Source organism: Schistocerca serialis, chromosome 2 (genome assembly GCF_023864345.2).
Source record: "Schistocerca serialis cubense isolate TAMUIC-IGC-003099 chromosome 2, iqSchSeri2.2, whole genome shotgun sequence".
Taxonomy (NCBI): Eukaryota; Metazoa; Arthropoda; class Insecta; order Orthoptera; family Acrididae; genus Schistocerca; species Schistocerca serialis.
This window is the reverse complement of record NC_064639.1, coordinates 562,698,872-562,843,050: the sequence shown is the minus strand read 5'-3', so window position 1 is coordinate 562,843,050 and position 144,179 is coordinate 562,698,872. Positions and strand designations below refer to the sequence as shown.

The 144,179-nt window shown below is 39.1% G+C and overlaps 1 protein-coding gene across 1 annotated transcript; it reads right to left on the bottom strand.

Moving 5' to 3' along the window:
• Positions 1-31,959: 31,959 nt before the first annotated feature.
• Positions 31,960-104,021, bottom strand: LOC126456212 (esterase FE4-like). The gene is made up of 10 exons (XM_050091966.1): positions 103,920-104,021; positions 94,221-94,355; positions 84,475-84,625; positions 76,780-76,965; positions 58,779-58,978; positions 51,800-51,965; positions 48,637-48,818; positions 41,903-42,035; positions 41,654-41,774; positions 31,960-32,345 (listed from the first exon to the last, which is right to left on the bottom strand). Exons 1-10 carry the CDS (start codon positions 104,019-104,021, stop codon positions 32,189-32,191), a joined length of 1,533 nt encoding a protein of 510 aa, XP_049947923.1. The 3' UTR covers positions 31,960-32,188.
• Between the last annotated feature and the right edge of the window lie 40,158 nt (positions 104,022-144,179).

Here is a 144,179-nt window from a genome sequence, read left to right as displayed (position 1 = left end):
ATTTGAGGAAAAATTTTTGTCCAAATATTCACAGCCAAACGAAGAGTGGGAAATGGACAAGCAGCAGGGAGTTAATAAAAGACTTAATTAGGGATTCAAGAGAAAACTGAAATATCTCACAAACAGCTGCAGTTAGCCAAGTAAATGAAGTTTCAAAAAGTTCGCATTTTCAAGGCCTGGTTCTCTGTGTAAAAAATTGGATTAAACTATATACTCATAATAATAAAAGATTACTGATACATGTTTAACAGATTTCTTGCTTTCTGAACAAAGATTGAAAATAAAAGATAAGGAAATAAGTAAAATAAAGAAAAGACAAATGTTTTGTGAAATGAATAGTAAGAAATAAAATAGATTAGAGGAAAATTTGATTCACCTTCGAATTGTGTTCAAAATCACTTACAGCAAAATGAGGTGGCAATTGAGAATTTAAAAGTCAAATTTCTCACTTAAAATTTTAAGGAGTACTAGCGTATATTTTCAAGCTGCATTAAAAAATGTGTCAATGTTCCTCTAATCTATTTTATTTCTTAGTTTTAAACAAATCATTTCAGAAACATTTGGCCTTAAAGTGCATATTTCAATTATAATATCTATCTGTATCCGTCTGCCTCCATAGCTGATGGTCAGCACAGATGGCTGTCAGCTGTCATGCAGAGGATCTGGATGCAATTTCCAGGACTACCAAGGATTTTTCCTTCATGAGAAGATTGGTATGGGATCCACTCAGGCTCGTGATGCCAACTGAGTGGCTACTTCACTGAGTAGTAGCAGCTCCATGGTCTGGAAAGTCTGCAAAAGAGCAGGGAGAGCAGTGTGTTTCCCACATACCCCTCCATGCCGCATCCATATGATGCACACCATTATTTTTATGTATGATATTGATAAACAGTGTTGGACAATGGATTGCTTTTACCACAGGTGTTCTGTTTCCTTCTTTTACTTCAGACATGTTTCACAACTGTGTTCGTCTGTGCAAATACTGTCACAGCATCATCAAGCCCTGTGACAAGACATGTTGGCACATGCTCATACAACAGGTTAGACTGCCACCACACACCACAGCTTCCATCGGTAGCTATCCTGTGAACATTTCACCTCAGGAACAAGTGCTGTTTAAACACAAACGTAGTGTATTTTTAGCTGTATTTGTACATTCTTCCCCACCTTTGGGTATCCTGTCACAACTGCCAAGAGATGTGTTTCATACAGGAACCACATTTCCGTATTTTGTTTCAAGAATGGTTACAACTGATGGATTCAAGCTGATTCTCAATAGTTATGGCAGTTCCAGCTAGGCAACGCATGTCTTCAACCGCATCAGCCACACTGTGTTACCTGTGCAGCCATCTCCTAGCCCACATCTTCAACAAGGTCTCAGGTGATGCTTCACTGAGGACACGATCACAGTACTGTGTTAGGCTGCCAGTCTGCCCCCACCCCAGTCTACACTTGTTTCCCCATCATGAGTGTAACAAGGTCATGTTGGGCATTTCGCAAAGCAATCTCAGTTGCTTGAAGACAATATGAAAATATGTTTGGCATTGGTTGACAATATCCTGGATGTATGTAGCATCCTCAATGATGACACCATATTCATATGTCTAATAGGCCACCTACAAGAACATACTGATTTGATGAGTGAATTGATTTTGATCTCTCCAAAATATGCTAAGGTGCATGTGATTATCTTCAAATATTTGTATCATTCCCCTGAGAACACTTCATGGCCTATCATCTATGATGGGCAACAAGGAGACAAACCCTCTTCACAGCTCTGGCAGAGGTAACATGCCCTTGTGGACCCGGAGGTGATGTCTGATGTTACTCTATGGATATTATGGTTGGTCAAACTGCCTCATGAACTCAACTTGCAGCTACTACCATATTCCACAGAGCTGTCTGACACTTGATTCCAGCTTGTTGAGTGTATTTATCACATCATATCCCACTGTCAACTGCTGCCTGCAATGAGTCGCTCTCTGACAGACAAGGTTAGTAGCAGAGTTCAAGCACTGTCCCCCTTCGTGCTTGTATGGCAGAGGTCATGTGAGATCTCGTGCAGTCCTTGACAGCATCATGCTGCCCCTTGGGGGCCAGTCTTTGGCACTACAAACTCCTGCTTCTCCCTCTACTCCAGCCAGCAACACACTTTCTTTCACTGCCAGTCACAAGAATGGACCTACAGATGGTGTGGGAATCACTTCCCCTACCCTGCAAACCATCTACCCGCTATTCTGGTTTCACATGACATTTGGCAATGCTGCAAGAAACTGTCAACTCCCCTGCACACAGCAACCAAACTTGTCATGCTGACTGGTTTAGAGGTCTCGTCTTGTGCTGCTGCAACAGGGTGTAATCTCAGTCATCATTCTTGGTGTGTCCTTCCAACGGTAGACTTCATGTGCTTGATCAAGCAAATAATACACACTTCCTCATCGACAAGGGCACAGATTTGAGTATCACACCTCTATTCATTGCTCCTTTGTAGCTTCTCCTGCTGTCAAAGGTTCTTTTAGTGGTTAACAGTTTTGGCATCACTGTCATTGTTCCTTTGGAGCTTCTCCTGCTATCAAAGGTTCTTTTAGTGGTTAACAGTTTTGGCATCACTGTCTATAATGTCACTGAACTTCAGCTTATGCCAGACCTTCAATTCTCTTGGACCTTCCATGATCTGATGCAGAGGGTCCTGTCCTTAGGGTCAATTTTCTTAGGCAAACTGCTAAAACATAACACTCCTGTGTTCCCATCACCTTTCACTGTACGCTGGCAATGAGAACTATTTGGCTTTGATTGATACCAACAGCTGCCTTGTGGTCCTTATACACCTTATCTCACACTCCCTCTTAACAGTGCATGACCAAATTATTGCACTCCCCCATGCGGGCCTTCACCTACATCCACTGTGCTGGCTACAGGACTACATCATCTCGGCCTTCAGCATTGAATCACTGCTTCACTCCATGATAAATGATCCAGTCACGTCTCTCCACTGGGGCCATCCAAGACATGATTGGCCGTGTAGCCATTCAGAACACTGAACATTTGTCACCTCTCTCTGCTATCCACTGCACAAATGCTTGTCGTCCTTCCCCATACTCTGCACTGCCAGAGGCATGGTGAGTATGAGGGGGTGGTGGAAGAGGGGGAGGGAGGGCGGGTGACTGCTGATAGTTCCACCACCATTAGTCTCAAGAGCTTTAGCCAAACTCTTTGACTGGACACTAGTCAACTCCATATTGTTCTTGTGTACTGTTTTTTATCTCCCCTGCAATAGTGTATCATGTAATAAAACCTCAATCTTACAATCAAGTGGTGAATCAGTCTGTTCTCCAGTGGGTATATGATTTGATTTCCCACAAAATTATAAGACTGAACTTCAACAAAAGTAAAACAAGGGTAATGGAATATAGTCAAATTAAATCAGATGATACCAAAGGAATCAGATCATTAAATGAGACAATAAGAGTAGTAGATAAGTTGAGCCACTTCAGCAGTAAAAGAACTGATGATGGCTGAAGTAAGGAAGATATAAAATGCAGACCAGAAATGACAAGGAAAGTATTTCTGGGACATAGGAATTTGCCAACATCTAACAACAATTTAAGTGTCAGGTACAATTTTCTGAAAGTATTTGTCTGAAGGGTAGCTTTGTACAGAAGTGGAACATGGATAAAAAGCAATTCAGACAAGAAGATAACAGAACCTTTTGAAATGTGGTGCTACAGAAAAATGCTGAAGATCAGATGGGTAGACTGCATAACAGATGGGGAGGTAATGAATCAAATTAGGGAAAAAAGTAATTTATGGTGCTAGTAGACTAAAAGAAGGGCTTGATTGATAGGAATCATTCTGAGGCATCAATAAGTTATCAGTTTAGTAATGGAAAGAAGTTTCAGGGATAAAAATTGTAGGCATATACCAAGGTTTTCATACAGTAAGTAGGTTCAAAGGGATTTAGGTTGTGGCAGGTATGCAGAGATGAAGAAGCTTACATGGAGAACTGCATCAAACCAGTCTTCAGATTGAAGAGCACAAAAACAGCAACTTATATTTGACATCATCCATCTTTCAGTAGCTGGAAAGAGCAGCATTGTTTACATAAGTGGAACAATGTACCAAGTGGAAAGACAGTCCCTTTGGTATCATACTTTCTCAGCTACTTGTAATCTATAAACCGGCAACTCTTTTGTTGTAAAACATTTTCATCTAAGTACCTGTTGTGCATGGGTCAACAAACCCACTATGGAATTTGCGAGTCCAAAAGTCCTCAGCCAGCCTTTGATTCACTCATATATTTTGGGGTGTTACATAAAACTGATATGTCTCAGGTACAAGTTAATTATCTCTAGTTGAATTGCTTGTGAAATTGCAACTGTCTCGAAAGTTGGCTACACTGCATTTTATTGGAAAGTCAAGTGCAGCTGTGTCTTCATGTATCACTTGTTGTGAGAAATTCATATTGTTGAGTTGTTACAGAAATGGGGCAGTTTACATTATAATAGTGAATTGATATTTGACATAAAACAGACTCCATAAAGGAATGTAAAGCAATGTTTCAAGTGAAGTATCCTGGTATGAAACTCCCCAAAATCAGCACTATTCAAGATCTGTGCAACAAATGGAGGGCTGTAGGATATATTCAGAATGTGCAGAGAAATAGGCAACCAACAGTGAGGACCCCTGAAACTACAGACAGAATTCACATGGATATTACCAGAAGTCCTCACAAGATGATAAGGAGGTTATCACAGCAGGTTGGTGTATCTTGAACATCATGTCATTGTGTATGGAATTGGAAGCCTGTCATGCAAGTGTGACACAGAAAAAAAAAGAGTTCAGTGTTGTAACACACTGTTAACATCAACTACTGACTGTTACTTGGACCTCTTTCTTTATTTCATGTCAGATGATACCTGGTTTCATTTGTCAGGTTATGTAAATTCCAAGAACCACAGATACTGGTCACAGGACAAACCACATATTTTGCATAAAGAATCTCACCCCTCAGGGAAGACGGGTACGTGGTGTGTGTTGTCTGGCATGCATATTATTGTCCCCACATTTTCCAATTACACCTTAGACAGTGCCAGATATCTATAGATCTTTGACTCTTTCTATGCACAGTTCACAGAAGCAGAGAAGCTGTATGTAGTATTTTGGCAAGATGGAGCAACTGCTCACCCATCCAATCAAAGTATGGGCTACATAAACAATGTGTACTCTGAAGACAGGCTTGTCGGTAGATACCTCTGGTTCCCAAGTCCCCGGAGTTAATATCATGTGATTTTCATTTATGGGGCACAATAAAAAGCAAAGTGTATGCTGACGATCCTTTCACAATAGATGATCTTAAACAGATTATTACTACAGAAATCACCCACATCATGCCTGCAGAATTACAGCATTTTGCTGCTAATGTCATCACATGAAATCAGTGATGCTCAGATGACCATGGTCACCACTTATAAAGAGGTATCTACATGTTTTGTAATGTTACTATTATCTATTCTCTTTTAGTTGGTTCATTGTTACTTGAAATTTGGGCAGGAGGTATACTGGTTTTATGTGGGACACTGTGTATGATTCAGTACTACAGTATCTTCCCCCAAGGTCTAACATACCATCCCTAATGCTTCCTGTAACCCCCCCCCCCCCCCCCCACTATGTATCCATACACTATCACCCACTCTGGCCCAGACTGCTATTCACCTCAGTGGGGCCACAGTGCCTGGAGATGACACTAGCATTCTCTCTCTATCTCTCTCTCTCTCTCTCTCTCTCTCTCTCTCTGTGTGTGTGTGTGTGTGTGTGTGTGTGTGTGTGTGTGTAGCTGCACCCCATTACATAACCTGTGGCTAAACAGTATTTTATTAAAAACTGTTAATGCTGAAATACACTACCCACACGTACGTGCCATCAAAAAAATTATTTCTTGGAAGTCATGCATCATGAGCAAGTTTTGACCCTGAAAACCATGCAACACTGAGAAATAGACCCACCAAATTTTAAAATGATGAGGAAAACTGACAGAACTAATGTCAGTTGAAACTCACTCATTTACTTCATGGCAAACATTTTTACTTGATCAAGTAGAAAATTACAAACTATGCCAGAAAAGGAAGTAAATAATTTCATGATTGTTTGTGACATGTTTAGCCTGAGAAAGATTATAATTGTCTCAGTGTGTACGGAGAGCCAGAAATCTACTGTAATACACCTCCATAAACAACATTCTGAGATTTGCTGTCATCAGTGTAGTTCCAGAGATAGCTAAGTACCTGTCATTTCCCAGATATGTATTTATTCCAATTTCTATTACTCCATTTACTCCTTCCCCTCTCTCTACCCACTATGTTCTGTCCTCCCTCTCTGGCCACCTTCTCCAGCTCTCTGTCAATCTCCTCCTCTTTCCTATCTATGTCCCTGTCTTCCTCTTGCCTCTTGCTGCCCATCTCCTCCTGTTACAGTTCTCTGTTGATTTCCTGCCCTCCATCTTTCTGTCCATCTCTTCCTCCCCCCTCTCTTGGACCATTTCCTCCTCCCCTCTATCTGTGTCCCCTAGGTATGACATAAACTGGTCACCAAACGTTTCCTGAATATAGTGAAAAACTGAAATATATTTTGTATAATATGATTGGTTTTTCTCACTTCCATACATGAAGTTACCAATAAACACCTGTGTGGTGGTATTCAAGATTAATGTAGCTGTTTCAGGTAATGGTGACGGAAGAATTTTCACCACAAATTTCTAGCGAGCAAGGGGAGGAGAGATGGCAGTCTATAGTTATTGATCATCAGACTTTTTACTGATGATATGGATTTAATTCTAGACCTTTCTCCACTGTCTCACGAAATGAGGAAGTTCCAATACTGTTCAGTGTGATTCATTCATCACATGCAGACATCAAACCCAGCAGCACAAATGGAGCTATTCCAATAGAGTAGGCTATACAACTTGTTAATAAATTCAGCTTATTTCATTCAGTAAGATGCTTTTGCTCCTTTCACAATCTCTATCACTTCTTCTACTCTGTCCAAGTTAGATCAATCTTGATATCCATTATATCCCCTACTTCTCATTTCGTGTTTCCATTGGTTCTGTTGGGATTCAATAACTCTTCAGAATATGCCTTCAACATCTAGATGATTTCCTGTACATTCCCAGCTTCCTTTCCTTTTTTATTGACCATACCAACATTCTCCAACATGCCTCTCTTCTTAATCTTAACAATCCTGTTAGAGGCCTTTCATATTCCTCTCACTGTATCTTCCATCATTTTTGTACACTCTTTCATCCATTTCCTCTCCTCTTCTGCTACTACTCTCATAGCCACCTTTTTTCTCATTGTAGTGAGTGTGGAGATGGTGAAATCAACTGGCACTGTTGGAGTGCACTGGCTTTATTGAGTCATGAGAACAGAATGGAAAAGAAGGACACCTGATGACTGGAAAAATGGAATCATCATGCCAATTTTTGGAAAGGGTCACAGGAATCTATTCCAAATTGGTAGGAGAGTTACTACAATATGTCACGCTGCCAAGGTGTTTGAAAAGATTCTGGAATAGGGAGTACAGATGATAGTAGGAGGATGACTGAAGGGTGAGCAATATAGGTTTAGACCAGGAAGTCTGACAGTGGATCTAATACTCTGTGTAAGGCAGCTCCAGGAGGGACATTGTGAATATGGTAAGGATTTAGTAGTGGTGTTCCTGGATGCTGAAAAGATATATGACAGTGTGAAAAGAAGCAAGACCAAGGTAACACTTTAGAAAAGGGGAACTGGAAGGCCAATTGTGAGCAAAATAACCAAAATGTATCAATGATGAAAGAATTTTGTAGAAACAGGGAAGAATAGTCTGAAGCAAAGGAGAACATTATCCCCTCAGTTCTTTTTATCACTGTTATGGTTGAGATAATAACAGAAGTAACAGTGTGATTAGGAGATGAAAATACGAAATAGTGTTTGCAGAAGATTAAATGGTGTGAGGAAATGGAAAAGGAGAGGTACAAGAAAGGCTACATATATGTGAGAAAGTGGTGGGGCATTGTGGATTGAAATTTAACGCAAAGAAGTGTGATAGGTTGGTGACAATGAGTAATAAAAGAAGAATAGCAAAGGATATAAGTATTAAGAGTGCAAGTACCAAAGAAAGCAGAAAGATTCAAGTATCTAGGGCACAACACAGAAACAGTGGGAGGAATGAAAGAATGATAAGGAAATTAGTGAAAGAGGCAGGTAAGCACTTAGGTCTTGTAGAGTGTAAGAAGCCTGGAGCAAGGATGCATCACCAAAAATCAAACTAATGTTATACCAATCTCCTTATGCTGCAATACTCATGCAGGTATCAGAAATGTTGGTAATGAAGAATAGGCTGGTGAGCATCATACAGGCTTGTGAAACAAAATTTCAAGGAAGCAGAATAGGACTTACTAGAATGGACAGAGTAAGAAATGAAACAGTAAGAGAAATAATGAAAGAGAAGCCCATGCAACATAGAATAGAAAAGACAAGATTAAGATGGTATGAGCATGTTAACAGAATGAGAAGTGGAAGAATATTGAAACATGTTCATAAAATGATAATATGAGGCAAAAGACCTAGAGGAAGACAAGATGGATCATTAGGGTGAAGGAATGTGTGATAAGGAAAAGAGAAGACTGGGTCACAGTGGAGAGTGTAATGTGGTAGGAGGACACAAAATATGGGAAAAGCTTATGTTCTACCCAGACCCAGCCATGGCCTGGACACTGTAGATGATGACGATGAACAAATTCAACTGGGAGGAGCATGTTGCAGAACTACTAAAACATTAAAGAAATCTTAATTTGCAATGCATATGTTGATAGGCACAAGTGACATAAAAATATATCAGCTATATAACTTCTCTTACTTTCATTCCATAATGTCATATGGAATCATTTTTTGTGGTAACTCAACAAGCCAAGCTACAGTTTTCTGAAACCAAAAATGTGTACTCCAGTATGAATTATTAGTTTGTAAACGCAACAAATTCCTGCAGAGACCTGCTCAAAGAACTAAGGATACTAACTGTTGCTTCCCAATATATTTAATCCTTAATGGAATTTGTCATAAACAACATACCTCTTTTTCAAACAGACAGCCCTATTGAGGGAATCAGTACAACAATTAACAGGTATAATATTCACAGAAATTTTAAAGCACTTACTTTGATCCAGAAAGGTTTCCATTAATCAGGAATACACACCTTCAATAACTTTCCAGCAACCTTAAAAAAATACTAATGAAGTTCAGTTTAAGATGAGCCTAAAGTATTTATTGCTGGCCAATGCCTAATCTACTGATGAATTTCTTAGTAAAACTGATTGAGGTGTATATATTACAAATAATATCAAATAATGTAGAGTATTATGCAAAATCTGATTTCTGCACATCTTTAGTTGGTTTGTTACAAGGGGCAGTCAAAAGAAAATGAGACAGATGGAAAAAAGAAAGTACACCATTTATGATTTCAAAAGTAATCACCATAACTGTTAATTCATTTATCGCACTATGAGACAAGATGGTCAATGCCATCATGGAAAGTGTTTGCAGTGGCCTATGGAACTATGATCATACCCAGGCATACACCTCTTCGTCTGAAGCAAATCAATGGCTAAGACTGTTGTAATGTTACAAGCAGGTGGTCTGACTGCTGCAGGACAGTGTGAATCTGACAGGTCTTCAGTGGGTCAGTGTGAATGTTTGTTGGGGCAGCCAGCTGAGTGGAAGTAAAGGTGGCTAGCAAGCCATGAGGCCCAGTGCTCATTGGGGTTTTTCCAGGCGGGAAGAGTGGTGTGTTCTGGTAACATGGTCGCTGGACAAGCTAATATGGAGGGACCTGTGATTTGAAATGTCGGCACTAGTATGATTTTAATGAAATACACTAACACTTATTACAAGCATGGTAGAGAAAAAGTAAATGAAATTTTTTGAACCAGGGCAGTGGGACAAGCTCACTGAACACAAATCCATGCCTGAAGCTTTGACAGTTAAAAAGTAATTGAAATTATTATCATTACTGTTTATAGTAAATTGTAACAACTGAATCCATCATGGAAGTTACACTCGTGATACACCAGATGAAAAAGGATAATGCCTGTGTTATAATGAACAGATCAGTTTCCTAATTAAACAAGTATAAAAAATGTTGTACTACATTTTCATTCTGCTGTTATTTCGAGATTGGCTGTCCAAGCATTCAAGCTGTAGTAGTGAGCAGCTAGCATGTGGACTCACAAGTTTTGGTATAGTGCAGCAGTGGTAAAAGCAGCATCAACAGTAGCGCACTTAGTGCAGACAATAAGTGTAATAGTACATGTTAGTAACATCAGCGGCAGACGATGGCTACATGGTACATTGTCGGTATGGCAGTCCACATGGGCAAAGTCACCGAGCAGCAGAAGTTGCATCTACATGGTGTCACACATGGGTGACATCGCATCAGCACAAAGCAGCAGAGATGGCATCACATTGGCACCAAGCTGCAGAGGTGGTGCCTTCATATGGCGTCATATGTGAGCAACATTGCATTGGTCCCAAGTATCAGAGGTGGTAGTTTCACAGAGAGTCATACAAGGCAAATGGCAGTCCACATTGCAGGCAATGTTGCATCAGCATTGGACAAAATGCGGAGCAGCAGAGGCTACATACGGTGATGGAGAAATGCAAGTTAAGTACAATTGACAGCTGCATTGTAAATTTTTCCCATACCCAGTGATGGTCGATGAAATTAATAATTTGCAAAGTGATTGTGGGTCAGAAGGTGCAGGGAGTGATATTAGTAGTGATAGCATGTTAGGGAGAAGGAAAGAAACAGGCTGGGTGACAGGAAGCAATCTGAATGTGTTTTTCAAAATAGTTGAAATGGAAGGTAATGAGGAAAATACAGTGGGTTTAGCTTCAATGAACACTACAGAGAATTTTGAAACAGGGGCAGTCACTCTGTCAGAAGTATAAACAGGCACTGATGTGGAAACGAGCGGCAGAGCAAATAATAATGAAATTATTTGTAATCAGGTTATGTATGTGGGAATGGAGATGAGTAATGAGGTAAGTTCTTCAGATATTAATGTATGTGTGCCTGCTCAAAGTGAAGCATGTGCTGTTTGTGAGAATACCAGTGAGTATACATTGTGAAAGGTGATGATGTATATGAAAATGCTGTGACTATGCCAGTGGGTGCACCTGATAATGTTGCATTTGGTAATGGTGACATTTTGAGTGGAGTTGAGGTTGACTGCAGTAATGAAAATGTTGTTGAGTTTTGTCCTGAGCAAGAAGTTCAGACACATGTTTTTATGGAAGATAATCAGATGGTTCTGAATAAGATTATTAGTAGTGACTGGTTAAAATTTAAAGGGGAAAGGAAAATTGAAGAATTAAGGGGTGTACAGTATATAAGGGAAGTGGTTCAGGATTTGTTTAAGGAAGATGCAGATAATAATGAAATTATTTGTAATCAGGTTATGTATGTGGAAATGGAGATAAGGCTTTCACATGAGCCTGAGGAAGCAGTTGATTTTAAATATAATTTAAAGGTAATGCTCCTTGAAGTAATTAGGGTTAAACCTTTCACTATTGCTGTGGTGAACAAGGAAGCAATAAGGGTCAGAATAATGAAAATGCGAGACTGCATAACAGTGTTTATATAATGGACAGAGAGAGCAGGGAAGGCATTGAAGCAGATATGTTGGAAAGGACTGAATTAAAGACAGTAATATTGAAAAAGTTCACCCAATTATTAATGCCAAAGTGGGAAATGTAGAAACTATTGCATTATTGGATTCTGGGTCTCCGTGTGCCACCTGTATCTGAATCATTCTGACAACAGATAAGAAGCAGAGATTTGCTGGAGTTGACTGTGACTGGAGTTAAAATAAAGACTGCAACTGGGGGATATAACAAGACAGTAAAGGTGGAGATTTAATTCTTGAGATGGTTTGTTTAAGACAAATCAACTGTTTGATTTTTCTTTATTTTTTTCTACAGGTTTAACTGCTTCTTATTCCTAACAATTATTTACTATACATACTTCTTAGAGTTAAATATAGATTGCTTTGTGGTGCCTGACCTTGCTATGAACATTATTCTCAGGATTAATTTTCTTAGTAAGTATGGTAGCAGTATTATTGTAACAGACAGAGTTCCAGAATTTAATGATGGAGGTAGCAGAAAAAGAGTTAAATTTAGAAACAAATTGACAGGAGGTATAGAGGTGGCTCACATGGGAAGGAATAATGAGTTTAGTGGAGAGGCATGTTCTCTAGAGCAAATAAATGACAAAATAAGGAGATCAGACATTTGTCGAAGGATCAAAGCTCATGGCTCAATGAGCTATTGAATAAATATAAAGATGTGCTTCCAGATAGGTCTGCAGAAGTAGTTGATTTTAAATATCATTTAAAGGTAATGCTCCTTGATGTAATTAGGGTTAAACCTTTCCCTATTGCTGTGGCAAACAAGGAAGCAATAAGGGCCAGAATAATGAAAATGATAGACTGGAAGGTTATTGAGTTGGGCAGGAATGAGTATAGTAACCCAATTGTTGTAATCAAAAAGCAAGATGGTTCCGCGAGGATTGTGTTAGATGTGAGGAGACTGAACAAGATAAGTGTAAAAGAGAATAATCAACCAAAAAACATGAATGAACTTTTACAAAAAAATTAACAAACGACTGATCTCTTTATTTTGTCATTTATTCACTCTAGAGAACACGTGTCCCCACTATACTCATTATTTCTTTCTATGTGAGCCACCACTTTACCTCCTGTCAATTCATTTCGAAACTTAAACCTTTTCTGCTACCTCCATCATTAAATTCCGGAACTCTGTCTGTTACGATAATACTGCTACCATACTTACCAAGAAAATTCATCCTGAGAATAATGTTCATAGCAAGACCAGGCACCACAAAGCAATCTATATTGAACTCTAAGAAGTATGTAAAGGAAATAATTGTCTGGTGTAGATTTAACTTCACATTGAGAGGAACAAGTGGCAATGTTTTTAACTGTATTCATAAAGATCTACAAATACAGTCATATACCCCACCCAAGTAGTGTGCTGTTTGCTGCAGTAGGTCCTGCACAATCTACCCAGTTCCTGTAGCTGCCTCTCAGCAGGATTGCTTTCCAGCTGGTACATTCACACAGTGTTGAACTGCAGATGAGATTCTAACATACTATGCACACTTTCACTCATTTCTATCCTATGGCATAATCTTCTGTGTAGTTGTAGCTAATTGAAGAAAGTATTTATTCCATGGAAGCTTTGCAATAAGAATATCATGTAAAGTTGATAATATAAAATCTTTCAGAAGCCTCTTCAGAGGAAATCTATACTTACATGCCAAATCTACACTTACATGCCAGTACATATACTCCCTAATGGTATTTGTGGTTAATAACAAGAGCAAGTAGTATATGTGGTTAATAATAAGAGTGAATACAAAATAAAGTCAGCAATTCAAAACTGCAATACTGGCAACAGAAATAATTTACATCCCTCTTTAAGGTTCAGAATGGAGTTTCACATTGTGAGGAAAAAATCTATAAGAGGTTGCCAGTGGATATCAGGCAGTAATTTGAAAGTTACCGAATATTTAAACATAAAGTAAAAGAATACCTCACTAGCCACTCCTTCTACAATATATCTGGATACTTGGACTCAGGAATATAAATTTTGTGTGTAATTATAACATTTGTATCAGATATATCCTAATTTTGACAGTAAATAGTAAATAGACAGCTAATAGTGGCCTGCGTAAAGTTAAAATGTGTTGTTTGAAGTATTAGATAAAAATAGCAGCTGGGTAGTGTAAGAGGAGGAGCAGTGTAACAAACATATATAAAGTTGTGGCGACAGTCGACTGCCAGTAACTTCACCGGCAAAGCGCTGAGTAAAAGGTCTCTGGGGACTCGAGCTTCTTTGGCGGTCCTGCCTGCGTCTTGATGAGTGATACACGTGTCATGAAATTGTGCATTGTTTTTCTTGTGTTCCTGTAAATATACGAACCGTAAATAAAGTGCCTTATCGTAATAAGTTAGAATTTTTGGTGCGTGGACCGTCACTATAGCCATAAAAACCCACATTGGTGACCCCGAGTCGTGAAAATACGTTGCAGTCACTCGCTGTGTATCACCGGTTTCGCACCAATAGACAATGTCGCAGCCTCCAGTTTTTATGGCAGTGCATGACGCCGTGACTGCAGAATGGACATTCGACTGTGAAGCGCAACGCTTCACCCCGTGTGCCACTAATACACCGGGAATGTTCATATCTCCCGCGTTTGCCTCGACTGGCCAGACGCCTCTAACCTCTGCCGGCATACCACACCGGGCGCTGTACACATCGTTGCAGACACCTTCTACGGCATTCTACGCTCAACAGAATGCCCCTACAGCACAGGACCCCGGAAACTCCGAGTTTCTACCGCACAGCATGGACCACGCGGCTGGCCAGTTTCTGGGTCCACATGCACGGCTGCCGTTTAACGTGCCCCCCTTCGCGCCGGTCGAAGGGACACTCGTGCCAACCATGCCGGACCATTTACACGCCTACCCATCCTGCCGCCCCGCGCACACCTCGGGCAATGCACCTGCCGTGGTTCCGCCCCGTCACTCGGCGCTCAATCACGATCTCGCGCCTCTGCTCGAGATTCCAGCTGCACCGGCAGTTGACCCGCCCGTGCCTGCCGCGCCGTGCTTGTCGTGTGGCCACACAGATTCCGTGCCTACATGGACTGGATACCACGTCTCGCCTACACAGCTAACGGACGTTCAACGCAACACATTGCCTGCCACTGAGGCATATTTCGCACCAGTGAACACCGTGCAGAATCCCCGTGCATTTTGTGCCCCCCCTGCAGCCCCGCAAACACTGGCCCCCGGCCGTTTTCCGAAGCTGCCGCCGTTACAACCGGACAACCCAGTGACGTGGTTTACCTTGGTGGACAACATGTTGGACATACACGGTATTGCGGACGACAGCACCCGTTTCGTGTGTTTAGTGAACCACCTGCTCGACCACCCTGACTTCATCAGTGACTTATTGCTGAACCCTCCTAAGAGCAACAAATATGCCTCTGCTCGCGCATTACTTATCGAACGCCTATCTCATCCGCCGACCGATACTATGCACAACATAATTTACGACGAGACTTTAGGCGACAGAACACCCTCACAGCTGTGGCGACGCTTGCGTGCACAGGTCGGTACTGAGACCCTGCTGAACTTAGCGCTCTGGGCATTGTGGTTGGTGAAGCTGCCACAAGAACTACAGTTACATTTGCTTCCACATACCGCAGCGTCACTCGAGGATAAACTATGGCTGGCGGATCAGGCATACGCCATTATTCGACACAGCACAGTGTCTCACACCGCCGAGGTTGGTAACCCTGTGTGTATAGTTCCACCGTCAGACGGTAGAGGCCGGGTGCGTGCGTATCGCAGGCAGCACACGGAACAGCAGCCACCTAGCGGCCAAGACCGGGAACCGCCAGCGGGTCGGCAACAGCCGCTCCCCACCCCAACCGGGCTAGCGCCTGCCCGCCCCACCTTCCCCCTGCCTGACGCTTTGGCTGGCGGGACGAGTATAGCCGATTCACACATATGCTGGTTTCACACCACTTTCAGGGACGCCGCTCGCAACTGCCATCCGCCCTGCGCATTCCCAAACGCCGCACGTGGGCCGCAGTAGGCGCCAAAGCCCGCGGATACAGTCAGGGGTGCCCACAGACATTGCATTTTGTCAGATCCCCCACCCCACAAGGACGTCTGTACGCTTTGGATGTAGGTTCGCGCCGGTATTTTCTCGTCGATACTGGAGCAAACGTTAGTGTCATACCTCCCACATTTTCTGTAAAGGACACGACATCAACCAAACTGTCCCTTCAAGCAGCAAATAAGTCCACACTTCGTGTCAAGGGTTTCGCCAAGTTACCTATTGAACTCATACCTGGTAAACAGTTCACTTGGTTCTTCTACATGGCTGATGTCGAAGATCCAGTATTAGGCACTGACTTCCTTTTCCACTTCGGACTGTCTCCAGATCTTCAGTCAGCCGCATTATTGCACCACGCCTCGTCCACGCACATTGCATGTTCAGTCACCTCTTCGGCCCCCCCTCCCCCTTGGCTGCCCGACGACCTGGGCACAGCTCCCATCAAGTGCTCTTCATCGGCAGACAGCCTCACGATTTCCACCGCCCATCTCCAGCCTGAACGCCCTGCAGTCGACGATCTCCGTCCTCACAACGTCGAACGGAACCATGCCAGATCATCGGCTACGCAAGCCCTCACCGAGGCACGAGCCTCATACAACGCCTGCCAACGCCGCCACCACCTGACACCGGAGATGCACCTCGCGGAACTTTGTCGACACCGAAGCAGACTGCTTCCCTGGCACATCAGGTTAGTGACTCTCATGTGCTACCGATCCCCGTTCACGATGGGCCCCAAATGAGTTCGCCAGCCAAGCTGAACGCTATTACAAATGGCACGACACACAAAATTGTCACGACAGATGGGCCTCCAGTGCACCATAAAGCGCACGGACTGCCACCACATAAACTACGCCTTGATAAAGCCACAGTGGAGGAACTTCTAAGGACAGGCATTGTTCGCCCATCGGACAGTAACTGGTCCTCCCCCATACATTTAGTACCCAAAAAGGACGGCACTGTGCATCTTCAGTGTCTTGGACTGCCGCAAGGCATATTTACAGATACCAATGGAACAGAGTGACATCCCAAAGACAGCAGTAATCACACGTTTTGGCCTGTACGAATTTTGTTACATGCCTTGTGGTCTCAAAAACATGGCCCAAACTTGGCAGCGTTTTATAGACTCACTTCTTTTTAACTGCACATATTGCTACGCATACCTCGAGATGAAGAAAAGAAAACTGGCGTTCTACGGATCGGAGCGTGGAATGTCAGATCCCTTAATCGGGCAGGTAGGTTAGAAAATTTAAAAAGGGAAATGGATAGGTTGAAGTTAGATATAGTGGGAATTAGTGAAGTTCGGTGGCAGGAGGAACAAGACTTCTGGTCAGGTGACTACAGGGTTATAAACACAAAATCAAATAGGGGTAATGCAGGAGTAGGTTTAATAATGAATAGGAAAATAGGAATGCGGGTAAGCTACTACAAACAGCATAGTGAACGCATTATTGTGGCCAAGATAGATACGAAGCCCACACCTACTACAGTAGTACAAGTTTATATGCCAACTAGCTCTGCAGATGACGAAGAAATTGAAGAAATGTATGATGAAATAAAAGAAATTATTCAGATTGTGAAGGGAGACGAAAATTTAATAGTCATGGGTGACTGGAATTCGAGTGTAGGAAAAGGGAGAGAAGGAAATGTAGTAGGTGAATATGGATTGGGGGACAGAAATGAAAGAGTAAGCCGCCTGGTAGAATTTTGCACAGAGCACAACATAATCATAACTAACACTTGGTTTAAGAATCATGAAAGAAGGTTGTATACATGGAAGAACCCTGGAGATACTAAAAGGTATCAGATAGATTATATAATGGTAAGACAGAGATTTAGGAACCAGGTTTTAAATTGTAAGACATTTCCAGGGGCAGATGTGGACTCTGACCACAATCTATTGGTTATGACCTGTAGATTAAAACTGAAGAAACTGCAAAAAGGTGGGAATTTAAGGAGATGGGACCTGGATAAACTAAAAGAACCAGAGGTTGTACAGAGATTCAGGGAGAGCATAAGGGAGCAATTGACAGGAATGGGGGAAATAAATACAGTAGAAGAAGAATGGGTAGCTTTGAGGGATGAAGTAGTGAAGGCAGCAGAGGATCAAGTAGGTAAAAAGACGAGGGCTAGTAGAAATCCTTGGGTAACAGAAGAAATATTGAATTTAATTGATGAAAGGAGAAAATATAAAAATGCAGTAAGTGAAACAGGCAAAAAGGAATACAAACGTCTCAAAAACGAGATCGACAGGAAGTGCAAAATGGCTAAGCAGGGATGGCTAGAGGACAAATGTAAGGATGTAGAGGCCTATCTCACTAGGGGTAAGATAGATACCGCCTACAAGAAAATTAAAGAGACCTTTGGAGATAAGAGAACGACTTGTATGAATATCAAGAGCTCAGATGGAAACCCAGTTCTAAGCAAAGAAGGGAAAGCAGAAAGGTGGAAGGAGTATATAGAGGGTCTATACAAGGGCAATGTACTTGAGGACAATATTATGGAAATGGAAGAGGATGTAGATGAAGATGAAATGGGAGATACGATACTGCGTGAAGAGTTTGACAGAGCACTGAAAGACCCGAGTCGAAACAAGGCCCCCGGAGTAGACAATTTTCCATTGGAGCTACTGACGGCCGTGGGAGAGCCAGTCCTGACAAAACTCTACCATCTGGTGAGCAAGATGTATGAAACAGGCGAAATACCCTCAGACTTCAAGAAGAATATAATAATTCCAATCCCAAAGAAAGCAGGTGTTGACAGATGTGAAAATTACCGAACTATCAGTTTAATAAGTCACAGCTGCAAAATACTAACACGAATTCTTTACAGACGAATGGAAAAACTAGTAGAAGCCAACCTCGGGGAAGATCAGTTTGGATTCCGTAGAAACACTGGAACACGTGAGGCAATACTGACCTTACGACTTATCTTAGAAGAAAGATTAAGGAAAGGCAAACCTACGTTTCTAGCATTTGTAGACTTAGAGAAAGCTTTTGACAATGTTGACTGGAATACTCTCTTTCAAATTCTAAAGGTGGCAGGGGTAAAATACAGGGAGCGAAAGGCTATTTACAATTTGTACAGAAACCAGATGGCAGTTATAAGAGTCGAGGGAGATGAAAGGGAAGCATTGGTTGGGAAGGGAGTAAGACAGGGTTGTAGCCTCTCCCCGATGTTGTTCAATCTGTATATTGAGCAAGCAGTAAAGGAAACAAAAGAAAAATTTGGAGTAGGTATTAAAATTCATGGAGAAGAAATAAAAACTTTGAGGTTCGCTGATGACATTGTAATTCTGTCAGAGACAGCAAAGGACTTGGAAGAGCAGTTGAATGGAATGGACAGTGTCTTGAAAGGAGGATATAAGATGAACATCAACAAAAGCAAAACAAGGATAATGGAATGTAGTCTAATTAAGTCGGGTGATGCTGAGGGAATTAGATTAGGAAATGAGACACTTAAAGTAGTAAAGGAGTTTTGCTATTTGGGGAGCAAAATAACTGATGATGGTCGAAGTAGAGAGGATATAAAATGTAGACTGGCAATGGCAAGGAAATCGTTTCTGAAGAAGAGAAATTTGTTAACATCGAGTATAGATTTAAGTGTCAGGAAGTCATTTCTGAAAGTATTTGTATGGAGTGTAGCCATGTATGGAAGTGAAACATGGACGATAAATAGTTTGGACAAGAAGAGAATAGAAGCTTTCGAAATGTGGTGCTACAGAAGAATGCTGAAGATAAGGTGGGTAGGTCACGTAACTAATGAGGAGGTACTGAATAGGATTGGGGAGAAGAGAAGTTTGTGGCACAACTTGACTAGAAGAAGGTATCGGTTGGTAGGACATGTCCTGAGGCATCAAGGGATCACAAATTTAGCATTGGAGGGCAGCGTGGAGGGTAAAAATCGTAGGGGGAGACCAAGAGATGAATACACTAAGCAGATTCAGAAGGATGTAGGTTGCAGTAGGTACTGGGAGATGAAAAAGCTTGCACAGGATAGAGTAGCATGGAGAGCTGCATCAAACCAGTCTCAGGACTGAAGACCACAACAACAACAACCTCGATGACATACTAATTTTCTCCCCCTCTGACAGGGAACATGAACTCCACCTGGCCACGATACAGGACTTATTGACATGTAACGGAGTCGAGATCAATAATGACAAGTCACAACTCCGCTGCACCGCTGTCACTTTTCTGGGGTACACAGTCTCATCGGATGGTATATGCCCCCTGCAGGAGCAGGTTGACAGCATTCGTGAGCTACCCCTCCCAGTGTTGTTTTGCGAACTACTCTGGTTTTTAGGAACTGTCAATTTCTACCATTGTAACCTGCCAATGGCGGCAGCAATTCAAACCCCTTTGACTGATGCATTGGCCGGAAAACAAACCTCAGGCAGTCGCCGAGTACCGTGGTCTGACAGCATGGTGAGAGCTTTTGAAGACCTTAAATCAGCGTTAGCACATGGTGTCACTCTCGCCCACCCTTTTGCCAGATGCCTGCATCTCGATTACAGCAGATGCAAATGATTTTGCAATCGGTGCAGTCGTACAACAGCATGTCAATGACACGACTCAACCACTCCGTTTTTTTTCCAAAAAATTATCTACAGCTCAACGTAAATGGTCAGCATTCGACAGAGAATTGCTTGCAGTTTATGAAGCTGTAAAATATTTCTGCACAGACATTGGAGGAAGGAATATAACAATCTTCACGGACCACCGCCCCCTCGCAGAGGCTATCCGTAACCCCGCTACTGACCTTCCCCCGTGTAGGTTCCGGCAAATGGACTTAATTTGCCAATACACAACAGACATCCGTTACATTCGAGGGTCAGAAAATATGGTGGCTGACTACCTATCATGTATCACTGCAATTTCATCCCCCATTAATTTCGATGAATTGGCCCACTTACAGGACAGTGACACCGAATTGCACAACCTCCAACAGGACCCAGATACTTCCCTTCAGATCATTTCGTGCAACCTACCGGGCTCGGCCAAGCCACTGAGGTGTGATACATCCATGGGCACCGCTTGGCCTATTGTTCCCCCTGCGCTGCGTCGCCAAGTGTTCAGTACTTTACATAACCTGGCACATCCTGGTGCTAAGGCTACTACGCGCCTGGTTACAGAATGCTTTGTGTGGCCAGGTGTGAAGAGGGATTGTCGTACTTGGGCTCGTGCTTGTTTACAGTGCCAGCGCAGCAAAGTTGGCAGGCACACACAACCCAGTCTAGGTAAATTCGACATCCCGAAAGGCCGCTTCCGTCATGTACATGTGGATCTCGTAGGACCATTACCCGTGTTGGATAGTTTCAGGTATATCCTGTCCAGCATTGATAGCGTTACACGTTGGGTGGAGGCAATCCCCCTGCAGGACATCACAGCAGATTCCGTAGCACGTGCATTTGTATCCTCCTGGATAGCTCGATTTGGCTGTCCTACATCCATCACCACCGACCAGGGAAGACAGTTTGAATCCATGCTGTTTAACAAACTCTGCATCCTCTGTGGGGTGGATAGATTCCGCACTATGGCTTACCACCCCCAGAGCAATGGACTGGTCGAGCGATGGCACAGAACGCTGAAAGCGGCACTCATGTGCCACGGTGGTGAGTGGTGCGATGCCCTTCCCTGGGTTATGCTAGGAATATGCACAGCTTACAAGACAGACCTCCAGGCTTCACTTGTAGAGCTCCTGTATGGCAAGACCCTAGTCCTCCCCACAGAGTTCGTCAACGACGAAGCAATCGCTGACCTGTTCGACCTCCCCATGCTAGTTGAACGGGTCTGGACATACATAGCCGCGATCCGCACGCCTCCTCCACGGCCACGTACCCGCCCTCACATGTTCAGGCATGTGGCACTGGACTCTTGTGAGTTTGTTATGTTACGGGATGACACGGTCAAACCGGCATTACAACCACCCTACTCTGGCCCACATCGAGTAGTGTCTCACAGGGACAATACTATGGACATTCTCGTCAGTGGTCGCCGGCAGACAGTTTCCCTCCAACGCGTGAAACCAGCCTGGACGATCGAAGAATCTGTAACACACCCCCCCCGAGTCAAGTGTTCTTCTATCAGATGGTGATGACCCCGATCCCACACAGACCACCCACCCTCCTGCGTCCCACCATGACCGTATGTGCACCGAGCCTACATCCGAGGGCAACTCAGCGGTTGCGTACGATGATATGCTACCTTCATTCCAAACAGGCACTGCGTGTGACAATCCACAATCTCAGGCTCAACCTCATGTTGCGTGTGACATTACACCGTCCCAAGTGTTGGTACCCAATACCTCCACAGAGTGTTCCAATGTTTCTCCTGAACTACGTTACTTTTCGCCCCCACCCCCCCTAGTGCACCCTACATCCACTGTCGATGAAATTTGCATCGCAATCAACGCCTCTGAGTGCCAACGCGATGAGCTTTCCTTGCAGCTCCACGAGGGATCCATCTTCGTCCTCCGCATAGGGGACACTTCACGTGGGTCCACACCCACGTCACACATCACCATCCTGCGCACAGTCCCTATCCCAAATGGGGTGGATACGGCTGCCATAACTGCAACGTTCAGCACCGACGGGATGCTCAAGATTCGCATCCCCCTCTCCGCCGGTACTGCAACAACATCTCCTGTGCCCGTCCAGTTCACGCGCGCAGGTCGACCAGTCCACCCCCCTCACTGGATGGTGGACTATACGAGCGCTAGTCCACCCTGTACAGACAGTATGGACACTTAGCACACGCTGCTATCAACCAGCGAGCATCCCACAAATTCCACTACACAGGAAGACACCCACGTCCGTCCCCCAGTGCTCCGCACTCCTAGGGGGGGGGGGGGGGGGGGGGGCTCCTGCAACCAACATTTATTTTGCAGCTCTTGACATATACACAAAGGCATCAGGTCCATTTCTGTGTACTTCTTTCCTGTGACATTGCTTATGGCTAAAAAACATGTTTCAAATTAATGCAGTAAAGGCATTTACATACTTCCTTCACTGGCCAGCATTTTACCCATTTTGGTCGTAAGGAGTAGAATTTTATGAGACCATTTTTTAAATTTAGGTTCTCCTTTTTCATTAGGAGACATACTTTTCTTATTGATCTTGTCAGATATCTTTTTACCATTTCAACTTTTTCACCATTTTCACTAAAAGAGATAACATTACCCTGGTTAGGACTTTGGCTGCTGCAATCTTTGTCATCCCTTAGGTAATATTCCAGAGAAACAGAAAATGTATCATCTTGCAACGGATGTCCACAGTAAGAATATGGGCATGCACAAATACTTTTCGCATTCTTTATTTTACAAGTTTTTGAAACCAAATAATGTGAGGAAATGGGTATGTATTTCTGTGTCTGCTGCTTAGAGTAGCTACCTGGTATCAGCGTCAGTAACTGGACCGTCTCAGTATAGATGACTTCTGAGATGGCAGTATTTAGGTTTCGAAACCACACATCACATTCCGTGCATATATCACTATCTTCTGGTTCTGGACCAATTGCATCTGCATTTATACACTTCACAAAGTTTTCAAGACGTTGCTTGTGTAAAACTTTATCAGTTTCTTCCACTTTCTTTTTACAAACTGTTTTCTTCTTGTGCTTCTCACCTTTCCTGGGCGTAAAGAGGGATATAGTAGGGGTTACAGCAGAAATGCTAACATTCAATGCACCAACAACTTCGCATCCAGGAATATAAATATCTGCACTGTCTTCTTCAGTTTCACATACAGATGATGGCGATTGTTCAGATGGGTTGTCACTAAATTTCTTCTTATAGTGAGGATAGCAATTCCTGCACAATGGATTTTTCACTTTTCCTAAACACCTCTTTCTCGTGTCTTTTTTCATAGTCCACACACCTCACTTTTTCACTACTGTATTTCCTCACTGACATTGTATCTAAGAAGAAGTTAAAACCAAACACAATACTCAATGCATAATGGCTTATGTGCAAGTCCTCACTTGTTTGTTATCAATAGAAGAGCACTGGAAACAGTGTTCCCAACATGCATATTTTAGACTAGGAATTTAATGATGCAAAATACGCAGAATGTTGAAAAATTTTTAACACTTGACACAGAAAAATATTTTTCACTGTGTTTGTACTGACTAATAACATATTAACCAAACAATATTTTGTGCAATCTCCAAAAGTTTTTGGATGTGGGTTTTCGAGTAAATAATTCGTAAAAACTCGTAAAAATGTATTTTTTAACATTTTCAGTAATAAACATTTAGAAAATACAGATAGATACAGAGGAGATACTGTTTATAATTACAGCAGTAGTGTCTGGTAATATGACAGAAAAGTAGCGTTTTGTAACTTTCCAATTAGAAAAAAAGTTAAGTGGAAAATTAGCTTGAATTTCGTATTTTTGTCTTAAATTTGTAAGTTAAATGAAGCCCATAAGTGTGTGGCTGTCAACTAAATTTCAACAAACTAAGAGGGAGCTCTAAAACAAATCATCTGCCAGGCCTCTGACACTTTCAGTTTATTAGCTATATTTCTTTTTGTGCTCTAATGTTTTAAGAGTTAGTATTTACAAAATACGTTTTTCAAAGTGCTGTAACATTTATAAAAATAAAGATAAAACGATAATACTTCATTTCGTAACACTCACAATATAGAGGTCTAATACATATTTTTTCCAGAGAAATTCATGACCATGACTTGACATGAACTGTATGATTTGAGATGGAATCATCGAATTGCAGTCTCAGTAGATTTAGATTTTCAGAATCCGTGTTGTGTATTTGATAACAGATATTTTTTTCAATTCTTTTGGGAAAACCAGATATTAGTGAAAGAGGCCTGTAGCTTTGTACTTCTGTTTTTATCCCTTTCTTGAACAGGGGTTTTACTTTTGCTATCTTCATTTTTTCTGGGAACACCCCTTCTGATAGAGAACAATTACCGTTGTTGAAAGTTGTCTGGCTATCAGGGAGCACATTTCTTCAAGATGCAGTCAGGGATATTGTCATGCTAACAGAGAATTGGGGCTTCAGTTCTTTGATTATAGCAAGTATTTCTTTTTCATTAGAGGGGTATAGAAAAATATATTTATTATTTCTAGTACATCTGGACTGATTTCTGGAAGTACACTGTAAATTTTTATTTATATTATGTTCTGCTATCTGCGTAAAATAGGAATTAAATGTCCTTGCAGTTTTTGTAGGTTCAGTTATCACAGTTGACTTCTCCATTAGGCATTTAATATTATGGAAATCTGTCTGTTCTACTGCAGTTTGCTTCCTTACAATATTCCACATGGGTTTCATCTTGTTGGTGGAATTTGTTACGTATGTCATTTGCCATTATTTTTGCTTGTTTGACAGCAATTTTGAAGTCTTTTGATAGGTTTTATAATAAGTATCAAATTCTGGTGATGTGAATTGTTTGGACAATCTGTGTAGTAATCTTTTTTTGTTTGAGGATATCAGAATCCCAGAAGTGATCAATTTATATATTTTTTTCCTTGTGTATATTCAAGCACAATTCAAAACAGTAGGAAAAATTGTTAATAAGATTATTAAATTCTCCATCTGTATGTTTGCAGTTAAAAATCTTTTTCCAGTTTTCTTTGCTCAAGTAATGGAGAAAGTGATTTATATTTTCATTACTGTAGTTTCTACTGGTGGTTGGTAGGCAGTGTTTAAATTTTAGCTCAGTTTGGATACTCAGATACAGTTTTTGAGTTGTGTGATCCCTAAAGCCTATGTTTAGTGTTTCTGTTTTACAGTCATTTCTACATTTACAAATATCTGATCAATGGTGGTAGATGAAATCTTTGCATATGAGTTGTTGTTTCTATGGTAGCTTCCATGTTAAATGTTTGCAAAAGATTCAGTAATTCATTCCTTTCCTTGGTGTCCTGGAAAAATCAATATTAAAATCATCATGTAGAATAACTCTTCTGTTTCTTTGTGTTACTCTGTTAACTGAATATTCCAAACTTATTAGGAAAGTATTTGTGGAAGCAGCTGGAACTTTGTATAAGCAAGTAATGACTAGTTTAGTGTCCACTATTTCATCTTCTGATAGCTCTACATCTTTTTCCTTCATTATTTCAAGAGGATATTTTATAAGTATTAAGTTTATATTATTTCTTATGAATATGCAACTACCATGTTTAAGAATTTTTCTACAGAATAACCACCTACCATAAAGTTGGGTAGAGACACAGTATGTTACTTGTCTTCATCAAGCCAATGTTCTGTGAGACACAATAATAATGTAGCTTTCACTTTGTTTTCTAAGAGTTTTTGACCAATAGATTGTTTCTACCAATCACCAAATCCAGTAGCTGCTATCTCTCTTTTTAAAATTTCCCACAATCCACCTCCTGGGTGTGCTAGCACATTCAGTGCAATTCTCCTGGAAGCCAAATGTAAACCAGAACAAAGTGTCTTGCACCACACAAAGAATGTGTCCAGACTTTTTGTCAAATTCTGCAGAGTGGTGTCCCATTACCAAGTCCTCATGCCAGAGCCTCAACTGCCATCCTCAGCCCTACCACTAATAGCTCTCCTCACTTTCTAACCAACAAGCCCAAGCTACCCTCCTTGTTTAACGTCTCAATCCCAGCACATCTCCCACTAAAACCCAACCATGAACCTTGACAAACCCTAACACCTAACAACCCAGGCTCACAATCCATCCTTAACTTCTGATCCAGGTCCCTCTCTGATCCTGGTACGTCAATTATTTCCAAAAACCTAATATTCAGCCCCATACTCAAATTTAACCAGACTGCCTTAGTGAAAATATCCTGTTATTCATTTGTAAACTCAAATGTAAATATCACTGTTTCCCAACACATAACAAGCACAGTGAACATTTAACCCTGTAAAGAACAGCTCCAAACTGTATCAAAGTGGGATCCTCTTTCTCAAAGCTATCTTTTCCTGGCATTCTAAGGATTCCTCAATTCTTGCATTATCTCTCACCAAAGTTCCAACTCTCCTGTGACCTGAAGGCGTCCCTTTCTGTGATCATTCTCCCTGTGGACAGGGGTCAGCTATTGTGTACTTCACTGTAAGGAGAGGCAGAGGGCCACCACAAGCTCTTGGATGCCTCAACCTACAAAATTGTCCCTAATGACAACATTCATTCTATCTAGACTGAGCTGTAGAAATTTCTGAAAACTCTAGGCCCCTCATAAAGGCTCCCAATTGATGCCATAGAACTTCTAAATCTCCCTGACCCATACACCATCAGTGTCTACCAACTCCACAAAATACAAAAGTACCAATGTCCTGGTTGTACCATAATAGCTGGCTTTAAATCCATCACCAAATGCATTTCAGCTTGGGTTTAAAAACACCTCCAGCCCATCATGCAGAACCTTCCATCCTACATTAAAGACACTAACCACTTTCTGAGATGTTTCAACTCCATTCTCACCTCTCTCCTGTCTGGAAGGCTTGTTCTAATTGATGCATCCTCACCTTATATGAATATCTTACATACAGCCACGCTCCTCACCCTGGGATACTACCTCTCTCAATGCCCATCTAAAATCTTCCTAAAATCTCATTTATTATTACACTAGCCTGTTTCATCCTTCCTCCTAACAGCTTCACTTTTAAAGGTCAGAACTACAAACAAACCAAATGGACTGCTATGGGAACCTTGATTGTCCCATCATATGCCAACCATTTCATGGGCCATGTGGAAGAGACACCCCCTAAGACCCAGAAGTTTTTTGCTCAAGTCAGGTACTGATTTATCAATGACATCGGAACTCATGATGAAGAAGAATTCCACTTCTTCCTGCAACAGATTTACACACTATAATTCTATCCCTTACTTTCATTTCCATACATAACGAAGTATCCAAATGTTCATTCTTATGTTGTATGAATTATCTCACATTTTACACAATGTTTATATTGTACTGGGTGACCATGCCAAATATCTCACGAAATAAGCGTCAAACGAAAAAACTATAAAGAACAAAACTTGTCTAGCTTGAAGGGGGAAACCAGATGCCGCTATGGTTGGCCCACTAGATGGCGCTGCCATAGGCCAAATGAATATCAACTGTGTTTTTTAAAAATGGGAACCCCCATTTTTTATTACATATTCGTGTAGTACGTAAAGAAATATGAATGTTTTAGTTGGATCGCTTCTTTCACTTTGTGACAGATAGCACTGTAATAGCCACAAACATATGGCTGACAATTTTAGATAAACAGCTGGTAACAGGTAGGTTTTTTAAATTAAAATACAGAATGTAAGTACGTTTGAACATTTTATTTAGGTTGTTCCAATGTAACTTTGTGAGCTTATCATTTCTGAGAATGCATGTTGTTACAGTGTGATTACCTGTAAATACCACATTAATGCAATAAATGCTCAAAATGATGTCTGTCAACCTGAATGCATTTGACAATATGTGTAACGACATTCCTCTCAACAGCGAGAAGTTCACCTTACGTAATGTTCGCACATGCATTGACAATGCGCTGACGCATGTTGTCAGGCATTGTCAGTAGATCACGATAGCAAACATCCTTCAACTTTCCCCACAGAAAGAAATCCGGGGATGTCAGATCCGGTGAACATGTGGGCCATGGTGTGGTGCTTTGGCAACCAATCCATCTGTCATGAAATATGCTACTCAATAACACTTCAACCGCATGTGAGCTATGTGCCAGACATCCATCATGTTGGAAGTACATCGCCATTCTGTCATGCAGTGAAACACCTTGTAGTAACATCAGTAGAACATTATGTAGGAATACATTGCACCATTTAGATTGCCGTTGATAAAATTGGGTCCAAAATGCCGCACCATACATTAACCCACAAAGGTCGCTGATGTTCCACTTGTTGCAGCCATCATGGATTTTCTGTTGCCCAATAGTGTCGTCCAGGATATGGAGCAGCATTCATAGCACACACCCATTGGGCATTTTAATCACAACAGCGATGCACCAACACGATATTGACCTTTTCCGCAATTGGTACACGGTCCATTTTAACATGGGTAATGTATATGAAGCAAATACCGTCCGCACTGGAGGAATGTTACTTGATACCAAATGCTTATACGTTTGTGACTATTACAGCGCCGTCTATCACAAAGCTAAAAAAGTGGTCCAACTAAAACATTCATATTTCTTTATGTACTACACGAATATGTAATTAAAAAAATGTAGTTAATATCCGTTTGACCTATGGCAGCGCCATCTAGCGGGCCAACCATAGCGCCATCTTGTTTCTCCCTTCAAGCTAGATGAGTTTCGTTCTTTGTAGTTTTTTTGTTTGATGCTTATTTCGTGAGATATTTGGCCCAGTCACTATCAATGGACCACCTTGTATATAAGAGAAAGCGCATTATATTTCAGACAAATAGTGGGTCTACTTCCCTTCTAAAGTTAGTCTCAGCATCAGAGTGCTTCCTTCCTTCTTATATAACCTACCGAAAAATGTTTGTCCAGGGTTCATTTAAATGAAAAGTCATTGTAACATTATGTTGCTGTTAACTAGTTTTTTTATTTTCTTTGCATGTTCTTCTAACACATGTTAGAACCAAATACTTAACGTTTCTCCAAAAGTACACTGTGCAACTTCCTTACACCATGTTTTTGTTGTTTCTGTTGTTGTGGTCTTCAGTCCAAGGACTGGTCTGATGCAGCTCTCCATGCTACTCTATCCTGTACAAGCCTCATCATCTCTGAGTAACTACTGAATCTGCTTACTGTATTCATCTCTTGGTCTCCCTCTATGATTTTTAACCCCCACAATTCCCTCTGGTACTAAATTGGTGAGCCTTTGATGCCTCAGAATATGTCCTACCAAATAATCCCTTATTTTAGTCAGGTTGTACCAGAAATTTCTCTTCTCCACAGTTCTATTCAGTACCTCCTCTCTAGTTACAAGATCTACCCATCTAACCTTCAGCATTCATCTGTAGCACCACATTTCACTAGCTTTTATTCTATTCCTGTCCAAACTGTTTATCATCCATATTTCTCTTCCATACATGACTACGTTCCATACAAATACTTTCAAGAAACTCTACATGACTCTTAAATCCATACCCGATGTTAACAAACTTCTTATCTTCAGAAACGTTTTTTTGCCATTGTCTTTGTACATTTTATATCCTCCCTACTGTGACCATAATCAGATATTCTGCTTCCCAAATGCAAAATTCATTTACTACTTTAAGGGTCCCATTTCCCAATCTAATTCCCTCAGCATTACCTGACTTAATTTGACTACATTCCATTGTCCTCATGTTGCTTTTGTTGATGTTCATCTTACAGCCTTCTTTCAAGTTACTGTATGCTCTGTTGAATTGCTCTTCCAAGTCCTTTGCTGACTGTGACAGAATTGCAATGACTTGCCAAATCTCAAAGTTTTTATTTCTTCTCCCTGGGCTTTAATTCCTACTCCAAATTTTTCTTTTGTTTCCTTTACTTCTTATAGGGGACAAGCTGAGCCCACATATCGCTCTTGAAGTACTCTGGTTGTGTAAAGAGTACAATATAAAAATTGTAGCATTGCCCCCAAATGCAACACACCTTCTGCAGCCCACTGAATTGCCAAATAGTGCTGAAAAGGCTTCCATCATTCAACATGGCTCGGGAAACAAGACTCACTTCAGTCATCAATGATACCTTTCCAGATCACTGTTTGCAGAAGAGAAATGAAGCAACTGAGAAGGATCAAACAGTGAGGTGTAGAAGGCTTTCCTGCAGGAAAGAGCATTTCTCCAGAAGATATTCTTGCTGCCAGTCTGAACAGGCAATCCACTTAGGAGAAAGAACTAAAACTGCACAGAGTGCTCCTCACCTGACAAAGACAACAATAAACAAAGAGGATACAGACAGTGACACTGATGAGACCTTGTCTTTTGTACTTTATGCAGAATCAAATGACCGTGTAACCATGGATGTTCTGGATGAGGAAGATCAATCTGAAGACACAGATTGTGCGAAGGGACGTAAGTAATTGTTACATATGAAAGTAAACTGTATCCAGGATGAGTCACAAAAAGGGCAATGACAGGTTACATGTTGTCTGCCATGGAAAAATGTGGAAATAAGTGGAAGTGGCCCAAGAAAAAGATGTTCTAGAATATGATGCAGAAGACTTTATCCAAATCATCAGCCCACCAGAACAAGTTGGTCCTCCAGGTATTTTTTATGTAAAGAAATTAGGACTGTATGAAATGCATTGAATTTTATTAGATGCCTTTTTCATTTGCAGTTTTTTTCATGATTTTGTGTCTTTAGTATCTGTTCACAGTTGCTCAAACTCATTGATGTGTTCAATCTACTATCTTTATAAAATTTTTATGTTACTAATTACTTTTATGTCATTGTAATGGAGCCAATACTGGTTCAAATAAAGAGCAGAATAGTTATTTTTATTTACTGATTTTAGCCTTAACAATGACTTGTCCCAGTGTAACCCCCAACTCATGGGGTAAAATTGGGACAAAATCAGGGGGGCTCACTTGAAAAGGAATGAGTACAGAACAAAATGCCTTTCATGTTCAAAAAGATGAAGGTTAAATATGTCAAACTAACCTACATTTAGTCATTTTGCACAAAATCTTTTCAGAAAACGAGGAAAATACTAAAATCCATCGCAAAGTAGCCCAATTTATAATATTTTACTTTACTACATGCTTTACCACATATGTGTTGAAATGAATATTTCTCAATGATTTAAATTTTGTTTTGAATTAGGCACTGAAATCTTACATACTACTAATAATTACAATATGTGATGGCAACAACATGGTGAGTACAGGATGGGCAAAGGTAGTAAATAACAAGCTTCTGTGAGGGCATACCATCAAACACATTGGAGAACTTCTTGAACAGTATGTAAATACCAAAAAATGATGTAAATTTAGGCTTATGTATCAAGATTTTATCTCTCTTTACAGACACTGACAAACAGTACAAGTAAAGGAAAATGTATAAGTCAACAGAATGGCTCTTAATTTGTGGCATATTTTTGAATTTCCAACTGATACAATTCCAAGATATTTAAATAATTGCTTCTGACATTTCCAAAAATTCTTTTGTATTCTGTAATCAGTTTTTGTATATTGTTTTATCCACAGTTTTTATAAATTTTGTGAAAGGGTGCATTAATGTTAATCTGAGGTATTAGAAGAAATTAGGAACTTGTTTACCAGACAGTAATATTTCCATATGAACATTCAGCAGTGTTGAATTTATTTTCTAAACATTGGAACTTAAATTAGCTACCTACAAGACACACAATATATAGAAATTAAATAGATTCATAGTTTTATGATATTGCAAGGAGTATTTCGTGTGGATGATTCTCTTCCATCTTTTTGAGGTATATTCATTAACAGTTTTTGTGATATGATTTTTCAATGCAAATTAAGGTATACAGGTTGCTTATCAGATTTTGTAACATCACTAACTAACTTATGGCATCACACTGTGCCAGAAATCCATCCGTTCCTTGTTGAGCCCTGTACCTGCTTCAAGAGTGGAGCCTATTCCTAGATAATTTGTGCTGTCTGCCTCATATTGTTTCCAGTCTTCTGTAAGTAATTCATCAGTGTCATATGGAATTGGATCACTGAAAGGAGAAAGTTCAGAATTACAGTCAAACTCTGTGATACTTTATTACTGTTGTTTATAATAGGAAGTAAGCTTAAGACTTTATGTATCTTCCCCAATTTTATAATACACTCCTGGAAATGGAAAAAAGAACACATTGACACCGGTGTGTCAGAACCACCAGACTTGCTCCGGACACTGCGAGAGGGCTGTACAAGCAATGATCACACGCACGGCACAGCGGACACACCAGGAACCGCGGTGTTGGCCGTCGAATGGCGCTAGCTGCGCAGCATTTGTGCACCGCCGCCGTCAGTGTCAGCCAGTTTGCCGTGGCATACAGAGCTCCATCGCAGTCTTTAACACTGGTAGCATGCCGCGACAGCGTGGACATGAACCGTATGTGCAGTTGACGGACTTTGAGCGAGGGCGTATAGTGGGCATGCGGGAGGCCGGGTGGACGTACCGCCGAATTGCTCAACACGTGGGGCGTGAGGTCTCCACTGTACATCGATGTTGTCGCCAGTGGTCGGTGGAAGGTGCACGTGCCCGTCGACCTGGGACCGGACCGCAGCGACGCACGGATGCACGCCAAGAGCGTAGGATCCTACGCAGTGCCGTAGGGGACCGCACCGCCACTTCCCAGCAAATTAGGGACACTGTTGCTCCTGGGGTATCGGCGAGGACCATTCGCAACCGTCTCCATGAAGCTGGGCTACGGTCCCGCACACCGTTAGGCCGTCTTCCGCTCACGCCCCAACATCGTGCAGCCCGCCTCCAGTGGTGTCGCGACAGGCGTGAATGGAGGGACGAATGGAGACGTGTCGTCTTCAGTGATGAGAGTCGCTTCTGCCTTGGTGCCAATGGTGGTCATATGCGTGTTTGGCGCCGTGCAGGTGAGCGCCACAATCAGGACTGCATACAACCGAGGCACACAGGGCCAACACCCGGCATTATGGTGTGGGGAGCGATCTCCTACACTGGCCGTACACCACTGGTGATCGTCGAGGGGACACTGAATAGTGCACGGTACATCCAAACCGTCATCGAACCCATCGTTCTACCATTCCTAGACCGGCAAGGGAACTTGCTGTTCCAACAGGACAATGCACGTCCGCATGTATCCCGTGCCACCCAACGTGCTCTAGAAGGTGTAAGTCAACTACCCTGGCCAGCAAGATCTCCGGATCTGTCCCCCATTGAGCATGTTTGGGACTGGATGAAGCGTCGTCTCACGCGGTCTGCACGTCCAGCACGAACGCTGGTCCAACTGAGGCGCCAGGTGGAAATGGCATGGGAAGCCGTTCCACAGGACTACATCCAGCATCTCTATGATCGTCTCCATGGGAGAATAGCAGCCTGCATTGCTGCGAAAGGTGGATATACACTGTGCTAGTGCCGACATTGTGCATGCTCTGTTGCCTGTGTCTATGTGCCTGTGGTTCTGTCAGTGTGATCATGTGATGTATCTGACCCCAGGAATGTGTCAATAAAGTTTCCCCTTCCTGGGACAATGAATTCACGGTGTTCTTATTTCAATTTCCAGGAGTGTAGTTTGTAAAAATTTGTGCAGAAAGCTCCCTTTGTAACACTGACAATACTGAATCAATATTAGATTCTCAGTCCCTGTAAATATTATGTAAATACTTTTATAATTTAGATTTTACTATATTTGCAATTTGAAATCTGCAACATTGTGAAATAGCGAAGTGTCTTTTAAGAGCCAATGTCATGTAAAAGCTAAGTAGAATTGTATATTAGAACAGCAATTCTAAATTTGTACTAGTTTGGTTACTGATGGTTACAAATTCAGCGTAATCTGTTGAACTGTTTTTCCTTGCCTATAATGTGAATATAAATGAATCAATGAAAACAACAGTTGCAAATCACTGAAATGTCAAGTTACAGTGGGTAGTTACAATTTACTAAATTCTTGACATAAAGCAAAAATTGTCGAATCTGAAAAATATTAAAGTGTAGTCCTGAAATACATTACTTCCCTTGTGATTGTTGGGATACATACTTTTTGAACTGTTTATTTATTAATTTGTACATGACATGTTGTGGGTACATAGACTGTACAGTAAGATGTCAGTCAGTATTTGACAGAGTGCTATTTCAATCATTATAAAACATCATTAATTATTTAGAGCTACAATTCAGATTATTGGTACATTGTTATTAGAACTGGACCAATGGTTATAATGCTACTATACTTTCAGTTCATAATAATGGTACATTATTATTTATATTTGTACAGAATATTATTGTTTATCAAAGAATAGTTTCAGACTTGTAAGCAATAGTTAATTAGATAGGCCATCAGTGCAGCTTTGAATCCTGTAATACTCTTTACAGAATGTGTGTTACTCAGTAATTTGTATGTATGTGTGTGTGTGTGTGTGTGTGTGTGAGAGAGAGAGAGAGAGAGAGAGAGAGAGAGAGAGAGAGAGAGTGTTGCAGAACTCCATTTTGGAAGAGCTTAATTTTTGTTCAGTACATATGGAGACCCATTTTTTGCCTCCTATTGTGGACATGTACAACTTTGTTTCTGAGGAAGATTGCAGGATTTTCAGACACATACTGCTTTACGAATACTATGGTTTTATGTATGTGCAAGTATGGAAGTTGAAGGATTTGCAGTTTTTTGGAGAAAGGCTTGTAATATTTTCCTTGTGTGGTCCATTTTATGATTCTTATGAGTCTTTTTTTTTGCATTGTGTTTAGCTTAATGCTGTTTGGAGAAGCTCACAATAAAATAACTCCTTATGTCAGAAGTGACTGAACATTTGCATAGCACGCACTTTTTAGACAGTCTTTGCTGCAGCAGTTATCAAGCATCCTCGCCACAGAATGTGAAGTGCTCAATTTCTTTTTGTGAGGTTGTCAGTATGAGTTTCCAACCTGCAGAACCCAAAAAACTTTGTTAGGTCAACTCTTTTTACAGCTTTGTTAGACAACTGGATATTTACAGTTCATGGAACCTTTTCGTTGACATTATATAAGTTGAGTGCTACAGTTTTTCCTATATTTATGATTAGCTTATTGCATGTGAAACATTCTTCTATGCTATTCATTGGCTTTGTTGTATTTTCTTGTAATAATTTTGTGCACTGATGAGAAAGCTTGTGTCATCAGCAGACCGATAAGCATTTTGACAATAAATGTTTGTTTGTAGGTCATTTGTACAGGAGGAACAGTGCTGGTCCCAGTACTGATCCTTGAGGAACACCATGTTCACCTCTTGGTAACATGAGAAAGTGGGTGATTTTGTTGTATTCATTGTGTTGTATTTCCACTGTTTCTTTATGTCTACAAAGCCATGACCTGACCCTTCACAGCGGTGCTTCTGATGCCCTGTTAATTCAATTCCTGTAGTAGCTTCTCATGATCTATAATACTGAATGTCTTCAACAAGTCAGGGCATAAACCAGTAACATATTTGACACTGTCCAGTTTCTGGTAAATTCCACTCAGGAATTCATAGATATCAGGGTCAGTTGGGCAGTTTTTTTCAAATCTACACTGTGCTGTGGACATAATCTGCTCTTTTTGCATAAAGCCTGTAGACTTTTGTGCAAGAAATTATCTAAAATTTTTGAAAAGTCAAACAATAAGGCAATTGGTCTGTTATTGCCAACTACTTCTACATTTCCTTTTTTTGTATATCAGTTTCAATTTAGCAGTTTTTAGACAGGACAAGAGTGTTGCTGATGCCAGTGAACTATTTTTGCATAATTATACCAGTGATTTTACAAGAACTCACTACACATTTTTTTCTTATTTTTTCAGGTATGCCAGCTACTACTGAAACCTGTTTCATTTTTAAGGTTTTTATGATGTTCAAACTTTCTTCTTCTTTCATTGGGTGCAGATACAGTGAGATAGCAGAGCTGCTCATCCTAAATGATGATCCTCTTGCACTTTGATTGCTTGGGGTAATCATAATGATTACCTGTCCACTTATATCTGAAAAATAGCTGTTGATGATATTTTGACTTTCCTTGGGTCTGTTATTTTCTTTTCATCTTGTCATAACTTGATGTTGGTAGTGATATTCAGAAATCTGTGGATGTGTTGTACATTTACAGATAAACAAATGATTATAATTTCAGAAAAATTGATGATTTATTCAAGAGAAAGCACTTCCTAAACTGAGAAAGTTAAAATGTGTTGGTCCACCTTTGGCCTTATGCAAACTTGGCATTGATTGACAGAGTTATTAGGTGTCCTTCTTAGGGATATCATAACAAATTCCATCCAGTTGATGTATTAGATCATCAAAATATTGAGATAGTAGCAGGACGCTGCCCATAATGCTCCAGACTCTCTAATTGGAGACAGGTCTGGTGACCTTGCTGCCCAGTAAGGGTTTGGCAAGCATGAAGACGAGCAGTAGAAGATCTCACTGTGTGCAGGTGGACATTATCTTGCTGATGTGTAAGCCCAAAATGACTTTCCATGAAGAGCAACAAAATGGGGCATAGTATACTGTTGATGTATGGCTGTAAAGATGACAACCGAATGGGCCCTGCTATGAAAATAAATGGCGCTCCGGACCATCACTCTTCATTTTCACACTGTATGGTGGGCAACAGTCAAACTGGCACATCTCCAGACACGTTTTCAGCCTGGAATCTCAATGATTGTAATAAAATAGTCTTCAGTGATGAATTTCACTTCAAACTGAGCCCCAATGACCAGAAAAGACATGTCTGGAAATGGCCCATACAGTAGTGGGATGCCACCCTGACTGTTGCCGACCATACGGCACAACAACCATGAAGGACGGTGTGGGGTGACCTTTTTTTTCATAGGAGAACCCCTTTTTTGTCATCTGTGGCACCCATACAGCACAACAGGATGTTGACAATACTCTGCACCCAGTTTTGCTTCCCTTCATGGCAAGCTATCCTGGGCTTACATTTCCGCAGATTGAGACCCACCTGAATATTGTTAGGGTTTCTACTGCTTCTCGTTATGCTTGCCAAACTCTAACTTGGCCAGAAATTTCACTGGATCTCTCTTCGAGTGAGAATATTTGGTGCATTATGGACAGGGCCCTCCAACCAGCCGTGGATTTTTACTATCTAATGTACCAATTGCACAGAAGTTGGCACAATATGCATCAGGAGGACATTCAACAACTTGATTGATCAGTGCCAAGTCAAGTAACTGCTTGTTTGAGGGTTAGAGGTAGACCAATTCATTATTGATCTGCTTAATTTGTAAAATCCTTTCCAATAAATCACCTAATTTTCCTGAAATTATAATAATTGGTTTTGCTGTACATGTACATCACATCTTGTGATTTCCATCCTATTTGGATAATTCCTTTGTGGTTTATCCTTTTTTTTGTCTTGGAATGTATTTGTTTTCTTAACAGTTTTTTAAAGTATTGTCTTGGATTTTCTGCAGTAGGCAAGAAATTCATCACACACCCACTGTATCTTTAAAATATCATATACTTTTATTGTTTTTTGCTTGAGATCTTAATTCCGGCTGTTATCCAAAACTTGTTTTTGTTATTAGATCTCAATGTGTGTTTCTTAATTGGGAACACATGTTCAAGTAGTTAGTAAATATTTACACAAATCTGTTGTACTTTTCACATGTGCTGCAATTATAATATACTTCATTCCATGTTTCCTTAGCTAACAGTTGTCTGAGGATACTTATAGTTTTTTCACGTAGGATTCATTCTTCTTTAACTAATTGTGTTTGCATTGTGGTTTTGGGTTTAGTATGGAAAGCAATATACTCCCTGTTAATGTCACTAAATCTCATATTTATGGATTCAGCTCAATAGTGGTATACATGGTTTTAGTAATTCTAGTGGGAATGTTTATATTGGTCTATAAATTACAGATTGAAATTATGGTCATGAGATTTTTGCTTTTCATTTGAGTTTTGCTGGAAATTTATGTTAAAATGACCACATACTGTTAAATCTTTTTTTATTAGCTTTAAATTTACTGAGCGCACTGTCTAGTTTCGTAAGAGTGTATGTAAGACCCCATCTGGACTTCTGTAGAGGCTAATTATAACTATTTTTTCAAAGCAGTTTCTATAGCTGAAATTTCAAAGTCTTTCTCCTTTCATTATTATTGTTACACATTTCTGAAAAAGATGTAGCTACAACTACAGGCTAATTGAATTGTATATGTGAAATGCTTTGAGCTACATTTTGTAACATTATTGTTAGGAACTGGACAACAGATGGAAAAGTATGGAGTTTCTGTTTAATGTTGCACTGACACTGAGGCTATTGGAAGTTGCGAATGACACTATTACAATCAAATGTACTAAGTAAGGCATCAGAACTAACACATTACATTAATTCAACAATATGGAAAAGATAGGTTGGTACTAATCACGTGAGAAAGGGACAAAATGAGAATATTTGGAGCATTATGGGCATGACTCTCCAACCAGCTCAGGATTTTGACTGTCTAATTGCTTCTTTTAGTTACTTCCATGCACTGTTGTTGTATGGCATAGTTTCCTGGGATAATCAGCCACTTTCCAAAAAAAATATTCATTACCCAAAAGAGAATTATTAGGGTAATGAGTGGAATCCTGCCTAGACATTCTTGTAGAAACCTTATTAGGAAATTGACAACTACGTGCCAATATATCTACTCTCTGTTATGTTTCATTGGAAAAAGTGAGCAACTACACAAAACCAATGATTCATACCATACTCACAATGTCAAAAGGAAGATGGACCTCCATTATGAATTAAAACACCTTAGTATTGTACAAAACGGAGTCCATTACATGAGCTGCAAGGTGTTCAATACTCTCCCACCATCACTGAAATCACTTTCCCACAAGCTTCCCAAATGTAAATAACAGCTTAAACACTATCTAATAGACAGTTCCATGTATTGGGTTGAAGCATATATAAATCGTATTCACTCCAATTGATTTTTTTCTTTTAATTAAATTTGATGTAGACTTAAGCATTATGATAGTTAGAATCATTGTTAACATTACTAGGTCTTTTGTGTAGCTATTAGCATCTACCTTTATTTTCACTTTTTTAAGTGTAGTTTTGTCCTTATATATTAATGTGTATTTTGTCTTATATCTCCTCTTTCGAGAGGGTTTTTTATGTGTTCCTTTTGTATAATTTCTAATAATCTGACATGTCCTACATCCATGCAAATCTCTTGCTGTATTGGACTGATGGGATCTAAATTAATAAATAAATAAAATTGAATGGAATTTGTCACAATACCTATAATGAGGGCGTTCAACAACTTGACCAATCAATGCAAAGCCAAATAACTGCTTGCATAAGGCCAGACGGGTTAAGTCACAGACAGGCACAATGAAAAAGACTTCTAAAATATTAAGCTTTCAGATGAAGTCCTTCTTCCAAAACAGGTAACTCTGTGTGAATCCTTAATATTTCAGCAGTCTTCTACACTGTGCTTTTCTGCAATTCAATGCCTCCTCTCCTCCTCTATGTGGCAAGTAGCAATTAATCCTTCCCATATTGCTGTTATTCCATCCAAGACTTTCCATTATTTGACATTATGTAAGTTCATCAGCATTGGTGTATTGTCTTCAAGAATTTCAGTATCTTTGAAGCAATGGGCAAGAAGACATATTCTTTATAGTGTAACTGTAGGCAATTGAAGGTATAGATTAAGAAGAATAAGAGAACACCATAAATTAGAATGTTAATGATTAGAGAAGAAATTAGGCCAGTTTTTAGATGGTTGGTACTCCTAATTGGAGGGAAAGAAATTAAAAATACTGTTCAGTTCCTTAGACAGTGAATACTACAAATAGGCACTTGATAAAACATGCAATCAGACTACACAGATCAGTCTAAGAAAATATACTGCTGTCTTGTTATTTCTGTAACACTGTACAAAGAAAGTGGAAATTATCAAATTGAAAAAAGAATTAGGCAAGATGATTACATTTTGCAAGAGTATTTATTGTAATTTTAAAGAACTTTTTTGAAATATTTAACTGGGATGACAGAGCAATTCATCTTACATGATCTTAACTCATAGAAACTGAATTTCTTGTTGACATTGGTTTGAAACTTTCTGGCAGATTAAAACTGTGTGCTGGACCGAGACTTGAACTCGGGACCTTTGCCTTTCACGGGCAAGTGCTCTACCAACTGAGCTACCCAAGCACGGCTCATGCCCTGTCCTCACAGCTTTACTTCTGCCAGTATCTCGTCTCCTACCTTCCAAACTTTACAGATGCTCTCCTGCGAACCTTGCAGAACTAGCACTCCTGAAAGAAAGGAGTGAAAATCTCGTTCTGGAAACATCCCCCAGGCTGTGGCTAAGCCATGTCTCCACAATATCATTTCTTTCAGGAGTGCTAGTTCTGCAAGGTTCGCAGGAGAGCATCTGTAAAGTTTGGAAGGTAGGAGACGAGATACTGGCAGAAGTAAAGCTGTGAGGACAGGGCATGAGCCGTGCTTGGGTAGCTCAGTTGGTAGAGCACTTGCCCGCGAAAGGCAAAGGTCCTGAGTTTGAGTCTCGGTTCGGCACACAGCTTTAATCTGCCAGAAAGTTTCATATCAGAGAACACTCCACTGCAGAGTGAAAATCTCATTATGGTGACATTGGTTTGTTTGCTTCAGCTACAGAAGAAATTCAACAAGGAACCAAAGAATTGGTTAGAACTAGTATGGTAACAGATTCATATTTGTTTTGTCATGTTGCGAGTCCTTCTAAAGATACTCAGCTTCTTCATCAGTTTAAAGTATCAAATTTCATTACTTCCAATGAATAGCACCTATTTATTTATTTATTTTTTTGCTGGTGTGTTATTTGATATGAAATTATTTTAAGATCTGCAATCTGAGGTAAAATTTTCTTATTAACAATAAAACCTCCTTCTGAATATCTTCTTTGTTCTTTACTAAAAGATTCAGTGCTGAGCACAGGTCTTTATGGTCGTACCAATGACTTTCTAATGACACCACAAAGTGAGGTGATCCAGAGGTTAAGGCACTATAATCACATTTAGTAGGAAAGGTTTTCAAAGCCATCCAATTTCAGATTCAATATGCAAGAAGTGCTAACTTATTATAAGGCCTAACAAAGATCTGCCAGATCTTCAGAGCAATGTGACATATGTTAAATCTTGACAGAAAAGAGTCACACAAATTTCTGACCATATATTGACCAGTTCACTACAAACATATACCGAGAATAATATACATAAGTAATTTATGTTATTTTCTTTTCTGTACCAGTACTAGTACAGATGTATTCATTGCCATTTTAAACATTCTAATAGAAAGTATGTGGAAAAACAGTGAATGAATGAAATGAATTACTTTACCTATATTTCACAAAATTTGTCCACAGTTGTAACAACTGCATTGCGATTCTGTATCCAGCAGAATCTGTTTCTAGTGATGTATAGTAACTCATGTATCTTCTGTCATCACCATGGGAAGCACCTGTGCAACACACACCATATTTTAAGTTGTAGCTTTATGGAAGAAGCATTCTCAAGTGAAATACTTAAAATTGAAAGAGAAAAATCAGAGGGTGTAACTGACACTTTGAAGCATGTAAAATTGTTTACCTGGGAAATCAGGATATGCATTGAGAGGTCCACTGAAGGAAAACTGATAATAGTAAACAGGTTCTGAAGAATCCCTACTCATGTTTCGTACAGTGGTGTCTACTGCTTCCACAATCATAAGATCTGATATCATCTGCAAACAAATGAGATTTTCCCATATTATCCATACTTTACAATATGAAAAACAGTGAATATGATAAAACAGTACTGGATATAGTAAAACTTCTGACCATAATTAAATACAGAAGCAAATTACATGTTATTTATATTTGTCACTATTTTAATAATATTAAGAAAAGGATAGTTGCTACTCACCATACAGCAGAGATACTGAGTTGTGATAGGCACAACAAAAAGATTGTCACAAAATGAGCTGTCAGCTAACAAGGCAACAAGGCCTTTGTCAAAAAAGACAACAGACACAGACACACACACACACACACACACACACACACACACACACACACACACACACAAACTCTACTCACAAACACATGACCACAGTCTCTGGCAGCTGAAGCCAGACAACGAGCAGCAGTGCATGATGGGAGAGGCAAATGTATGGTGGCAAGGAGGAGGCTGGGGTGGGTGGGAATGGGGAGGGATAGCAGGACATGGGTGGGGGATGTGAAATGCTGTTAGTGGGAGCATGCAGGGACAAGGTGGGGAGAGGGTAGTGCATCTAGGTGCTGTCAGGTGGGGGAGAGAGGGGATAGCGGAAATAGAGAGAAGTAAAAAGACTGGGTGCACTGTTGGAATAGAGGGCTGCGTAGTGTGTCAGTGGGAACAGGGAAGGGGTTAGATGGGTAAGGACAATGACTAATGAAGTTTGAGGCCAGGAGGATTACCAGATCATATGATATATTGCAGGAAGAGATACCACATGTATAGTTCAGGAAATCTGGTGTTGGTGGGAAGGATCCAGATGGCATAGGCTGTGAATCAGTCATCGAAATGAATTATGTCATGTTGGGCTGCATCATCAGCAACAAGATGGTCCAGTTGTTTCTTGGTCACAGTTAGTCAGTAGCCATTCATGCAGACAGACAGACAGCTTGTTGGTTGTCATGCCAACGTAGCATGCAGCACAGTATTTGCAGCTTATCTTGTACACTCCTGGAAATTGAAATAAGAACACCGTGAATTCATTGTCCCAGGAAGGGGAAACTTTATTGACACATTCCTGGGGTCATATACATCACATGATCACACTGACAGAACCACAGACACATAGACACAGGCAACAGAGCATGCACAATGTCGGCACTAGTCCAGTGTATATCCACCTTTCGCAGCAATGCAGGCTGATATTCTCCCATGGAGACGATCGTAGAGATGCTGGATGTAGTCCTGTGGAACGGCTTGCCATGCCATTTCCACCTGGCGCCTCAGTTGGACCAGCGTTCGTGCTGGATGTGCAGACCGCGTGAGACGACGCTTCATCCAGTCCCAAACATGCTCAATGGGGGACAGATCCAGAGATCTTGCTGGCCAGGGTAGTTGACTTACACCTTCTAGAGCATGTTGGGTGGCACAGGATACATGTGGATGTGCATTGTCCTGTTGGAACAGCAAGTTCCCTTGCCGGTCTAGGAATGGTAGAACGATGGGTTCGATGACGGTTTGGATGTACCGTGCACTATTCAGTGTCCCCTCGACGATCACCAGTGGTGTACGGCCAGTGTAGGAGATCGCTCCCCACACCATGATGCCGGGTGTTGGCCCTGTGTGCCTCGGTCGTATGCAGTCCTGATTGTGGCGCTCACCTGCACGGCGCCAAACACGCATACGACCATCATTGGCACCAAGGCAGAAGCGACTCTCATCGCTGAAGACAACACGTCTCCATTCGTCCCTCCATTCACGCCTGTCGCGACACCACTGGAGGCGGGCTGCACGATGTTGGGGCGTGAGCGGAAGACGGCCTAACGGTGTGCGGGACCGTAGCCCAGCTTCATGGAGACGGTTGCGAATGGTCCTCGCCAATACCCCAGGAGCAACAGTGTCCCTAATTTGCTGGGAAGTGGCGGCGCAGTCCCCTACGGCACTGCGTAGGATCCTACGCTCTTGGCGTGCATCCGTGCGTCGCTGCGGTCCGGTCCCAGGTCGATGGGCACGTGCACCTTCCGCCGACCACTGGCGACAACATCGATGTACTGTGGAGACCTCACGCCCTACGTGTTGAGCAATTCGGCGGTACGTCCACCCGGCCTCCCGCATGCCCACTATATGCCCTCGCTCAAAGTCTGTCAACTGCACATACGGTTCACATCCACGCTGTCGCGGCATGCTACCAGTGTTAAAGACTGCGGTGGAGCTCCGTATGCCACGGCAAACTGGCTGACACTGACGGCGGCGGTGCACAAATGCTGCGCAGCTAGCGCCATTCGACGGCCAACACCGCGGTTCCTGGTGTGTCCGCTGTGCCGTGCGTGTGATCATTGCTTGTACAGCCCTCTCGCAGTGTCCGGAGCAAGTATGGTGGGTCTGACACACTGGTGTCAATGTGTTCTTTTTTCCATTTCCAGGAGTGTAGATCACACGGTTGCTTTCAGAGGTAATCCTGCCTTTGATGGGATATGTGATGTCTATGACTGGTCTGGAGTAGGTGGTGTAGGAGAATGCATGGGACAAGTCTTGCATCTAGGTCTATTACAGGGATATGAGCCATGAGGCAAGGGGATGGGAGCAGGGGTTGTGTAGGGATGGATGAGGATATTTTGTAGGTTTGGTGGGTGGTGGAATACCACTGTGGGAGGAGTGATAAGGATAGTGACTTCATGTTGATTTACAGGGTGCAAAAGTAAATGTACCATATGCTATATAGGACGATAAGCATTCAACAGAAATGAGAAGAACATTGGTTGTACCTTGAGGAAATGTAGTAAGACCGTTAGTGTTCTCAACAATCATAAACAGTTATCAGATAGAGACAGCAGAACAATCAGAGTGTTTGCTGATGATGCTGTTGTCTACAGAAAAGTATCATTCCTGGATGCTTTCAAGGAACAATGTAGACAATACTTCATTTTGGTGTAATGAATAGATGCTCTATTTAAATATGGATAAATGTAAGGTAATGCCCATAGAGAAGGAAAAGAAACCGAAGGTGTTCAGTTACAACATTAGTGATGAATTTCTGGATTCTCTCAGTGTTTAAATATGTTGATCTCATTTCATATCATTTTGTAGTAATATTGGGATGTATGATATGAAATGAGATCAACATATAAAATCAGATGCAGGGAGGGAGTCAGAAGGCTTTGAGTTTTTAAGATAATTCTGGGACTGTGTGATGCACCTTTAAAGAAAATGCTCATTTAACATAAGTCCAACCAGTCCTAGATAACACTCAAGTTTTTGGGGTCCTTGGAGTCCTGATCTGTGTAACCAATAAGAAATTAGAGCACAGATGCTCAGACAACTTAAATGGGAATCTAGGGAAGGAAGATGATGATGGTCCTGTAAAACATTTTAGGTAAATTTAGAGAACTTGTATTAGGTGAAACTGTATATCTTATGGCATCATGTTCTGGGGTAACTAGTGATTGAGAGAGAATGTGTCTGTTGCATGGAAGCACATAACAAGGATAACATTGGGTGTCCACTACATAACCCTTCGAACATACAAGGCGTGATTCAGAAGTTTCAAGACTGATTAATTTCTGAGTAGGGGAGCATGCAAAGATTGGTTCCGTTGCATGGGGGAAGTAGTGGGGGGTCTCACAGAATGAACTGAAGCTGTGGCAGTTGCCTCTGGAATCCTGGAGGCTGCATATCACTTGCAGCATGAGTGCATGTCATTGATCTTGGTTGAAAAGTGGGAGAGGTGGAAATGAAGCAGCCATTGGAACAGTGTTATGCAATTAAGTTTCACATGTGACTGAACAAAACTGCCATGGACACTCTTGGTATGATTCGAAAGGCCTTTAAGGAAGAAGCCATGTCCCATGCAATGGTTTTCATGTGGCACAAACATTTCAAAGATGGCCACGGGAATGTTGAAGACGATGACTGCTCTTGGAGGCCATCATCAAGCTGAACAGATTAAAATGTGAAGAGAGTGTGGGAACTTTTAAACAATGGCTGTTGTCAGAATGTCAGTGCTCCGACACTTGAGGGATTGAGTTCACCACGTCCACCCAGTGATCAAGGGCGATTGGATACTCCTCCACGACAACGCGCCCGCTCACCTGCCTAATAAATTTCTAGTTCTGAGATAAGTCTTGAAACTTTTGAATCACACCCTGTATATTTTTGAACAGTTTGACATGTAATCATCAGCATTACAGACATATTGACTCTTTAATTATGTATACACTGAGGTGACAAAAGTAATGGGATGTTGATACACAAATATACAGCTGGCAGTAGTATTGTGTATGCAAGGTATAAAAGGGCGGTGTATTAGCAGAGCTGTTGCTTGCACTCAGGTGATTCATATTAAAAAGTTGATGGAAATGGAAATGTCAAGTGAAGGGGTAGAAGGTCAAAAGCTCAAAGGAAAGCATCATAAGTGAAAAAAAAGAATGCACAGTGATAGGTGGTAGTGATTAGTCCTTTTGAATCACATGTAGTGCAGTTTTGTTGTCATGAGTATTATCAAGCTAGAACTAAAGAAAATATAAGCAGCAATCAAAAAGTTTCCATATGAAGGATTTGCTGCATAGTAAATGCATTGTAATGCATCTATGATGTGTGCATATAGGCACTAATTTATAGGCAAGAGATTAGTGTGGCTTTGTGTCTGTCTGATGTGTGTCTAGTAAATTCAGAAACGTGAGCTATGGTGACATTATTACTAAATGTGTCCAAACAGGACCAACATGCTGTTATTACTTTCCTTGCCTCCAAAGGACAAACAATGGAGAGTGGAAAATGTGTACAAAGCAACATGCTTGTCAGAAACCACCATTATGGAAAGATGTGCGAAATTTTGTGCTGGTTGTGCTTCGACACAAGGTGGCCATCACTGATGTTGTAACACAGAAGTTGTGCAGACTGAAGTGGAACATGCTTGAACACTGACGCTATAGTCCTGATTTCTCCCAATGTGATTATCATGCCTTTGGTCATTTAAAAGATGCCTTGAAAGGTTGCTGTCAGACCAGAATATGCAGGAGGCAGTTATGGACTTCTTCACACAGCAGGACATGGTGTTTTATGAAATGGATACATGAATTTTCTTATGAACAATACTTTTTTAATTGACTTCTCACTCTGGAACAGTAAAATTCTTACTGATATGTTATTGGGGCTGCTTATACTTAGTATATGTTCTCTCATTCTGCAATGAATCGATACTTGGTTGAAGCTGAAATGATCATATGCAGCCCATCTCATTCTGCACTTAATGGCTCAAGTCATACATAGAAATGCTTCATTAATGACTAGCAAAGAGGAAGCTAATATAAAAATGAAAATAATCAATTATTGATATTATAATGTAAATGGGTAGATAAAAATATCCACTCACCAAGTGGTGGCAGGGGAATATACACACAAAAGGATTTAACTTTTACAAGCTTTCAGAAACATACTCAGGAAGGGGAACACACACACAAAAGATTTGACTCCAAAAGCTTGTAAAAGTAAAATCCTTTTTTTGCATACGCTCCCCTGCTGCCACTTGGTGAGTGGGTTTTTTATCTATCCTAAGAGAAAGCTAAGACAGAGGAGAAAAGGAACTGCATCTGAAGAACATTCATTAATCATAACAGTCTTAATTTCTTGCAAAATATGAATTAGTACATTTATGAACTTTAACTGTTCTCAAGAGCCAACATACTTGCTGCAGTGGTAACACAGGAATCCCATCAGATCACTTAAGTTAAGTGCTCTTAGGCTTGGCTAGCACTTGAATGGAAGACTATCTGACTCTGCCAAGCACTGCCGGCAAAGGGTGGTGCACTGATCCCTTATGATGCCAATTGAGGAGCTACTTCACTGAGAAGTAGCAGCGCTGGTCACAAAAACTGACAATGACTGTGAGGGTGTGGTGCTGATCACAAGCCTCTCCATATCTGCATCATGTGATGCCTATCAGTTGAGGATGACACGGTGGACAGTTGACACCCTTGGCCTTTCAAGGCCTGTTTGGATGAGGAAAGAGAGAGAGAAAGAGGAAGAGGAAGGGAGACAGAGAGAAAGAAAGAGAGGGAGAGAGAGAGAGAGAGAGAGAGAGAGAGAGAGAGAGAGAGAGAGAGAGAGAGAGAGAGAGAGAACTGTTCATGATATTAGTCATCATATGAATGCTACATTATTTTAATGTGTTACAGCTAAGTGTCTTCCATATCGCTTACACCTATGCTCTTGTCTGGATGATATACCTACTCTCTTTTGAAGCAGAAGTTCTATGAAATGTCTCTGCCAGAGTTTCAGTAACTGTTGCTTTGATGGGCACTTTTTAACTTCATCCTCCATCATCACTGCATCATATACAAGAATTTGTTTCTCACGACCATAGCACGCTCATTTACTCTAGAATCCTTGTTATTTATACCGCCTTCTTGCAGCATATGATGATACTGACTGGCCAGTTTGACAAAACTTTTTCAGATACTTTAATTGTTAAAAATCAAGTAATTTTCTTTTGGTTTAAAATATTAATTTCTGTAAAATTATAATCCATTGAATAATTTGTGGATATCCTATTAACTGATTATTTCTTTCTGAATCATAATGAAAATTACTTTAAAAATAAAAAAAAAATAATATTAAGGATTTAAACTTACAGTTGCTGTTGTGTCATTTAATTCTAGTGTTATCTCACTGTCTCCATAGTAAAACTGTCGAATCTGTGCTGATACATTCAATTGCTCTTCTCTGGTTGGAAATCGAAGCTCATGAGCAACATAGCCATCAAAGTTATCATTCAAATTCTGTATACCTTCTTCTGTTCCAAACATCTCATTTTCTGTTAATCAAAAGTAACATTATTTGTATAAATAAAAGAAAATTCAGTGTTCACTGGAATATACATGCAATTTCAGCTTATCTTTTACTTTACTGGCTAATGTAGTACTGAAGAGCAATGAAGTAGGTTAAAGTCTTGATGCGTTTGAAAGTGTTACTTCACCAGGAAGTTTCAATACAATTTATAGTCTGCTAAATGCTTCATTGAGAAACCTGCATTTAATTTACAGTTAAGCTGTTCTCCACCATACCATTTTTCCTGTAATGTTAGCCTAACAGTGTGTGCTAGATACCTTCTATTGTGTTTAAAAGTGTAGGCAAATGTACCAGTAGGTAGGAGCTTTGAGTCTGATTATTAGGTACAGTTTGATCATGCAATTGCAACAGCTATTTTTGTGAAAGGCAAAGGCCTGAGTTGAGTTCCAGTCTAGCATGTTATCAAGCAATGTAATAAAACGTATATCAGCAACTTTTTGGATGGTTTTCAAGTTTTATAACAGTAATGTAGGTAATCATTTTTTTAACTATAGTTTATGACAGACTGATATTAGTTTGTCTGGAGGTTCCTAAATAATCTGACATAAATAGAGAAATACCTGCATGTATTTAAAGTTTTGGATTGGTTCTGGGAAGGGTAAGTCAGTTTGAAAAGTCTCTCCATCAACTGAGTTGTGGGTGAGGTAATGGAATGGAGAGAAGGAGATACTAAGGTTGAATACACATTTACAAAAATTTGGATCAGCATTTATAATTTGCTATTGGTAGAAAGAAGATTTTGAAGGCTGTATTTTACAAAGAAAAAATTTCAAATGTTGGATGAAGATGCTATTCATAATCAAGAACATCAGCATCAAAAAATGAAACTTCATGGCAGATTAAAACTATGTGGCAAACTGGGATTGAAATCAGGGACCATTGCCTTTTGTGGGCAAGTGTTGTACTGACTGAGCTATCCAAGTCTGATTCACAATCCACCTTCACAACTTCACTTCCACTGTTACCTCATCTCATGCCTTCCAAACTTCTCAGGTTTGAGTCCTCATCCAGCAAACAGTTTTAAACTAACAGTTTTCAATTGGTGCACACTCCACTGTAAAGTGAAACTTTAATCTGGGGATTAACATCAAAACTAGCCACATGAATGTCTACTGAAAGTCACATAGACTGTACACACTACACAGAATAAAGTATCACATACAGATCAGTGGCCAACTGCTACTGTACATAGAAAACGTGTGTGTCAGTGAGGCCTTGAATGATGCTCCATTATTTGGCATCTGTACACCTTGTTTCTTGGTATAGCTGATTCTCAAAAATGAAGAGATTCTTGTCAAGGTTAAAGATAAAGTGGAACTGGATCACAATTTCACTGATTCATGACTGACAGCAGAAGAAAATATCCACTAGTAGACAGGTCATGTGTATATGTATGTTTATAAGGAGATGTTGAAGATGAAATGAAACAGATATGGATTTCAGGTAGTTCAGGATGTCATTAGTATCTCTAAGACACAAATGATGCTTATGGACAAAAGATTGCATTGTTATGATTCTTAATCTCCTCTCTGCGTGATTCATGATGAAATAGTTCAGTAGTGAATGGTTGGATATCTGGCTATTCACCTGTGAACTACTTTGACTGCATTGTTGATGTTCTAAATTTGCAGTTTTACTGTAGGATTTACATACAGTATTTTAATTTTGCTTTCATACCTTCAAATGTAGCTCAGCCTAAAGAAGAATTTTATCAAACCACAATCATCAAATTGAAATTATTCTCCTGTTGCTGTACTATTTCTCAATCCATTTCCCTGCAGTACTTTTGACCTCTTCTATTGCAAAATGTGTCTGTTCCTATCTCTACTATGCACTATCTCAGCTTCATGATGGGAAAGATTTGCTGTCCACTTGTCCAGTTCTGCTCCAGTAATTTTCAGTATATTGGTTTTCTTTTTGGAAAAACTGTTTATTTCTGTTCCTATTATGCTTGTTTTTCAGTCTAACCATTGAGTATTTTGAACTTCCCTATCATTTTTTCTGAACTTCCAAATTCACAGGTTTCCAAACCTGCTCTGTTTTATTTCATTCCTATAAACTGCAAAAGTAACCTTGTCAAAGTTTGAAAGACACAAAATCTATGCAATAGCAAAGAATAAAAGTTTTAGTTGCATTAATAGTAAAATAATTGCTGTATGTAGATTATTTAACCCCCTAACTGTGCTCAATGAACTCAGTTCGAGCTGCCTGGTGGTGCTGTGCAGCATACTCAATGAATGGTGCTCAGGCCTAGTGTTGGCAACATTCAGGAGTCTGTACAAAGTGTATTTAGAGTTTTACATCAGCTGATACTTCCATATTAATTTTAAACACTAGGTTGTTAACAACAATAATTGAAGTTATGAACAAATATACTGAACATTTTATGAGTTCACATTTGGGTACACTGAAACAAATTCTTGAAACATATATTGTCCAAAAATGTTTGTGTGTACATTCGCTCATCCAGTAAAAACTTCTATGAGACTGTCAAAGCAGATCAACTGTAATTGCTTATTTTCATAGTATACATTCCTACTGCCAAAAGCTTTGAATTGTTAACTTATAAGCACAGCTTGATTTGAGAAAATTGCACCAAAATGTGGCAGATTATGCCACACTGCAAGAAAGTGCTGTGAGGCACAGGAGTAACTAGTCAGGTGAGAACAGATAAAGGCACAAGCAACAGCCTGGTCAAGGGATTAATAAGCTAACTACTGAAAAAAAAATGTTCTTTAGTGAGAATATACAGATTTCTGTTTCACAGCAATGTGAATATGCAGAAATTTTCCATTATTAATTGTTAAATTTAATATTACCCTTAAGTTTTCTTTGAGTGCAGAACAGTAGAAATTGTTTGATTTCATTAACTTTTCATTTTATCCAAAAGAAATGTCAACTGTGTTACTGAATGTCATTTTAAATGTTTATATTTTGTTTTCATACCTTGTGTCCTTATCAGCAATTCATAGTCTGTGACTCCCGTTAGGTAAGGAACATGAGTGTAGCGGTTTTCTGACATTATGACCCATGGCTCTTCTGTCAAGAAGGCATCTTCATGCTCTGGTTCCACGTGTGGTGCCCATACACAGATAAGAGTATTTAATCTATCCTGAAATGCATATTTCTTTTCTGAATGATATTTACAGAATTTTAATGTTGTTCTACATTTCTGATCTTGAGTTCTTTTTATCAACTTTCATATATTCTTTTATAGAGTACAATAAATAATAAAACAGTAGAACAATGTATAATTTTTTATGTAGTTTATAAATTTATTTGACAAAGAACTGAAGTGATTGTTGGACATACATAAAATGTATGCCACATATCACTGATTGCTATCTTAATAAACAAAGTATTACACTAATTGACTTACATTACTATCAAAAGAAGAGGCATTTTGAGATACTACTACATACTCTAATGAAAACTCCAACACATAAAGTTTGAAAGAAATTTGATTTGGTTTAAAGTTATTTTGAAAATTTTTGTTTTATTAGTGATATTTTAGGCATACTGGTTAGACATTGCCAAGTTATCTTGTAGCATACACCTTCAATGGCCACCATATTGCACCAATGAATTAATGCTGATAAGCAACACATTTTAAGAATGCTTTCCAATTGATCTCTTTTACTACTAATTCTATAGTGTTCCCCACCTGTGGCTGAACAGATTGCATTAAGTTTGCAGTAACATTACCACAAAAATGAATACAATATTACAGTTTAAACAATGACACTAAAAGGGAACCTGCAAAACAATTAAGAACTAGATCATAATATACTTTACAATTGTTATACAATTATAAGACTAATATAATTTAGTTAAATAACAGAGTTGTTGATGTTGTCATGGCACTGAGTTGTGCTCAGATGGACACTTTTCTATTACTAGATTTTCAATACTGTACGAAAGATAGTCTTCCAATCTAAACAAAATTTTAGTTAAAATTGCTCCACTGGTAATGACTGAATATTGCTAGGTAGTGTATTAAATAGATTTAGGGCTTCCATAGGGAAGCTGATTTGTGTCTTCATTAATCAACATCTTGGCCAGTCTATGTTGTCTTCATTGTGAGCAGTGTGTTAATAACTTATCTTTGTGTGAATGAGGTAGCTGAAAGTATATTGGCTGAAAACACTTAGAACTAACTTGAAAAAAAAATTGTTTACAATGGTGAGCTTTTTGCTTGAGATTACGATCCTCACTGCTTTCTTTTGAGATAAAAGCACATTCTTGCAAGCTGCAGAAAGACCCCACAGAAACAGCCTGTGTCTGATGTAGCTGTGGAATACTCCATACTCCATAGTACACTGTTAGCAGGTGCTTTTCTTATATTGTAGTTTTTAGTTACCTCAAGTGGTATAGGACTAATAAAAGTTTGGCACACATATATTTCGTGTGTGGTTGTCGCGTTAACTTCGTATCAATGAAAAATTCCAGAAGTATAATGATTGCAGTATCATTCAGAGCTCCACTACCACTACTACTGTATATCTTCCTCTGCTTTTTGTCTTCATTAATTTTCATATTGTTCTAGATAAAACAGGGATTCTTCTCAATGTACAGGACTTCTACTTGCTGAACAGCCTATAACATAGCAAGCTGGACCCTCCCCACCTGCTGTTATAACACTCCTACCAGTAATTAAATTTCTTTTTCTTTCTTGATTATCATGTAAATGTGACTATTCAAATAATGTATATATAATGCTTACCCAAGCCTGTTCACATATCATTCACATTCTATTTCCTGCTTATTAATTATTCATCTGATGATGTTCATTCCACTGATTGCAGTAGTATATTTATTTTTACTGGAAACTTTATTAATTAAAAGTAATCAAACACTGGGCATTAATAATGTTGTGTATGAGTAAATATGGCGGAGATGATGGATAGTTTTGGAAATATAGACACTACTTATTAGAAAGACTGGTATCAAGAGTTTACAGTAATGTTTTTGAATTTTCTGAACCTCATTAACTTACTAGATAATTAATATGAAACCTTACACACCAAAATTTCTATGGCAAATTAAGTCATTGAGCTTTTTAGATTCCAGCTTCCATCACTATACTTTTGTTGGCCTAATTTTCCTGGAAAGGTTCGCAACTTTTACTAATTAATTAAACAATTAATTAAATTTGTATAAATTAATGCAAATGATTGTAAGTCTAAATATTGCTGCCATACCCATAAAGAGGTAATTCACAGAGTAGACACACAAAATACATGTGTAACTTTTGGTGCATTATTAGTGCAGTACATACATTTTAAATCAATTTATTGCTGTAGGATACAGTTCACCTAAATTAGCAAAATTTAACCTAGCATTTTTTCAAACTATTGTTTGTAGTAGTTTTTTAAATACTAAAATATTCATACAAAAGTCTTTATAAGTCAAAATCCAGTCCAAAATCGTCAGTCTGGCCCTGGAAATCTTAGAGGCACCATCTGTGCAACAGTTTGGGAACTTGTGGCAATGAGTATTATGTGAAAGTCCCATGCAATCTGGCATACAAGCAAGAGCTATGTGATAAGTCTGCCATCAGCATTCATTCGTGTGACATCTATGTGATGAAGAAGGAGTAATTTCATGTGCCATATATCTGTGAACCTCTTTCATCAGCTGTCTAATACTGGGAGGCTAATGTCTGTTTATATTTTGGTGTTAATTGCTCTGTGACAACTATATCCTGGGTGGTTATAATTGAACTGATGATGTTCTGAGTGCTGCAGTGCACACTGTATACGTTGCAGGTATGATCATTAATTGGTGTGCTTGCAGAATATGCTGAGAAAATAGCAGTTTCACTTTCTGGCACTAAGTGAAAGTATGGTACAGTCAGAATGTGGCGCAGGTGCAGGAAAATTGGTGGAATAATCAAACACATGACAAAGGTGTTAGAGTCACATTTATTAGAATATGGTCACAAATTACAGCATGTACTCAATATGGTCTCACAACTCAGCAATGTGCTGCATCCATAACACAGCATGGTCAACAGTTACATGCAGCATATCCAGTATAATCAGAGTGCTGTGTCATTGTATGCTATCCTTTAGATCAGAAAGAGTCTGCATACATCCCTGACTGACTCAGTCTTTTAGATAACCAGAAGTCACACAGAATTAGGTTGTGGGATTTGCAAGGCCACACAGCTTGAAATTACCTAGAGATGCTGCAGTCATTACCAAAGGTTTTTGAAGCAAATTTTTCATTTTGTAAGTGATATGTAGTGTCACCCCATATTGCATGAAAACGGCTGTGTGGATACAGTCACATTCTTGCAAAGCTGGAATCACGTGTTGCACAAAGGGGTCCTTATAATTTTCAGATGTCACTTCAAGAAAAATAGACTGAGAATGAAGGAACTTGTGAAACCACTTTACACAGTCATATAATCTGATTGCAGTGGATGTTACTACACAACATGCAATGGAGGAAAACCCCATATGTGACACTTCTTTGGATTAACAGTAGTGTGCAGAGTAAAACGTGCCTTGTCCATCTAAAGAAATTCTCCAGCCACATGTCACCTACGTTCATCCATGCCAAAAAGTGAAGGGTAAAGTCACAGCATTGTAGTCTACCTTGGTGGTTATTTGATGCACATTCTGAATGTTATAGGAATACAAGGGTAAAATGCACCACAATATCTTTTGAACTATTGACCTGGATAGAGACAGTTCCCGTGACACAGCTGAAGGACTGGGTGCAGAATTTGTCCTGCTACAGAAATGTCAAGTGTTTCTTCAAATTTCTTGATTATATTCTTTGGTCCATTTATCGACTTTTGGCTTCTTCATAGCTGGTTCTTTCGATGATATTCCAAAGCAGTGCCGCTATTGCTGCCATCCTGATAAAACAGCATTACCATCAGTGCATGGTCTTCTTTCTCAATAGCTATTGCATATTGCATGGAAAACATCACCCTTCTTAATCCTTTTCACCAACAGTCATATTTCAATAGAAATTAAAGCAAGTTTCCAGATAACAAATGATATACTGACTTCAAAACAGGAAAAGTGTCATATTCTGACTGCTTCAAGCAGCAAATTTTTACCTTGTGGCAGAAAGTGGAACTATTACTTTTTCAGCATACTTTGTGAGTGAAGTGATTAATGAACATACCTATGACGTTTCAGCATCCTGCAGTGTATATTGCCCATGCTACAGCACTCAGAATGCCATCAGTTTAATTATAACCATTGATACACCTCTGTGCATTATTTTGAATCATTGTTGAACACACTGTGAAATATTTCCCATAAAGTCAATTTAAATGTAATGTGACCAAATTCTTTGATGAGACACCTAAACCAGAAAAGAATTTGCAGGTAGGTAACCTTTCCAGCCTGAACCACATTCTCCCCTTTCAAGAACAAAGTTGTATCATCAATGAAGTGCGAGTAAGCCTGTTAGAGCCTATGTCATTAACAAAAATTTAGAACAATGGAGGTCCCAGTTTGGATCCCTAAGGCACACCATATTGTAACTTCTTTTCACCTGAGTCTGCTCTTTGCACTTAAACTATCCATTCAGGTAGGATTCAGAGCCTGTAGAACAAATCTCCCAATACCACATGATTTTAGCTCGCTGAAGAGGTTCTTATGTGGAATACAATCAGATGCCTTACTGTGGCCACAAAGTACCATTGCTATAAACTTGTTGTCTTCAAAGCCCTGACTTATATTTGTGACTAGGTCAAGTACACTGCTGCCATTTACCTGCTCTTCTGAAATACATGCTGTGTATCATAAGAGTTGATCTCTTATGGACTACATCACCTTGGGTAACACTGATAGTATTGATACGATACTGTAGCTTGACACTTCATGTGGATTTTGTAAATTGGCACTGTGTGTGTTACTTTTAGGAAGCCTGGAAACTCACCAGCTGGAGACATTTATTTTTACTGTCAGTGGTTGAGCAATTTATATGTTGTTGTTCATTAGTTTATCTTTCAATTTGAAATCAGCTCCTATTCTGTAGCTATTATTTAATCCCATTGTATCAATTTTTTCAACTGTAAAACAGTTGTGACTTATGAAAGAGATTTGTAAGAAGTTAGCTGAAGTTCCAGCATTGGTGTTACCTTTTAGTGTGGTAATGTGAAACCAGACTCTTTTTTCACCTTACAGCATTCCTTTTTCCTTGCCAGTACCTGTTATGAATTTACTTCTGTTTTTACTACTGATGTTTACAAACGTTTGGATAGTAGGTTTCAGAGTGTATTATTAACCAACTTTTCAATTTGTAGCACAATCTTGTACAACAGTTTATTTCCTTTTGCTGTTTCTGCATTGGTTTTGGTCAGTTCTTTTTTTTATTTTTCTACAGTCATATTTCTTCAATCTTCCCACTTGTTCTTCACTTCCTGCCAGTCTGTATTTATGTCTTCTGGAGAGTTTTCATTCATATGTCTTCTGGAGAGTTTTCATTCATTTGTTTGTTCTCATCTGTATTTTGTCTGTTTTCAGTCATGGATTTTGTTTCATTGGTGCACTCATTGTTTACACTTGAACTGGATGCCACTTCAGCAATGTTTAAATCTTCATCAATGTTATTTCTCATTGTAAAATTACCACTTGAAGATTTCATAGGCTTTTTACTATTTATGATAAGTGATTGTGGAAGGCACTTCTCTTATGCACTCCAGTATTCCATTTGGATTTTGAGTCTGGTTTGCGATTTTTACATGTTCAGTTCTTCTGTGTTATGCATGTCACTCTATTTTCAACCACCTCTACACATTGTCTTTCCAAGTTCCTCAAAGACTGAGCTGCTTCTTCACTTTGTGATAAAAACAGTTCTCACCTATAGTATGTAGCAATCACAGTATCTAGTTTTTCTTGTATTTGTTTGTGATCATTGGTAAGTTTTCTCACCATTTTAAAAAGCAGCAAATTTTATGCTGCAGACATCCAAAGCTTCAGAGTTGTGCGTTGATGAAAATGGATGCTTCACAGATATGAAATTATCCTATGCAGTTTTACAGTAATGTCTGCAGGGAAGTTCTCTTTGTAGATTTGGTTCACATTGACTTCCATGGTACATTGAATCCCATCATGTTACTCATTCTTCTATTCAGTACTTTAAAAAAGTGTAAAGAAGACAGATGGCTCATACTGAATTATATGTTGTATCAAATGGACATTATAGTTTGCAAAAACCCTCTGCAAGTAAGCCTATTCTATTGGTTCCTGCAAATTAGTACAATAAAATTGTGAGTTTTTTATAATTAAGAATACTGTTTGCATTTTCATGAAAATGGTATTATTTTACTTGAAGGTTGTTTGAAATGTATCTCCCAGTTGAATTTCTTGCAAATATTTGCTCCAAAATTAATTAATGTAATCACTGGAACTAGCACAACATAAATACTGCTCTAACTACAAAGAAAGCTAGTAGTTATTAACACTACAACAAATATTATGAAATCTCAAAAAAATACCAGTTTTCATTCTTTTGTCACATGCATACATGAGCAGTACAGTCCCACCAGCTACTCCTCAAGCTCTAATTTGCACATTTAACAGAGTAATATTGGAATTTGTTGTCATTTGCAAAAAAGTTAAAAAATATCTACATTAAAAAAGGAAAATTTCCATTATGATTTTGTTGACATGTAGAGCAACTGCGGATGCAGGTCCTTAATTTGTATTAAAATTTTCCCCAGGTAGTTTAAGTACACACACACACACACACACACACACACACACACACACACACACACACACACACACACACACACACACACACACCACAGTACAAAAATGAATGTATAAATGTTTTAAATTAATTACGTATCCATTTTTAACATGAAAACTATATTTTTGGAAGCCCAAGAAGGTTAGATAGCTCAATTGTGTTTGCAAAAGCTCTGGGACTGAGAAAAATGTAAAATAATTACCTCTTGATTTAGTGCGGGGTATCTTGCTTCCACCAGGGCTGTTGCATCAACTGTCATCAGAAATTCCATCAGATCAGAAGAGTTCTGTGCATCATGTCCCAAGTATGATGTGTAACGATAGGTCCTATCTGTAGCATTTTTAGAAAATGACCATGGGCAAAGTGCTGATCCACTTTGTGCTATGGCACGTTTGAAAAGACCTGTGAACAGGGAAAAGTACTCATGCACATCATCAGATGCCAATTTTAATTTTTAGTAGTTCTTCATGTTCTGTACCAACACTGTGAAAAATATGCATTCTCTGTCTTTGTTTGTTTCACAGTTTCCTCACAACAAGGGGTTATTGGAATAATGAAAAGGTACAGCATATGATTAACATTTGGTGAATTACAGAGAGAAGAAAATTTTTAGGCTGCTGTGATAAACAACTTTTAACAAGAATAGTGCCAATACTGGTACTTATGAAGAGAATTTTGGCGCTGAGTTTAAGTATACCATTGATAAAAATGAAACAAAAAATTAAACTTTGAAATAAAAGGAAAGTGAATTTCAAAAGATGCTGAAAAAAGTGAATACTGATGGCAACAACTTTATAGAAGCAATTAAACATGCTGCATTTCAAATAAAACCATGGAAAACACAAGGAAAGCACATATGGCAGAACAGTAAAAGTGAAGAAGTACTTAGACAATGCTTAGAATGACTAGTACAGTGGGAAAACAAGCAATAACTGAAAAATATATCAGTCTGAGAAGAAGCTTACTGACTAAATTATTAGGCACAAAAGATAAGTTTCGAAAAGGAAAAACTTAAAATTACAGAAAAACACTTTTAAAAATGTAATACAATGGACTATTACAAAAGATTTGAGAAATACATGTATGATTAAATTCTACAATCACTATGCTTCAAGAAAGCAAATAGAAAACTTGTATTTAACAATCAAGAAAATTGAAAGCTAGTGGCATATTTTGAAAGGCTATGTGAAAACTGATATGATAAAAAGTTACATTAAACTATTAAATCACAACAAACCCCAGCTGAAGATGACCTCACAGCAAAAATTTTAAAAAGCAATAGAGATCTAGGTGTCACTATTATGAAAGAAAAACTAGATCAGGCATGGAACACTTAAACAATTCCTGGAAATGGGAAGGCTATTGTAATTCACTCACTTCATAAAAAGGGGAGAAAACAGAATCAGTAATTAAGAGGAATTTCATTACTACCCTTGGAATACAAAATCTTATCAAAAGCTATTATGGATGTATTAAACCCACAGTTAGACGAACAAACTGGTAAGTATAAGGCTGGATTTAGGAGTAGCAGATACTACCCATAGCAAATTCTAAAGATTAAATGAATAATTATATATCTGAAAATATCAGGTAAAAGGTATGATTTTAAAAGGGCATATGATTCAATAGACAGAGACTTCCTTCTCAAAATCTTGAAGTAATTTGCTTTATGTAAAAAAACTTTGAAAATATTTAAACAAGCTCTTACAGACACAATATAAAAGTTAAATGTTTTTAACAACTTTTTATTCCTTCTAAATTATATCAGGGGCCAGACAAGGAAGTAGTTTGTCACCACTGCTGAAAACATGTTTCTGGAACATGTTTCAAGAAAATGAAAAGCCAATAAGTACACAAGGCCAGGTAGACTGAAAGAAGTAGTAATTTGTTTGGTCTTTGTAAATGGACTTATAATAATTGATGGAACCTCAGAGCATGCAAAGTAAAGACTACAAGTTCTGAAGGTATATGGCTATAATTGGAAAAGACAGAATGTATGACCAATGAAAGTAACCCTCTAAGAATAAAAAAAGAAAAAGAGAAGTACTGCATCACAACATCAAAACACAGAAAATATAAACATTAAAAGTGAAAAAGAAGTAATTTAAAACCGAAGTGAAAAAACTGAAAAGGGCATATGTGAAAGTGACAAGTCTGTACAATAAAACATGTTCTTACAAAGATCTTAAATTAAGGCATTATATCATGATTGTGAGACAAGAAGCCATCTGTTGGCCAGAAACATTACTTTTCTCTGGATGCAAAATGGATTTGTAAGATTTGCAAAAGATAAAAAGAATACTATTGCCAAACAATATTATGTCCAATTGAGAATAAAGATGGCAACTGGGTTTTGAAGCCAAATAAGGAGATATATTCATTTTGTCCTAAGATAGCAGATAAGACCAAGAAAAGACATGTTGTGCTCTAAGGACAACTAGAGAGAATGAAGGATGATGGACAAGAAATGACGATACACACATTCTCCCAAAATAGGTAAACAGACAGAAAAACTGGATAATCAGGCATGACAAAAAATTACTTAGAAGAAAAGCAAATTGAGCAGATGACTTACTCAACAGAGTCAAATTCAGACTAGAAGTCAAGAAATTCAAAGATTTTTAGGAAGGTAAAACAAAAAGAAAACAGCTGGAATGAAATTGTCAGATGAGGGAAAATGAGGTCATTCTGAGAAAATGAAAGTGATCTGGAGAAGGATGAAGCAAAAGAGAAATAAATAGTTATCTTGATGTGGTTCTTACTTGGCCTGAAACAAGATATGGAAAATGAAAAAAGGGAAACTCTCTCTCTCTCTCTCTCTCTCTCTCTCTCTCTCTCTCTCTCTCTCTCTCTCTCTCTGTGTCTGTATGTAAGAAAAAGAGAGAGAGCATTTGAAGGTGCTACATTAGAAGAAACCTTCTCATCCAGTATGGAAAGTCTCCCCTCAAGTGGGTTGTGGTTGACTTTTCGGAACGCTAACCCTTTTTCTAAATCTCTCCATTCCTTTTCCTTCACGCCTCATCCTTCCCCTTCAGCTGTCCCACCAGAAGAAGGAGCCTCTGGCTCCAATAGCTTGCATATGTGAAACCTTTTTTTATGTGTGTGTTCTCCTTCCATCATTTGGGGAGTAGATATTTTTATCTATCCAATTACATCATATTGTCAAAAATCAAATATTTTCATTGTTCTGTAGGTGTTGCTTCTAATCATCACTCTGGATGAAAACGGATTGTTTAAAGATGAATGGATAAAAAATAAAGTATATTTTTACCTACATTTACACTCCGCAAGCCACCCAACGGTGTGTGGCGGAGGGCACTCTACGTATTGAACATCAAATGAAAATCTTAAGTATTTCATTCTTATGTAGGTGATTTGAACATGTCTGTGTTATTCTGAGCTGTAAGTTTTTACACCCTATCTTTGGGTTTGCTCTTTAAATCCCATTTTCCTATCTTCCATAATATAATGTCTAATTTGGTGGAAAAAGAATGTGTCAAGTTTTGTAAGTATACATTTATTGTCCTTGACAATATTTAAAAGTTATGGATATGGTATTATTCATTTGAAACAGTCTCAGTTAATGGAGATCTATAACACTTGTTGGAATAAATTGGTTCTAAATCAGCCTGTTATCTTTCTGGAAAGGGTGAGTGATGTGGAAGATTAATTTAAGAAAGTAAAATTGTGTTCCTGATGGTATAAGGAAGCTCTTATGTATATTTAGAAACTATATTGTTTTATATGTAGGTGTTCTTACATTGACCATGAGATTCTCAGTTTTTTAGTTAGTAAATAAGTTTTATGTTCCATAGACCATTTGTATGGGTAATCATAAGGACTTGGAATGAGTCATTAAAATAATTACACATTCATATTGAAATACTTTTACATGCTGCTAATTTACAAGTATTTTAATAATATTTATTTTTAATTGTTTATCTTATTTTGAATACAGATATAAGTTAATAATTCCCTACCATCACCTTTTAAATATTACAGTAATAGAAATTCCTCTAAAGAATAGATGAAGTTACCAAATATTCAGTTTGGCTTCAAATTTATCTTTCCTGTCTGTCATACATTTTATGCCATTGAGTAAGTAATCAGAAGTTTTGCTGTCAATGTTGTACAACACTTTTTTTGCTAAAGACAACCTTAATGTGAAGTACTGAATGTCGGTTTTATTCTGGTATTTTAATTATCTACCTCATTGTTTTGTTTTGAACTTAAGTGGATTATTTATTACAAGCTTCTTGTCGAAATATATTTATGGTGAAGCAGTAATCAAAGTTCCTACCTCCTTAAACACACGTCTGGAAGGTGATCATGGCTGAATACCACATATTGTTGTTACTGTATGGTCTTGAGGAATAAAAACTTTTCTTTCTTAAATGTGCTAGTTGGTGATCTCTGTAGATAAATTCTTAAACATAGTGGCAGTTGTACATTCATAAGAAATAATATAAACTTCATAAATATAAAAATTCCTGTTGAAATAATGAAGGAAAAAGATGTAGACCTAGCAGGAGCTGAAATAGTGGACACTAAACTTGTTATTATTTATTTATACAGAGCTCCAACTGGTGACATAAACACTTTCAAAAAAGTTTGGAATATTCACTTAACAGACTAACACAAAGAAACAGAAGAGTTATTCTATGTGGTGATTTTAATATTGATTTTTCCAAGGACACTAAAGAAAACAATGAATTACTGAATCTCTTGCAAACTTTTAACATGAAATCTACCATAATAACAGCAAATTATATCACAAAGACTTCATCTACCACAGTAGTGTTTTGAGAATTTCTGCATAAATTCTAGAACTACTCAGCCTTCTACTGTCTCTAACAGCACCAACAAGTACTTGTCAATCATGCTAAGGAAGTTGTAATGTAAGAACATGGCAGTCCAAAGGAACTTCTGTGTTATAACTTTGACTATTGTACTGATTAAAAAAACAGTCGAGTTGAAAAAAGATTTTTAGTAACTTTTAACACAGATGTGCTAGAGGCAAGACTTGTTCATGATTTCCATGGTTGTTGAATCAACTATGTGGTAAATGTATCTTAATTTGTGTCTAATGTGAGACAACATGGGTGACTTACAAGAAGTCTAATGTTTATGTGAGAAATGATAATTTTGTTCTTTATGGAAGTTGAAATACACCAAATGTGAACTAAAAGTGTTCTTTTAGTACCTACCTATTTCATGAGTAGAGAGAGAGAGAGTGAGTCATATATATTACTTTAATTAGCATCATTCTTCAGAGAAGAAGTCTTTGGAGACTTACATGGCCAGCTATCCAGAGAATAAGATCAACTGTGTATACTAAGTAAGTCTACAGGAGTAAAAGAGGTGAGAAGGTTGCAATCCAATTTAACACATTCTTGTCATCAAAAACATTAGACCACCATTGATAAGATATTTGTAAATGTAGAAATGAACTACAAAATAGAAACACTAAACAAGGGATTTGGGTATCACAAAGCTGAAAAACTCTCTCTGAGTGTGAAAAGTGAGCTGCAATTGCAACAGTGCCTAACAGCCACTGGTAGAAACCACAGTGATGAAAATATACATCACTTTCTCCAGTACCTGAGCAAAGATCACTGGAAAGAGAAATATAACTGCAAACACACTTTCTCCATTACATGAGCAAAGAACACTGGAAAGAGATTTACAACTGCAAACACACAACTGGAAAATTTAATAACTTTATTAGGAATTTTTCCTAGTATTTTGAATTGTGCTTACCTCCAAAACAGAGCAAAACGTACACAAGGGAAACAAAAAATAAAGGGATCACTTCTGGGATTCTGGTATCCCCAAAGAAAAAAATATTACTACACAGATTGTCTAAACAATTCATGTCGCCAGGATTTGAGACTTATTTCAAAACCTATAAAAAGATCTTCAAAAATGTCAAACAAGGAAAAATAGAGGCAAATGATACTATATAACAAATTTCACCAATAAGATGAAACCCATATGGAATACTGTAAGGAAGCAAACTGCTGCAGAGCAGACGGATTTCCATTATATTAACTGTCTAATGAAGAAGTGAGCTGTGCTAACTGACCCTACAAAAATTGCAAATAAACTGAGAAACTTCACATCCTTGCACACAGCAAATAGCATTTCTCAGTCATATTTATATCCTCTCCAAAACATTTGATGTCATCAGTCACAACATCTTGCTGAAGAAACTTGAATCTATGGTTATTAGGGGCTCAGCTTATGAATGGATAATATTATATCCCCAAAATTGAGAGCAGTTAGTTGAGCTTGCAATCCAAGAACAGAACAAGGTAAAGTACTGTTGCTCAGAAAAGTAGAGAATTAAGTACAGTGCACCAAGAGGCTCCATTCTAGAACCAATTACATTTTTACTCTTTGCAAATGACTTGGTATCAACCAGTCCAGACCATAATTACATAAAATTTGCAGATGCCACAAATGTGATAACAAAATGAAGGACCAGAGAAGAATTACTGCATGAGATTAAAAGTGTGCCACCCACATTACAGACTGGTTTTATGGAAACAATTTAGTAATAAAAACAGAAAAAAGCAGTTACAATGTACTTACACAAAGGGCAAAATATATGTCCACTAACACCAGTCATCAGCTTGTTTACCAGAACCCTTGAAAATGTAAGCTCTAAAAAATTTCTTGAAATATGGATCCAAGAAGATCTAAAATGGGTCCAACATACAAAATATATTACAAATCAATTGAACACCATTTGTTATTCCATCAAAATTCTTTATGGTTGCACATCAAAAGAGACACTAAAAATGTACACTTTGGCCAGGCAGAATCCTTACTGCAATATGGGATAATCTTTTGGGGAAAGGTATCTGTTAGTAACAGTTGTTTAATATGCCAAAGAGTCATAGAAAATGCTGCCTCTAGAAACTAATGCAAGCCCCTATTTTAAGAAACTTCACATCCTTGCACTACCATGTCTAAATACACACATCAAAATAAAGTTTTGCATCACCCCACTTCCCAGAACTCCTGAAGATAGATGTTGACTGTGGATATTGTATCACAGACACATCCAATTTGGCTGTTCACAGATGTCACCAAAGCTACCCAAAAGTTTAAACAATGATGCATGAGCAGCACCTATTAGACGGAGGGGGTCCGGCAGCCAATCAATTCCAGTCAGTCCATCAGGAAGGAGATACACGGCTCCTGTTGTCTGTAGTTCAACCATGCCTAAATGGTCAATACTGTAGTTCAATCATGTTTACATTGTTACTTTGTGTCAGGAAGGGCTCTCAACAAAGGATGTGTCTAGGCGTCTTGAAGTGAACCACAGCGATGTTGTTCGGACATGGAGGAGATACAGAAAGACAGGAACTATCGTTGACATGCCCTCCATGCCTTCTCTCAGGCCACCCAAGGGCTACTACTGCAGTGGATGACCACTACCTAAGAATTATGTCTCAGAAGAACCTTGACAGCAATGCCACCATATTGAAAAATGCTTTTCATGGAGCCACAGGATGTTGTGTTATGACTCAAACTGTGCGCAACAGGATGTGTGATGCACAACTTCACTGCTGACGTCCATGGTGAGGTCCATCTTTGCAACAATGACACCATGCAGCGTGGTACAGATGAGCCCAACAACAAGCTGAATAGACTGCTCAGCACTGGCATCATGTTCTCTTCACCTGTGAGTGTCGCATATGCCTTCAACCAGACAATCATCGGAGATGTGTTTGGAGGCAACCCAGTCAGGCTGAACACCTTAGACACACTGTGGCATTATGTGAGGCCAGCATATTGACTGGTAGTCATGGAAGGTGCCATCACAGCTGTACAATTAAGAGTAGTTTTTGTAGTATCCAACTGCCACAGAACCTCTAGTTGTTTTTGCCAATGTAATGTACTTTATGATTGGCTTATGTGGAACTTTTCAACTAATAATATGAATCTACCATCGAAAAGGTTAAATTTTATGTCAGCATTTGGTTGTTTAGAAATTTCAACCTAGATCATCTCTTGCAAGATATTCTTAAAAACAATTGTCCTGGAGTCATTAATTATTATAGATGATTCAATGGGGAGTATATGTACTGTAAGGTTCTATCCTTTTTGTTCTAATGAATTCCGCATCACAGTCAAAGAGAGCATTTGTTACTGGTTATACACTTATTTTCTTGTTTTAATTTTTATCAAAGAAAACATAGTCAATTAGAACTTACTGCCTTTACGTGCATGTATTGTAAATGTAGTTACTAAGATCAAACTGTAAGTTCCAGATAATGTCTCCAGATAATTTTTGTTATTCCTTAGAAAATCTACATTGAAGTAACCACAGTCTATTAATTGCTTCCTTCTGTCTAACAGACATCTATATGCATCAGAAACAGTTCATAGTTTCCCAGTTACAATTTAAAAAGTTCTTCAGTATTAACTCACAAGCATACACTTCTATCAGTTGATCACTATAAAATCTACTTATTTCAGTGTTTTTAAGACATCCTTTTCCTATATCAATTTTACATCAGTAAGGTGCTAGAGTGTAATCTTTTACATTTAAATTCTATAGCCCTGTTGTTATGTGCAGCTCATATAGGCACAGGATGTCTCTTTCTACAGATGTCTCTAAATTTTCCAAACAGACAAGAAGCTCCTCTGCCTTATTACTCAGACTTACAATGTACTTACAAAATAAGCTAACCTTACTTCTCTGCACATTCTGAAGCATTTTGTGGGGCTCTTCTGCTGTTTTAATTTATCTCACAACAAGGTGCCTGAATCCTGATTCTAACGTAAAAGAAGATACCCCTTTGGCACCAGTAACTACAGGAATCTTGCAGTATGTGATGCAGTTTCTGCAAGAAGCTCAAGTAACCTACTTTCCCTTTTAATTCAGATGTAGGGCATGTCTAGTGTATCCACATCTCACAACTGTAGCAACAAATGTCAAGCTCAGATGAGATTTTGTTTCATTAAGCACTGGGCTGCTCATATCCATGTTTACGTGGTACACAGTGGTATTAATGTACGGCTTGTCATGGTGTGAAAACACTAGTTACTTTCTGATGATCAAACCAGCTATGAATTCACTGAGGTCATGTCAATGGGAACCTGTAGTGACTGGACAAGCACACAAAATATAATAATTACGGCTCAACTTTGTCTAAGGGATGGCTGTGTACTGCTGCATTTTGATCAAAATTATTTAGCATTGATGTGTCTTAGCTTAGTAGTCACTAACATTTTATAGAATTAAGCATATGTTTCCCAAAATTTAAACAAGAATTATTTACAAATGACTGAAGTATAGTATCCCAAAGGAAAATGAGGTAGCCTAATGTGTTGGTTTAAATTCAACTTGTAAATCTACTTGCAAGCAAAGATACATGGAAAACATGTGCAAAAAAATGGCCAAACGTTTCTATGTGGACTTGAAGCAGATACTTGTATATATCAATTTATAGAGTGGAGCAAAGTGTGCAGAGCATCAGACAAAACGTTCTGAACACTAACAAATCTTCCAGTTTGTAGTGCATGTAACACAATTTCTAAAACTCATTGATGATTAAATTAATTGAAACACTAATGTCAGTCCTACTCTTCACTTGTTTAATTCTTAAATATCCCTATGTGGTAAACCATAATTGCACCAAGTTCATACTACAACCATCCTGAACCATATTACCACAAGCAGCTTGTTGATCATGCAGTCTTATTTGCAAAGACCATAGTTCTTCCAGCAACAAGAATCATAAGACCATCTTCACTTCACAAATAACAGTGAAAAAACCCACAAGGCTCCTCTGCTTGCAAACTCCAGTGCTTGGACAAATGACCAAATACTGCAGTCAAGGCTGTTACTTTCCCTGCCACATCTTATCAAAAATATTGTTCATGCTGTATTGTATACATTATGTAAATTCAATAAACATATTCTTAAATGTACAAATATTTACAACTTATCCCCTAACTAAATATCTATGCTTTAACCTTTTTATTTATTATTTTACTTTTGTTCAGAAAGGAAATCTCAGAACCTAGACAAATATAAGTCTGTATTCTATTTCTCATTGCACCACTATAAGACTGAAAGTGCATTTCTTAATTTTTTAGGAACATAATAAATAATTTTTACAACCCTGTGGTCATTAATCCCTGTATCCATTTTGATACTTGTCATCAACTCAGGATTATTTGCTGCTAAGAGGTCAGGTGTGTTTTCACAACAGTTTACTATTTGTGTGGGCTCATGAACTAACTGCTTGAGCTAATTTTCAGAGAATGCATTTAGCAGATTTTCTGACGATGTTTTATGTGTACCTCCAGATTTAAACATGTATGTTAAAGTCACCACCAACTATAATTCTATGAGTTGGGTAGATGTTTGATATTATACTCAAGTTTTCTTTGAACCTTTCAGCAATTGCATCATCTGAATTGGGAGGTCAGTAAAAGGATCCAATTATTATCTTACTCCAGTTACCAAGAATGACCTCTGCCCATAGTAACTCAAAGGAACTATCTACCTCAATTTTGCAACTAGATAAACTATTTGTAACAGAAACAAACATGCCACTGCCAACTGTTTTTAGCCTATCCTTTCGAAACACTATTGATTTCAGCTGAACTTATCTCCAGTTTTAGCCAGTTTTCAGAGAAACCACCCAGTCCACACCACACAGCCCCTGCTACCCATATAGCCAAGTCCTGCATATAGTGGACTCCTGACCTATTCAGCAGAACCTGAAACCCAACTACCCTGTGGTGCAAGTCGAGAATTCTGTAGCATACATGGTTGCACAATTGTCTGAGGCTCTGATTCAGGTCCCTTCCACTTGGCTCTGTATCAGAGGTCCACAAAGATTCCTCTTGACTATGCTGCAAATTGTGAGCTCTGCTTTCATCTTGCAAGCTAGACTGACAGCCTTTACCACTGCTGTTAGCTGCTTGAAACCAGAAAGAATCTCTTCCAATCCAAAGTGACACACATCATTGGTACTGTTGTGAGCCACCACCTGCAGTTGTCTGCAACCTGTGCTCTTCATGTCATTCAGAAGGACCTGTTCCACGTCTGGAATGACTCTACCCAGTATGCACCCAGAGTGCACACTGGCTTTCTTCCTCTCCTTGGCAGCCATGTCCCTAAGGGGCCTCATAATGTGTCTAACATTGGAGCTCCCAACTACCAGTAATCACACCTTCTGTGATTGTCCTGGTCTCGCAGGCTGAGAGGTTCCCTCTGAAACAGGACAGCGACTGCATCTGGCTGAGTCACAATGTCAGTCACAGACAGCACCTGGAATCTGTATGTCAGTCTGCCTGGGGAGGCCTTACGTACAGCCCCTGGGAAGTCTTTTACCACCTACCATGCCCAGAGGTGACATCCCCTCAATTACAGGTGAGGGGTCAACCTCAGCATGAGCAGTAACTGGGCTGGCCACCAGTGAGGACCAATTGGAGGACTCGGACGTGCTGGATGTCTGTTGGATCCCCACAGCAGGCCTACAACAGTAATGCCCATCCATTGAAGCTTCAGGCTTTGTAACTGAAGCCATCGCAGTTTGGGCCTGAGAGCAGAGTGTCACCAACTCACCTTACATCCGCATACAACAGTCATCGTCTCTGTCCGTACTAAAGACCATAGAAAACTACACTACTAAGACAAATGAACTATGGACACATGCTGCAGAACTCTACTGTAGCCCTGACAAAAATGCAAGAACTGTGCCTAATAAATTAGGTTAATATGCAGAAATTCAAAAACGAAACTACCAAAGCAGTCAGGTGAGACCAAATAATTTTTCCCTGATTAGTAACTTGTAATATGTCACAAAATCAGTTTACTTTCCATCGCAAATGAAAACTCAGGAACTGTGTCTGTTAAACATTAAATTAATGTACAGAAACTCGAGAAACTAAACTATCAAAGCACACAGATGAAATTATACAATTCGCTCCTAGTTAGGAAATTGTAAAAGTCACAAAATCGGTTACTTTCCTGTTGCCTCTTCTGTTTTGGCTGGCTGCTGGTGCCTGACTGGCTACATAATGCCAAGCAATCACTAGCTTTCAAACCAAGTGAAGAAACAACTATTGACTCACACATGGAACTCTACATTAGAGTCCTCAGTCACTTTGCTCAAGCTGTGACACTGTCCAAATTTCCAGTTTCACCTAGGTCATTCAAACACAAAAACAAACTGGCTCTTCACTGCTCACTTCTGTACACCACTCAACAGATTGGCCAATCTGTTTGTTTTGTCAGGGTGGTGCTGCTCACTTCTGTACAGAGCTCAACAGTTTTGCCAAGTTTCCCACGTTGAGTGCTGTAGGACTGCAACAAAACTTACATATGTGTAAAGTTGCTAGCTCTATTCCTTCCACATCACCCCTAATGCTGTAATTTTTATCATTAAACAGGCTTTCCCCTGCTCCTCCTTCTCAAGATGGCGGCGCATATGGATGTAGTGGCAAATCGCTCCATTAGTGAATTGTATGCTATGTGCAAAAAAAGTGATAAAAGGTGTTAAAATATGTGTAGTGGCACATAAATGGTATCATTCTTGTTGTTTCATGGAAACAAATCTCGGTCAACATAGGCCTACATGTGACTGTGGAACTGAGTGCAACGGTCTTGAAACTGCATTTGAAATGTGCAACGCTGGACTCGAAATAAGTGTGAGGGAAGAACTGCAAAGTGACTTAGGTAAAGCTAGACAATATGCAGAAATGCTGAAAAGTTTGATCGACTATATGGACCTTCCCACAGATACGCAAACAAGCAAATGGGAGTGTGTATATACTAGGCCTAAGAAAATCTCTCAACCTGTCTTAAATACCAATGTTTTTCGTGTTCCACTAATGAATAAATACGATGTTCTAATTGCAGACAGCTCAGAATCACGGACAAAAAATCTCTGTGTAACAGGTAACTGCTCAGAAAGATCTGTTGAACAAAAAAGAGCCAGCAGAAACACGTTACCATCAAATACTATTAAACGAAAAAATCGTGTGAGAACAGCTTGTAATAAAACTGAATACAAGACAAAAAACGAAACAGAGAAGAAGAAGGAAGAAATATACATATTATCGACGAGTCATGGCAAAGGACTGGCTACAATCATGTCTGATATGCCGTCCGAATATAAAGTGACTGGAATTTCGAAACTTGGTGCTCCTCTACGAGAAGTGCTGAAAAACTGTGAAAGTTCCGTGAAAAGCGACGTCAACTGTGTCATAATCGGAGGGGGAAACGATGTCTATAAAAATGAAAGCAGCCTTGCTGTAAGAACACTGAAAGAATCACTAGGAAAAATTTCACAGGCGAAGGTATTTGTTGTAAACATTCCCTACAGACACGACTTAACGGAAGACTCGTGTGTAAACAGAGAAATCTTCACGACAAATCGGAAATTCAGGAAGATTTGTAGCGGTTTTGTGCACACAACTTTCATTGAAGCAACGAGTTCAGTAAGAGAGCATTTTACTAGACATGGACTGCACAGAAACAACCTAGGCAAGAAAGTGCTGGCCAAAGAAATTCTCCAGGTGATAAAGACAGCCTATGTAAAAATAGCACTACCTGCAACAGGTTTTCTGCCAATGACAACAGAAAAGAAAAGTGCACCAACAGCATATGAGGAAGAAACGTCTGCAGATAACCCTACGTTGAAAAAATTACAACTGTGCGAACATGTAAAGCGTCACAGTCACCAGTGGCATTATCAGTAGCAGCAGTGGAAAAGGAAGTAACAGTAGCAGCAACAGCAGAAGTTTCACCAGCAACAGTAACTATAGTGCCTCTAAAAGTAGAAATGAGAATTGCAGCAGGAGAAGCAGCATCAAGTGTTACGGGTAGATGGAAAACAGCACCTCCTGTCCGTCTAAATGATTTTTTAGTGGAAGGCAGCAAGATGAAGAAGCCCACGAGATAAGTAGCGTAACAAATTTCATAACATCTCACCAAAACGTTCAATCTAAAATAAACAACAATTATGATCTTAAAATTTGCTATCTGAATGTTCAAGGACTAATAAATAAAGAATTTATTGTAAACAGTTTTGGACTAGATAACAAATTTGATACTTTCTGTCTGAGTGAACATTGGGTTACTGAGGGTGTACTTCCAGTTGTCAAACTTGATAACTATAATGTAGCAAATAGTTACTGTAGAAAACTGCATATAAGAGGTGGTGTGGCATTATATATTAATCAGTCATTCAGCTGCTCCATTGTTAAGTTGGACCTAGATTATTTATGTGAGGAACAGAACTTTGAAGCCACTGGTATAGTTATGGACAGTCTTAAGTTAGTAATAGTATCCCTTTACAGGTCACCTAAGGGTACCATCAATGTATTTCTAGAAAAATTCGACATGCTGTTAGATGTACTAAGAGGGACCAGATGGTTGCATTATGACATAGTAATTGGTGGAGATCTGAATGCAGATTTTGATATAACAACACATAAACGTACTGTGACTGAGTTGAAAAACCTTCTAAGACAGTGCAATTTGCACTCAATCAATAACAGGCCCACAAGAGATAAAGCATGTCTTGACAATATTTTTGTCAACTTTAAAACTACAGAAGAATCATGTGCTGTTACAGCGTTTCCATTTTCAGATCATGGCTCTGTATCTTTAAACTATACAAGTAGGTTCTGTATTGATAATAGTAATATTCCTAAGCCTGTCCCAAAAGTTATAATCACCAGACCTGTCACAGATGACAAAATTGTTCAGCTCTGTAAGTCCCTTGCTGAGAGAGACTGGTTCAACCAATGTCATGGTGACACAAGTTATAGTCTTACTGCTGATTTGTCAGGGAAACTATTATTTGAGAGATTTTTTAAAACATTTCTGACACAATTTAATGACACCATCCACATAAAGAAATGCAAATTAACTGAAAAGGCTTTACAAACAGGGCTACAAACAGACAAAATTCATGGTTCACTAAACAATTATCAAATATGAAAAACCAAGTTATGGTGTTGCACAATATATGTAGCAATCAGAAAACAGAACATGCCAGATTAGCCTATATAAAATGCAGGAATGAGTATAAAAAAGCCATCGTGGAAGCCAAAAAAGCACATAATTTCAATACCATTGATAATTCCACAAATAAGTGCAAAGCTGCATGGAAATTAATAAATGGTGTTGCTAAAGATGTAAGAAGCAAAAAAATTAATATAAGTCCCCAAAAATTCAATGATTTCTTTATTAAATCTGTTGAAAATGTAGGAAATACTATAATCAAGCCTGGTATCAGTTCATCAGAGTTACTTTCTAAAAATGTTTGCAGAACACCAACAGACACAGGTATGTTTATGTTCTCCGAGGTCTCACCTAGTCATGTCCTAAGCATTGTAAAACGGATGAAATCTTCAGACAGTGTAGATATATATGACATATCCTGTAATTTACTAACGAAAGTAATAGACTATATTGTGTACCCCTTAACATTCTGTATAAATAAATGCGTATCTGAAGGATATTTTCCCGAAGAACTCAAAGTGGCTGGGGTAATTCCAATATATAAAAAGGGAGATATGGACTCACCTTCCAGTTACAGACCAATCTCCATAGTCCCAGCTTTTTCTAAAATACTGGAATGTGTAATTTATCAACAGCTATCTGTCTATTTTGAAAAATTAGGAATAATTAGTGAATCTCAGTATGGTTTTAGGAAAAAGTTGTCTACTGTGGATGCTATAGACTTTGTAGTCAAATACTTACATCAAGTGTTTGAGGATAAGAGCTATGCTCAACTCACATTTTGTGATCCAAGCAAAGCTTTTGACTGTGTAAAGCATACGCCACTCCGAGAAAAACTGGAATTCTATGGCATTAGACATAACAGCCTTCAATTAATAAAATCATATCTTCAGAATTATAAACAAGTTGTTTGTGTAGGGAGAGAAATGTCGAGTATAGAACAAGTCAAGGTAGGTGTTCCGCAGGGATCCGTGCTGGGCCCCTTTTTGTTCCTGATAATGATAAATGATCTGCCGTCATTTATCAAGTCCACCACTGTGTTGTATGCAGATGATACAACATTTCTTCATGCTAGTGAGGATTTCAGTAGCTTTAAAACTTGTGCAGCAAAGACAATTGACCAAGCATCTTATTGGTTCAAGGCAAATGGATTCCTGCTGAATGAAAACAAAACACAGCAGATGGTCTGTAGTCTTAGAGACTAGCTTCTGTCAGATGATCCAAGTTATGTCAAATTTTTGGGGGCATACATTGATGATAAATTATCTTGGGGTCAACATGTACAATATATTAGTGGTAAATTGTCAAGAGTTATTTACCTATTAAGGCGACTTATGGATTGTGTTCCTGAAAAATATGTTAGAACATCCTATTTTTCATTCTTTCAAAGTATAATAGCATATGGAATTATTTTGTGGGGGAACTCTATCTGTGTACATGACATATTAATACTGAAAAAAAAGCTATTAGGATAATTACTGGTTCTGCATATAAGGCACACCGTAAACCATTGTTCTGTGAACAGAAAATCATAACTGTTATAAACTTGTACATATACTATGTTCTAATTTATACGAAGAAGAAATTACCAGAAACAAACACCAGAGAAAATGTACATAGCCACAATACAAGAAGGAATAGGTGCCTCTATATTCCTTACCACAGATTGTCAAAGTCACTCAACAGCTACGAAATCATGGGGTACAAATTATTTAATAATCTTCCTCAATCTGTTCAAGAATTACCTGAACAATTATTCAAACAAACAATTCATGACTGGCTAGTCCTCCAACCATTCTATGACATAAGAGAATTTATCAACTGTAATATAATGCTATAATGTTAACAACAAACCTGTTGTTTCTTTCAAACTACTAATTGTATTTTAGTATGTATATGACGTTGTCTATTGCTGTAATGGCCGAATGACAATAAAATTATTATTATTATTATTATTATGAACACCTGGACCTTCTGTCAAAATCTTTGCACAGCTTCCCAATGTTGTCGGCCACCTGGTTAAGTCTGGCACTTTGCTTCCCAATACTTGTGGGCTGGTACTCTGTTCCTAATTTGTCCTATACCATCTGCCTACACCCCTACCATTGCTGTTATCTGGTGGCAAGATTTTTTTCTACACCTAGTTTCTTTGTTAGATGTATGCTGCACCCTGTTGCAACATGCCGCTGGATGAGACTCTTCCCCTCCCACTTCAGGCAAAGGATCATTCTTATTAGAAACTGTAAGTTCAAATATAGTTGAAGAAACTGAAGAGCTATTCCCCAGTTGCTCACTGTTTTTACCTTTACCCAATTCCTATCTAGTTCAAATTTCATTCAATCTATTTCAACTTGAATGCCACAAATCTTTGCTCCCCATTCAGTGTTACTTTTTTCTTTTCCTTTTTTTTCTTCTTTTTCTTTTTGCATATCTTTCCACAGGAGAGTCTCATTGAGTTCTCAATTCAGTTGCCCATTACACTCATCACCACAATAGAACTCCAACCCCCAACCTTCTTATACCACTCCCTGTGTGACTACCCTACAGTGACATCCAAACTTGTCGTATGTTGCAACACAGATTAAATACTTAAAAATATAACTACATCATTTAAGACTCCTTAGTTTACTTGAATTTTCATTATTTATGAGCTGCAAAATTTAGGCCTAGTGGTTAGTGCTTCAGGTTTATGATGTAGAATACAAAGTTATGTACTCATGTCTCCACTTAAAACAAAAACTCAGTACTCAGTTAACTGCATTATGTGTTAGCTAACTTACTCACAATAAAATGTAACTTTGAATCACTATTTACCATGAGTATTACATGATATTAAACAGCATTTACTACTGGAAAAATATGGAATACTACACATAATCTAACAAATTGTTAGTTTAGTTCTCAGAATTATGTATTTAAAATAAGAATCATCACTGATACTTCAAGAAGTTTGCAAGTTTAGAAGAGAGAAAGTAAAATGAAAATCGAGTTATTTTTAATATCAAAATGGAAATAAATTTCAGACCAGATTCCAAAAAGTAACAAATATTGTGTCCAAATTTATTATATTCTATGTAAATATTGCATTTGTTTATATTTAGGCCTAAAATTGAAATATTTTCAAGTATTCATAGTGAATCCATGATTTTATCAATCTGGTGTTATTATTCATAATTTGTATCCTAGAGCTACAACATACCTTTTGACTTGGGTGACATCATGTGGTATTGAACTGCAGCTCCTCCTGAACTTTGGCCCTCAATGGTAACTTCATCTGGATTACCACCAAATGCAAGAATGTTTTGTTTTACCCACTGCAGTGCAAGGACTTGATCTTTCATTCCAAGATTTCCAGGCAGTAAAGAATCACCTGTACTCATGAATCCTGCAGACAAAAAAAGCACTTTCAACTAGAAGACAAATTTGAAGGCTTCAATTTTTAATGTTTGACACATTTATTTTATAAGGTATTACAAATTCTAGCAAAAAGCTACCCTTATCAGCCACATGAAGATAGACATCATGTGACAAATTATTTGAACTGTCTGAATGAATTATTTCTATTTTGAAATTCAGATAAGTTTTCCTAAAAAAAAAAACGCTAGGCTAGAGGAACAGTGGATTAATTGCAGCTCTGTGTTAAGGAAATTAATAATGTCCTGTAAGGAAACATGCTATAATTACCTAAATTGTTCATAATGGTAGTAGCTACTAAAAGACTGATTCATAAAAGTATAGTAGCTAGATAATTTATGGAGGAACATTTCTTCTCAAAAACTGGTTTATTTTGAAGCATAATCACTTATAATTTCAATAATTAATTATTGGTAACAGTCAAGATGTGTGACATTATTACAGCTGAGGTGAGGACTGCTGGAGATGTGTTTTGGTACTAATGTGCTATTATGGAATGCAGATATTTGAATTACTGATGGAAGAAGTATGTTCTCTCCATGCATAGCCCTCTGAGCTCCTTTACTGGCTTCTGCAGTATGTATTTTATTCTGTAATCTGTAGACAATGGGATAGGATCAACTGTGTGCAAGATACTACACAGAATTGTAGCAAACACTGATCCTGTATTACATTTGTGTGCATTCTCAAAACAATAGTGTGCGGCACATTTATAAAGTACAAGCAGGCACTGTAGTTGTCACTCTATACTTTGTATTTGCAAGCACAGAGTAATTACACTGAAGACCCAAAAAAAATGATATTGGTATGCACATTTAAATACAGATTTGTAAACAGGCAGAATACAGTGCTGCAGCCAGCAGTGCCTGTATTAGACAACAAGTGTCTGTCACAGTTGCTGGGTCAGTTACTGCTGCTACAATGGCAGGTTATCAAGATTTAAGTGAGTTTGCATGTGGTGTTATAGTCAGCACCTCTGAGGTAGCAAAGAAGTGGGGATTTTCCCATATGACCATTCCATGAGTATACCATGAATATCAGGAACCCACTAAAGCATCAAATCTCCATCATCACTGTGACTGGAAAAAGATCCTGCTAAAATGGGACCAACAAAGACTGAGGAGAATCATAAAATGTGACAAAAGTGCAACCCTTTGGCAAATTGCTGCATATTTAAGTGCTGTGCAATCAACAAGTGCCAGTGTGCAAACCATTCAATGAAACATCATTGATATGGGCTTTCAGAGCTGAAGAACCACTTGTGTACCATTGATGACTGCATAACACAAAGCTTTACACTTTGCTATGGTCCATCAACACTGACATTGGGCTGTTGATGACTGGAAACATGTTGCCTTGTTGGATGAGTAAGTGGATGGACGTGTACAGGTATGGAGACAACCTCATGAATCCATGGAACCTGCATGTCTGCAGGGTACTGTTCAAGCTGGTGGAGGCTCTGCATTGGGTTGGGTTGTTTGGGGGAAGAGACCAAACAGCGAGGTCATCGGTCTCATTGGATTAGGGAAGGATGGGGAAGGAAGTCGGCCGTGTCCTTTCAAAGGAACCATCCTGGCATTTGCTTATAGCGATTTAGGGAAATCATGGAAAACCTAAATCAGGATGGCCAGACGCGGGATTGAACCGTCGTCCTCCTGAATGCGAGTCCAGTGTGCTGGGCTCTGTATTGGTGTGGGGTGTGTGCAGTTGGAGTGATATGAGACCCCTGATATGTCTTGATATGACCCTGACAGTGAAACATATGTAAGCATCCTGTCTGATCACCTGCATTCATTTATGTCCATTGTGCATTCTGATAGACTTGTTCAATTCCAGCAGGACAATGTGACATGACACACTTGCTACAGAGTGGCTCTGGGAACACTCTTCTGACCTTAAGCACTTTGACTGGCCACCAGACTCCTCAGACATGAACATTACTCAGCATATCTTGCAGTGTGCTGTTCGGAAAAGATCTCCACCCCATTGTACTCTTACGGATTTATGGACAGCCCTGTAGGATTCATGGTGTCAGTTCTCTCTAGCACTACTTCAGACATTATCTGAGTCTATGCCACATCATGTTATGTCACTTCTGTGTGTTCGTGGGGGCCCTACACAATATTAAATAGGTGTACGACTTTATTTGGCTCTTCATTATGAAGTCCATGAAACATTTCAAAAAGCTGGTACACATCAATGACCAAGAACAATGTAATAAATAATACCATAGGAGAAAGACTAATTCTCAAAGTTTTTATAATGTTTGTAAATGTTCTGTGTCCACCCTTCATCACATGGACACTTCTAACCAGGCCTAGTATATGAGGAATGAAGATAAGAATAGCTGCTGTTATGTGGTATTGTTGATCTTGGAGGTTCAGTGGTAGAAGTGGGACATAAACACTATTCTTGATGTTATCCCACAAGAAAAAATTGCAAAGTGTCAAGTCTGTGACTAGTGGACACACAAACAGCACAAAATGAACAGCCACAACATGACATATCCAGTGACATGGTGGCATCTCATACAGGTAATCTCATACACAACTGTGGAAATGTGGAGGAATATCACTTTGTTGAGAGATGAAATTACTGCTATCAGTTTCAAGTTGTGGCATGAGTCACAATTGGAGAACGTCAAAATAGGTGACGTCATAGAAATTTCTCTCACTGAGGAAGAAGGGTTCAGAGACAATCTTGTTGGACAAAGCACAGAACACATCAACATTTTTGGAATCATGGGTATGTTTGAAGTTGAATGTGGATTCTCTTTCCCCCATATGCATGTATTGTGTTGGTGGCCTTTTCTAAAAGATAAAAACTGGCTTTGTTACTCGAGATAATTTGCTTGTGAAGTTTACACTTTCAAGATAGTTCTTCACATCAGTGCACAACTACAGACAGAACAATTCATTGTGCATGGCATATGGTTTGGAGAAACTGCATTTTGTATGGCTTCACTCTTAATTGCTCATGAAGAATTTTCCACACTGTTGACTGAGTTATGTTGATTTCTGCATGAGCTCAGTAGGTAGACTCTATGAGATTTTGCAGCATATGTTTCTCATATGGTCTGCTGTCTGCTTGGACATGCCTGGTCAGCTCAAAAGCTTTGGATCACATGAAGAACCATCCTCCTCAAATTTATTGTACCACTTTACTATGTTGTTGTACACTAGTGGTGTCTTGTGATACTTGCCATGGGAAACTCTTTCCCCAGTCACTACCAATTACAAATGGACAAATAGAAGCACGCAAAATGCTTTCTCTGCCAGGATAGCTATAATTTTCAACAACTTTGTTCCATGGTGCCACTGTTGTCAGTTTCCCAAAAGAACTTTCTGGCACCTCATCCAAAAAAGCACTTTGTTATTTGTCTCTCACATACTGCATTATTTGTTTTATGTTTACCATTTAAGTTCAAAGAATGGAAACTCATTTCTTATTGTTGTGAAATAGAAGAGATAGAGTCATGGATATTACGCACAATTTGAGGTGGAAATCATTAAAACAAAAATGTTTTTCTTTGTGGGTGAGATCTTTTCATGAAATTTCAACCACCAACTATCTCCTCTGAATGTGAAAATATTTTTTTGACACCCACCTATGTATAGTGAAATGATAAATGTAGTGAAGTTAGAGAAATCCGAGCTTTAAGATTTAAGTGCTTGTTTTTCCTGTGTGCTGTTAAAGAGCAGAATGGTAGAGAAATTATCTGAAGATGGTTTGATGAACCCTTTGCTAAGCACTTAGTACTGGTATCAAGTGTGAATCATAGAGTAGTCATGTAAATGTAGATGTAATAATTTTTTTAATGTTTCGTGCACTTTATAGTTACTCTGTATAGTTTGAAGACAGAATCTTTGCTTGTGTAACAGTTATTGATTATTTGATATGTACTGACACTTGACAAAGACAACTGTGTAATAAGACATAATGAGTAATCCTCATTCTTCTCTGAAAGGCCATATTCTATTCAGTTTCAGTTCACATAAGGCAGGAGAAAAATACATATACACTACTTTGTACTTGGCATTAGCAAAAATATCTGATCTGAGGGTGCCAAGTAATTTATGGAGAGGGGCCTCCCATGGAACTTAAATGTTCTTCCATGTGGGATATGGACTGATTAAGAATTTAAAAGAGCATGTTTAATTGTCCCATAGGAATGTTTGCAAAGGAAAATGAAAGGACAATACATAACTGGATTGAATTTATCTTGGCAGGGAGGTTGCAGCATATTATCTTTGATAAAGTGCCATGGAAGAAGTGAAAATAACTTCAGGTATGACCCAAATAAGTATATTTGGTCCTTTACCATACTAGAAGACAGTGTTAATACCAATCTCAGACATTTTTCAGATTGTACAGTAATCAATGATGAAGTAACATAAAAGAAACACTATTAAAATATTGAGGCAGATATATGATAAAACATCAAAACTGTGCAAAAAATTTCTTATTGCTTGAAACATACAGTAATATAAAACTGTGCCCTTAACTAAGTGCAGGAAAGTAGTACTGGTATCATACAAGTACAATATCATTTAGTCACAATTGGAATTGGTCAAGTCATACAAATACCCAGGTTTAACAATTTCTATGAATATGAAATGGATTAATCACATAGGCTCATCCATAGATAAGACAGGTGGGAAACATTGCTTCATGTGCTGGACAATGATCATTCTACAAAAGGGACTGCTTACAAATCACTTGTGCATGTGTGTCCCATCTTGCCCAACTGCATGAGGCCCACAGCAGATAGGACTAACATGTTGAACATACTCAAGTACAGACAGCACAGTAACAGAGTTTTTTGATTCACTACAAAATGTCACAAAAATACTCAAAAATCTTGAATCAGCAGATGCTTGAAGATGTAGACAAATCTATATAAATAAAATTCAGTTGCTGCACATGTGAAAGAAAATCACTTGGAAACAGGTCAACTGATTTGGCTCACTTTTTTTTCTGTTCATAATTGTCAGTACAAAGTTTGTAAGAAAGAAAATTTTGGGAAATCCACTGGAAAAGTTGAAAATCTGGATGTTAATTTTGTATGAAAATGCCATTGAAAGAAATGTGATGGTTGGTGTGACAGTTCTTCTTAATTTTGACATTCAGTTTGACAATAATATCACATGTTTTTATAACAACAAATTCCACATTGAATATTGCTGTTTTGCAAAAAAGATTACAATTGAAAACTATTTTCAGTGTGCTATTGGTGGTGATCATGTCTTCAGTGTGTTGCAAGGATTGAAGTGATGTCACTTTGTGGTAATTTGGCATGTTGCAAACCTTCATTTTATTTCAGTTCATGGTTTATTTTCTTGGAAAGAATGCCACCAGTAAAGTGTGGAAATATTCATCAGTGGACACACAGTGCAGGCCAACCACATGAACACTGAGTCAGTGACACTGATAAAGAGCATAGACAGTCTTTGGAGGCAAATAGAATAAGAAATTCTCAAGTTCAATCAATTATGACTGTGGAACAACAGATACTGTCAAGTTCATCTTGCTCAGTTGGAGCTTTGCACAAAATAATTTGGAACATCAGCAAAACAAACATGGTAATTTGAACTTAACATTTGGCTTTCAGATAAAATCTAACAGTCAATTAAACCACTGATATATTTGTTGACTTCAGAACAATGAACAATGTTTGTCATCACCTCAATACTTTGAGGTTTCAACAGAAACCACCAGGATTATGTTTTGTGAGCAGGAAGATCAAATTACACAACTGATACCTCCACCCACCAGAGCCACTTTCTGGGCAAGAACCTACATCAAATCATTTCTTGCAGAATATACAAAAGTACAATAATTCCTTCCAAATGACATAATTTGGGGTGAATATTATCAAGGAAAAAGGTCTTAACCCAACTTTTGAGGTAAATTCATTTGAATGAACCAACTGACTGACTGACTGACTGACACACAATGCACAGCCTAAAGCATTGGAGATATAGACATGTTATACAGTAAGCAGTGTCTGTTAAACTAGCTGCAACAAACAACACTCTAAGCTGCACTGTGAAAATGAGTGGTTTTGTTTTCCTTTTCACAGTCATTTTTAACAGGAAACAGGAAAGTTGTGTTTATTGCTAACTTTATAATTCTACCTATTTATACATTAAAACCATATGCATTACTGTCATTAAAACTACTATCCTCACAGATCCAGCAACTGGAAAGGTTTCTCATATCCCATGTACTGATGGTTCCAACCAATTTACCCACTGATTCTGACTTCTGTTCACAATCGAGGTTTCATTTGCAATAAAAGGAGGAGTTGGACTGAGAAAGGAGGAGTAAAAGTACATATAAAAGGGGGATAAAGATATGGACAGAGAGATGAGGGAGGAGGAGATTGATAGAGAGAGTGTGGGATAAAAGATGTATGGGAAGGAGGGGGAGGTGATGGACAGAGTTAGGGGGGAGGAGGAGGAGGAGGAGGAGGAGGAGGCAGAGGTGGACAAAGGGAGATGGGGATGGATGAGAGGGATAGAGAGAGGGGAGAGAAGGAGATTAGGAGGTATATCTGATTTCCATATGTATTTAGTAACAGAACATTAATGGGCTCTCTACTTATTTTATGAAAGTATTTTACAAAGTTTCAAGAACCAGTCTTAAGAGAAAAAGCTAGAAACACAGTTCACGTCAAAGCATATTGCTACCATAACGATTGAAAAAACAAGATTGACTAATTACAGGGTGCACAGGAGCATTTAAGCAGTCCTTCTTCCTGTGCTCCATAAGTGATTGGAATAGGAAGAAACCATAAAATGTGATACAGTCATAAGAACCTTCTACCAAACACTTCTCGGTGGATTTCAAAGTATGCAATTGCAAGTAGATATAGAGGCAATCACTGTCCATAACAATGACATCTGTCTACACTTATCAGTTGTATGAATTCTTAGAGAAGTACAGTATATGAGGAATGGAATGATCAAATAGGTCCTACAACTGTTACCCTGGTGAGAATATGTAACTTGGCCTCAGTTAAAAACTGTGCCCACTCTCCCCCTCCCCTGACATACACCATCATTTTGTGGCTTTTTTGGGTTGGCAAAAATTCCTTGTCTCTTGTCAGAACTTACTTATGCAATTCTAATCATATCGCTGTAATTATGCCTGTTGCTCAACACACTGCATATCAATAGTATTAACTTAGATGTGTGAATAGGCCATAAGCAAACAATAATATGTTGTTTTCCATTCAATATGCAAGTACTAATTCCTCCAAATTTTTTGTAGATATTATGGTTTGTTGCTTGGCTCTTAAACAGATTTAAAATATAACTGTTGGTGATAAATTTTTTCATTAAAGTTTGTTTTCAATGAAAATTCAGTATGTCATACTTTAATATTTTTTAAGTTATTACAGTGTGTTTAATAAATAAAGATTTCTTAGGTACAAATGCTTAGTGTTATTAATCATAGTTCAGCATAATCTTCTTACCCAGAGCTCCAAGACGATACTGTATGGTAACTACAACAATCCCATGATCTATGTAGAAATCTAGTGGACGTTCTTCAGCATAACCTGTCATAAAGCAGCCACCATGTATCATCACTAGTACGGGTCTTGGGACACTAATATTTGATGGTAGCTGCAAATAATTTGAGAATAAGTACTATGAAAACACATCAGTTTTTATTTAGCGTATGGCTAATACAGACATATCATGATATTACATATACATATGTACATATTGACACACAAGAAACTTAAGTATGTCTTTACAACTGAATATCCAGTCCTTCAATCCAGCGCACTGCATCTGGAGTTGCTAGCAGGAAGTCCTCTTTGGCGCCGTGATAGGCTCGAATCCTGCATTCACTGACAATATGGTGAACAGTCTGGTATGGAGCCCCGCAGTCACAAGCTGGATCAGGCAGCTTGTTCCACTTAAAGAGAGCATCCCTGCATCGCCCATGGCTGGTACGGATTCTGTTGAGAGTAGACCATGTCTTGCGTGGTAAGTCGAATCCACTTGGAAGTTTAGCTCCTGAGAAGATGTTATGCAGGTGCACATCTGTCATTGCTTCCCACCGACCTTTCCATTCTTCAAGAGGTTTGAAATTCTTAGCAACCATGTCAGCAGCATCGCACAGAGTTGGATGATGTGATTTCAGTCTCTTGCGATTTAAAAGTGGCAGGTCGCTATGCACGGATAGGTTAGAATTCCTGGAGATCTTGTGGAATTCTCTCATAAGGGCAGTACATCTGCGTAGATCAGGAGGCATTATACCGGTTAACAGTGGAAGCCAATAAACTGGAGTAGATCTGATTGTGCCAGATATTATGCGCATTGTCGTATTCAGCTGGGTATCAACAAGCCTTGTATGATGACTATTCATCCAAACAGGTGCACAATACTCAGCACTTGAGTATACCAAGCCCAGAGCTGAAGTTCGCAGGGTGGTTGCTGAAGATCCCCAGGTAGTTCCACATAGCTTATGGAGGATGTTGTTTCGAGTCCTCAGCTTTTGAGCTAAGTTAAGAAGGTGTTGTTTGAAGCATAGTGTTCGATCCAGGATGACACCAAGATATTTTGGGTTCCAGTTGTGATGAAGAATTCTGCCTCTGAAACTTACCTCCAGTTTTACGTTCGCCAACTGGTTATTTAGATGGAAGCAACACACTTCTGTTTTACTCACACTGGGTTGGTGTCTCCAGATTTTGAAGTAATTGTCTAATGCAGACAGGTCATTGGCTAAAATCTCTTCTGTTGTCTTCATTTCCTGGTGTTTGACGGCTAGAGCCAGGTCATCGGCATAGCAGTATTTTCTGGACGAAGTGTCAGGTAGATCAGATAGATATAGGTTGAACAGTAAGGGTGAGAGAACTGATCCTTGAGGCAATCCATTGTTCAGCTTCCTCTCCTTACTTATGTTGCTTCCAGTGATTACCTGGAACTTCCGATCACTTAGCATGCTGTTAATCAGTCGAGCCATTGTTCTGCAGGGTATGATGCGGAGAAATTTGTAGATAAGGCCTTCCCTCCACACAGTGTCGAAGGCGGCAGTTAGATCAACAAATGCCACTGATGTTTTCTGCTTCATTTGGTATCCTGACTCTATGAAGGATGTGAGAGACAATACTTGGTCGCAGCAGCTACGCCCTGGTCTGAAGCCTGCCTGATCAACTGGAACATTCTCTAAGATAGCGCTACTTATTCTGTTATATATTAGCCTTTCAAAAAGCTTGTAGCAGCAGCTGAGTAGGGAAATGGGGCGATAGTTTTCTACCCTGTTGCTGGGTTTGCCAGGTTTCAGAACAGATATTATCTTCACCTTTTTAAACTCAGATGGAAGTTGACCAGTCAGCAGGATGTCAGTGAAGAATTCTGCCAGCCATTTCTTAGCTTTTCCTCCCATATGGATCAGGAATTCTGGGTGGACACCATCGAATCCAGGTGCCTTAAGAGGTTTGAGGTCCTTCAGTCCAGAGTCAATGTCTGAAACTGTGAAGGGATGGGTATACTCAGATGAGGGAGATGCCTTCTTTTTAAGGTCACGAAGCTGTCGTCTGATATGTCTTGTATGTTTCTTGTCAGGAGGTACTCTTGAGGTGGTAATGATGTGGGAAGCAATTTGGTCTGGTGTTACTTCTGAATTTTTTCTGCATGCTGGTGCACTTCCTCCCAGTTTTCTCAGAAGACTCCATGCTTTCCTGCTCGAGTGGGTAAAGTCCATAGTTTTGACTGTTTCTGCCCATTTCTGCCTCCGAGACATGTCCAAGCTGGACAATAGTTCCGTAGCTATCTCTGGGTCACCACTTCGCTGGAAGTATTGGTACAGTGTTTCACTTTCCTCATTCCATCCTGGAACATATTCTTTTCGGTATCCTCTTGGCATACACTTTTTAGCTGTTGCTGTTACTGCACCAATGAAGCGTTGATAGTTATTATGTGATGGAGGTATCCATCGAATGGTCTTATCCAGTTCCGTTGAAAACTTCATCCAGTCGGCTTTCTGGAAATTCCATCGAGCATGCAGAGTTGATCGTATGACAGGAACAGTGCAGCCAATTTGTATTATTACAGGTCTGTGTTGGCTGTGAGGAAAGGCATCTATCACTTTCCTTGTGGTGTTGATGGGAAAGCCAGTTTCGTTGCAGCTAACAAAGCATAAGTCAGGATTTGAATCCTTGTCCCAAGCAGCTGACCTGAAAGTGCCTTGATCTTTGGCATCAAACACTAGATGAAGATTATTCTCTTCGATCCATTCTGCAAGCATGCTCCCATTTTCATCATTTTGAGAGTACTTCCAAAGTTCATGGTGACTATTGAAGTCTCCTATGTAAATTGCAGGATGTTCTGCTGTGTGTAGGACAAAATCAGGCCATGTTGTTTTGGGTGGTTTGTAAACATTTGTAATAGTAATGCCGTGCAATTGTATGACAACTGTATGTATATCTGCCTCCACACTTACAGAAATCAGCGAAGCTTCGTTTATGTTGTTACGGACATACGTAGCAATTCCATACACCTCGTGGTAAGTTACACCAAGTGCAGAATATCCAGGAATTCGACCTCGGCTTCGGAATATTTCTTCGCTGGAAACACGAGTTTCTTGAATGGCGACGACATCGATATTGTTGTCCAGCAAAAATTTTGACAGATAGTCACACTTTGCCCTGCTAATGCTTTCGATATTCAGTTGACGGAGTCTGATAGTTGGTCCAATGTTTCTTGTTAATGAGCTCTGAAAAGAACTGTTTCTGCTATTTAGTTGATATGTCATTGCCAGGAGATCCTGTCATCCACTGTCATCACTATTGAGTGTCAAATAAGAACATAAGCTAATAAATGTAATAACAATTTTTTTCATTGTTTTGTATATTTTGTAAATAAATTCAGCTGATTTTTTTTTGCTTTATCATGTGGTAGTGGATATTACCATGAAAGTATAGCAATTCAGTCTTTTAAACACTTTATTCTTTTTGTTTCATACCTTTTGAGTATGTATATTTTCTGATTATATGTGTCTACTTAGCATACATAGTATACCTAATTATAGGTGAGAGCAATATAGCAGTTTAATCATTATTAATTGTTGACATGAACTACAGAATTAATTTTTAGTGTGTGGTTACTTGTTTCACATCCATGAAGTTTATCATTTTTAATGTGATTAAAACATGATGATACTCTCCCATTAGGCACCACCGACTTATCATAGCACTGTCCATGTGGGCGGGAGAGTTTGTGTGCTCCAAGGAAGCTGAGAGCTATATCGGCAGTAGCGTATCTACTGGCAGTTCCGACCTAGCTGGGCAGGTCTCAGCAGAGGAGCCTGACAAAGTGTGCCCCACAACGACCCGTCTTATATCCTATATCCTATTCCCTACACTCTCCTCAGTTACCATTCCTTTTCTTTCTCTAATTACCTTTACACACCATTGCCTTGTGGTTGGTCTCAGGAGGGATGAATGCTAAGGGAGAAAACCCTGAAAGAAAATCTGGAGTCGGGCTCCAAAGGCGATTGGAAGGCGTAATACGTCCCCTTTTGGCAGCTCCTGCAACCGAAGTGATACCAGACATATTGGCTTGCCTTTCCTCTGGATATTATAATTTAGGTTGAGAGGGAGACTGTGATGATTGGGCAACTCACGTGTCTTCATATTTATTGTTCAGACTTGTAGCATCCTGGAGAGGACACTTCAGTGATGTCCAAGGACTTCGGCACAACACGGGAAGAGGCAGTTACTGGTCATGAGCTCTGTCTGATTGGCGTAAGACTTGAGCACCAGGGGCCACTTCTGATGGTGGGAGAGATGATTGCATCTCATTGGACAGCTACTGCCCGCCTCAAGCTGGGCAGCCCCCAGCCAATAAGGTGCTATCCTGCCACTATCTGCCTGCTTCACAGGGTGTGTGGAGCTTAGAAGTAATCTTTGACGAGTGGGTTGATATAGTACACCTACTAAAAACAAAAATGAAATAATAAAGAAATCACTATTTTGTATTGCCACCTGGAATGTTAGGACCATGTGTCCAAGGTACATTGACAATGCCCAAGAGGTTTATTTCATCCATGAGACTGCTGCAATTGACTGAGAGCTCCATCGTTTGAATGTTGACAGTGCGGTACTGAAGGAGACGCGGGCTCTATCAGGGAGGATAATTAGGGCAGAGTGGGGCACTCTGAACCACAGGGCACAATGAATCAGGTAGCATAATTTCAGTATAACGTGGTAAATTATTTTTTTCTCTGGGCATATATTGTCAGTACTGCTCTACCGACTGCCATATGTTAGTTTTGCGACAGTGAAGTAATTTTTGGAGACATAGATAGACTGAATTTTGTTCAATCCTTTGTCACCAAATTTTAGAGAAAGTAAGTCATTGTAACAATATCAATACTGTATTTTAATTACATAGATTTTTAAATATTAACAATGTTCATACATAACCTCACATGAGCTTTGTTTGAAATATATACTGTTGGGGCATATTGAACCAAGCTGTCCCAGGGCACAATGAGCCATGGTTCATTGTACCCCAGGGTGGTCCATTGTGCCCCAGGACTCTTTTAATTGTCCAATACAAGCACTCTGTACTTTATTTCCTTAGCAAGGGTAAAAATATATGTGTAGGTATTTAAGGCTTGTGGATGTGCCTGGTGAATCTGAGTACAACTTTGAAGACTTGGAAAAATTACCAGAACCAGATGATTTTGTTTTGACCAAATCTGAACTGGAAAACAAAACGCAGGTTTACTATGTGGGGAAGATTTTGAAACTGAAGGATGACGCAGGAGAATATCAGGTATCATTTTTGAGAAAAAGTGAAAAAATGGGAGGGAAGTTTTATTTTCCTCAGGTAAAGGATGAAGCTTTTGTTCCAGCTAGCAACATACTTTATATGGTCCTATGACCTGCTACTGATGGTGTGAGAACAAGACAAAAATCATATTAAAATCTGGAATCAGCTTTGAGTCCATTGATGTTCGTTAATTCCAAAATAATGTACATGATTGTGTGCCTACAGATTTAATTATATGATTCACATGTGGAATATATGTAAACATTATGTTTAAAGTACATTTACACTTACTTTCTATGCTAAATAGGTTCTTTCAATGAACCTGTTTAAAGTGGTTCATTGTACCCCACATGTGGGGCACAATGAACCATTTACCAAATTTTCTTCAAAGGTGTGCAGCTAAAAGGCAATTAATGACAATGCAGTCATAAAAGGCCATTTGATACTTGAAGGATTAAACTGTAACATCTGTAAATGTCTACTCTGTAATAAAATTATTAGATGAGTAACACGGGGAAATATTTTTTATGGTTCAATGTGCCACACTCTCCCCTACACATTCTTTTAGCAGGGAAAGTCTCAAGTTGAGCCAAGACATCATGGCATAGGATTTGCTGTTAAAAACACCATCCTGGACTGTATTGTGCCACCATCCAGTGGAACAGAGTGAATTATTGCTTTAAAAATATGCTCCTCAAGCAGGACTGCCAACATCCTAAATGTGTACGCTCCCACCTTATCATCCAGCATGGAAGAGAAGGATCTGTTTTATGAATAACTCAGTGACAGAATAGCTAATGTACTTAGCAGCAAGACACTGTATATTCTAGGGGACTTTAATGCTAGAGTTGGATCAGATAATGACATATGGCCGAATTGCCTGGAAAATCATGGGGTGGGAAAAATGAATGAAAATGGCCAAAGACTGCTTGAAGTTTGCTGCTTTTATGGACTCTGCATTACAAACACATATTTCCACCTTAAGGATCAGCACAAGGTGTCCTGAAGACACCTGCACTCTCATCACTGACATCAACTTGACTTAGTCATAGCTAGGCGTACTGGTCTCAAAAATGTGCTACTGACACGAAATTATCATACTGCTGATTGCAACACTGACCACACCCTGGTGGCATGCACATTGAGGCTCACTCCTAAGAGGTATCACCATGCTAAACCAAGAGGTCATCCCCGTATCAACACAGATCATGCTCATGAGACACAAAGAAAGCAGAATTTTGCCAGTAATTCTGAAACTGCTTTCCCAGGAAACGTCCAAGCAGAAAGGAATGTTGATAAGAAATGGGCAAAACTCTCGGGTGCAATCAACAACTCACCAGTATTGGCCTATGGAATAAAAGGAAAAAGAAATGACTGGTACGAGCAAAATTTGGAAGAAATGGAACCAGTCACTGAGGCTAAATGGAAAGCCCTGCTTGCTTACAAAAGAAACCCAAATGAAAGAACTTGAGATGACCTAAAAAAAAGCAAAGAACAGTGCACAGAAAACATCCAGGAGATGCACAAATAATTACTGGCTGAATTTATGTGCAGGTATACAGAAAGTGGCCGATTCCGGGGATGCTAAGGCAATTTACAATGGTATTAAGAAAGCAATTGGACCAACTGTCAGAGAAACAGCTCCTCTGAAGTCCAAGATTGGTGAAGTCATTACTGATGAAGGCAAACAAATGGAAAGCCGGGTTGAACACTACCTCGAGTTGTACGCAGCAGAGAATGAAGTTAGCAAGGATGCATGTGACACCATCAAACAAATGCCAGTTATGGGAGAACTAAATGCAATGCCTACTACGGAAGAACTCAGTAGAGAAATAGTTTCTCTTGCTAATGGAAAGGCCCCAGGTGAAGATGGGATCCCTGCAGAGGGTATTAAGTATAACAAGTCTGTTGTTCTCAAGCATTTATATTCACTTATCACAACCAGCTGTGAAGAAGGTTATGCCATGAATAGTATGCAGCATTTGAGGATAGTTACTCTATATAAACAGAAAGGGAACAGAAGTGACTGTAACAATTACCAAGGCATTTCATTACTAAGTGTAGCCGGGAAAGCTTATGCAAGAGTCATCCTAATGCGATTACAAATCTTAGCTTCCAGAATCTACCCAGAATCTCAGTGTGGCTTCAGGCCTGGCCGATCAACCGTAGATATGATCTTCTCCTTAAGCCAGCTACAAGAGAAATGTCATGAGCAGCTGAGGCCACTTTATATTGTGTTTGATTTAGTGAGCACAAATGGGCTTTTCAAACTGTTGCAGAAGATTGGATGCCCACCTAAACTACTACAAATAATTGTCTCTTTCCATGAGAAACCACAAGCAACAATCTGCTTCAGCGGTAAAACATCAGAAGCATTCCCCGTTAATAGTGGTGTGAAACAGGGGTGTGTGTTAGCTCCTACACTATTTGGGATTTTCTTTCCCCTTCTGCTCAGATTTGCCTTTGAAGACTGTGAGGAGGGAATGTATCTACATACGAGGTCTGATGGAAATCTTTCCAACATTGCTCGCCTCAAGGCCAAGACCAAAGTAAATGCAATTGTTATCCATGAGCTGTTATATGCGGACAATGCAGATCTAGTAGTGAACACATAAGATGAGCTGCAGTATATAATTAACAAATTATCACATGCCTGTGAAAAATTTGGTCTACTCATCAGCCTTCAAAAGACTAAGATCATGGCGCAGAGCACAACAAACCTTCCATCCATCAGCATTGATGGCAATCCTCTCCAGGTAGTTGATGACTTTACCTACCTGGGATCCACAATATGTAGCAACTTGTCCATGGACACTGAAATTACTAACAGAATCACAAAGGCATCATCTGTCATGGCTAGATTGAAAAACAGAGTATGGACTGCTTACCACAAAAACTAAATTAAAAGTCTGCAATGCTTGTGTTATAAGCACCCTGCTCTATTGTTGTGAGACATGGACAACTCTTTGTAAGCACGAATATTGACTCAACAGCTTCCATCTCCGCTGTCTCCGGAAGATCCTTCAGATCTCTTGGAGAGATAGAGTACCCAACACAGAAGTCTTTCATCGTGCAAGCACAACCAAGGGTGTGAGGCCAGTGGGATGATCGCATCTTCATTTCAAGGATGTCTGCAAGAGAGACCTGACCAAGACCAGAATCAATCCAAGTTGCTGGAAAAGCATTGCAGATGATAGTGTCAAATGGCGAGTAACTGTGTGAAAAAGCCTTCACAAATGTCTGCTTGTGTCTGGATATATGCGGATGGATATGTGTGTTTGGGCAAGTGTATACCTGTCCTTTTTTCCCCCTAAGGTAAGTCTTTCCGCTCCCAGGATTGGAATGACTCCTTACCCTCTCCCTTAAAACCCACATCCTTTCATCTTTCCCTCTCCTTCCCTCTTTCCTGATGAAGCGATTGTGGGTTGCGAAAGCTTGAATTTTGTGTGTGTGTGTTTGTGTTTGTTTGTGTGTGTATCAACATACCGACGCTTTCGTTTGGTAAGTTACATCATCTTTGTTTTTAGATATATTTTTCCCACGTTGAATGTTTCCCTCTATTATATTCAAAATATTATGTGGTATAAATATAGCAGTGTTGTATCCTATTAGCTTATAACTGCCTCTACACCCATATCTATACATAACAGTAAGCCTTAATTTATCAGCATTATTTGGTAGTACCCAGTTATAAGGTAAATAATTAATGTTCTCATGAATACCACAGGGTACATACTATTTGATTTAACATTAAATCACTACCCCTACTTCCACCTCCTCACTGCCCTCCATCAGCCCCCCCCCCCCCCCCTCCCACACCTCTCCCCCCTTGACTGCACCTATCTACCCTACCATCTTTCCCCCTCACCCCTGTACTCTCCAACAAGCAACACTTTAGCGTCCTGCAGCCCTACCCAGTTTTCCTTCCCTACCCCACCCCACCCTCCTCCTTACCCCCCCACTGATGACCTTGCTGTTTAGTGCCCTCCACCATAAATCCTCATCATCATCCTTACCCCCATCATGGCTGGCTCTCCCATCATGCGCTGCTACTCTGCTACTCACAGTCTGGCTTCAACAGCCAGAGACTGTGGTCGTGTGTGTGTGAGTTGCATTTGCGTGAGTGTGTGTGTATTTGACAAAGGTCTTGTTGGCCAAAAGCTCACTTTCTGACAGTTTTTTTTGTTATGCCTCTCTGTAACTCAGCATATCCGCTATATGATGAGTATCAACTATCCTTTTCATAATATTGTTAGTATATGAACTATTACCTTTAATCTGTATATTGTTTATGACTGTCAACACTTCTCCTTCAGGCAATGCCTATGGTTTTACATGTAAGCGTTTGAAATCACTCACTATCATATACACACTGTTATTGAGTTTTAGGATAACTGAAAAATAAAGAAAATTAAGTTAGTTGTGTAATTACCTCTGGGGTAAAGACATTTAGGTAGAGACAGTCCTCAACTCCTTCTATGGTTCCATCACCAAGCCTCTGTATGCACCTCTCGGGATATGATAAAGCATCCTTTGTGTCATTCCAAGGAGACAGGGGCACTGGAGGCTGGAAATTGCAATAAAATTACAAACATGAGAATAAAGTTTCATCACTAATTTTATAAAAACATTTATTTTTCATTGCTTTTAAAGATAAATAATTAATTAGGCACAGCAGCAAAGACTTCTCTCACTTTGTAACAGACAAATGTGGCTCTATACTACTAGTTTTTAGGTCACTCCTAATGCTAATATTATTTTATCCTTTTCTGATCTGTTTTTGTTAATAATAAATATACAATAGTTGCACAGAATAACCAGTTTCTTATACAAGCAGGATTTCATTAAAATTTATTATTCATTGTATAATGTTCAGTCTGTTTAAGACAATAATATAGTCTGTTGACATAGAAGTATTTTCTTTAAGGAAATTTTCATGATTTACTGTGTCATGGCTTTCCTGTATGATTAACTTTGCTAAATGTCTTGGCCATTCAGTTTCATTAGTGTGATTGAACACTTGAGACTGGGCAGAGCCAGAGAATATGGAGGCAGACTTGGAAGAGTAAATACACCTATGGGTATGGTTCTGGCAATGAAACCATACATACATCACGCTTGTACATCTGGCCACTAAATCACAAAAGTTGTACCATATTTTACAGGCTATAAGATGCTAAAGACTATAAGATGAACCTTAATTTTAAGCAGTTTTTTTTATATAGCGTTTTCACCATTTTTATTATTAGATTGCAAAACCAGACTAAAAAAAATTCTTAGTTTATAAAACTGAACTGATATTTAAAATAGCTGAAAATCATCATCTGAAGTTTCTTCTTCTTAGTCTTTGTCATCATCATTGTCCTCATCATATATAAGATGGTCTTCACTGCCCTCAAGAGTGTTACTTATGCCACACTTCTTGAAAGATTTAAAAATAATGACTTCTCTCTCTCTAGTCCATGACTGTTTTATCCACTGACACACTTGTCTGGTTGTAGGTCGTTTTATAACTCCCTTTGGCATGAATTCGTGTTGTGTTTCATCCATCATTCATTTGTTCCAGTCTTCTCATACATACATTTTAAATGGTTTATTTATAGAGACATTGCCGCACGGGTTAGCCGCGTGGTCTAAGGCATCTTGTCACGGTCCTTGCAGCTGCCCCCATCAGACGTTCAAGTCTTCCCTCGGGCATGGGTGTTTGTGTCATCCTTAGCGTAAGTTGGTTTAAGTTAGATTAAGGGTGGGACTAATGACCTCAGCAGTTTGGTCCCAAAAGACCTTACCACTAATTTTCAATTATCAGGACATCAAGAGGTTACAAATGCAAAATAAGCTCTCCCAGAATAACAGCAAGTTCTGTATTTCCTTGTCTCAATTTCTCTTTCATATGATTTTCCAAATGACTACTAAACTGATCTAACACAAGAAGAGGATTGTTTTTCAGTAAGGCACCTCTCCTTCTCTCCCACACTCTATTAATCCATAATTTCATATCAGACTTGCCCATTGCCCCATAGTCATGTACGGGAATAACAATACCTGGTGTTTTTTCAGAATATTTTGGCATTATTTTGTGCTTGGCAATGGTCATTGGATTAAGTTTAGTACCATCAGCACAACTGAAAGGACAACAGTGAAGTGCATTTTTGCTTGTTGATTTGTTTTCTTAGTTACAGTTTTAGCATCTTTCATGGCAACAATTCTGTTACCCGGCACATCAAATGTCAGAGGAGTTTCATCTGTATGCATTATTTAGCTTAGTTCCATACTGGTTTTCTTTTAGTGTTGAACAATAAAGTGATGGAAAGATAGTATTTTTTCTTTGTACTCTTGAAACATTTTCTGAGATATTTTGATTTTGGTTCACTTCAAAGTCCATGATGCTTCATAAACCTGCACCGTCAACAAACTCCATCCTTAAAGTCTGTTAAGTTCCACTGTAGGACTAGCCTGTGGGCATGTATTCGAACCATTTCTGTATTGATTCCAGTACCATTTTGACTGTGTTCTTGAATCCACTTCAATATGTCGTCTTCTAGTTTTGGCCATTTTGCATTCAGTCCTCTATTTGCACACTTAGCCTTTCACATTTTTTTTGGTTCTTCTTTACTAGCCTGGCAGTTGGGAATGGTTTCTTCAGTTGGTGGAGGGCTGAAATGCCACTTACCTGCCCTGTTTCCATGTTCTTCTGTATATCCTATTACTTTCAATTTGTAACCCACATCATACGAATACCTTTCTTTTTTTCCATTAAAAAACTAGCTATTAACGAAAATATTATACTATTACTGATAACACAAATCACTTTCAATTCCAGTTCAGTGTCAACATAGATTGCATCATAGGCTAGACAGTGTTCTGGGTTCATGATGGTGAGGAGGGATGGAGGCAGTGCAAGTGTGCTGGTGAATCCCTGCAACTCATTTTCATCACATCGGTGCACTGCTGCTGCCAGTTGAATTTAATGTTGCCAGAAAGCAATAGATTTCCTGTGGCATAAAATACATGGCCATTTTTAAGACTGGTGGGAATATTAAATCAAACACAGGACATTCTTATATTAATTTTGAGTATAAGACACGCCTGAATTTTAGAGGCAATTTTTCACAGAAAAAAGTGTCTTATAGTCTGTAAAATATGGTAGTAAGCCACCTGGGTTTGGACACTTCTGTAACTACTGTGAAAGGTTTCCAGAATTTGGAAAACCAATCAGAGAAAGAAGCAAGTAAGTTACAAGATACCTGGACACAAAACTAGTAGTCAATGGCAGGCTATAAATAGGTATCATAGAGAATAAGTGGCAGTAATTCACAATACGTAGCTGTCACTGTGACAGTTAGTTAACCATGAGGTGCCACTGTAGTACAGTTGGAGATGGGAGGTGTACCAAGATGCCTGAAGAACAACAGTACAGACTTGATGCCCCAGAACTGAGAGTCACAGAAAACTAAGCATCCTACAAAGAAATCTGTATCCCATTTCAGTGTGCAGCTGAGTTATGAAGAAGATTACCGGATGCACTAGGTGGGTGTCTTCATCTGTGTGTCACATAACAGTAAGCAGATCGAGAGCATTCTGCACTTGTCTCTATTAGTGATCTAATACAAGTGGTTGTGTAAAGAATTAAAATGAGTCGTGGAATACTATACATCTCTGGCAAAGCTGAATAGTTAAGCAACAGAGTGAGGTATATGTATTCCTTATAGATAAGCAGAATGAGTCATGGGAAGCACTTGTGTCTGCTAGCTAGGAACCAATGTTGTTAAAGTAATTTGAAGAATTTGCTATGACAAAATTGCTCCTGAGGGAGCTAGGTAAATGAGCCATAAAGGCAAAGACACATAAGACATCCCTCCCAGAAGCCAAATATTTGACTCAAAGATAATTGTTTAAATATATCCTACTCTGGTAATACCCCTTCCATACTCTTCAGCTTCCCTAAGTAACTGAGGAAGGCATTTCTTCCTTTTCACTTCCTATGATGTTACAAAGGAGCCAGCACACCATGAATTCTTACTCAACTCCTGTCAGCAACTAACAGGGATGCAACAGCTATACATGTTAACAGTGTGAATGTAAGTGTTCAAGGTTGCTAAAATTGATTTGTTTCAAAAATGTTGCTGATCATTTGAAAGCCCTCATGCTAGTATTTTTAAGAAATATTTTACTTTTTCCCAAAACTTCATTGTTTCAAAAGTTACTTAGACACAAAATTGTCATGTTCTAGAATGTTAAAATCTTAAAATATGATTAGTCCCCAAATTCAGTACCATAGTTCTGTAGTCCTTATTTTCCTGTTTTCATTAATGTCTACTTTCATTAAAAACTTGTTAGTATGTTAATTATTCCAATTAGAAAATTTCACTTTCTGGAAACTTTTTAGTGAACTTTGGGACTTCCCTATCACACTGAATTCCTCTCCCATCAAACAGTACTTACAATTTTGCTATTTCCTAGTTATGCTGCTATTATACAAACAAACACACTGAACTGCCTATCTATCTTTGTCTCTCTTAATTTTCATTTTTTTTCTTTTTGTGTATGGTGATCCACAAAACTACCATCCAGTATCATTATAATCAATTTTTTTGCAGAATCTTATGACATAGTCTTAGCTAAAATGTAATGAGTTGTCTTGTACTCAACGACTTTCCTTTATAACAATCGACATGGATTCACTGATCATGTGAAAGCCAATCACACTTTCCTCAAATACTCACTAGGAAGTCACATAGTTGCAGTAATTCTTGTTCCAAAAAGAATTTGATTGAGTACAATATCAATATCTGTTATAGAAATTATGATTCTATTGGTTGCCAAGAAAAATTTATGAAAGAAAATTTATGACTGGGTTCATAATTCTTTGATATGGAGGACTCAACATTTCATTTTGTATAGAGAGTCACTGACAGATGGAGAAGTAACTTCAGGTGTGCCCCAGGAAAACATATTAGGACACTTGCTCATCATGTTATATGGGATGATTATAATTTAAGTTAAACTTTCAAAATGTTGTAGAAATACCACCACTGGTCAGAACATTTAGTGCATGGAGAATTGCTCAAACATTGGACATACATGTGAGCATGGTGCATAAAATCCTATGAAACATCCGTCTTTGCTATCCATTAAAAACTAACGATGTACGTAAGTTGCTTCCCATTGACCTGCCAGCAAGAGAGACCTTTGCTTTAGAATTTCTTGCTCACTTGGAAGTGGACAATGATTGGCTGTGGAAGATTTTGTGGACAGATGAAGCCAACTTCCACCTGACAGGATATGTCAATACACAGAATTGTCAAATTGGACAATGGAAAATCCACAAGCAAATCAGCCAGTGCCACTTCTTTCTGAAAAGGTCACTGTGTGGTGCAGGTCTACAGCATCATTTATCATAGGGCAATATTTTTTCGAAGAGACAGGTGCTTTCAGTCATGTTACCTGTACCATCACTGGTAAGCACTATGAGTGTCTTTTGCACACCCACATCATTCCATCTGTCCAACAGCATGGACGGGATCATTTTTATGCAAGATGGTGCACCTCTGCAGATTGCAAATCCAGTTAAGCAGCTGCTGAAGTGCCATTTTGGAAATGCTAGAATTATCAGCTGCCAATTCCTGAGCATCCTGATCAGCTGATCTTAATCCGTGTGACTTCTGGCTGTGGGGCTATCTGAAATATTTTGTGTTCAGTGTTCTGACTGCAAACTAAACTGCATTGAATGCATGCATTGTGCAATACATTCTGAATGTGACCCTGGAAACACTTCAATCTGTTGTAAAACATGCTGCTTCTCGATTTCAACTTGTTGCAGAAAACATTGGAACAAGTTTTGCACCAGCCTCATGGAAATTAATAATCCAGTTTGATTTTGATTGATGCTTTTTATGCAGCTTTTGGACTCAGGCAACAAAAACCCAATGTGATTGATGATTTTTATGCAGTTTATGGCCTCACAACAATTAAAAACTAGTGTGAGTGATGATTTTTATTGGTTTTTGGCCTCAAGACAATTAGAAACCTATTTTTCCTATCTGATGTGATTTGACATTGCCATGGTGGATGGGCTTACATAACTAACAGTGTCACACCTGTAAACCCATGCACACTGAGTAGTACAGTTTGTTTGACATCAAATACACACCTTAGGCATTGTTGTATAATTTATTTTTCATTTGTAACCAACCACTATTAAATTATGATGCTTACAGCACAATCCCCCCCCATGAACCATGGACCTTGCCATTGGTGGGGACGCTTGCGTGCCTCAGCGATACAGATAGCCGTACTGTAGGTGCAACCACAACGGAGGGGTATCTGTTGAGAGGCCAGACAAACGTGTGGTTCCTGAAGAGGGGCAGCAGCCTTTTCAGTAGTTGCAGGGGCAACAGTCTGGATGATTGACTGATCTGGCCTTGTAACAATAACCAAAACGGCCTTGCTGTGCTGGTACTGCGAACGGCTGAAAGCAAGGGGAAACTACAGCCGTAATTTTTCCCGAGGGCATGCAGCTTTACTGTATGATTACATGATGATGGCGTCCTCTTGGGTAAAATATTCCGGAGGTAAAATAGTCCCCCATTCGGATCTCCGGGCGGGGACTACTCAAGAGGATGTCGTTATCAGGAGAAAGAAAACCGGCGTTCTACGGATCGGAGCGTGGAATGTCAGATCCCTTAATCGGGCAGGTAGGTTAGAAAATTTAAAAAGGGAAATGGATAGGTTGAAGTTAGATATAGTGGGAATCAGTGAAGTTCGGTGGCAGGAGGAACAAGACTTCTGGTCAGGTGACTACAGGGTTATAAACACAAAATCAAATAGGGGTAATGCAGGAGTAGGTTTAATAATGAATAGGAAAATAGGAATGCGGGTAAGCTACTACAAACAGCATAGTGAACGCATTATTGTGGCCAAGATAGATACGAAGCCCACACCTACTACAGTAGTACAAGTTTATATGCCAACTAGCTCTGCAGATGACGAAGAAATTGAAGAAATGTATGATGAAATAAAAGAAATTATTCAGATTGTGAAGGGAGACGAAAATTTAATAGTCATGGGTGACTGGAATTCGAGTGTAGGAAAAGGGAGAGAAGGAAACATAGTAGGTGAAAATGGATTGGGGGACAGAAATGAAAGAGGAAGCCGCCTGGTAGAATTTTGCACAGAGCACAACATAATCATAACTAACACTTGGTTTAAGAATCATGAAAGAAGGTTGTATACATGGAAGAACCCTGGAGATACTAAAAGGTATCAGATAGATTATATAATGGTAAGACAGAGATTTAGGAACCAGGTTTTAAATTGTAAGACATTTCCAGGGGCAGATGTGGACTCTGACCACAATCTATTGGTTATGACCTGTAGATTAAAACTGAAGAAGCTGCAAAAAGGTGGGAATTTAAGGAGATGGGACCTGGATAAACTAAAAGAACCAGAGGTTGTACAGAGATTCAGGGAGAGCATAAGGGAGCAATTGACAGGAATGGGGGAAATAAATACAGTAGAAGAAGAATGGGTAGCTTTGAGGGATGAAGTAGTGAAGGCAGCAGAGGATCAAGTAGGTAAAAAGACGAGGGCTAGTAGAAATCCTTGGGTAACAGAAAAAATATTGAATTTAATTGATGAAAGGAGGAAATATAAAAATGCAGTAAGTGAAACAGGCAAAAAGGAATACAAACGTCTCAAAAATGAGATCGACAGGAAGTGCAAAATGGCTAAGCAGGGATGGCTAGAGGAAAAATGTAAGGATGTAGAGGCCTATCTCACTAGGGGTAAGATAGATACCGCCTACAGGAAAATTAAAGAGACCTTTGGAGATAAGAGAACGACTTGTATGAATATCAAGAGCTCAGATGGAAACCCAGTTCTAAGCAAAGAAGGGAAAGCAGAAAGGTGGAAGGAGTATATAGAGGGTCTACACAAGGGCGATGTACTTGAGGACAATATTATGGAAATGGAAGAGGATGTAGATGAAGATGAAATGGGAGATATGATACTGAGCTCTTGATATTCATGCAAGTGGCTCTCTTTTCTCCAAAGGTCTCTTTAATTTTCCTGTAGGCAGTATCTATCTTACCCCTAGTGAGATAAGCCTCTACATCCTTACATTTGTCCTCTAGCAATCCCTGCTTAGCCATTTTACACTTCCTGTCGATCTCATTTTTGAGACGTTTGTATTCCTTTTTGCCTGCTTCATTTACTGTGTTTTTATATTTTCTCCTTTCATCAATTAAATTCAATATTTCTTGTGTTACCCAAGGATTTCTACTAGCCCTCGTCTTTTTACCTACTTGATCCTCTGCTGCCTTCACTACTTCATCCCTCAGAGCTACCCATTCTTGTTCTACCGTATTTATTTCCCCCATTCCTGTCAACTGTTCCCTTATGCTCTCCCTGAAACTCTGTACAACCTCTGGTTTAGTCAGTTTATCCAGGTCCCAACTCCTTAAATTCCCACCTTTTTGCAGTTTCTTCAGTTTTAATCTACAGTTCATAACCAATAGATTGTGGTCAGAGTCCACATCTGCCCCTGGAAATGTCTTACAATTTAAAACCTGGTTCCTAAGTCTCTGTCTTACCATTATATAATCTATCTGAAACCTTCTAGTATCTCCAGAGTTCTTCCATGTATATAACCTCTCATGATTCTTAAACCAAGTGTTAGCTATGATTAAGTTATGCTCTGTGCAAAGTTCTACCAAACGGCTTCCTCTTTCATTTCTCTGCCCCAATCCATATTCACCCACTATGTTTTCTTCTCTCCCTTTTCCTACTCTCGAATTCCAGTCACCCATGACTATTAAATTTTCGTCTTCCTTCACTACCTCAACAATTTCTTGTATCTCATCATACATTTCATCAATTTCTTCATCATCTGCAGAACTAGTTGGCATATAAACTTGTACTACTGTAGTAGGCATGGGCTTCGTGTCTATCTTGGCCACAATAATGCGTTCACTATGCTGTTGGTAGTAGCTTACCCGCAACCCTATTTTTTTTATTCATTATTAAACCTATTCCTGCATTACTCCTATTTGATTTTGTATTTATAACCCTGTATTCACCTGACCAAAAGTCTTGTTCCTCCTGCCACTGAACTTCAATAATTCCCGCTATATCTAACTTCAACCTAACCATTTCCCTTTTTGAATTTTCTAACCTACCTGCCCGACTAAGTGATCTGACATTTCACGCTCCTGTCCATAGAACGCCAGTTTTCTTTCTCCTGATAACGACGTCCTCTTGAGTAGGCCCTGCCTGGAGATCCAAATGGGGGACTATTTTACCTCCGGAATATTTTACCCAAGAGGATGCCATCATCATTTAACCATACGGTAAAACTGCATGCCCTCGGGAAAAATGACGGCAGTAGTTTCCCCTTGCTTTCAGCCGTTCGCAGTACCAGCACAGCAAGGCCGTTTTGGTTACTGTTGCAAGGCCAGATCAGTCAATCATCCAGACTGTTGCCCGTGCAACTACTGAAAAGGCTGCTGCCCCTCTTCAGGAACCACACGTTTGTCTGGCCTCTCAACAGATACCCCTTCATTGTGGTTGCATCTATGGTATGGCCATCTCTATCGCTGAGGCACACAAGCTCCCCCACCAATGCCAAGGTCCATGGTTCATGGGGGTAGTCATATTCACTTTAAATAAATCATTAAATATTTCACTTGCATTCTCAAAATTCAGTTCCTCAATTTTTCTTTTTGCTTTGAATTACTCGGGCACCAACATCTGATGGACCTTTGCATCTGATAGCCAATCATTTATATTATGCTCATGCTTATTTTTCCCCGTCCATTCATTGTTAACATCCCTACTCAGAACTACATTACTCCCTTTTCCCTGAATACAAAAGTTTTCACTTTTAACAGCTTCCCTTGCTCAAACACTGCACTAAACATGTCTTTTCTTAAATTGGATAACTTCCCTTCACTGAAAAATTCTGTATAATTATGCTTCCCATGCCATTCACAAACTGCACTTACAGGATTGCTTCCTTTGTTACTTCACTAGAAATGACATCCCTTAATCTGAATCTCTCTCTTTCAGTGTTACTTAATTCCTTTCTTAACCTTTTACTGTAATTTTTAATGCCCCCCTTAGATTCATTTACACCCCAATATTTTAATTCTCCATCTGCTTGCAATCCATGCTGCGCAAATTCCTCTGCTTGTGCCTCAACATGAATTCCTATTTCCTCTCCTACATCTTCCATTTGTGAACTGATTTTTTGCAACTTTAATGTCATCGTCAATACTACCATTAAATTCAGTTATTTTGTCATGAATGTGATCTAATTAGTCACAGACTACATTTGATTTTTCATTAATATCATATTGCTTCTCCTTTAATGATTTTGATCTTCTCACTGTCTGATTTATCCTTCTCCAGATTATATTTCCCATTTTTTTTGCAAGAGTTATTCACCTTTATTACTTCATTAGATGGTGACAGCATATTATCATACCTGCTACACATATCATCTATTTTATCAACAAGTTCAAGTTTTAATTCTGACTTACTGTGGCACATGGCAGCAACACAGATGCTGTGGAGATGGACTGGTGATGGTGTGGAGATGGCTGGCTGACAGGTGACAGGTGACAGCATGTAGATGACCAGGCATTGGTGTGGGACAGTTATAGCAAGTTGATGTGTGGCAAAGCATGCAAGAACAGCAACACTGCACTGGTACAGTCAGCAGCATCTCATTACAACTGCCACATGGGCTGGTGGTAGCAGTTCTGCATAATTCACTAGGACCAGTGGCATCCCAAATTTGTGAAAAACTGTCACATGAAATGTGACAGCATGAACTTGGCCCCCATGTGGAGTTTCTTACACTGCAGCCTACCAGTATATTGACATTCACATATGCGCTATGATTTCACTGTTAGTCTGTTACTGCTACGCACTGCCTTTAGTTCTGAGCCCCCAGCCTGACTGTTGACAGGTCTATATATTTCCTGGAACGTTTGATCTTGAAATACTTAATTGGAAAGGAAACAGTCCAATCCAGGACAACCCTACCCAATTGCAACATACTGGGGAAATGGCATACATTAATAAACACCTGTTGAGACTTCAATTACAGGAACCAATGCTACTTTGTCACTGATCAACCTGAAATTAGCAGCTGGCTTGTCTAGTGAGGGGAGTAGTTATAGGTCCATTTACACAGTTATGTGCACATTACAGTTTTATCAGTTGATCAATGAATCTGTCAGTAAATTTATGAAAAACAAATTAACACTTTTGAAAGCACTTTATTTAATAATAATAATTCACATTCAAAGATTTATCAATACAAAATTGTGTTACATAGTGCTCAGAATGTAAGGTAACGGGATAATATGGAACTCTTTCAAGTAATTTAAAATTTAAAGCACGGCAGCAGAGATAATATGCTGGGCAAAATAGACCGGAAAATATTTGTTTGTGTTTGATGGACGTTGTAGTTCCGTTGGATAGTGTTTTCGTTTTCTTTTAATTGCAACGAATTATATAAGTGTGGTGATAATTTGTAAAATTATATAATGTATTTAGATTTAAGTATTTAAATATTATAAAATACTGTAAACGAATTGTGGCCATGTTTAGCAATTATTTTGACTACTGTGGTGTCATGTGACCCGAGTCAGGACTGTGGATGTGAGCGGGAAAATCGGGGTCTTTTGTCGTTGGCCGTTGTGGTGGCGAGTTGGGAGCGGCAAAGTGCCGCGAGTGCAAGCATGGACGCCAGAGTATGCGAAGGAACAAAGTGAAAGTGTGTGGGTGTGAGACAAACAGTGTACGAATTGCACCGATTATTATTTGTGAACTTAAAAATGCATGGCCACAACGTTGAAGTGTTTCTTTTGAATAAATAAGTTTCAATCTGAACGTGTATAGTTCAATTCACTGCTCTTCAAAAGCCAGCCAATATCAGACTCAATAATAGGGGCGCAAATGCAACCGTTTACTACCAACCCCCTTTACAGATGAGCCACGTGAAAAATAGGTAGTAAACGAGCCCGAGTTCAGTTGCAATTGGGGGCTCGTCCGGGATAGGACTTTCTTCCATATTCCATAGTATTTCGGAATCGAATGTCCATCTGATGTTAGGCTTTTGAACAGTCAGTGTGGGGGCTCTGAGCTAAATCGGTGCATTAGCAGTACCGGAGTGTTTGTGCTGGACAAGATACGCGCTGCCCCGTGGTTACGCCGATATAAGGCCACCACGATTGTGAAGCAGTCAGTTACACAGTCTGATGAGTCGACCACGTGTTGCCGCGGGTAAAACCGCCATGCTTGCCGTATCCACGTGTTGCCGTGGGTAAAACAGTTGTCCATGCCGCGATACGTGCTGCCGCGAGAAGAAACCGTCGTCCGTGCCACGTCCATGTGTTGCTACGGGTAAAGCAGTTGAAGCTGTATCCACGTGCTGCCGACGATCAACGCCATCGTCCGTGCCACCGACCAACACGACTACATGCTGCCAGGGGCCTACGCAACATGTTCTCGCTCCTGATTGAGTTTGCTGTGTGTCCACGCCGCCGATTAAGATTCATTGCATAGCTGTGCTGCGGAGCTCACTGCAGACGTCACGTCACACGAGAATTTAAAAGATAAGTACAGCCAGCAGCTACATTGCAAAATTGTGTCCTTTCATTAGCCATGGCCAATGAGACGCGTGAATCTCAAAGTGAAGGCGAATCAGTGGATGTTAGGAGTACCTGTAGTAGCCCTAGCATGCCAAAAGAAATAGGCTGGATACCAGGAAGTGACCTCAGCACATTTTTTGTAAAACTTACTAGTAAATTAGGAGAAATAGACTCGAAAATAGGGAATATAAAAACTGCAATAGTTGGAGAAATGGATTCGAAAATAGGGGATATGGAATTAAGGCTTAGTGATAAAATAAAGACAGTGAGTGAAAAATTTGATCAGCTAGATCTCAAATTCACTCAAATTACAGATAAAGTTGAAAACACAGTTAAAATTGTTGAGGGAATTATTGAAAGAGTTGATGAGGTTGAAAGAGGCCTAGTAGTCAAGGTGGACACTGTGCGAAGTAATCTTGTGGAGCAGATTCAGGTACAGGAACAGAAATGCACATTATTTCAAAGACAAACAGAAGAAGACATTGAATCCATTAAGATAGGAGTGCTGGGTTGCCATAAGGGAATTACTGACAATAAGAAGGAATTAGAAGGGGAAATAAATGTCTTGAGGGAAACAGTTAATACTGTGGCAGCAGGGAATGGAAATTTATTGTTGGGATATCCTCTGGGGCATGGATTTCAGTCAAAACCTTTTAATGGGGAGAATAAATACCATGCAGTTGACTTTCTAGCTGCGTGTAAGGATAACTTTGTGACAGGGATGAGTTAGCAGGCAAAAATTAAATATGTTAAGAGGCAGTTGGAAGGGGGAGCTCAAACATGGGCAAACCAAAATGATGATAAATTTTGTGATTTTAAAACCTTCGAAAACCTGTTCTTGAACAAATACTGGGGCCAAGCAAAACAATTAAGATTGCAAAACGATTTTTTGAATGGATCCAGTTACAAGAGTGGAAAGGAAAGTATGAGAGAGTTCTGTGTTAGAGAACTGAATAAATTAAATCATCTGGATAGGCCACTGGGCGTATTAACAGAAATATCTACACTAAAGAGAAGATTACCAGAGCATTTGCAATGGGATTTGATTCACAGTGCAACAGATTCAGTGGAAGAATTTCTTAATTTTGTGGATAAAATGGACAGGGCATTGTGTTACAGACCTAAATACATGGAACATAGGGAGAGTGGAAGGTATCATGAAAGGGGAAACAATATTAATTAGGAATACAGTAATAACCATAACAGGTGGAGAGAAGATAGAAGTGATCAGAATAATCAGGACAGAGATTGGAGAAGCAAGCCACAAAGGTATAACAGAAATTTTGGAGGGAGAAGAGACAATTTTGATCAGATGAGGAGTGATAGAGAAGGTATGAGAGTAGGAATGCCAGATGCAAATGGACAGGGTAGGCAATCAAAAAACTAATTGATGCCTCACTTAAGGTCCGCAGGGGGGCTGGTAATTATGTGAACAGGGCCAGACAAGGACATGATGGGATGAGTAATAAAGTTAGCAAGGAAAATAGGGAAATTGGGATATGTCATATGGATGCTGTCTTAGGAAATGAAAATCTATGGGGGGGGGGGGGTTAACAATTATAGAAATACAGATAAAAGGTATAAGAGGAAAAAAGGGAACAAGGCTAATATCAGCAATGAACAGTGGGAGTTTTACATTGATGACATGTTTAAAAGGGAAGAGAAATTACAAGCAGAGGAGGACAATATTGGTTTGTGTGCAGCAAAATTCATTGAAAGATCAGAGACAGAGGTAGTTTCATCAAAAGGGGGAACAGAAGTGGATATGGAATTAAGGGGCAATGTTCACAGTAATAATGGGTTTGGTGAATGGGTAGAGATGTCTACTGGAAATAGTATGGAGAATTGTGGAAAAGGTGAGGTGAGGGTTATTCAGTGTGATGTAAAGGCTAATATGAGTGGTGTATTTGACAATGTGGAAAATGCTGGTAAATCACCTACTGATAAGGTTACTGTGCTTGTGGGTGCAGGTGTTAACTGTGGTAGTGATAATGACTTCAGTGTGGATATGGAAATGCGTAATGATATGGAGAATGTTGCTGTAGGTTGCCCAGAAGATAAAATTGAAACCTATGTTTTCTTAACTGATGATGCAAGCCTCAAAGATGTTAATTGTGGATGTTTAGGAAAGGAGGAGGCTGATTATGATTTGAGTGATTGGGTGTCCTATGCAAAATTACATAAAGCTTTGATGCCTGAAGAATGGGGTAAAATAAAATTTAAAATTGCCAGAAAATTGGAAGAATTAAGTGAAGAAGAGAATGTTGAGTCTGCTATTAAGGATCTGTTTGAAGGGGATACTGATGTATGTTTTGGAGAAAGACCTAAAGATATTTGCATTATGCAAGAGGAAAGCAGGAGTGAAGTAGAAAGAGATTTATTACAGGAATCAGGGCTGAACAGAGTAGAAATAGAGGTGATACAGCCAATAATTGATATCAGTGTGGGAGGAGTTGCAGATATAGCATTATTAGACTCTGGCTCAAGTTTATCTGCAATCTCTGAATCTTTCTGGCAGCAAATTAAAGGTTTAGGATTAATAGAATTACCAGTTACAGGAGTCAAAATTAAGACAGCAACTGGGACATGTAGCAAGCCCATCAGCAGGGAAGTATTACTGGAATTTAATAGTAATAAGTATTGTTTTGATATTAGTTGCTTTGTGGTGAAGGGTTTGGCATTGAATGTAATTTTGGGTATGGACTTCTTGTACAAGTATGACTGTAGCATTTTTGTAAACGACAGAGTGGTAGAATTTGATGCTGGTGGAAATAGACGAAGAATAAAATTTAAAGGGGAATTAAAAGGAGGTGAAACAATTACTCATTTACTAAGGATAGAAGAGGTAGGTGATGAGATCTGCACTGAACAGCAGATACATGACAAAGTAAATGAAATGGGACATTTAAATGAGGAACAAAAGGTGCAGCTTACAGGTTTATTGTGTAAGCATAAGCATGTGTTCTCTGACAGACCTGGAAAAGTCATAGATTTCAGTTATGTTTTGAGGGTATTGCCACATGAAGTGATAAGGGCCAAACCTTATCCTATAGCAATAGCTAATAGAGAGGCTGTAAGGGCAAGGATACAGATGATGTTGAAGTGGGGCATACTGAAAATGGGGAGGAGTGAGTATTGTAATCCAATAGTAGTGGTGAAAAAGAGGGATGGTTCTATAAGAATAGTACTGGATGCAAGAAAGCTAAATAAAATAATAGTCAAAGAAAATGATCAGCCAGAGAACATGGATGAGCTGTTGCAAAAATTTTATAATGTTAAAATTCTGTCAAGTGTTGATTTGACTTCAGGGTTCTGGCAGGTGCAATTGGCTGAAGAGAGCAGAAAGTACACTGCTTTCTTATTTGAGGGCAGGACTTATATGTTTACAGTTGCGCCATTTGGTTTATCAATATCTGTAGCAGTTTTTGTAAGGGCTTTAAGTCATGTGTTGGGTGATGAACTAATGAGAAAATTGACCGTGTACGTAGATGACATTTTGATTACGAGTAGCAATTGGCAAGAGCACTGTCAGCTGTTGGAGGATGTATTCAAGGCTATATCTAAAGGGGGGATGACCCTTAAGTTAAGTAAGTGTGAATTTTTTCAAGCAACATTACTATTTCTCGGTCATCAGTTAACTCCTGATGGCATTCCGCCCAATAAAGAGAAAATCAAGGCTATTGTTGACTGCAAGGTGCCAACGAACAGGAAACAATTGAAATCATTTATAGGACTATGTTCATTCTATAGGAAGTACATAAGTGATTATAGCCTGAATTCACCTAACTTATGTAGACTATTAAAGAAAAGTGTAACCTGGTGCTGGACATCTGACTGTGACCGGGAATTTAAAGCCATCAAGAATAGCTTAAAAAACAGCAAAATTTTGTTCTATCCAGATTTGTCTTTGCCTTTCTGTATTGGGGCAGACAGCTCAGATTATGGGATAGGGGCAGTGCTATTTCAGGAGAGGGTAGTAGATGGGAAGACCGAGCACAGGGCAATCGCTTTTGCAAGCAGAATGCTATCCAAACATGAATTGATGTATGGTATCTCAGAGAAGGAATTTTTAGCCATAGTTTTTGGATTTCAGAAGTTCAGGATATATGTGGAAGGTAGGAAAGTGATTGTTTACACAGACCATAAGGCTCTGAGCTATTTGCAAGAATGTAAGCTGTTAAATAATAGACTCATGAGATGGGCCATGTTTTTGCAGCAGTTTAACTATGAGATAAGATATATTAAGGGCACAGACAACAATGTGGCTGATGCCTTATCAAGATTACCTTTCATTGGAGAAGAACATGAAGTGAATGGAGACGAGAAAGAACTACAGATATTGTATATGAAAGGAGTGGGTGGAGAGAAGGAAATCAGCTCCATCTGTAAGGACATGAGGAGACTTCAGAATGGGGACCAAACCTTGAAGTTTATCAAAACAAACTTTGGAAGTAAATAACATGAAAAAATAGCTAAATATTATAGAATTTATAAAGGTATATTATTTAGACGAAGAAATTTGGACAAAGAGGAGTGGAAGGTATGTTTTCCAGATGAGCATGTGGAAACATTAATAAATTACATCCACCTTAGCCATGGGCATTATGGGGCTCAAAAATGTTTGGAAATACTGCAGGACTATGTTAGTTTTGACAACATGGCCAGGAGAGTAAAGAGACAGTTGGCTTCTTGTGACAAATGTCAAAAAGTGAAGTATAATACTATTGCAATACAAGGAGAGATGCAGAATATTGTTCCTAAAAGAAATGGTGAACTGCTGGCTGTTGATTTATTTGGGAGGCTGCCAACAGGTCGAGGGGGTGTAAAGTATGTTCTTTTAGCTGTTGATGTATTCTAAAAGTTTGTAAGGCTGTATCCACTGAGAAAGGCCACTAGCCAGAATATAATTAACAAGCTAGAGAAAGATTACTTTGTGAATGTTATAAAACCAGAGAATGTTCTGTCTGATAATGGAGCACAATTTGTATCTAGTGTGTGGGGGAAGTTTATGCAAAGATCTGGGATGAAGCATGTAAGGATTTCAGTGTATCACCCTGCGGGAAACCCTGCTGAGAGGTATATGAGGGAGCTGGGTAGGCTATGTAGGACATATTGCAGTAAAAAGCATAGTACTTGGGCAGAATATATAACTGTGTTTGAGGATCTTATGAACACAGTGAAGAGTTGTGCAACAGGATTCTCACCCTATGAGCTCATGAAAGATATCAAGCCTGACAATCTAATACCAGAACACATAGATTTCCCTCCATCTCAAGACTTGACAAGTCAAGAGAAGATGCAGGTGGCCAGACAGCAAATGTTAAAGAAAGGACATGAGAGACAGAGGAGGCATGGAGAAAGGTATAAGACAACAAAGTTCAAGGAGGGAGATAAGGTGCTGGTGAGGAACAAAAAAAAATCCAGTGACATTGATGGCGAAATCAAAAAGTTATTTGAATTATACCATGGACCCTTTGAGATAACGGGTTGTCCACACCCTAATGCATATAGGTTGATATATCCAGTGTCCAAAAAGCCATTTGGACTGAGAAATGTAACGGAGTTGAAAAAATATGTGGTAAAAGAATAAAGGTTAAGGAAGTGAGATTCCCATGTACACTATTGTCGAGTTAAAAAAAAAAATTATTGGGGGCTATGTATACGTGTATTTATAATTGGAGTATTATTTGTGTTACTGTGTATGTTGCGATGCCATTGTTGGTGGTCAACAAACTTCATTATACTGTATATACACTCCTGGAAATGGAAAAAAGAACACATTGACACCGGTGTGTCAGACCCACCATACTTGCTCCGGACACTGCGAGAGGGCTGTACAAGCAATGATCACACGCACGGCACAGCGGACACACCAGGAACCGCGGTGTTGGCCGTCGAATGGCGCTAGCTGCGCAGCATTTGTGCACCGCCGCCGTCAGTGTCAGCCAGTTTGCCGTGGCATACGGAGCTCCATCGCAGTCTTTAACACTGGTAGCATGCCGCGACAGCGTGGACGTGAACCGTATGTGCAGTTGACGGACTTTGAGCGAGGGCGTATAGTGGCATGCGGGAGGCCGGGTGGACGTACCGCCGAATTGCTCAACACGTGGGGCGTGAGGTCTCCACAGTACATCGATGTTGTCGCCAGTGGTCGGCGGAAGGTGCACGTGCCCGTCGACCTCGGACCGGACCGCAGCGACGCACGGATGCACGCCAAGACCGTAGGATCCTACGCAGTGCCGTAGGGGACCGCACCGCCACTTCCCAGCACATTAGGGACACTGTTGCTCCTGGGGTATCGGCGAGGACCATTCGCAACCGTCTCCATGAAGCTGGGCTACGGTCCCGCACACCGTTAGGCCGTCTTCCGCTCACGCCCCAACATCGTGCAGCCCGCCTCCAGTGGTGTCGCGACAGGCGTGAATGGAGGGACGAATGGAGACGTGTCGTCTTCAGCGATGAGAGTCGCTTCTGCCTTGGTGCCAATGATGGTCGTATGCGTGTTTGGCGCCGTGCAGGTGAGCGCCACAATCAGGACTGCATACGACCGAGGCACACAGGGCCAACACCCGGCATCATGGTGTGGGGAGCGATCTCCTACACTGGCCGTACACCACTGGTGATCGTCGAGGGGACACTGAATAGTGCACGGTACATCCAAACCGTCATCGAACCCATCGTTCTACCATTCCTAGACCGGCAAGGGAACTTGCTGTTCCAACAGGACAATGCACGTCCGCATGTATCCCGTGCCACCCAACGTGCTCTAGAAGGTGTAAGTCAACTACCCTGGCCAGCAAGATCTCCGGATCTGTTCCCCATTGAGCATGTTTGGGACTGGATGAAGCGTCGTCTCACGCAGTCTGCACGTCCAGCACGAACGCTGGTCCAACTGAGGCGCCAGGTGGAAATGGCATGGCAAGCCGTTCCACAGGACTACATCCAGCATCTCTACGATCGTCTCCATGGGAGAATAGCAGCCTGCATTGCTGCGAAAGGTGGATATACACTGTACTAGTGCCGACATTGTGCATGCTCTGTTGCCTGTGTCTATGTGCCTGTGGTTCTGTCAGTGTGATCATGTGATGTATCTGACCCCAGGAATGTGTCAATAAAGTTCCCCTTCCTGGGACAATGAATTGACGGTGTTCTTATTTCAATTTCCAGGAGTGTATTTGCAATAAGGGAATCTGTTGTCCAATGGATTTGCACAACTGGTGTGGGTGTGATAGAAGCCTTGTTGAAAGTCATACGGGAACTGAAACCTACTGTACATATAGTCTAATTCTGTATAAATATGTGGAGAATATAGGAGGGAGGAAATCTACAAATAGTTTGTAAAAAAATAGTTGAGATTTTATTAAAATTTCTAATGTATCTGTGGCACCTGGAGTTGATACTGGTGCTTGGGGGTAGAAGTGTCGGAGGTCCTGATCTGGGAACATTTGAAGGGTGAAATCGAATATATTTAACTATGCCATGTTTGTGTGCATGTTTGTCATTTGTACAAACCTCAATAAGAACTGATCAATGAAAACAGGATGTTCCAGGGAGGAGTTGGATAGCCTGATTCCTGGGAAATGTGGGTCTGCATGTCTAGGCAAGATTTATGAGGATTTGATTAAATTTTGATAGGATGGCTTGGCTAATGAGAGGAAGCACAGTGCTGTTGGCTGACAAGTTTGGAAAGACTGTATTCCAATGCATAAACCTGTGAACACAAGGATCTGGTTACAACAACTTCGTGCAACTTACAGAAACAACTGTGTAAAAAGTGGAAGTGTTAATGTGCAATGGTGGGCAACCTACATATAGACTAACATGGGCATTTATTTTGCCTGCCCAGTCACTCAATAGGATACTATCTAATTGTATATTTGAGTTGGATGCATTGTTGGATTATGTATGTATGTTTCCTAATGACAGTACATACACTGATTAACTCACCACTATAACACTGTTCTACGTGTTTTGGTGCCATTATAGTTATAATTAAAATGTTTAATATATAAAGTAATATGGGTTCACTCCATTTGGTGCTACCTCATGTTGTCGTTACTAAGGTAATGTCTCCATGAAGTGGGGGTATGTAAGGTAACGGGATAATATGGAACTCTTTCAAGTAATTTAAAATTTAAAGCACGGCAGCAGAGATAATATGCTGGGCAAAATAGACCGGAAAATATTTGTTTGTGTTTGATGGACGTTGTAGTTCCGTTGGATAGTGTTTTCGTTTTCTTTTAATTGCAACGAATTATATAAGTGTGGTGATAATTTGTAAAATTATATAATGTATTTAGATTTAAGTATTTAAATATTATAAAATACTGTAAACGAATTGTGGCCATGTTTAGCAATTATTTTGACTACTGTGGTGTCATGTGACCCGAGTCAGGACTGTGGATGTGAGCAGGAAAATCGGGGTCTTTTGTCGTTGGCCGTTGTGGTGGTGAGTTGGGAGCGGCAAAGTGCCGCGAGTGCAAGCATGGACGCCAGGGTATGCGAAGGAACAAAGTGAAAGTGTGTGGGTGTGAGACAAACAGTGTACGAATTGCACCGATTATTATTTGTGAACTTAAAAATGCATGGCCACAACGTTAAAGTGTTTCTTTTGAATAAATAAGTTTCAATCTGAACGTGTATAGTTCAATTCACTGCTCTTCAAAAGCCAGCCAATATCAGACTCAATAATAGGGGCGCAAATGCAACCGTTTACTACCAATCCCCTTTACAAATGAGCCACGTGAAAAATAGGTAGTAAACGAGCCTGAGTTCAGTTGCAAGAAGACAACCAGTTACTGATATTACAGTCCTAGTATCAAAACAGTCTTCCAAAATGACCTACTCAGCTCACATACCTGAGCAGCACTTCAGCACCTAAACGATCTTACCCAATCAGCATCCACCAGATAAAGACTCCAAAAACATCCCTGCATGCTCTCAGCTCCATGAGTCACATGACCAGTACCCTAGTCAAAACTCCATCTGTGGCCAACCACATCTGGTCACACGCAGTCATTTATATTTATCAGTTAAATCATATGCATTAAAATTATCTGTCACAAAATTTAAATAAATTTTCAGTTCATAATTATTATAAAATTCACTTTTTTTGTTTTAGATCATTACTTATCCAGAATCCACATAAACTTCTCAAGAGTATTATTATATTTACAGCTTCAGTTTCAACTTTCATTATTCAAATGTTATAATTTGTAACTTCTTATTGAAAACACAGTCAAATCTTAAATGAATTAAAGCAGAGCTATTTCATTGTGGATGGCATGCTGCACTGGTACGGTCAGCAGCGTCTCATTACAACTGCCACATGGGCTGGTGGCAGCAGTTCTTCATAATTCACTAGGACCAGTGGCATCCCATTAATGTAACTGCCTGTTTCTAAATGAATTCTCATTTTCTACCATTTTAAATTCTGTGTTCATCTCTACTCTGCATCCTACTAATCAATACTTATTTAAAAGTTTGAAGTATTTTGAAATCATTACACTCTGTTCAATATTTTTACTAATGTGTGAGCTTTGTCATTTGTACATTACAGTAAACTTCCAAATTTTTGGCTTCCAATTGCATTTACAATCCTCATTATCATAGTGTAGTGGGATTTACTACCATTTATTTGTTTCTGAAATGTGCTGTAAATGTCTTCTACTTTCTAATCAGTAAAAAAGGAAACAGCAGAGAATAAAATATAATGGAGAGTTACAAAACAAGTTTATGCACAGAAAGGAATTATTATTACTTTCTGTTACTAATTTCAACACATGGCATAAGGGCATGAACTTTTAAACTGAAAACTGCTTGACATTGTGAGATTAAACAGGGAATTCTATGGAGTCAGCTTTTTGGAAATAATGATATTTCATTAGTGACTAACATTTCTGTGGCTGATAAAATTTGTTTTAAATATGTTTGTTTTTTATTCCAGTCTTTGATCACAATATAAATTATTTTGACAATGACCGGTTTCAGTCCATGATGACCATCCTCAGATCTACAATATACAAATATATACACCTAGTGAGCAGTGTGTCTTTCAACACAATGCAGTAACACGTATCACAATATACTATTGTACAACCAGGGAAATTTACAGATAAAATATGGTAAAATGTATCTTTCCTACACCATATCCTAAAGTGATAAGGCCATAATGGCATCTTCAAAACATATAAATATAGTCAACACAGCATTCTCACATAGATCTAAAATAAGGTGTAGAATAGGCCACATCATCCACACAGTCGATATTGCTACTGGCTACTGAAGTACAGTAGCTACCAGATATCTGTTTGCCTACATCCTACCTAGATGTAGCTACTGTGGGCTTAGATGTAGTCATCATTTATGCAAAAAAAATGTAATGCGATAAAAACACATTAGGTAAAATACATGTAGCAGACTTTTAATATTGATAATTATCATAGAAACCAATTGTGATACAGTACAAGACGAATACAGGTACCCATATAAAATTATTAAATGGAAATATATGAATATAATAGGTCCAACCCGTTTATGGTGAATTTACAGTCAAAAATTACAATAGTAATACATTGCCTGTATCAACATATAAATTACCTGTGAAAGAGAAATGTCTATATGACAGCTGAAGAAAGACAGATCAATGATCAGTTCGCTCTGTTGGGTTGGCCACCAGGATGTTATGTAGGTGTGCACCAATCGTAAGAACTTAGCCACTAGAGGGCTTTACATACATTGTGATATGTCTCTCCCAGAAAACATTTAAACAACATATTAACAGTCAATAAATAAAATTATATAGTCTGGCCATACATTCCATGAATAGTTAGGACATAATCAGTTACAGGAGTAGTGCAACTAATGTATGGAAGTAAGGCAAATGCCTACTGTTCTCAACACAAATCATCAAGCAAGGTTAGGTATAATTATTTATTATTTTGTTATCATAGTACATTATCAAACAAAGCAAAGTAGGCATTGGGCACAAAATCACTTTGTCTCATCAGTACCTTAGTGGGCTCTTGCTTTTTGGCTTTGTAAATCTCTAGCTCCTCCAACAAGTCAAGAGCGCGACCCTTCCCTGCCCTGTGTAGAATACACATACAACTCTCAGTATTGCCTACAGTGTGGCCAGTTTCTGCCAAATGCACTCCCAATGCAGTTTTGTTATGTGCCTGCAGATGCTCCCTGAATCTTATTTTAAAAGAACGGCCAGTTTGACCGATGTAAAATGTGTCACAACTACTACAAATGATCTTGTAAACCCCAGAACCATCAAATTTATGAGAATCTTTACTCAAACAATGTTTTACATGGAGTTTCAGAATGTTGTTAACTTGAAAACCACATCTAACCTCAGATATACTCAAACACTTTTCTACTTATTGGGACATTTTTATGTAAAATTCTATTGGAATAGTTTTAAGGTTTTCTTTATTCTTTCTTTTTTCTAGATGATTGTGGGCCTGCCTACTATTTACTTTCTGTTTTTTTTTTAGCCTATTATAAGGTGCGCATAACATCATTAGCTGAGAAACCATTGGCTACTGCAGTTTGCCTTAATATACCAAGTTCTTGGCGTATTTCATTGTCGGCCAATGGTAATCTGAAAAGTCGGTGGATTATAGAAGTGAAAAAGGCCCTTTTATATAGTGGTGGATGGAATGAACTGGCTCCGATAATAGTATCTGCACATGTAGGCTTTCTGAAAATCGAAAATTTATGCCTGTAATCAACCTTCTTAATAGTAAGTTAATGGAGCCTGTTTCAGAAAAATTGTGACATCTACAATCATGACATAAGACAGGTGAAAAATTTTCTCCAAGGCTCTGCAACTCTCACCAAAGTATATAGGGGAGTTACTGAGTCAGGTATAAAGGTCTTCAATAAGCTCCCCATCAATATAAAAAAAGAAATAAATAATGTACAGATTTTCAAAAGGAAACTAAAATTATTCCTCATCGAACAAACTTTCTATGAAATGAATGAATACTTAGAGTTATAAGGTATGAGAGTGGGGGAAACTGCTTAAGAAAAGCACTCCCTTAAAGATAAAGTGTGATGCTGTTACTTGTAGTTTAACTGACATTGTGGTGATAAAATGTAAATTTATCTGTTTCATTATGGGAAAATGTGAACTCCCATGTATCACACTCTCTTGAGCATTCACTTAAACCTCTTCTTAAGGAATGCAGTTAAAATTTGTATTCAATTCAAACCACGACCATGAAGAAAATTTACTTCCTTATATATATATGTCAGTAGCATAAAAATATGCACTGTCACTTATTCTACTATTTTAAACAATCACTTAAACTGTTTTTGGCATAATGCAGGCTTTAATACTGCATGCAAGTAATTGTTCTTGTTAACCCTTAACTACTATGGTCATTCACAGGAACACAATTACTATGGAGGGGTCACACAGACCACATTTTTATATTTTATATATCAAACCAGAATTTTGCTGAATATTTATAGTTTCTTAATTTCCTGTCGTTCATTACACTTCTTAGAGGTGGTATTTGTAGAAATTTGACTTTTTATAAAAAAAATGCAGTATTTTAAACACTTCAACAATTAAAAGAAAGCAAAATTTGGAGTATATTTTTATTCTATGAGTTATGAAAATAACAGCAAATAGTTAGCTCTCTACTCACACACAGAGATTCATGAGACGGATTATATAACTGATTGGCAATATAACTAGGTGGAAAAATCCAACTTGACTTGCGATAAATTGTGTGCAAAGTCAACTTTCAGTTTATGACTCATATTTGCAATGTAGAGCGAATATATCAGTCCATAAGTCTATGGATGGAGAAACTTTGCCACATTTTACTTCTAAAATTACAAGTAAAAACTAAATACATGTTCTCATGTGCCACTGAATCATACTTTAGTCAATTTCCACCTGCAAACACTTCACACAGACCTTCCTGGAACACTTCAAACAAATTGGAACACCACACTGTTGACATGGATATCTTGTTTTCCTCTTCAGACGAGGAGGGAGAAAGGCACACATTTTTCGATTTTCGAATTCTTCTTTTGGTGTCTGAAGGTCACCTTGTAAGACAAGTATTCTTCTGATGGTGTCACTCAACTCTCGTGGCAAGCATCCAATAGAAATCTACACTTCATATGAGGTTCAACTAGGTCTCTTGCTAGAGTCTTCATGAAGCTCAATCTCGACATTAACTCTACTTTTGGATAAGCTTGATGTACCACGTAACAATTTACACCACAAGCAACATCCACTAATGTGATGAAAATGGCCAAAGGCCGTCTTCTTGTCCGGCGACTTGACGAATAAGCTGCACACGTTTGGTCGAGACAGTCCACACCACATTTTGTTGTGTTATAAAACAGGATAATCTCAGGTTTCCTGATTCAGGATCATTGTTTACTGAATGGTGCATAGAAGAGATCAGTATTGCAGCTTTGGACTTCTTGGGCATGAAGGAAACCAGAGTCATGTTTTCTGTAAAACCATAAACAGATGTCTTCACACCACGTTTCTTATTAGGTAAGAAGTTCTGTGGGATCTCCTTTTTGTTCTTTTTCAGTGTACCAATGTATGTGAGACCTTTTTTTGAAAGTTCATTCACTAGTTCTACTGATGAGTACCAGTTGTCACCTGTAACATTTCTCCTTGTGTTTTCAATGGGTTTCACCAATTGAAGAACAGCCTAGTGGGAACACTGTAACCTTTCTCGTGTCTGGGAAGGGTGTGACTGTTGCTGCCTTTTCCAGAATAAATATATGCATTGTACAAGTAATTTGTACAAGCATCAGTCAAACACTGGACTTTCAGGCCATACTTTGCTGGTTTGTTTGGCATGTACATTCTAAATCCGCACCTTACATGAAAAGGAACAAGCATTTCATCAACACACACTGTTCCACCTACAGAGTAGCAAAGTTGACTGTTTTTGATGAAACGCAAAGATATTTGTGAAACTGCTGCTGATTTGTCTATTTTCCTTCTTTCCACCCGATCATCTGGATTGTTAAATCGTAATGCAGACAATAAAAACAGAAATCTTTCTTTGCTAAGAGTGCATCTGAAAACATCTCTGCCTGTTCCATCGGTTGCAAACAAACTGTAAACAGACTCGTTCCCCGACTTGAAAATGGCTGAATACACTAATAGACCAATTAGAGCCTTCAATGCAATGCCATCAACATCTTGTAGATAGGATAAGCGATCATTAGCATACTGTGCTCTAAGCTTAGATATTTTCAGATTTATCCATCGAATGATTTTGTCTTGAATGTCTGGTGTAAAGAACGGTTTTCATACCTCCTAAACAGCAGGGTTTTCTCCAAGACTTTTCGCCATCTTTCGCAGTCCAGGAATCTGCAAGACGATGTTGTGTTGCCTTGTTCTTACGTTAGGTGGTGGCTGATTTTTTCTCCATCGAAAACATCTATTCTTACTGAAGAAGTAAGCTCCATCATCATCAGCTGTCACATCTTCATCACTTTGAGTTTCCTGCTCTGAATTAGTGTTGTGATCACTAAATATCTCAAAATCAGGGTCATTATCGCTGTCATCAAAGCCTTCATCTGAAGATTCAATGGAGAGATCTTGAACATCCACATTTGCCTCACAAAACACACGTTGCATGGAAGGCCCAGCTTTCCTTGCCATGGAGAAACAGTAGCATGCAACAAAAACGTGGCACGCAACCACTATGGTACGTCTGTGAGACCTCTCAAGGCTAATAATTATGAAACAAAGAGCAGCGACAATGCAACAATGCTGGCACATGTAGCTTGACAGCCAAGAGGCAGGTACACAGAAGAGTCCATTTGGCTTTGCACGGGTGTGAGAAATATCTCGACACAAAAATTAGTAGCAGTCTGAGAGAGGGTCTATGGTAGTTAAGGGTTAAATAACCAATGTCTGGGCAATGTAATGTATAAATGTTCATGTACTACTGTAATTGCATCAATTGACTTGTCCTATATTACTTGTACACTGGCTCTATAATATGTAATCAACAGGACCAAATAAATAAATAAATAAATAAAAATTCTTCTATTTCTGTAGTAAACACTATTTTTTGGTGCATGCTGCCTATGGCTTGACCAAATGCGGTAACCTCATTCTCATCCCCCTCTAACAGTAACAAGATGTCATCGATGTAACGTTTATAATATATAGTATTGTCTTTCAGTCATGGAAACATAGCAAAGAACTTACATTTTAAGTTGTTCATGAAAATGTATGCTAACGTACCAGCCAAACTGTTACCCATTCCAAGACCATCTTTTTGTTGATATATTTTGCTGTTGAAGATAAACTAGTTATAAATTAACGAACATTCTAGAAGTTCTATTAACTCTGTATATTCTGCAGTGGTAATCTTGTTATGAATTAGCAAATTACATTTAATGATCTGAATCATTTCCTTTATTGGGACACTGCTGTAGAGGTTTTTTGCACATATGGAAGCTAGTGTCACATTACTTGGAATATGTATATCTTTAATTGCATTAGCAAGGTCATAACTGTTTTTCACCCCAAAATTGGTAGAGAAAGTGCTTTAAGTTTGTTGTTAAGAAACTTCTTTAGCTTACAACATGGTGATGACAAATTGTTAACAATTGGATGGACTAGGTTTCCCTTCTTATATGTCTTAACCTGTGATCTCAATTGGGGAAGCTTAGGATTCATCATTTTTAGCGATTTCTTTTCATGATCATTAAGCAGAAATTGGGAACTGTCTATCTTTTTCCATAGATCTGTCTGCAACTTCTGTATTGGGTCTTTGTGAACTTCTATTATCTCATTTTCAGAGAAGAATTCCTCCATTTTCTTAATATAGTCCTCTTCATGTATAAGGACTGCTGTATTACCCTTGTCTGCACGAATGACCATTGCCTTATCTTTTTCTAACTTTGTATTAAGATTTTTTAAGATACAACTCTCATGATTGACGGCATTAGAAGAGTTACACTGACTGGATAAAGCTTTATTAACTTTAACGGCTGTGTTCGCAACTTCTAGTTTCGTCATCTTAGCTGCTTCACATACCGTACCATTTTAGTTTCGACTATGACTCTTATAATGCTTTGATTATTAGGATTAGGAGTGACATTATGTTGTAAACCTTTATTCAGCAGAGTATTTTCGTCCTCATTCTATTCGATATTTGTCAAGTTAGCTACTCTATCATAAAAGCGATGTTGTCCAAGGCCATCCTTACTTTTACATTAGGCTTCTGACGCTTTAGCAATAAGCCTAACATTTTTTATGCCTCTTTTCTATTCTTTCAACATTAGACCTTACTCTGTTAGAAATTTCTTGCCAATCAAACTGAAACTGAGTACTAGACAGTTCGTTACTTAATTGCAAATGTAAATCGAAAGCTTCTTTACTTAGCAAGTCTTTATGTTTATATGATCCACATAATTGGGCTCTAATCCAGTTCCTCTCACTTTTGGCTTTGATTAACAAGGCGAGGGCTGACCATTGTTTAATGTTCACTTTCACATAATTCAGTGTGACACCTGCTGCAAGACACTGCTTATTGAATCTAATATTCATTAACTCAGTACTGATTTTCTGCTTCAGTTTACAGAGCCTTTTGACTCTGTCTTAAGCCAGACAGGGCACTAGTTTCACTAGCTGCAACATAGTTACGTATGTTTGCTGTTCAGCACAATCTGATACAAATTCAGATGGAAATTAGTGGTTTTGGTAATTGCTTTCCATCCTCACATTACAGCTATGGAGCTTTTTTACCTTTAAAAAATATTGTAATGGGAAGACAGAACAAAATCTGTAATTGGATACTGCTAAACAAAATAAAAATCATATAATTTTACATTGTCAAGAATGTGTAATGGAAAATGGTAGAGGGATGCATTTTCATGGGCAGACATAACACTGAACACCTCTATGAAAAGTGTCATTAATGGATGTCATGTTCAGCTTCTCCTATGAATTGGTGTTCAAATTTCAGAGAGGATATTTGCGTTTCCTGACCCATGTTTATTGGACTTGTGTTTGATGTTTTGGTGTATACCACCACTTCTCACATACTTGGAATGGCAGCACCTTACAGCTTTTCAAATAATTATCCTAATATTATTTCTCATTATCAATTCTCAAATCTTACATTTATTGCTATACCTTTTGATAATGGTGACAGCAAGTGGTAATGTACTGCAAGTCCTCCTGAACTTTACCTGCAATAGTAACTTCATCTGGATTACCACCATATGCTTTAACATTTTGTTTTATCTACTTTAGTGCAAGGACTTGATATTTCATTCGAAGGTTTCCAGGAAGAAGTGAGACGCCTGTACTCATGAACCCTGTGTTCAACAAAATTTCTTTCAGCATGGAAAAAAATACGTGTCTTGAAAAATAAACAAAATTCATTTGCAATTATACTGTTACACATGGCTTGTAATAGACAAAAAATTGCCATTTGCATCAGGTGAAGTTTAATTTACATGCTACAAACAGTGAAAATAAGAAATGATTATTAAAATGTATGAATTTACTGTTTTGGGAGTGGTTTTGGGAAGGAAGATTCTCTGATGCTGCTCTGTTTTCCTTTTCTATCTTGGAAAGAGAGAGAGAGAGAGAGAGGGAGGGAGAGAGAGAGAGAGAGAGAGAGAGAGCGAGAGAGAGAGACAGAGAGAGAGAGAGAGAGAGAGAGAGAGAGAGAGAGAGAGAGACTGACGAAGAAGAGAGAGTGATAGGAGAGGAGGGGGGAGAGGTAGATAGATAAATAGAGAGAGAGAGAGAGAGCAGGAGGGATATGATGATGTATTTTTTGAAGAAAGGAAATAATACACAACTTGAAGAAGGATGTATAGTTCCTTTAACTTTTACATAAAACAGATCATTTTTAGCAAATGAGATAAATTGTTAGTATGATCAAAAATATTAATACATTAATCATCTTTTGGTTACATAGGCTGCAAAAGTGTTGGCAGTAAAAATGTACTGATGTATATTACTGGTATGTGTGGAAATCTCTGTTCCCCTGCAGTAAATGAGGGAATACTAGACCAACACACATTAACTTATTGGAGAAAATTTTATATACAAATATCAAGTACACAAGAACAAAGAATGGGAAACAGCCAGTGCATGAAAACAAAAGTGTAGTTAAACCATAGAATCTGTTCAGTCAAAGCACAAAGGTACTGTTTTAGGTGGTCAATGATTACCACATATGAAACTGAGTCAACATATTCACCATGTTTGAATAAGCTTTTATATCACTGAGACCACACATTAGCACTCCAACTCCATCATGGGCCAACAGTGATATGTGATTTATTCATCTTATTAAGTACAAATTTCAAGTCATTTGATTTGATGTACAGGAGACATGTCAAGGTTTAAAAAAGAAACTTTTTCCCTTTTTTAAGAGAAATACAAAAGTTTACATTATATTTTACATTTCTAAGTTACAGCTTCACATGTATATACAGGGTATTTCAAAAATGACCGGTATATTTGAAATGGCAATAAAAACTAAACGAGCAGCGATAGAAATACACCGTTTGTTGCAATATGCTTGGGACAACAGTACATTTTCAGGCAGACAAACTTTCGAAATTACAGTAGTTACAATTTTCAACAACAGATGGCGCTGCGGTCTGGGAAACTCTACAGTACGATATTTTCCACATATCCACCATGCGTAGCAATAACATGGCGTAGTCTCTGAATGAAATTACCCGAAACCTTTGACAATGTGTCTGGCGGAATGGCTTCACATGCAGATGAGATGTACTGCTTCAGCTGTTCAATTGTTTCTGGATTCTGGCGGTACACCTGGTCTTTCAAGTGTCCCCACAGAAAGAAGTCACAGGGGTTCATGTCTGGCGAATAGGGAGGCCAATCCAAGCCACCTCCTGTATGTTTCGGATAGCCCAAAGCAATCACACGATCATCGAAATATTCATTCAGGAAATTAAAGATGTCGGCCGTGCGATGTGGCCGGGCACCATCTTGCATAAACCACAAGGTGTTCACAGTGTCGTCTAAGGCAGTTTGTACCGCCACAAACTCACGAAGAATGTCCAGATAGCGTGATGCAGTAATCGTTTCGGATCTGAAAAATGGGCCAATGATTCCTTTGGAAGAAATGGCGGCCCAGACCAGTACTTTTTGAGGATGCAGGGACGATGGGACTGCAACATGGGGCTTTTCGGTTCCCCATATGTGACAGTTCTGTTTATTGACGAAGCCGTCCAGGTAAAAATAAGCTTCGTCAGTAAACCAAATGCTGCCCACATGCATATCGCCGTCATCAATCCTGTGCACTATATCGTTAGCGAATGTCTCTCGTGCAGCAATGATAGCGGGGCTGAGTGGTTGCCGCGTTTGAATTTTGTATGGATAGAGGTGTAAACTCTGGCGCATGAGACGATACGTGGATGTTGGCGTCATTTGGACCGCAGCTGCAACACGGCGAACGGAAACCCGAGGCCGCTGTTGGATCACCTGCTGCACTAGCTGCGCGTTGCCCTCTGTGGTTGCCGTACGCGGTCGCCCTACCTTTCCAGCACGTTCATCCGTCACGTTGCCAGTCCGTTGAAATTTTTCAAACAGATCCTTTATTGTATCACTTTTCGGTCCTTTGGTTACATTAAACCTCCCTTGAAAACTTTGTCTTGTTGCAACAACACTGTGTTCTAGGTGGTGGAATTCCAACACCAGAAAAATCCTCTGTTCTAAGGAATAAACCATGTTGTCTACAGCACACTTGCACGTTGTGAACAGCACACGCTTACAGCAGAAAGACGACGTACAGAATGGTGCACCCACAGACTGTGTTGTCTTCTATATCTTTCACATCACTTGCAGCGCCATCTGTTGGTGAAAATTGTAACTACTGTAATTTCGAAAGTTTGTCCGCCTGAAAATGTACTGTTGTCCCAAGCATATTGCAACAAACGGTGTATTTCTGTCGCTGCTCGTTTCGTTTTTATTGCCGTTTCAAATATACCGGTCATTTTTGAAACACCCTGTAAAATAATACATATAGTACAATCCCTGTGTTCAGACTGTAAAGCTGTCCCCAATGAATTCATCGACAGAATAATAACACTTTTCCACCAGAAGAGTTAAGAGCAATCTTTTCAGTGAACCAAGCTCCATTTTAAATATATTACTGTCTTTTATTTTATTGAAAATTTTTAACCCCATATACTCTGGCGTTTGGGCATAAAGTTTTAAACGATGTGTTGGAAGTTTGAAGTTATCTCTGTGGCGAGTGCTGTAGTTGTGGTCAAAACGGAAAGTGTCTAGTGTATGTTGATTTTTATATAGGAACACCACCATCTCATATATGTAAAGTGAGGGGATAGATAGAATTTTTAAATTTATTTTTTAACAATGGTCAACAGGATTCCCGTTTTTTTGCAACACACGTTTCTAATTACTTTCTTTTGTAATACTAGGAGCCTAGTGACAGTTGCTGAATTTCCCCACAAGATTATGCCATAACGAATAGTTGACTCAAAGTAGCAGTGATAAATTATCTTTATGGTATCCATGTTTGTGGCACCTGACAAAATACAGATTGAAAATGCTAAGTTGTTCAGTTTATTTGCTACTTAATCTATGTGTACCTCCAATTAAAATTTTTGTCAAGATTTAGGCCTAAGAACTTCACGTGGTTTGCTTCTGTGATATCCTGATCATTACAAGTTATCTTTATTTCAGTCCTTTCTACTGATTTAGCTTCAAACTGCATCATTTTGGTTTTAGTTACATTTAGTTTTAGTCCATTGTGATAGAACCAAGATTCGAGTTTTTCTAAAGTATTTTTGGCTTTTTCTGGAATATTTTCAGATACCTCATTTTCATTTAGAACTGATGTATCATCAGCAAGTAAGACTGAATGAACATCAATAGCAAGTGGTAAGTCATTTACGTAAAATAGAAACAGATAGGGACCCAATATCAAACCTTGTGGGACTGCTTGTGAAACTGTTTTCCAGTCTGAGGAATAACTGGTTCCATTTGAAGTTAAAATTACTCTTTGTTTCCTACCTGACTGGTAAGAGGTAAACCATTTCAAAGCAGTGTCCCTGATTCCATACATCTGTAATTTGTGGAGGAGTAATGCATGGTTCACTGAATCAAAAGCTTTACTTGTTGTTGTTGTTGTTGTTGTTGTTGTTGTGTTCTTCAGTTCTGAGACTGGTTTGATGCAGCTCTCCATGCTACTCTATCCTGTGCAAGCTTCTTCATCTCCCAGTACCTACTGCAGCCTACAGCCTTCTGAATCTGCTTGGTGTAGTAGTAGTAGTAGTAGTAGTAGTTTATTCATCCAGAGACAATTTACATTGCATGTATTCATCTCTTGGTCTCCCTCTACGATTTTTAACCTCCACACTGTCCTCCAGTACTAAATTGCTGATCCCTTGATGCCTCAGAACATGTCCTACCAACTGATTCCTTCTTCTAGTCAAGTTGTGCCACAAACTCCTATTCTCCCCAATTCTGTTCAGTAACTCCTCATTAGTTATGTGATCTACCCATCTAATCTTCAGCATTCTTCTGTAGCACCACATTTTGAAAGCTTCTATTCTCTTCTTCTCTAAATTATTTATCATCCATGTTTCACTTCCATACATGGCTACACTCCGTACAAATACTTTCAGAAACGACTTCCTGACACTTAAATCTATACTCAATGTTAACAAATTTCTCTTCTTCAGAAATGCTTTCCTTGCCATTGCTAGTCTACATTTTATATCCTCTCTACTTTGACCATCATCAGTTATTTTGCTCCCCCAATAGCAAAACTCCTTTACTCCTTTAAGTGTCTCATTTCCTAATCTAATTCCCTCAGCATCAATTGACTTAATTCGAATACATTCCATTATCCTTGTTTTGCTTTTGTTGATGTTCATCTTATACCCTCCTTTCAAGACACTGTCCATTTCATTCAACTGCTCTTCCAAGTCCTTTGCTGTCTTGACAGAATTACAATGTCACTGGCGAACCTCAAAGTTTTTATTTCTTCTCCATGGATTTTAATACCTACTCTGAACTTTTCTTTTGTTTCCTTTACTGCTTGCTCAATATACAGATTGAAAGCTTTAGTTAGATCACAGAATATTCCTGTGACCTTTTTACATTTATCTAACATGGAGCATATTTTTTGGATAAACTCATTTATAGTATTCATAGTGCTTTTACCCTGTTGGAATCCGAACTGGTTTTTAAAAATTATATCATTTGCAGTAAGAAAATTATTAATTTGTTTTGCTGCAATCTTTTCAAACACTTTAGAGAGGACCAGCAAGATAGTATGTGTGTCAACATATTCACCATGTCTGAATAAGCTTTTTATCACTGACACCACACATTAACACTCAAACTCCATAATGGTGCAATGACTTCTAATGATACCATGCTGGAAATCTACATTACTTTTGAAGCATCTAACATATAAGCACTTTCCAATCATCATGAGGTATGGATTGCTGCACACCTGGTCATAAATGTAGGAAGGTGGTCTGACTACAACAATTGTGGCACTCAATGTAAGATTAAAATGGTTATTAATAAAATAATGAGTGTCTTCTCTTGACAAGAGGCATATGACTTTTTGTTTTATATACTATACTTTCTAACTCCTGTTCTGTGCCACAAAGCATAGGAAAAATTTATTCAAAAAATTCACTACATCTATTAGTTGTAGATGAGTGATAATTATTTGTATTGAGTTATTGAGACACAAAAAAGATGCATTGTGCATAAAGCACTGACATGTAAAATTTATGGTAAATTTTCATTACATTGAATACAAAAGGGTTGTTTCAAGACAACTGTTGACTGTCACTGAAGACAGCATAGATAGTGTATCAAGTCATATAACACATGAACTCGGATGCATTTGGAAGTACTCCAGGACACAAATGAGTACTGGATATTCATGGATCATTACAAACAAACAAAGCATGATACATTCAATTTTACCAAAAAGGACTGAACTGAAAAATGAAGTGCATATCCCTCCAGGAGGCATGTTTTTTGTTGGACATGTGTGCTGAAATAATGCCTGTATATCAATTTTCCTATGAATGTTTTCCATTCTTCTTTCACTTTTCTTCATTTCAAGTTTTAAAGCTACAAAAAATAGGCCTCAAAAACAGAAGTAAAGCTGGACAAGCAAAATTCAGGATTATCAATCAACAAAACATGATTTTTTTAACAGGGGGTCACAGTTGGCAATGGATTATGAACCAGGACTATAGTGAAAGGACTCTGACAAATAGTGGATATGGGGACATGTGAACATCATCATAAGTAGTACAGCCAGTTAATAAGAGAACCAAAAGCCACTGCAGCACGCAGAACCATAGCAAAATCATATCATGAAAAAGAAACTGCATGGGGCAGAATCAACACTAAAAGAGGTAGTCAGAAGAGAATGGTGTAAATAAAAGAATTTTTATGAAGTAAATGAGAAATGAGAACAGCATAGTTATAGATGGAATTGAAATTGCCAATGTATTCAACAACAATTTCAAAGCTGCTGTACTAAATTTAAAAGGGAAAATAAATCATCAGGGTTAAAGCAATCTAGAACCTTTGGTCAGCCATCCCAGTCAGTGTTCCTGGAACCAGTCACAGAAACGGAACTCATAAAAATAATTCAGAAATTAAAATCAAAGAAGTCTGCAAGAGACAATGAAGTATCACATTTCATAAAATGTGTAAATGAAGAAATTATTAAATTCCTCTGGATATAGTAAATTATTCATTTGGAGAAGGGTGTCTTTATAAAAGGCTGTACCGGTATACAAAAATGGTGGCAAAGGTAACATGAAAAACTACAGACTAGCGTCTTTAACCATTGATTACTCCTAACCACAAGAGATACTCATGCACAGCAGGATGGTTACATTACTAGAGGAACGTAGTATTCTGATTCCAGCACAACATGGTTCCCAAACACGAAAGTAGACAGCAACCATTATCTCAAACTTAACATAATCTGTTATGGATGCATTAGGCAAAACAGACTCTGTATGTGCTATGTATCTGGATGGTCTAAAGTTCTTGACACAATCACTTATACAGCACTAACTGAAAAACTTGAAAGCTACAGCATACATGGACAGGCAGTACAATGAGTAAAATCATAGTCAGTAAGTGGAAAAGACAATCTGAATGCACATCTGAAACTGGAAAACTAAATACAATGTATCTCAAGAATTTATAATTGGCCTCCTTCTGCTCACCCTTCTTTTAAAAATATTGATGTCAGCGAGAAGGATCAAAAGCCATTGTATGCTGAGACATGATATTAGTGAATGCAGAAGAAAATCTGGAAACACTGGAATGAAGCATGTGTATATCAACAAATAACAAAGTACAGTGGCTCATAGAGAATGACTTTGCAGTAAATCTAAATAAAGACAGTGTTAATGGTCATTTACTTTCTTGCAAATAACGGGAAAAAGCAATATGAGATCATTTGAAAACATAGGAAAGGAGACATGTACAGATACACTCAGAGATGAAACAAGACTGGAAGAAGCTAACTCAATCAAATTTTAAGGGATTACATTGAATGATAACCATCAATGTAGACAATGCATAGACAATGTCTGCTGTAAATAGATACTGTGATATTTATTATGTAATTGCCTGCACATTATGCTGGCAAAAAACTTGCATGTACATTGTACTATGCTCTATTTGAACTATACTTATAGAATGGTGTTACTGTTTGGGGAAACCCCTGAAGCAAAAATAAAATACAAATTTTTATTTTGCAAGAGACCATTGGGACCATCTTGAATAAAAAAAGCAGCAGATTCTTTCATATCTGCCTTGCTCAGTATAAATATACTGACATTTCCATCCATGTGCATATAAAGGAAAGTAATTTCATTAATAAAAGGAAATACATTGCTAGATGAAGATGTAGATTATTACTCATATGACACAAGAAATAAAGATCAGCAGAGTAGACTGCCACACAGAGTGATAGCTGCTGAAAAATATCCTTGAAATTCTAGTGTGCAACTATTAAAGCATCTTCCTAAGAGTCTATACAGCAGTGTAAGTGAATAATGTTTCATCAACTTCTAGAGGATTGTTTAATGGAAAAAGATTTTTGTATTCTAGAGGAGTATATTGGTAAAGAATGGGGAATGCTGATATTACTTGTATGTGTGAACTGTAATCAGTTAAATATACTGTAGTATGTGTTACGTAAACTGAAGATGCAATTAGTAGCAGAGAGAAAAAATATGCAAATCACAAACATTGTTGCTAATTTGCTGCATTATAATGTAATATGTAAGCTAAATATTTTAGAATATTAGGGTAAGCTGACTTGTTCTGTGTTCCAAGTAGACACTCAGTAAATAATGTAAACAAACAGGACCAATTAAAAACCAATCAATCAATCTCATAGTATTATTATATGTAATAAGAGAATTATTATTTGCATATAATTACTTGTAACATTCAGTATTTTATCTTATATTGTCAATGTTCTTACCTAAGCGTCCAAGACAGTACTGTATAGTTCAACCACTATTCCATGATCAATATAATAATCTAAATAATGTTGCTGAGCATAACCAGTTGTGAAGCAGCCAACATGTATCAGCATCAGTACTGCTCTTGGGGCACTTGTATCTGATGGTAACTAAAATCTAATAAAAATCATACTTTATGAAATGCTTAGGCTGTGTGCTTCTGTCTTTAATATACATGTTCATCAGAATTATAAAGAAAGAGCAATCAGAAAAATGAAGATGAAAGTCCAATATATAATTGCAACGTTGGTGCTTATGTTCAGTGTGCTGCTTTGGACTGACATGAGCTGTACTTCAGAAAATAATGAAAATCATTTAATTTATTATAGTTCTAGAAATTTTCTTTTAATTTCACGCATTTCATAATTCTTTCCATATGCATCCTATAATTTTATATGTTTTGTAATCACAAATGAAATATAGGCCTATATGTGAAATGATTTACAAATTAAAATCATACTTGATTAAATGAATGTACTGTAGTGAGAGGCAGCATAACATAAAACATAGGCAGTTTCAGTTTCTTTGTGGTAGATGGAATGCCACAGCCTTGAACAAGAATTTTCCAATTAGTAATTACTAACTGTCAAGCAACATTTAGATGTGAAATTCAAGTAACAGGCTAATTAATCTAGGAACTGTATAGAACTTTAGGGGAAGAAATGTCAACAGAAGAAAACTGGATGTAGCTCTCTTTCTCTACACTCTCTTATTTACCATGACATTCAGTATATAAACATTGTTTTTATATATTTATCACACATATTAGCTCATTTACGTTCATAGAGATTCCTAACTTTAGGAACAGTCAATAAGACGAAATTTTGCTCTATTTTTGAAGTTCAAATAAACTGCAATTATTAGATAATCTCTTGTGAGATTACCTCTGGGCTAAAGACATTCAGGTAGAGGTAGTCTTTATCTCCCTTTACATTTCCCAAAGCATCCATCTGTATGCATCGGTTTGGTGTTTGCAAATCATCTTTTTGTTCTGTCGAAGAAGACACAGGTATTGGTGGCTGCAAATAATGATAAAGTTACAATCAAAGTAACATACTGCATTATCAGAACTATGCAAATGCGAAATGTAAAGTTCTTCTAAGAGCTTATAGTTATTTAGTTAGCACACTTGAGACACAAGTATGTCATTCACACTCCAGGATGAGAGAAAGCCATTATGGAGGTTGAGAGGAAATGAGAAAGTTTCTCATTTCAGTAAAGACCAAGTAAACTATGTTCCTCAGTATGCATGCAGACAAGTTAATAATCTTATCAATAATAGTTTCAATGTGTACCATTTACTAATAAAGAGAGTACTATACTATTGTTTTCAAAAGTTTAATATTTAAAAAAATGTTAGCATAGACCTTGTTGAACAAATCAATGCCTATATGTTGAAATCACACTCTTCCACATAAAATAGCTGTTAATGGTTATTGTGTGTTAGACAAACCTTTATTAACATCTTTTAGATCAATACATTTAGACAAGTGTCATAATAAACAGTACTGGGTCACATATGTAGGCTTTGCATTTGGTGTACTAAACAAGTTTTTAGATAGTTTTTCATAGGCATTAAAATACTGGTGAAGAAATGACCTTGCATGCTCTATGTTTACAATGATACTAAATACATGCAGATAAAGACAACTACAGTAATGAAAATGCACAATAAGAAATGTTGGTGTAGGTAACTGTATCATGCTATAAGCACAAAAATTCACAAATTTTGATCTTATTCATTCTTCAATTTTATTTGAAATGTTTTAAACTCTGACTGTATAATATGTCATGCCAACACAATTAAACCCTGTGAAAAAAAAATCATAAATGTTTTAAACTCTGACTGTATAATATGTCATGCCAACACAATTAAACCCTGTGAAACAAAAATCATAAAATTACTGCATTATATATATATATATATATATATATATATATATATATATATATATATAAAATAAAGGGAAACATTCCACGTAGGAGAAATATATCTAAAAACAAAGATGATGTGACTTACCAAATGAAAGTGCTGGCAGGTCGACAGACACACAAACAAACACAAACATACACACAAAATTCAAGATTTCGCAACAAACTGTTGCCTCATCAGCAAAGAGGGAAGGAGAGGGAAAGACGAAAGGATGTGGGTTTTAAGGGAGAGGGTAAGGAGTCATTCCAATTCCGGGAGCGGAAAGACTTACCTTAGGGGGAAAAAAGGACGGGTATACACTCGCACACACACACACACACACACATATCCATCCACACATATACAGACACAAGCAGACGTCTTTCCCTCTCCTTCCCTCTTTCCTGATGAGGCAACAGTTTGTTGCAAAAGCTTGAATTTTGTGTGTATGTTTGTGTGTCTGTCGACCTGCCAGCACTTTCATTTGGTAAGTCACTATATATATATATATATATATATATAAAAACAAAGATGAGGTGACTTACCGAACAAAAACGCTGGCAGGTCGATAGACACACAAACAAACACAAACATACACACAAAATTCAAGCTTTCGCAACAAATTGTTGCCTCATCAGGAAAGAGGGAAGGAGAGGGGAAGACGAAAGGAAGTGGGTTTTAAAGGAGAGGGTAAGGAGTCATTCCAATCCCGGGAGCGGAAAGACTTACCTTAGGGGGAAAAAAGGACAGGTATACACTCGCACACACGCACATATCCATCCACACATACAGACACAAGCAGACATATTTAAAGACAAAGAGTTTGGGCAGAGATGTCAGTCGAGGCAGAAGTGTAGAGGCAAAGAAGTTGTTGAAAGACAGGTGAGGTATGAGTGGCGGCAACTTGAAATTAGCGGAGATTGAGGCCTGGCGGATGACGAGAAGAGAGGATGTACTGAAGGGCAAGTTCCCATCTCCGGAGTTCGGATAGGTTGGTGTTGGTGGGAAGTATCCAGATAACCCGGACGGTGTAACACTGTGCCAAGATGTGCTGGCCGTGCACCAAGGCATGTTTAGCCACAGGGTGATCCTCATTACCAACAAACACTGTCTGCCTGTGTCCATTCATGCGAATGGACAGTTTGTTGCTGGTCATTCCCACATAGAATGCGTCACAGTGTAGGCAGGTCAGTTGGTAAATCACATGGGTGCTTTCACACGTGGCTCTGCCTTTGATCGTGTACACCTTCCGGGTTACAGGACTGGAGTAGGTGGTGGTGGGAGGGTGCATGGGACAGGTTTTGCATCGGGGGCGGTTACAAGGATAGGAGCCAGAGGGTAGGGAAGGTGGTTTGGGGATTTCATAGGGATGAACTAACAGGTTACGAAGGTTAGGTGGACGGCGGAATGACACTCTTGGCGGAGTGGGGAGGATTTCATGAAGGATGGATCTCATTTCAGGGCAGGATTTGAGGAAGTCGTATCCCTGCTGGAGAGCCACATTCAGAGTCTGGTCCAGTCCCGGAAAGTATCCTGTCACAAGTGGGGCACTTTTGTGGTTCTTCTGTGGGGGATTCTGGGTTTGAGGGGACGAGGAAGTGGCTCTGGTTATTTGCTTCTGTACCAGGTCGGGAGGGTAGTTGCGGGATGCGAAAGCTGTTTTCAGGTTGTTGGTGTAATGATTCAGGGATTCCGGACTGGAGCAGATTCGTTTGCCACGAAGACCTAGGCTGTAGGGAAGGGACCGTTTGATGTGGAATGGGTGGCAGCTGTCATAATGGAGGTACTGTTGCTTGTTGGTGGGTTTGATGTGGACGGACGTGTGAAGTTGGCCATTGGACAGGTGGAGGTCAACGTCAAGGAAAGTGGCATGGGATTTGGAGTAGGACCAGGTGAAACTGATGGAACCAAAGGAGTTGAGGTTGGAGAGGAAATTCTGGAGTTCTTCTTCACTGTGAGTCCAGATCATGAAGATGTCATCAATAAATCTGTACCAAACTTTGGGTTGGCAGACTTGGGTAACCAAGAAGGCTTCCTCTAAGCGACCCATGAATAGGTTGGCGTACGAGGGGGCCATCCTGGTACCCATGGCTGTTCCCTTTAATTGTTGGTATGTCTGGCCTTCAAAAGTGAAGAAGTTGTGGGTCAGGATGAAGCTGGCTAAGGTGATGAGGAAAGAGGTTTTAGGTAGGGTGGCAGGTGATCGGCGTGAAAGGAAATGCTCCAGTTTGCCAAGGTAACCCCATTCCCGATGTCCAGGCGGAGCTTCAAGGAATCCTCAGAACCTTAGGCCCCCTGCAAAAACTTTCACCTGACTCCATCAACCTCCTGACCCCACCGACACCCCGCACCCCTACCTTCTACCTTCTTCCTAAAATCCACAAACCCAATCATCCCGGCCGCCCCATTGTAGCTGGTTACCAAGCCCCCACAGAACGTATCTCTGCCTACGTAGATCAACACCTTCAACCCATTACATGCAGTCTCCCATCCTTCATCAAGGACACCAACCACTTCCTTGAACGCCTGGAATCCTTACCCAATCTGTTACCCCCGGAAACCATCCTTGTAACCATTGATGCCACGTCCTTATACACAAATATTCCGCACGTCCAGGGCCTCGCTGCGATGGAGCATTTCCTTTCACGCCGATCACCTGCCACCCTACCTAAAACCTCTTTCCTCATCACCTTAGCCAGCTTCATCCTGACCCACAACTTCTTCACTTTTGAAGGCCAGACATACCAACAATTAAAGGGAACAGCCATGGGTACCAGGATGGCCCCCTCGTACGCCAACCTATTCATGGGTCGCTTAGAGGAAGCCTTCTTGGTTACCCAAGTCTGCCAACCCAAAGTTTGGTACAGATTTATTGATGACATCTTCATGATCTGGACTCACAGTGAAGAAGAACTCCAGAATTTCCTCTCCAACCTCAACTCCTTTGGTTCCATCAGTTTCACCTGGTCCTACTCCAAATCCCATGCCACTTTCCTTGACGTTGACCTCCACCTGTCCAATGGCCAACTTCACACGTCCGTCCACATCAAACCCACCAACAAGCAACAGTACCTCCATTATGACAGCTGCCACCCATTCCACATCAAACGGTCCCTTCCCTACAGCCTAGGTCTTCGTGGCAAACGAATCTGCTCCAGTCCGGAATCCCTGAATCATTACACCAACAACCTGAAAACAGCTTTCGCATCCCGCAACTACCCTCCCGACCTGGTACAGAAGCAAATAACCAGAGCCACTTCCTCGTCCCCTCAAACCCAGAATCCCCCACAGAAGAACCACAAAAGTGCCCCACTTGTGACAGGATACTTTCCGGGACTGGACCAGACTCTGAATGTGGCTCTCCAGCAGGGATACGACTTCCTCAAATCCTGCCCTGAAATGAGATCCATCCTTCATGAAATCCTCCCCACTCCGCCAAGAGTGTCATTCCGCCGTCCACCTAACCTTCGTAACCTGTTAGTTCATCCCTATGAAATCCCCAAACCACCTTCCCTACCCTCTGGCTCCTATCCTTGTAACCGCCCCCGATGCAAAACCTGTCCCATGCACCCTCCCACCACCACCTACTCCAGTCCTGTAACCCGGAAGGTGTACACGATCAAAGGCAGAGCCACGTGTGAAAGCACCCATGTGATTTACCAACTGACCTGCCTACACTGTGACGCATTCTATGTGGGAATGACCAGCAACAAACTGTCCATTCGCATGAATGGACACAGGCAGACAGTGTTTGTTGGTAATGAGGATCACCCTGTGGCTAAACATGCCTTGGTGCACGGCCAGCACATCTTGGCACAGTGTTACACCGTCCGGGTTATCTGGATACTTCCCACCAACACCAACCTATCCGAACTCCGGAGATGGGAACTTGCCCTTCAGTACATCCTCTCTTCTCGTCATCCGCCAGGCCTCAATCTCCGCTAATTTCAAGTTGCCGCCACTCATACCTCACCTGTCTTTCAACAACTTCTTTGCCTCTACACTTCTGCCTCGACTGACATCTCTGCCCAAACTCTTTGTCTTTAAATATGTCTGCTTGTGTCTGTATGTGTGGATGGATATGTGCGTGTGTGCGAGTGTATACCTGTCCTTTTTTCCCCCTAAGGTAAGTCTTTCCGCTCCCGGGATTGGAATGACTCCTTACCCTCTCCTTTAAAACCCACTTCCTTTCGTCTTCCCCTCTCCTTCCCTCTTTCCTGATGAGGCAACAATTTGTTGCGAAAGCTTGAATTTTGTGTGTATGTTTGTGTTTGTTTGTGTGTCTATCGACCTGCCAGCGTTTTTGTTCGGTAAGTCACCTCATCTTTGTTTTTATATATAATTTTTCCCACGTGGAATGTTTCCTTCCATTATATATATATATATATATATATATATATATATATATATATATATATATATATATATATATATATATATATATATATATATATATATATATATATATATATATATATATATATATATATAGACACACACACACACACACACTCCTGGAAATTGAAATAAGAACACCGTGAATTCATTGTGACACATTCCTGGGGTCAGATACATCACATGATCACACTGACAGAACCACAGGCACATAGACACAGGCAACAGAGCATGCACAATGTCGGCACTAGCACAGTGTATATCCACCTTTCGCAGCAATGCAGGCTGCTATTCTCCCATGGAGACGATCGTAGAGATGCTGGATGTAGTCCTGTGGAATGGCTTGCCATGCCATTTCCACCTGGCGCCTCAGTTGGACCAGCGTTCGTGCTGGACGTGCAGACCGCGTGAGACGACGCTTCATCCAGTCCCAAACATGCTCAATGGGGGACAGATCCGGAGATCTTGCTGGCCAGGGTAGTTGACTTACACCTTCTAGAGCACGTTGGGTGGCACGGGATACATGCGGACGTGCATTGTCCTGTTGGAACAGCAAGTTCCCTTGCCGGTCTAGGAATGGTAGAACGATGGATTCGATGACGGTTTGGATGTACCGTGCACTATTCAGTGTCCCCTCGACGATCACCAGTGGTGTACGGCCAGTGTAGGAGATCGCTCCCCACACCATGATGCCGGGTGTTGGCCCTGTGTGCCTCGGTCGTATGCAGTCCTGATTGTGGCACTCACCTGCACGGCGCCAAACACGCATACGACCATCATTGGCACCAAGGCAGAAGCGACTCTCGTCGCTGAAGATGACACGTCTCCATTCGTCCCTCCATTCACGCCTGTCGCGACACCACTGGAGGCGGGCTGCACGATGTTGGGACGTGAGCGGAAGACGGCCTAACGGTGTGCGGGACCGTAGCCCAGCTTCATGGAGACGGTTGCGAATGGTCCTCGCCGATACCCCAGGAGCAACAGTGTCCCTAATTTGCTGGGAAGTGGCAGTGCGGTCCCCTACGGCACTGCGTAGGATCCTACGGCCTTGGCGTGCATCCGTGCGTCGCTGCGGTCCGGTCCCAGGTCGACGGGCACATGCACCTTCCGCCGACCACTGACGACAACATCGATGTACTGTGGAGACCTCACGCCCCACGTGTTGAGCAATTCGGCGGTACGTCCACCCGGCCTCCCGCATGCCCACTATATGCCCTCGCTCAAAGTCCGTCAACTGCACATACGGTTCACGTCCACACTGTCGCGGCATGCTACCAGTGTTAAAGACTGCGATGGAGCTCCGTATGCCACGGCAAACTGGCTGACACTGAAGGCGGCGGTGCACAAATGCTGCGCAGCTAGCGCCATTCGACGGCCAACACCGTGGTTCCTGGTGTGTCCGCTGTGCCGTGCGTGTGATCATTGCTTGTACAGCCCTCTCGCAGTGTCCGGAGCAAGTATGGTGGGTCTGACACACCGGTGTCAATGTGTTCTTTTTTCCATTTCCAGGAGTGTATATATGTTTGTTTATGTGAATATATGTTATCATAATTTGTTCTATTGTGCTGTTGAATAAATGTCATTTATTTGTAAATTATTTTTGATTTAATGTTCTATGTTTCAATCTTAGTATGACTATAACTTTACTGGAGTTGCGTACAAATGGTATGTATTTCAATTCGTGAACATTGTAAATTTATGGCATCAAGGGGTCTAGTACTATAAAACATGAAAATTATGTACAAATCTGTTTGTCGTCTATGTTATTTCAAGAAACACATCAACCTATAGGGCTTCCAGACCTACAAGAGAACCTGGTTTCGAGACAGAAGAAATTCAAGCAACAGATTTAAGGAGTTCCTTAAAGAACAAGATGAATAGTTTTTTTTCTTAAAAACTACCACTAGACCCAGCAAACAATATCTTACTCCATAAACATTTATTACAATTAACAGTCATTCAACTGTGTGTCATTAAATAATACAACTACTTTATGTCTGTAATGAGGAGTGTATTAATTCAGTCCAAAAATCCTTCACTGATTATTTCAGTAGTTCAGTTGCTTGCCAAGAGTACACTATAGGCTATCTCAAATGTTTACTAATGTTTGTTTTTTCAGAAATATAGTTAATACCTTCATGTGTTTCCCTTCAGATGAAGATAAGTCTGAAGGGTGCTTTTCAAACAAATTCAATTAATGTTCAGTCTTTTGTATCTCATTTTTTATTATAACTGAAATGGAAAGCTTTAATAAAATTCTAAGTATTAGATTTATTTGAGTGTACTGAAACTTTTATTCAGTTTCACACATCAATACCCCTCATCTCCCACCAACTCAACCAATTCAATTACTTCAATTTTCCATATGTCTAGGCATTGAGCACTTAATCCAGTAATATGTACAATTCCTTTATTTTATCCATTCATAGATAATGGTCAAAATAATAATATAGTGGATGGTAGGATTAGCACAAGCCATAGAAGTTATCCAAACTATTACCAAATTATCTTCACTAAAAGAAAAATTCATAATCTATAAATACTAGATGGAAACAATGATACCATTTAAATTGAAAATTAAGTCTCTGAGTTCATATAACTGTGATTTGACTGACACATAAACTAACTGAGAGACACTTTTACATCATGAAGATCAAAATGGTAGGTCATAGGTGATAATCTAAATACTCTCATAATGCTATTTTTCCTTTCTGTTAAATTACCTTCATATTTCTTACAGCAAAAGTCTTACATTCCATTGCAAAAAGCATTATACCATTGGAGGTTTGAATATAGAATCAACTTATCATTTCTAAAGGTGAAAATTTCTCATTTTTAACATATGCAAAGTAGTGTTTCAGTTATCAAGCCACCAGCAGCAGTAGTACCTAGTTTGTACACAGCATTTCTGTTATTATTTTTCTTAGGTGCTTCTATGAAGTTGCAATTAATACTTGGTATTTATCTGTTGGGTAATTTTATTAATTTCTTTCTGTTTGCCTATTTTATGACTATTTGTTTTGAATGAACAGACTTCAAAAAAATGTTCAAATCTGTGTGAAATCTTATGCGACTTAACTGCTAAGGTCATCAGTCCCTAAACTTACACACTACTTAACCCAAATTATCCTAAGGACAAATACAAACACCCATTCCCAAGGGAGGACTCGAACCTCTGCTGGGACCAGATGCACAGTCGCAGCGCCTTAGACCGCTTGGCTAATCCCACGCAGCGAACAGACAACATTGTGTAGTTTCAAATCATTTAAGCATTGACTATCATCTGATTCACTTTGAATTTTGTGACCATTGCAGATAGTATGATAAATAGTAACTAGTGCTACAACTGCAGAGGCATGTGTAACCACTAGCAGTGGCAATACACAGCTTGTACTCAGTGTTTGCTTTAGTCTTTATCTTCCATGTTTCTATGAAAAAGTTAATATTATGTGTGTATTTATTATTTTGAAGCAGCTTTGATTTTTTAAAGTGTCTTAGTGTTAGTCTCAGGTGTAGTGAACTTGTTATGAATTGACAGTCAAGAGCAGCTATAGCAGGAGTGCTTAGGTTGTGTCTAGTGCTTTCTTGGGTTATTATTATATTTCTTGTTAAGATATGTATTGTGCTTCTCATTTACAGGTGTATGTAGAGGCTGATCACTTTCAGTGAAAACTTGAAAGTGGTGTTAGGACTAGCATTGCCTGGGATCTATGATTTCACTATGACTTATGATGTATTCGATACGGCCAGTTCTCATTGAGCTGAGGAAGAAGAGAAAAGAGTGACAGGCCCAAAAATCTGTGATCAGGAGACAAAAAACAGGTACTGGCTGTCCTGCTGCTATTTATGCTTTAAAAACTGTTTTGAGTTCTTGATCATTGCTATGGACACATGTGAGCCAGTATAGATTGCATTATCTGTTTGGACACTGGTCAGTTTCACAGAAAATTCTGGTCAAGTAAAGAGAGTGCATTTCTGACCGTTGAGAGCTCACAGAAAATTTTTGACAGATTGTGTAAATTCCCAAACGTGTTATAGGGTTAGGAGAAGATTTCATCATACCAGCTGTAGACTGGGAGACTCAAGAGATTAAGGCAGTTGTTGTGAACAAGGATTCAGTGATATTGTTCTATATACCTTACCCATAAATTAAACAGAGATCTTGTAAGGGGAACATCTTAGATATTTTGATTACAAACAGGCTGAACCTTTTTGATTTAGTTAATATAAAGCAGAAAAAAACAAGAATGTAACACCCTTACACTGTCACATACTAAGGGTGTCTATAGAAATGACAAAATGCTAGGTGTGGATTTTGCTTAATAAGTATAAAAATAAACGGATTTCATATTAAGTGAACAGTGTGATGTAATCAAGTCAAGCAATTCGTATGTGCTGAATAGTGATTTATACTGTGGGAAAGTAAAAATTTGGATTAAATATATTTGATAACTTGTTAACTGACGATAAAAATATATAAAAAACGCTACAGCTTCTAATAATATTGTTCTTTCATTTCTAAATTTTTATGCAGTAATCACAGAAAAATAAATCAAATAATTTGTTTTCTAGAAATATGACCATAAGTACTATCGTTTTGCTTATAATGATTAATTATACATAAATTGTAGTGCAACAATGTTTATAAAAGAGCGTGTGGCGGTAATCGACCACCAAAATTGATTGGCGATGAAATGTACTATCCTTGAACTACCAAAATCTTTGACTATTCAAACTAGTGCCACCACGGCTGTTTTGTTCTTCAGTCATATTTGGTGCTTGATTTGTGATGCTGTGTGGTCTACAGTGTTCTTAACAAATATAGATTTTATGTACAAAGTGGTGTTCGGGTTTTTAATCGATGATTATGTGACCTGTTCCTCATAGTGGTGAACTCGAACTTCTTTGATATGACTGTGCATCCATTTTCTCTATTCTATTTTCGCATTATTCATGTACTATTGTACTAATGAACCGCCATGTGGTGTGTCATCCAGAAGTGGTCATGAGTTTGCCTACAGTCTCTTTCACTGATGACCAGCTGGCAGTTCAGACATCAATGGTTCTGAGTGCATGTTTGTGTCCATGTGTTCCCATACAGGGACAACATAACCAACCATAAATATTGTCCATGAGCCATGGCAGACACAGACTGCACTGTATCTACATGTGTGGCAGTTCCCGGACTTTGTACCACAGCTAAAACAAGTATTGCCTTCACTGCAGTGCCTCACAATAGTTTAAGGAAACACATTTCCTGCCAGTCCGACACATGAGCATGTACTCCTGTGTGACTCAGATGTCATTATGTTCCCGCATCAAAACCTGTGACCGCCTTCACAGCTGCCGCAACACCCATACCTACAGCGTTTTCTCCCACATCCTATCTATTGTGTGGAGAGATGAAAATTTGTGCTGCATTACAAACAGATCATATACCAGTTTCTGGATCCCCCCACCATCTTTCAGCAGCCATCTGTCAGGCAGTTCACAAAGTTTCCAAAACTCCAACAGGACAAACCTACAACATAGTTCATACTGGTGAATAATATCCTGGACATCCAAGGCATGCTGGGAGACGATGCATGCTTCAGCTGATTGCTGAGCCATCTACACGATGAGCCAGAACTGGTCAGCAATCTACTGCTCACACCACCAAGCCAGGACAAATACGCAGTCACAAGAACCCACATCTTCAAGCGCTTAATGTGGCCCCTCTGCAGAAGCCATCCACTCTATTAGTCATATAGTGTCTTTAGGGGACCGTATGCCTTCTCATCTTCGGTGCCACTTATGAGCTCAGGTCGGCACGGACAAACTCTGCAGCCTCGTACTGTAGTCATTGTGGCTCATAAAATTGCTGTCA

What these genes read in the sequence shown, in the direction of transcription:
- LOC126456212 (XM_050091966.1), bottom strand. Translation starts at nt 104,021, where the DNA reads ATGGAAGATGTAGGAGAGGAAATAGGAATTCATGTTGAGGCACAAGCA. An exon ending in ACCCCGCACTAAATCAAGAG is followed by an intron (nt 51,966 to 58,778) that starts GTAATTATTTTA and finishes TATGCATTTCAG; the next exon opens with GATAGATTAAATACTCTTAT. An exon ending in TGCATATCCTGATTTCCCAG is followed by an intron (nt 41,775 to 41,902) that starts GTAAACAATTTT and finishes TGTGTTGCACAG; the next exon opens with GTGCTTCCCATGGTGATGAC.